This window comes from Chlorocebus sabaeus, chromosome 6 (genome assembly GCF_047675955.1).
Source record: "Chlorocebus sabaeus isolate Y175 chromosome 6, mChlSab1.0.hap1, whole genome shotgun sequence".
Classification (NCBI taxonomy): Eukaryota; Metazoa; Chordata; class Mammalia; order Primates; family Cercopithecidae; genus Chlorocebus; species Chlorocebus sabaeus.
In genome coordinates this window covers 47,563,465-47,692,857 of record NC_132909.1, presented here as the reverse complement: position 1 = coordinate 47,692,857, position 129,393 = coordinate 47,563,465, and the positions used below count along the sequence as shown (strand labels likewise).

Here is a 129,393-nt window from a genome sequence, read left to right as displayed (position 1 = left end):
TGCCTGGCTAGTTTTTTTGTTTTGTTTTGTTTTGTTTTGTTTTGTGTGTGTGTGTGTGTGTGTGTGTGTTTAGTAGAGACAGGGTTTCACCATGTTGGTCAGGCTGGTCTCGAACCCCTGAGCTCGTGATCCACCTACCTTGGCCTCCCTAACTGCTGGGATTACAGGCAAGAGTCACTGTGCCTGGCTTAAGGAAATCTTTTAAATTAGCCAGGCATAGGTGGTGTGTGCCTGTAGTACCATCTACTTCTGAGGCTAAGGCAGGAGGATCATTTGAGCCCAGAGTTTGAGACTGCGGAGAGCTATGATTGTGCCACTCTACTCCAGCCTGGGCAAAAGAGCAAGACCCTGTCTTAAAAAAAAAATAATAAAGAGGCTGGGTATTATGGCTCATGCCTGTAATCCCAGCACTTTGGGAGGCTGAGGTGGGCGGATCGCCTGAGGTCAGGAGTTGGAGACCAGCCTGGGTCAACATGGTGAAACCTCGTCTCTACTAAAAATACAAAAATTAGCCGGGCTTGGTGGCGGGCGCCTGTAGTTCCAGTGACTTCGGAGGCTGAGGCAAGTGAATCGCTTGAACCTGGGAGGTGGAGGTTGCCATGAGCCGAGATCGCACCACTGCACTCCAGCCTGGGTGACGGAGGGATATTCCATCTCAAAAAAAAAAAAAAAAGAAAGAAAGAAAAGAAAAGAAACCAAAACAGAGCCACTGAGACAAGATGGTTACATGTGAGGGAGAGCGGGAAAGTCACCCAAAGGAGAAGAGGAGCCTGCAATGCAAACATCCAGGGCTAGGGTGTTCCAGACAGAGTGAACAGCGAGTGCAAAGGCCCAAAGGAGGAAGGGGAGGGTGGACGAGAGGAACAGTGAGGAAGCCTGGGTGCCGGGTGCAGAATGAGCAAAGGGGAGGAGGTCAGGGAAGCGGGTGGGGCTGACTCCCAAGGGGCCAGAGGGTCTGGGATTCTAGCCCAAGCACAGTGAAGGTGAAGCCACTGGAGGGTTTTAGCCCAAGAAGCTGTTTTAGTTTACAAACAATCACTTTGAGGTTTTTTTTGGTTTTTTGGGGACAGAGCCTCATTCTGTTGCCCAGGTTGTAGTGCAAGTGGTACGATCTCAGCTCACTGCAAACTCTGCCTCCCAAGTTCAAGCGATTCTCATGCCTCAGCCTCCCGAGTAGCTGGGACTACAGGCGTGCAGCACCATGCTCAGGTAATTTTTTTTTTTTTTTTTTTTTTTCTCTTTGAGACAGCGTTTCACTCTTGTTGCCCAGGCTGGAGTACAACGGTGTGATCTTTTTTTTTTTTTTTTTTGAGACGGAGTCTTGCTCTGTAGCCCGGGCTGGACTGCAGTGGCCGGATCTCAGCTCACTGCAAGCTCCGCCTCCCGGGTTTACGCCATTCTCCTGCCTCAGCCTCCCGAGTAGCTGGGACTACAGGCACCCGCCACCTCGCCCGGTTAGTTTTTTATATTTTTTAGTAGAGACGGGGTTTCACCGTGTTCGCCAGGATGGTCTCGATCTCCTGACCTCGTGATCCGCCCGTCTCGGCCTCCCAAAGTGCTGGGATTACAGGCTTGAGCCACCGCGCCCGGCCTTCGGTGTGATCTTGACTCACTGCAAACTCCGCCTCCCGGGTTCAAGCTGTTCTGCTTCAGCTTCCCAAGTAGCTGAGATTACAACCACCCGCCATCACAGCTGGCTAATTTTTTTGTATTTTTAGTAGAGTCAGGAGTTCGGCCAGGCTGGTCTTGAACTCCTGACCTCAAGTGATTCACCCGCCTCAGCCTCCTAAAGTGCTGGGATTACAGGCATGAGCCACTGCACCTGGGCTAATTTTTTGTATTTTAGTAGAGACGGGATTTCACCATGTTTCCCTGGCTGGTCTCAAACTCCTGAGCTCAAGCAATCTACCCACCTTGGCCTCCCAAAGTGTTAGGATTACAGGCATGAGCCACTGCGTCTGGCTGAAAAGAATCACTGTGGAAGGCCTGTCATTCTTTTCTCCCAGGGAGCCTTCCCTGAGGTTTCACACAGCCTCCATTAGGGCTCTGATGACTCCATGTGATCCTGCCTGGCTCGCCCGTCAGATTGTGAGCTAGGTGAGCATCTGTCTTGGTCAGTGCTGAGTCCCCAACATCCAGCACAGAGCCCGATGCACAGTAAGTGAAATCGTTTTCAGCTGGATGAATGAATAAATTGGGAGTTGGGACCTGATCATGTCCAGGGCCAGCCCTCAAGACTTCCTGAGACCCTCTGTATGCGCATAGACGTATCCACACCCCCTGGATCAGGGGCTAGGTCAGAGGAAAAGACTGGGGTGTTGGGGTGTGAGAACTGATGGAAGAGAAAAGGAAGTGGAGGAAGAGAAGTCGCTTTTTGTTTGTTTGGGTTTTTTTTTGAGACGGAGTTGCACTCTTCTCACCCAGGCTGGAGTGCAATGGCACGATCTCAGCTCACCGCCACCTCTGCCTCCTGCATTCAAGCGATTCTCCTGCCTCAGCCTCCCAAGTAACTGGGATGACAGGCATGAGCCACCACGCCTGGCTAATTTTGTATTTTTAGTAGAGATGGGGTTTCTCCATGTTGGTCAGGCTGGTCTTGAACTCCTGACCTAAGGTGATCTGCCTGCCTCGGCCTCACAAAGTGCTTGGGATTACAGGCGTGAGCCACTGAACCCGCCATATATATATATATATATATATATTTTTTTTTTCCCCCCCACGGAGTCTCACTGTTGCCCAGGCTGGAGTGCAATGGTACCATCTCAGCTAACTGCAACTTCTACCTCCTGGGTTCAAGCAATTCTCATGCCTCAGTCTCCCAAGTAGCTGGAATGACAGGCACCCGCCATCATGCCCAGCTAATTTATTTTTGTAAAGATGGGGTTTTACCATGTTGGCCAGGCTGGTCTTGAACTTCTGACCTCAGGTGATCCACCCACCTCTGCCTCCCAAAGTGTTGGGATTACAGGCATGAGTCACCGCGCCTGGCCCTTTTTTTTGATTTTTGGTTTTTTTTTGAGAAGGAGTCTCACTGTGTTACCCAGGTTGGAGTGCAGTGGTGTGATCTCGGCTCACTGCAACCTCTGCCTCCTGGGTTCACGCCATTCTCCTGCCTCAGCCTCCTGAGTGGCTGGGACTACAGGCGCCTGCCACCACGCCCGGCTAATGTTTTGTATTTTTAGTAGAGATGGGGTTTCACCGTGTTAGCCAGGATGGTCTTGATCTCCTGACCTTGTGATCCGCCTGCCTCAGCCTCCCAAAGTGCTGGGATTACAGGTGTGAGCCATGGCACTTGGCCCTTTTTTTTTTTTTTTTTTTGAGACAGAGTCTTGCTCTGTCACCCAGGCTGGAGTGCAGTGTGGCATGATCTCAGCTCACTGCAACCTCTGCCTCCTGGGTTCAAGCGATTCTTCTGCCTCAGCCTCCCCAGTAGCTGGGACTACAGGCGCGCGCCACCATGCCTAGCTAATTTTTGTATTTTTAGCAGAGACGGGGTTTCACCATATTGGCCAGGATGGTCTCGATCTCTCGACCTAGTGATCTGCCCACCTTTGCCTCCCAAAGTGCTGGGATTATAGGCGTGAGCCACTGCGCCCAGCCTTTTTTTTTTTTTTTTTTTTTTTTCCTGTAGAGATGGGGTCTTGAACTCTTGGCCTCAAGTGATCCTCCTGCCTCAGCCTCCCAAAGTGCTGGAATTACAGGCATGAGCAACCAAACCCAGCCTGGAATTCACTTCGATGGAGCATCTGCAGCTCTGTGGTTCTGGGGAGGGGTAGAGGGGAGGTCATTCTCAACCGCTTCTGGGGGTGCTGATTTCCCCACCCCAGAACCTTCCATTGTGTCTGACACTCTGTTCTCTGTCCTGTCTTCTCAGGCCCTGGGCTCTGGACCTCAGCAACCTTCCATGCCCATGGCCCCACCCTGGATCTTATCTCCCCTTGCTCACCTCTGAATTGGGATGTTCTGATGTCCCCTAACTCAGTGACCTCCAACCTCTTTGGCACCAGGGACTGGTTTTGTGAGAGACAATCTTTCCACAGACCGGGGTAGGGGGTGGTTTCGGGATCATTCAAGTGATACTTTTTTTATTTTTTACTTTTTTGAGATGGAGTTTCGCTCTTGTTGCTCAGGCTGGAGCGCAGTGGCGTGATCTTGGCTCACCCCAACCTCTGCCTCCTGGGTTCAAGCGATTCTCCTGCCTCAGCCTCCCGAGTAGCTGGGACTTCAGGCATGTGCCACCACACCCGGCTAATTTTGTATTTTTAGTAGAGACGAGGTTTCTCCATGTTGGTCAAGCTGGTCTCAAACTTCTGACCTCAGGTAATCCTCCCGCCTCGGCCTCCCAAAGTGCTGGGATTACAGATGAGAGCCATGCCTGGCCACTGGCCCACCCCCCTTCTTTTTTTTTTTTTTTTTTTTTCAGATGGAGTCTTGCTCTGTCGCCTAGGCTAGAGTGCAGTGGCCGGATCACAGCTCACTGCAAGCTCCGCCTCCGGGGTTCACGCCATTCTCCTGACTCGGCCTCCTGAGTAGCTGGGACTATAGGCGCCCGCCACCTCACCCGGCTAGTTTTTTTGTATTTTTTAGTAGAGACGGGGTTTCACCATGTTAGCCAGGATGGTCTCGATCTCCTGACCTCGTGATCTGCCCGTCTCGGCCTCCCAAAGTGCTGGGATTACAGGCTTGAGCCACCGCGCCCAGCCTTTTTTTTTTTTGAGATGGAGTCTCACTCTGTTGCCCAGGCTGGAGTGCAGTGGCATAATCTCGGCTGACTGCAACCTCTGCCTCCCGAGTTCAAGCATTTCTCCTGCCTCAGCCTCCTGAGTAGCTGGGGTTATAGGCATGCACCACTACATCCAGTTAATTTTTGTATTTTTAGTAGAGGCAGAGTTTCACCATGTTGGCCAGGCTGGTCTCGAACCTCTGACCTCAGGTGGTTTGCCCGCCTCGGCCTCCCAAAGTGCTGGGATTACAGGCATGAGCCACCGCACTCGGTCTACATTTTTATTTATATTTATGTATTTGAGACAGAGTCTCGCTCTGTCACCCAGGCTGGAATGCAGTGTGGCATGATCTCAGCTCACTGCAACCTCTGCCTCCTGGGTTCAAGTGATTCTTGTGCCTCAGCCTCCTGATTAACTGGAATTACAGGCATGCGCCACCACGTCCAACTAGTTTTTGTATTTTCAGTAGATAGGGTTTCGTCACGTTGGCCAGGCTGGTCTCTAATTCCTGGTCTCAAATGATCCATCTGCCTCGGCCTCCCAAAGTGATGGAATTACAGGCATGAGCCACTGCGACCAGCTTCAAACGCATTAGATTTTTTTGTGCACTTCATTTCTATTATTATTACATGGCACTATATGATGAAATAATGATACGACCATAATGGGGGTAAAGTCAGTGGGAGCCCTGAGCTTGTTTTTCCCACAACTAGTTAGTCCCATCTGAGGGTGATGCGAGACAGTGACAGATCATCAGGCATTAGATTTTCATAAGGAGCATGCAATCTAGATCCCTTCCATGCACAGTTCACAGTAGGATTTGCACTCCTATGAGAATCTAATGCTGCTGCTTATCTGACAGGAGGCAGAGCTCAGGTGGTAATATGCGGAGTGGGAGGGGCTGTAAATACAGATGGAGCCTCGCTGGCTCTCCTGCCACTCAGCTCCTGTTGTGCTGCCCCGTTTCTCTGTGGCCTGAGGTGGGGGGACCCCTGCCCTTACTGCTTGTTTTTTCCTCCCTGGCCCCAGAAGTTTGTCCTCCTTCCTGTAGGGGTGGCACTTGTCCCCACTGTCCCAACTACCTTCCCTCCTCCATGAGAGAAGGGGAGCTCCTCCCCTAGGCTTTCATTACCTTCTTCCTTAGCCACAGGCTGAAATCTCTTCCATGATGAAGTGAAAATCTGGCCAGGTGCAGTGGCCCACGCCTGTAATCCCAGCACTTTGGGAGGCTGAGGAGGGCAGATCACTTGAGGTCAGGAGTTTGAGAGCAACCTGGCCAACATGGTGAAACCCTATCTCTACTAAAAATACAAAAATTAGCCAGGTGTGGTGGTTCATGTCTCTAATCCCAGCACTTTGGGAGGCTGAGGCGGGTGAATCACCTAAGTTCGAGACCAACCTGGCCAACATGGTGAAACTCTGTCTCTACTAAAAATACAAAAATTGCTGGGCATGGTGGCGGGCGTCTGTCATTCCAGCTACTTGGCTAAGGCAGGAGAATCACTTGAACCTGGGAGGCAGAGGTTGCAGTGAGCTGAGATCACGTCACTGCACTCCAGCCTGGGCAACAAGAGCGACACTTTGTCTCAAAAAAAAAAAAAAAAAAAAAAAAAAAAAAAAAAAAAAAAAAAAAGTCAGAGGAAAGTGAATAGGGGACACTAATCCTCCTGGGTCCTTCCCTGCAGGGTCGCCTCAACTTGGCTGTGTCTGTCATGCGCATGACTCTCTCCCTAGGCTCTGCTAACATCCTTCCCCTTGCCCTGTCGGGAGCTTCCAGAAATGATAAGGGATCCCCAAGGATGCTTGCCCTGGGTGTCTCACCAACTCCTGTTGGTTTCCCCAAACTCTGCCCATGCCTCTGTGTATAGTCCTTGCAGCAAACCTGCCTCAAATTTTCCGGTTTGTCTTTTATTTTTATTTTTTATTTTTTATTTTTAGAGACTGGGTCTCACTGTGTTGCCCAGGCTGGTCTCAAACTCCTAAACTCAAGTGATTCTCTCTCCTCAGTCTCCCAAAGCTCTGGGATTACAGGTGTGAGCCTGGGTGCCTGACCGCATTACTCTGTTTGAATGTGTTCTGTTGTTTTTCCCCAAGCCTCCAATATTCCCTTGCCCATTCCTGCTTAACCTCATTCAGAGCAGCCAAGCCCTCTGCCTTCAGTCTCACTCTTGGCTTTCCTCCCTCATAACTTGGAGATTTCCATGGCTCTTGCTTGATTATCTCAGCAGTTGTTTTTTTGTTTTGTTTTGTTTTGGGTTTTCATTTTTTCTTTTTTTTTTGAGATGGAGTTTCGCTCTTGTTGCCCAGGTTGGAGTGCAATGGCGCCATCTCAGCTCACCGCAACCTCCGCATCCCAAGCTCAAGCGATTCTCCTGCCTCAGCCTCCCGAGTAGCTGGGATTACAGGCATACACCACCAAGCCCGGCTCATTTTGTATTTTTTTTAGTAGAAACGGGGTTTCTCCATGTTGGTCAGGCTGGTCTCGAACTCCTGACCTCGGGTGATCCACCCGCCTCGGCCTCCCAAAGTGCTGGGATTACAGGCGTGAGCCACCGCATCCGGCCTGTTTTGTTTTTTGTTTGTTTGTTTGTTTTTTCTTTTTGTTTGAGACAAGGTCTCCCTCTGTCTCTCAGGCTGGAGTGCAGTGGCACGATCTCAGCTCACTGCAACCTCCACCTCCCAGGTTCAAGCAATTCTCATGCTTCAGTCTCCTGAGTAGCTGGGACTACAGGCATCCGCCACCAAGCCCAGCTAATTTTTTTTTTTTTTTTTTTTTTTAAGTAGAGACGGAGTTTCACCATGTTGGCCAGGCTGATCTTGAACTCCTGGCCTCAAGTGATCTGCTCACCTTGGCCTTCCAAAGTGCTGGGATTACACGAGTGAGCCACTGTGCCTGGCCTGGGTTTTTGTTTGTTTAAGACAGTGTCTTGCTCTGTTGCCCAGGCTGGAATGCAGTGGCATGATCACAGCTCACTGTAGTCTTGACCTCACAAGCTCAAGCGATCCTCCCATCTCAGCCTCCTAAGTAGCTTGGACTGCAGGCACAAGCCTCCATGCCCAGCAGTTTAATTTTTTTTTTTTTTTTTTTTTTTTTTTTTTTTTTTTTTTGAGACAAGGGGTCTTGCAGTGTTTCCAAGGCTGGTCTCAAAACTCTTGGTCTGAAGTGATCCTCCCTCCTCAGCCTCCCAAAATGCTGGGACTAAAGGCATGAACAACCACGCTTGTCTCTCAGCAGCTTTTGACACCAGGAACTACATCCCTATCCCTTGACACTCCTCCCTCCTCCATTGCTGGGGCACCACTTTTGCCTGGTTCACCTCCTATCTTTTTTTTTTTTTTTTTTGAGACGGAGTCTAGCTCTGTTGCCCAGGCTGCAGTACAGTGGTGCGATCTTGGCTCACTGCAACTTCCACCTCCTGGGTTCAAGTGATTCTCCTGCCTCAGCCTCCTGAGTGGCTGAGATTACAGGCGCCCACCACCACGCACAGTTGACTTTTGCATTTTTAGTAGAGACAGGGTTTCACTGTGTTGGGCAGGCTGGTCTCCAACTCCTGACCTCGTGATCCTCCCGCCTCGGCCTCCCAAAGTGCTGGGATTACAGGCATGAGCCACTGTGCCCGATCTTTCTTTCTTTCTTTTCTTTTTCTTTCTTTCTTTTTCTTTCCTTTTTTTTTTTTTTTTTTTTTTTTTTTTTTCTTTGAGGCGGAGTCTCCCTCTGTCGCCCAGGCTGGAGTGCAGTGGCATGATCTTGGCTCACTGCAACCTCTGCCTCCCAGGTTCAAGTGATTCTCCTGCCTCAGCCTCCTGAATAGCTGGGACTACAGGCGTGTGCCACCATGCCCGGCTAATTTTTTGTGTTTTTGATAGAGATGGGGTTTTACCATGTTAGCCAGGATGGTCTTGATCTCCTGACCTTGTGACCCGCCGGCCTCCGCCTCCCAAAGTGCTAGGATTACAGGCATGAGCCATCGCGCCCGGCCTCACCTCCTACCTTTGTGGCCTCTCTTCTCTGTCTGTCTCTGAGGTGTTGGGGGTCCTCAGGGCTCAGTCTTGTCCATTCTGCTCTAGGGAGACTTCACCCTCGCTCCCAGCTTCAGAGACTCTCTGCCGCACAATACACCGATGCTTGCTGGGCTGTTTTTGTCTTTAGCCCATAACATGCTTCTAGGTCCCTACCCTGGGATCCAGCCCTGTCAGACTGAATATATCCCAAACCTGCCTCTGTACCTTCCCATCGTATCTGCTCCTCTTCCAGTGCCTGGACTTGAGTCTCGTTCTCCACTGCCTGGACCACGCCCATCCTCCTCTGAGGCCTCCCCACCCTCCGTCTGCTCCTCTGGTCCGCCTTCTCACCATCCCCCAAGTGACATTCCAGACACACGGATCTGTCCGAGACCCTCCCCTTTTACAGTTCCACGTCTTCCGATCCCAGACTTTCCTCCCAGTCTCACGGAAATGCTAAATCATCCCTGCGTGGGAGGCTTCTGCGAGTCGGAGCCCAGCTTTGCAAGGTTCAGCTCCAAGACTGCTTCCTCCAGGGAGCCTTCCCTCCCTCCCCCCAGGTAAGTGCTCCTCCCATTTCTCATTCCACCAGGGCCTGATCACACCCTGCTGGCAGTGTCAGAGCCCGGTTTTGTCTCCCACCATCCCTCCTAGAACTGGTGGCAGGGACAGATGAATGGATGAAGGAATGAATGGGAAGTGAGAATTCTACTACTGGACCATCAATGCAGACCAGACCTCTGAATGAGTGAGGAGTGAGAGAGTGAGTGATAGAAAGTGGACTAGAGGCAGGGAGAGGGATAGGCCGATCATGGGAGACACCCCAGGCCAAGCCCCCGAGGTCCCCGCTCCAGCCCTAAAAGATGCGCGCGACAAGCCCTTGAGCCAGGAAAAAAAAAAAAAAAAAAAAAAAAGCGGGCCGGGATTGGCTCAGGCTGGGGGAGGCGGGTCTAGGAGAGACACGAGTCTCTATTGGCTCACTAGCCAGGACTCTGCCCAATCGACGCGATCGCCTTCTCCAGAAGACCCCGCCTCCCTCCCGCCTGCGGCCGCGCAGGCGGAAGAAGGCGCCTTTCCGTCGCCCTAGCAACCGTCAGCGGAACCCCGTCGCCAGGGCAACTGTCCCAGGCCTCCCGTCAGCCTTTGCCTGGGCCCCTCCGGTCACCTGGACAACCGCTACCCGTTCCGGTCAACCATCAACCCGTCCCCCGTCACCCTGGCAACCGTCGCTGGACCCACCGCCCCCTGGACGCCATCCTGGTCCTGTCCACAGGCCTCCTCGCCCCAAACCTCCGCCGCGATCTCCGATGTCCCGGGGCCCCACGTCTCAGTGGCTCCCTTCTCCTTCTGCCCGTCTTCTCGCCTCCCCGGGGCGGGGGACCTTGCTCCCACCCCGGCAGGGGGGCCCCGGGTTGGGCCAGGCCCTGGGGTCCCTGCTTGGTCGGGACAGTGTGACCGCCCTGTGCTGTGGCCGCGCGCAGCCCCCCGCAGGCCTCGGCGCTCGCACTCTTGCGTGGGACTGTCCAACCGCCACAGGGAGCTCTTCAAAATGCAAGCCATGTCCCTCCCCTGCTGAAAACCCTCCCCTGGCTCCCCTTGAGAATCCAAGCTCCTCGCAGCCCCTGGCGGTCTGGCTATGTGGCCTCTTCTCTGAAGCCTCCTCGCTCACTCTGCCTTAGCAAGCCCCTGGCCTGCGTGTTGTGACTTCAATGACCCAAGCTTCTTCCCGCCTGGGACCTTCCTAGTCACTACTTCCCGCTTCCCAAAAAAGTGCATCCCAAGACGGGCACGGTGGCTCATGCCTGCAATCCCGGCACTTTGGGAGGCCGAGGTGGGAGGATCACTTGAGCCGAGGAGTTTGAGACCACCATGTGCAGCATAGTGAGACATCTGTCTCTATAAAAAATTTTTGGGAGGCCGAGGCAGGTGGATTGCTTGAGGTCAGGCGTTCGAGATCAGCCTGGCCAACATGGCGAAACCCCGTCTCTACTAAAATTACAAAAATTAGCCAGGTGTGGTGGCATGCGCCTGTAATCCTAGCTACTGGGGAGGCTGAGGCAGGAGAATCGCTTGAACCCAGGAGGTGGAGGTTGCAGTGAGCTGAGATCATGCCACTGCACTCCAGTCTGGGCAACAGAGCAAGCCTCCATTCTCAAAAAATAAATAAATAAATAAATAAATAAATAAATAAATAAATAAATAAATAAAATTAGCCTGGCATAGTGGCATGCCCGTATAGTCCCAGCTACTCCAGAAGCTGAAGCAGGAGGATTGATTGAGCCCAGGAGGTGTAGGCTACTGTGAGCTAAGATCACACCACTGCATTCCAGCCTGGGCAACAGAGTGAGACCCTGTCTCAAAACAACAATAAAAAAGTGCATCCCCCAGCTAGGGTCCCACCTGCTGGTCTTCAGTGAAGCCTTCCCTGAGTCCTGTCAGCTCTCTCCTCCTTAAACTCTTTCTGGCTTACACTCTATCACTAGGACCTATAACACCACCTGGTATCTATGTTGAGTAAAATGATGTTGTGCTGGGCGCAGTGGCTCACGCCTGTAGTCCCAGCACTTTGGGAGGCCGAGGTAGGCGGATTATGAGGTCAGGAATTCGAGAGCAGCCTGGACAACATGGTGAAACCCCATCTCCGCTAAAAATACAAAAATTAGCTGGGTGTGGTGGCAGGCGCCTGTAATCCCAGCTGCTCAGGAGGTAGAGACAGGAGAATCGCTTGAGCCCGGGAGGCGGTTGCAGTGAGCCGAGATCGCGCCATTGCACTCCAGCCTGGGCAACAGAGCAAGACACCATCTCACACACATCACACACACACACACACACACACACACACACACACACACACACACACAGGATGTTGTGCTGGGGATAAGGGAGGCGGATGACCAGCAGGCAGGCCCATCTCAGAGACAGGAGAATGTATTTCTCAGGGCCCCTCGGTCCTCATGGTACAGGTGATGATGGTAACGTCCCCCAAAAGCCAGGCACAAGCCACGGAGGTACAAACTGATGCTACGGTCAGCCTGGGGCTGGATGACACACCCTCCACATGTAACCCCCACCCCAGAGGGCTCCAGAGTCAGCGGAAACTGTGGCTAATTTGGAGCAGAAGTTTCCAGGAGCTGGAGAGGCAGGCCTCAGATCCCAGATGGCCGTTCTGGGAGCTGGTCCCTTCCTGCCCTGAATCCAGAATCTCACTTGTCCTAACAGAGACAAGAGCTGTTTTCCCAGGGATCTGAGGCAGGCCAGCCCAGGCCAGGGCAAGAGAACTTGACCTGACCAAGCCTAGGGTCATGACGGGGGTGCGAGGGAAAGGGCTTGCGGGAGCTCTCCTGCGACTGGCTGGAGAGGAATCTGCACACCCATCTGCCTGCTCATGAGGGTCTGCCCTTGGGGAGGCTGCCAGGGGCCAGGCAGGGAGGCCCCCTGCTCTTTTTTTTTTTTTTTTTTTGAGACGGAGTCTCCCTCTGTTGCCAGGCTGAAGTGCAGTGGCGCAATCTCGGCTCACTGCAAGCTCTGCCTTCTGGATTCATGCCATTCTCCTGCCTCAGCCTCCTGAGTAGCTGGGACTACAGGCACTCGCCACCACGCCTGGCTAATTTTTTGTATTTTTAGTAGAGACAGTGTTTCACCATGTTAGCCAGGATGGTCTCGATCTCCTGACTTCGTGATCTGCCCACCTCGGCCTCCCAAAGTGCTGGGATTACAGGTTTGAGCCACTGCGGCTGGCCCTGACCCCTGCTCCTAAGCTAGGATTACCCTCATCAGCGCTGCCACATAGAACTTTCTTCACTGATGTGGCAATTAAGCACGTGAAATACAGCTGGTGTGGACAGGCACAGTGGCTCACGCCTGTAATCCCAGCACTGTGGGAGGCCAAGGTGGGCAGATCACTTGAGATCAGCAGTTCGAGACCAGCCTGGCCAACATGGTGAAACCCCATCTCTACTGAAAATACAAAAATTAGTCAGGCCTGGTGACGCACCTGTAGTCGCAGCTACTCGAGAGGCTGAGGCACAAGAATCGCTGGAACCCGGGAGGTGGAGGCTGCAGTGAGCTGAGACTGCATCCATTGCACTCCATCCAGCCTGGGCAACAGAGCAAGACTCCGTCTCAAGGGAAAAAAAAAAAGAAATACAGCTGGTGTGACTGAGTACTGCATTTTCATTGTATTTCATTTCAATTAACATACATTTAACTTGAAGTAGCCAAATGCAGTCAGCAGTATCGTATTTAGAGTAGCACTGAGCTGAAGACCCAGGTAGGAGGTGGAAGGCGGGGACAGGAAGGTCAGGGTTTAAGGTTTGTGCAGCTATGTCAGAGAACCGACTTTGGCAAAGAGCAGAGTGAGGCCCCTTGGCATCTAGCTCCACTGGAGGAGAGGTATACCCAGTTCCCAGGGTCAAAGTGCTTGTTACACATGCATGCATCCATGCCTGTGAGTACAGGGGTTAGTGTGTCCCAAGGCACCCATAGGTGTACCTGTGTGAGATCCAGGAGTCCCATACGTATGAGTGATTCAAGAGTCCACCCATGTATGGACATTGTATGGACTTCCAGGCACAGGCAGATATGTGTGTTCCTTCCTAAGTATCCATGCCTCCTGGGCAGGCCAGCAAGGGCCACTAGTCCAGCAGGTCTTGCAAGAAGGCCCACACGTACTGGTGCATCTCCTGGGGGTTGCTCTGTGGGATCCAATGCCCCATGCCTGGCAGGATGTGGGCCTCCAAGCGGCCTGGCACAAAGCGGCTGCTGATGGCTTCCACCAGCCCCTGCTCCAAGTAAGTGTCCTTCTCCCCCCACAGCAGCAATGTGGGTGTGGCCAGCTCCTGGGGTTCCAAGGGGAAGTTCCTGTGGCCAGGACAGACAGACAGACAGACAGGCAGAAGGATGGCTGCCTCCCACCCCTGCCCAGCCCCTGCAAATCTCCTGAGTTCATCATGCTTGGCATCTGGTCTTACCTGAAGAGGTTTCGGTAGTAGTTAAGGGGCCCAGTGAGGCCACCAGGCTGAGAGAAGTTATAAAGGAAGGCCTCGAGCTCGTTGGGGGTCAAGCGTGGGATGCCTGTCTTGTGGTGGGTGAGGGTGGTCTTCAGAATCTAGGTACAAAGCAGGACTCTGGCTTCGGTGCCCAGTCTGCCCAGCCCTGACCTGCTTCCCTCCTCCCTTCAACCGGTACCCTCTGTACCTGGAAGTCAGACATAGACAGCAGCTTCTCGGGCAGCCAGGGCAGCTGGAACAGGAACATGTAGTGGGAACGGAAGAATTGGCTGATGTGGTGCAGGGAATAGTCTGGGATGGAAAGGTTAGGGGACAGATGTAAGGCCTGCCCCTGGGATGGCCCCACACACCTGCACCCCTACACACACCCAGGTCAGGCACACAAGCCTCAGGAATGCCACTGCTGCCTGCCTGGGTCTGTGAAGGTACCAGACACCCCTCCTGGCGTGGGCACCAGCTACATTCCCTCCTGCCATGTTTCACTATCCACAGGATGGGGGCATCTCCTGGGAACCCCCATATCCACTGGTGTGCTTCCCCTGCCCAGGCCAGGGTGCGTTTCTTCTGCTTTATTCAGCTAACACTTATTGAGCAACTACTGCATGCCAGGCCTTGTTCTAGATACAGCAGTGAATGAGACAGACACAACTCCCTGTTCATCCTAAGCAACTTAAGGAGACCCTTGTATCTACAAAAAAAAATATATATATATATATATGCCGGGTGCGGTGGCTCATGCCTGTAATCCCAGCACTTTGGGAGGTCAAGGCGGGTAGATCTCTTGAGGTCAGGAGTTAGACACTAACCTGGGCAACATAATGAAACCCCATCGCCACTAAAAGTACAAAAATTAGCCGGGCATGGTGGCACATGTCTGTAGTCCCCGCTACTCTGGAGGCTAAGGAAAGAGAGTCACTTGAACCCAGGAGGTAGAAGTTGCTAGGTGTGGTGGCTCACTCCTGTAATCCCAGCACTTTGGGAGGCCGAGGCCAGCAGATCGCTTGAGCCCGGGAGTTCAAGACCAGCCTGGCCAACATGGTGAAATCCCGTCTCTACTAAAAATACAAAATAATTAGCCGGGTATGGTGGCACACATCTGTAGTTTCAGCTACTGAGGAGGCTGAGGCAACAGAATCACTTGAACCTGAGAGGCGGAGGTTGCCGTGAGTGGAGGTTGCCGTGAGCTGACATTGCGCCACTGCACTGCACAGAGCGAGACTCCATCTCAAGAAAAAAAAAGTGGCTGGGCATGGTGGCTCACGCCTGTAATTCCAGCACTTTGGGAAGATCATGAGGTCAGGAGATTGAGACCATCTTGGCCAACATGGTGAAACCCCGTCTCTACTAAAATACAAAAAATTAGCCTGGCGTGGTGGACTGTAATTCCAGCTACTTGGGAGGCTGAGGCAGGGGAATCACTTGAACCTGGGAGGCGGAGGTTGCAGTGAGCTGAGATCACACCACTGCACTCCAGCCTGGCGACAGAGCAAGATTCTGTCTCAAAAAAAAAAAAAAAAAAAAAAAACCAACAACAACAAGAGAGAGAAAGAGAGAGAGCACAGTTATGACCACAATGCTGAGTATTAACATCAGGTGATATGATAGACATTGTTAATCTCCCCAGCCTCAGTTTCCTCCAGCTGGAACATGGGGATAACACAACCTTCATAAGCCCAGGAGCCTTAAGTAGGTTACTGTGTGCACGTTCCTTGTTACTGTAAATGCTATAAAAAAATGTGGATGGCCGGGCGCGGTGGCTCAAGCCTGTAATCCCAGCACTTTGGGAGGCCGAGACGGGTGGATCACGAGGTCAGGAGATCGAGACCATCCTGGCTAACACGGTGAAACCCCGTTTCTACTAAAAATACAAAAAACTAACTGGGTGAGTTGGCGGGCGCCTGTAATCCCAGCTACTCGGGAGGCTGAGGCAGGAGAATGGCGTAAACCTGGGAGGCAGAGTTTGCAGTGAGCTGAGATCCGGCCACTGCACTCCAGCCTGGGCGACAGAGCGAGACTCCGTCTCAAAAAAAAAAAAAAAAAATGTGGATTAGTCCTAAGTGTATTGTGATTGATTTTTATTTTATTTTATTTTATTTTTGAGACAGAGTCTTACTCTGTCGTCCAGGCTGGAGTGCAGTGGTGCGATCTTGGCTCACTGCAACCTCCAATTCTCAGGTTCAAGCGATGCTCTTGCCTCAGCCTCCCGAGTAGCTGAGACTACAGGTGTGCGCCACCATGCCCGGCTGACTTTTTTGTATTTTTGGTAGAGACAGGGTTTCACCATGTTGGCCAGGCTCGTCTTGAACTTCTGGGCTCAAGCGATCCACCAGTCTTGGCCTCCCAAAGTGCAGGGATTACAGGCGGGAGCCACCATGCCTGACCATATTTTATTTTATATATTTATTTTTTGAGACAGAGTTTTGCTCTTGTTGCCTAGGCTGGAGTGCAATGGCATGATTTCAGCTCACTGCAACCTCCACCTCCCTGGTTCAGGAAATTCCCCTGCATCAGCCTCCCGAGTAGCTGGGACTACAGGCATGCACCACCAATGACAATTTTTTTTTTTTTTTTTTTTTTTGTAGAGACAGTTGGGGTCTTGCTATGTTGACCAGACTGGTCTTGAACTCCTGACCTCAAGTGATCCTCCCACCTCAGCGGCCCAGAGGGCTCGGATTACAGGTGTGAGCCACTGGGTCTGGCGTGTCATTAATTTCCGAATGACGAGTTCCACAACGGAAGGGACCTGGGTTGATCGCTGCACCCTTGGCCCCTGATGTGTTGACAGGTATACAGAGAATTGCAAACACATACACATGTACCTGCCCCCTTGCACACAAGTACATCCCAGTGTCCCGGACTCCCACACACACCTTGGTACACCGACATGGGGGCACCACTGACCACAACCATCCGCTCGACCAGGGATGGGTAGTAGATGGAGAAATGCCAGGCAAGGAGGGCACCCCAGTCATGGGCCACAAGGATGCACTTGGAGTAACCTGTGGGAATCCAAGGAGCTGGCATAAGTGAGGTGCCAGGTAGGACTGAAGCAGGGGTGGGGGAAGTAGTTTCCAGCAAGGAGAAAGTGGGGGTATGTGTGTGTGCAGGATGAGGGAGGCCACGCCTAGGATGGGGGTATGTCTGCACCCAGGCCTAGGATGACATCCTTGATGTCCACCAGCAACAGGTCGATCGTGTAGCAGTCCACATCCCGGGGTGCATCTGAGGGGCCGTAACCTCGCAAATCCACAGCCACAACATGGAAGCGGCTCTGGAACTCCCGGAGCTGGTAACGCCAGGAGAACCTGCCAGGCGGGTGGGGGAGAGAGGCTGAGTCAGGGCCCTCAGGTTGCACCTGCACCCTACGCCCATCAGCGACCATTGGCAACCCCTCCTTCCTGCTCTAAACTTCCCCTAAAAGGAGGATGGGGAATCCCAGGCAAAGGCAGAGGCAGAGGCTGAGGCTGAAGCCAACTACACCCTGAATCCAGGGAGCCTCAATCAACCTCAGTACCCCTTTGTCCTGTCCCTTCAGGGCCTAGGGATCCTGGGTATGCTGGCCAGTACCCCTGTCCCCATCTATGTTCAGCTTGTCCCGATCTACGCAGCCCTCCCCACTGCCTCTTGGGAACCCAAGCTCCACCTGCCCCCGAGTCCCGTGCGCCTCAGGCCCCTGGGCCCCAGACGTACCAGTTCTCAGGGAAGCCGTGCAGAAACAGCATGAGGGGTCCGTTGCCTTGTCCAGCCGAGACATAGTGCAGACGCAGGCCCGAGCTCTAGGGGGAGGGCACGGCCTGAAGCCTGAGGAACCCTCCCTCCCTAGGCTTGAACCGTCTCGACCCCACGCGACCCCGCAGCCCCGATAGCGCCCCCGTGCGATCACCTGGAGGGTCAGGAAACCGTGCTCGCCCAGCGAGGGGTCGCTCAGGCAGGCGGGGCACGCGCTCCGACGGCGTCCACAGCAGCCGCGCCGGGGCCGGCACAGCACGTGCGTGAACGCTATGCAGCCGTAGACCGCCGCGGCCACCAGCGCCACCGAGAACACCAGGCTCCACATGAAGGCGCGCAGCAGCTTCAGCGACAGGCGCGACGGCGCCAGCAGCGCGGTTACCACCAGCTCGGGCATGTCGCTGCGCTCCGGGACCACGGCGGCGCTGCCGGCCGGGGTCACCTGCAGCAGTGGCGAGGCGGTGTCAGGGCTCAGGGGCCCACCGCCTTTGGCCTGGGGCCCCTCCGTGCCGTCGGGGTTTGTGGGACGCGCTGAGGGAAGAGGCAGGCGGCTCCGACCGAAACCTCCGGAGCGCACGACTCACCTGAGTGCCAGGTAAACACCTGGGCGCGACAGGGACAGGAAATAAGGGTAGGGTGCAGAGGCTGGGGAGGAACGGGTTGGAAAGGGGGGAAAGAAATGGGCGGGGCCTAGCAGGGCGTGTGCGGGGCTTAGGACTGGGGCGGGGCCCAGGAGGACTCAGCAGCAGGTGGGCGAGGGTCTAAAGAAGGCAATTCCGACCCGGGCGCAGTGGCTCATGCCTGTAAGCCCAGCACTTTGGTAGGCCGAGGCGGGCGGATCACCTGTGGTCAAGAGCTCGAGACCAGCCTGGTCAATGTGGTGAAACCCCGTCTCTACTAAAAATACAAAAATTAGGTGGGCGTGGTGGTGGGCGCCTGTAATCCCAGTTACTTGGGAGGCTGAGGCAGGAGAATCGCTTATACCCGGGACGTGGAGGTTGCAGTGAGCTCAGATCGCGCCACTGCACTCCAGCCTGGGTGACAACAGGGAAACTCCGTCACAAGAAAAAAAAAAAAAAAAGGCAATTCCGAGCCCAAACCTTAAGGAGGGGATCCTGGATCCTCAGTTAAGTGGGCGGACCTGGAGTGAGGGGCGGGGCATATGCAGAGTAGGTGCGGCCTACAAGCCAGAAAGGAGAGTTGGAGTGGTAGGTGTGGCTTATGAAGGTGGGCGGGGAGAGGGTGGATCCTAGAGAAGGTGAGGCCTAACATTGGGCGGAGAAGGCGGGAGCCTGGGCCAAAGAGCTGAGGGTCGGCCTGGGTAGGGGGGGCCAATGAGACGGAGGGCGGGGCCGGGACCTAATATGGCGGGTCGGGCGGGCTTGGAAGCCGAAGAAGAAGAACAGGCAATGCCAGATGTAGGACTAGGAGGGAGGCACAGGCGGTATTAACGGCTCGAGGAGGCTTCGGGAGGCCCGGCCGACGCCCGCCTGGTGCTCCCCACCCTGGGGCGCGCGACCCTCCCCTCGGTCTGGCTCCAAAGACCTAGCAGCACTGACTTCACCCAGCTGTGATTCCAACGGCGGGTCCAGCGGCCTCGGCCGGTCGCCGTCCTCCTGCTGGTCCAACAGGCCCGCACGCCCGCCCCTGTACGTCTGTGATTGGACGGCGGCGGCCACTGATGCCCAAGCGACAGGTCCTGGCCCGGCAGCCAATCGGCAGGTGTTGAGTCCCAGGCTCCGAGAGCTGGCCAAGGAGGCGGGGATACCCTGATTCCTAGAGGGCAGGCCTGGTTCCCCCGAGGAGGACCCGACCTATTGAATCACTGGGGTTCTGGGGTTCTGGCCGAAAAAGGAAGTGGGACAGGGCCGGGTGTGATGGGGCCTAGAGTCACAGAGCCTTGCGGCCCTGCTGTCCCTGCAAGAAGCCAGCTTCTGGCCGGGCGCGGTGGCTTACGCCTGTAATCCTAGCACTTTGGGAAGCCGAGGCGGGCGGATCACAAGGTCAGGAGATCGAGACCATCCTGGCTAACATGGTGAAACCCCGTCTCTACTAAACAAACAAACAAATATTAAAAAATTAGCCGGGCGTGGTGGCGGGCGCCTGTAGCTACTCGGGAGGCTGAGGCAGGAGAATGGCGTGAACCCAGGAGGCAGAGGGTTAGTGAGCCGAGATTGCGCCACTGCACTCCAGCCTGGGGGACAGAGCGAGACTTGGACTCAAAAAAACAAAACAAACAAAAAAAAAAACACCAGCCAGCTTCTTCCTCCTACTTTGCAACCTTCTCCCCATATCCTTGAACATTTTAGGGACACCCATCACTTAACCCGTATAGCAACCCTATTAAGTCGAAGTAGCATAATCACATCCTGTAGATCATGAACCTGAAATTCGAGGATGAAGTCATTTGCCTGAAGACATACATCCTGTTAAACAGCCATCCACAAAGATGTAGGGAAAAAGACAGCAATCTGTGGCTACACCTACCCTTCCTCCCGGAAGCAGCCACTGGAAGGTTTTTAGCATTTTCTTTTTTTCAGATGGGGTTTCGATCATAGCTCATTGCAGCCTCGAACTCCTGGGCTCAAACACTACAACCTGTCGTTGGAACTACAGGCCTGTGCCACCACACTCAGCTAATTTTTCAAACTTTTCATAGAGAGGACTTGCTATATTGTCCAGGCTGGTCTCAAACTCCTGGCCTCAAGCGATCCTCAAGCCTCCACCTCCCAAAGTGGGATTACAGATGTCAGCCACCATGCCCCGCCTCTATTTCTTGACTTAATCAATGTATGACATTAGCCACAGACTTGCTCACATCACTACCCCTGGACATGCTGTTTTTTGTTTCCCTATTAGTTTCCTTTAAAAACACTCCACTTGTCTGCCGGGCGCGGTGGCTCAAGCCTGTAATCCCGGCACTTTGGGAGGCCGAGACGGGCGGATCACGAGGTCAGGAGATTGAGACCATCCTGGCTAACATGGTGAAACCCCGTCTCTACTAAAAAATACAAAAAAACTAGCCGGGCGAGGTGGCGGGCGCCTGTAGTCCCAGCTACTCGGGAGGCTGAGGCAGGAGAATGGCGTAAACCCGGGAGGCGGAGCTTGCAGTGAGCTGAGATCCGGCCACTGCACTCCAGCCTGGGCGAGGGAGCGAGACTCCGTCTCAAAAAAAGAAAAAAAAAAAACTCCACTTGTCACCTCTTGCCCCTTTCCGCCTCCCACTTTTATCCATATACCTTTGAACTGTCAAGGCTGCTAAACATTACTGTCCTGGGACCATAATTAAGTCCATGAAGTTGCTACTTAAAGGTGAATAGTGGTTTATGTTCTGCCTCAGTAAATAACGCATCTCGGAGCTGAATAGACCTCTATGATTACATTGCCCACAGTGTACAAACTTTTGTTCTTCCTGGACTACTTAACCACTACCTTTCTTTTGTTGTGTGATTAGCCTACATCAAAGCTTTTTTTTTTTTTTTTTTTGAGTTGGGAGTCTCACCAAATCACCCAAGCTGGAATGCAGCGGTGTCATGATCTCCGCTCACTGCAACCTCCGCCTCCAGGGTTCAAGCGATTCTCCTGCCTCAGCCTCCAGAGTAGCTGGGACTACAGACGTGTGCCACCACGCCCAGCTAATTTTTTGTATTTTTCAGTAGAGACAGGGTGTCACCACCTTGGCCAGGCTAGTCTCTAACTGCTGACCTCAAGCGATCCTCCCACCTCGGCCTCCCAAAAGTGCTGGGATTACAGGACTGAGTCACCGTGCCTGGCAGCTTTTTCTTTTACACCTTCCATTAAATCAATTCTCTCACAATTTGATGTTCCCAGGATCTCTCCATCCTGACTCCGCTAATCTGGCCGCATGGGTGGGGTGCATGTCTTGGAAACCTCCCTTCTTCCTCTGCTACACATCACTGACCCCCCGCCCTCACCTTCCCCGCTTCTGTCTACCCTCAAACAAAAAGACAGCAGTCGTCACAGGAGAGTAACTTTATATTCAGTACAAATGTTTATTTTTGCAATGAGAACTGCACAAAAAAAAAAGAACCTTTCGTATATAAGTGAAAAGTCTATGAATTCCCTTCTACAAATGTCTAAAGTGTTTAATACAGCTCTCAGATTCACTGACATAATTATTGGCCAAGCGATCCGTGCATACAGTACAGTGGGGGCTTGTACACACCTCTTACTCTGGTATAGGACTAAGATTTCTAGTACTGTGGGAAGGGTTGGGAAATGGCTGGAGAAATTAAATAGATCCCAGTTCTAATTACAACCCAGTGAGAGAGACACCCATCAGGGAGGTGTGGAGAAGGCCATGGCAGAGTTAAATCTTCAGCAGGAAGGTGCAGAGAAAACTATCCAGCTCAGCAGTTGGACCCAGCCTGGGGAAGTGTCTGAACAAAACAAGGAACAAAAATGAGGGGGTGGGATGAGATGGAAGAAACCCCAAAGAACCTAAATACGTCACACTTGAAGTGGCACAGTGGTGTATGAGGAAGTGCCTGAGTGGGCAGGGACATCGAGGAAGTGGGGGGCCTCTGGCTGGATGCCTGAACCACACCCTCACAGGGAGATTTGGCAGATCCAAAGACAATAAAGGACCTTTCAGGTCAAAAAGAGGGGATGTAGGCTAATAAACAGTCCTAGAAATGTTTCAGTTTGTCTCTGCATACATATAAATTATATACTTGTATCTTACATCTTAGGGGCTCTTCTTGGCCGTCACCCGTGCCTTGTGGCTGGGTCATGTGCGTACACAGGTGGGCACACAGGCAGGGTGGCCACCTGTGGGCTTTCTGGGACAGCAATGTGCACGCGTGTGTGTGTATGCATGGGGGGGTTAGGATTCTATTTCGGGGGATGTAGACTTATCTAAGAATATCTGGTTAACCCTGAGCTTAAATGAAAGGAGTTAGGTTGAGGCAGGCAAGGTGGGAGAAGTGGCCCAAGACCTTTGGTGAATGGGGGGACAGGATGGAGTAGGGTGGAGGGGAAGAATACTGTCTGGAGTTTGGCCAGGGTTCTGCTGGAGTACACCCTCCACCTCGGCCAGGGTCCACAAGGATGGGTACCGGGCTCTGTGTCACAGCTTCAGCTTGGGGTGGTTGGTATGAGCCTGCATGGCTCCTGCCCAGGGCAGACAGGGACAGGTCACAGGAGAGAGGCTAGGTAATCCCTGGCGGTAGATCCTGTACAGAGGTGGTCTGGGGTCCAGGGGGTCCCCTGGGCCTAGCCTAGGCAATAGTTCACAAAGAAATGTCAGGGAGACGCCAGCATTAAAAAAGAGAGATGTGTTTATTCCATGATCAGTACAGACCAAATGCATATTCACCGTTATGAAAGTCAAACCAGTCAGTGACTCCAGAGTTTGGCCAACACTGAGGCACCAGCGTCGTGGTGTAGAGTGGGTTCTCATGGCACGCGTAACCTCACCAAGGGCTCCAATTATAAAATTAGAAGAAAAAAAAAAAAGCATGGGCAGGAGTGGCCAGCTGGTCAGGGCTGGGCGCCAGGTGGGGGAGTCTCAGTCTGTGGCGCCCCCAGGGTCTGGTGCCCACCTCATCCCTTGGCCCTTCCTTTCTCAGTAAAAAAAAAAAAAAAAAACCAACAACAACAAAAAAACCCAACTCAACAGATCTGACATTAAAAAACAAAAAAGCCAACAAATGGGTGGGGGGGGAAGGGAAGGAAAAGAATTATCGCAGCTTTCTGGTTTTATAATTAAAAATAGACTAATAAAGTTTGAAACTGAGTAAAATATAGGCAGGATTTTTTTGTGTGTTTTGTCTTTTTTGTGGATTTTTTTGAGCTTTTTCTTTTTTTACACCAGTTTGGTGGAGTCACCAACAAACTTCAAACAAAGATATGCCAACTATGTTCACTATACAGTACAGCCACGGTCACACACTACCCACAGCGCGGTGGCAGCCGCTGCTCAATGAGGAGACGATCACACCATTTCGGAGATAAGCAGTGCCATTGTGTCTGGAGGAGAAGAGAGAATTAAAAATAAAATAGAATTCAACAAAAAATATATATAGAAAAAAAAAAACAAAACAAAACAAACACAGGTGGGAAGGAACTGACTTTGGTTGGCGGCCTCACTCCCCGGCCGAGGGCTACCCACACAGGACAGTCGCCTCGCTCCGGATGCCATGGACACACACACCTCCACGGCACTATTCCCTTTTGCACAAGCAAACACTTACAGAGAGCGGCTCTCAATTAAAGGCTTGTGGGGGAGGGTCGGGGGGGTCTGTTCAAGGCAAAGTCAGTGCCAGCGAGGGGGTGGGCTGGCCTCGCCCGCTTCCAGCCCACGCGGGCCTGCCCTGGCCTCCTGGGAGCGGGCGGCGATTGCTAGGGTGTGGGGAAGGACTCCTGGCGGGCAGGACGTCACGAACGTCACGTTCTTGGGGACAGAAAACCAGTCACGGTGGCGGCAGCAACGATGTCCTGTGTATACTGTGTAGATGTTTGGCGGAGAGAAGGGCCTCTGCCCCGCACGTGGGGATGCAGGGCTTGGGTCCAGCCGGCACTTGCTCGTAACAAGGCGTGCGCTGAGCGGACGTCCTGTGCGGGGTGGTGGGTGGCGGGACGTCTGTCCGACCGGCCGTAAGGCAGACAGGCTCTGCAATCCTCAGCTGCCCGTTAGGCCTGCCCCGGGCATAGCATGCAGGAGGGCCAGGCCCTGAGGCATCCCCTGGTCGCTGCTCCCACCTCCACCGCCGCCCCTAACACTATGGAAAGTCAATGTTTTGCCAGAAAATCAAAGTCAAAAGCCACCTAGGTGCGCTCAGAAAAGATTTTCTTCAAATATTGACAATAGATCACTCTGGAAATTCATGTCAATGGTAGCTGCCATCTGGAGGAGAAAGGAAGGAGGGAGTCAGGAGGGTGACCTAGCCACCCTGCAGCTCCAAGTCCTCACACCCACTGCCCTCCCCAGGGCTGACCCTTCATAGCGCCCATCCCGTTCACACACAGCACTCAGGCCCCTACATCTGAGCCCAGAGGACCACACGCTGACCAGCAGGGCCTGGGCTCCCCTGCTGCCCCTCCCTGTCCAGTCTCCAGTACCCCTTTCCCAGCTCCCCCAGGAGCTAACCCTTAGGCCAAGGTCCCCACCAGGCCTCCAGACTCACGGCTTCCCGGCGTCTTCGCTCCTGCTCCCGCTTCCGGGCCAACTCCCTCTGCTGGTCCAGCATGGACTGGGGCTGGGAGCTCTGGGCCTGGGGGGTGGCAGCGGCAGCCACTGCAGCCGCTTGTTGTTGCTGCTGCTGCTGCTGCTGCTCCTGGCGCTGCTGCTGCTGCTGCTGCTGCTCCTGGCGCCGGCGAGCCTCTTCATGGGCCCGCCGGGCCTGCTCCAGCGCATCCTCATCCTCTCGGCTCCTGGGCAGAGGGTCCCAGTCAGCCTGGGGACTGGTGTGGCCCCAGGAGTCCCCATGCCCCGCCCAGAGCCCTCGCCCACCTCATGCGCTCCTGCCGCAGCCGCTCCTTCTCCTTCTCAGCGTGCTCGGCCTGAGCCTTCAGGGCCTTCTCACGCTCCTCCTTCTCCCGAGCAGCACGGCGAAACTGCTCAAAGCTGTCGCTGGATGACTTGGCTGTGGAGGAGGGGGTTGTTGGATGCTTCTGCACTAGGCTAGCCCAGGAGCCCATGTTCTTGATTTTCAGGTCCTGCAGAACAGAGAGGTTGGGGTGGGTGAGAGGTCTGCTGTGCCTAAAGGGCATAGCAGGGGGCATGCCCAGCATGGCACCTTCCATGGCCAAGGGGCAAACGACACCCATGGACCTCCATCCCGACCTTTTTGGGTGCAACCGGAGTCTTCGGCTCCTGTTTCTGTTTGTCCTTGTCAGGGGCCCCCGGTGGCGGTGCGTTCTGCTCGGGGGGCCGGATCACAGGCCTCCCGACATCCACAGGCTTCATCTCCGGCCCTGGAACATAAACAGCCCATGGGCCCAGGCCCACGGCGGCGCATGGTCCACCAGCCCCACTGCAAGCTCACATCCAACATAGGCCTGGGGACCTGAGCCCTGGTTGTGGGCGGAGAGGGCACTCACGCTGGGGCAGATGGACGGGGGCCTTGATGCTCTCCGGGTGCTTGGGGGGTTCTGGCCGCAGCGAGGGGCTGAAGGGCTCACTGCGGATGATGGGTGAGTGGATCTTCTCCTCCTTCACCACCACCAGGGGCTGGGGCTGGACCACAGAGGCTGCACGCAGCTCCTGGGATGGCACAGGCACACAGCAGCTGGTGAGGTGAGCAGGTACCCCCGGCCCCGGTCCACGCCTGGCCCTGGAGACTATGGCCCAGCCCTGCCCGTTACCTGCTTCTTAGGCTGGACGTTTTGCTGGGGTGGAGACTGGTGGGTCAGGCTCTGGAACTGTGACATCTGGGGGGAATGTATCATAAGCGGGGAGGGGGCTTCGCGGAGGTGACCTAGGAGAGGGGACAAGGAATATGTCAAGGGGCTGGCTTAGAGCTGCAGGCCCTGGGCCACTTGGGCCCTGAGAGAATTGTCGGGAAGGAAAAGATGGGCTGGACGGAGAACCTGCACATGCCACCCAGGCCCTGGGACAAGGGTCCATCAGTCCAGCTCAAGAAAGTAAAGACCCATGCAAGAGACTGGGCCTGGTGAGGACATGACCCCTCCCCCAAAGGGTTGAGTGCCCTGTGTCCCCCTCCACGTGGGTAATAACTCAGTGTGCAGCAGGGCTTTCTGGAGCCCTGTGGCACCAGTCCTGGTGTCTGACCCTCCTGTGTGCTTCAGAACCATATGGGATGCTGTGGCAAACACAGATCCTGACACATGTGGGCTTGGCAGGGCCTGGGCCCTAATACTTTTTAACCCCACAAAGCTCAGCCTGGGTTCCTGCCAACTAGCCTGGCCCACCTGGATGACAGCAGGGGGTACAGGACTCAGTCCTGAGGTTGGGGATGCTCAGGACCCTCCCCATGGTCCTAATTCCCCACTCAGCCTGCACACCCCACAGAAGAGGGAAGTCTGGAATTGGCCTCCACCTGGGCCGAGTGGGGAGCAGGCAGAACAAGGCCTGGAGCTGTCTCTTTTAGGAAACAGACCAGCCTGCCACCTGCATCCAACCCAAGGCTGGGAAGGATCCAGCAGCCACAGGGACTACTGGGCTCTGAATCACAGTAAGCCAGCACCTCGGGACTGCGCAGCTGGAGGAGCTGACTCCTGCCCATTCAACACATGGCCTCTCTCTGCTGGCATCCCTGCAGGCAAGGGGCCTCACCGCCCACTGACTAGCTCCAGCTCGGGACAAGCCACACTGTCCACAAAGGAGGTTGCCTCTCTGCAATGCTTTTGCTCCCAGCCTAGCCTCACGCCCATCTCCTTCCACCGTCTGCCAGCACAGGCACCCTTGGGTTCTCCAGGAGTCCTGTTGGCTGGAGGCACCTATTTTCATAGGCCTGGAGCAAACCACAATGCCCCAGGTGTGGTAGATTCTCCTGCCTCTCTAGAGCCAGGACCCACTCCTAATGCCAGAAGTGGTGGCCAGGCCCACCCTGTCCCTGCAGCCCACTGCCCTGTGTGGCTGGTTTTCCTGGCCTTGACGTCTCCTTCAATTCTAGCACATTGGGACCACTCTGGGCACTGCCATCTCCATTCAGTGCTGGAGGGCCCCAGGTCTGGCCTGCCAGGGATCCACAGGCACACGACTGCAACAGCTTCCCACCCACCTAGGGTGGGAAACCTTCAGCACCTGCTGAGTCTGACCTGGGCAACAGCAGGCGCCGGGAGAAACCACCCGCCTGCTGGTGGGTTCAGAGAGTGGCTCACGGATGGCTCCTGAAAGCTGGCAGGGTGCCCAGGGATGCCTGTTAAGTCTCTCTGGGAGTCTAACAACTTGGCTTTTGGCCCGAAGCTCCCAGCATGATCCCAATCCACACTCCTCTTGATGCCCCATCCTAGCCTGTTGGGGCTCGAGTCAGGGTCAGAGACCTGAAGGAGAGCTGGCTGGAGGAGACCTGCCTCAGTCCTGGTAGGCGCCCAGTGCACCCGAGTGCTGGCTCTAAATGCCTTGCATCCCGTCTATTACCCCCAACAGGAGCCTGGCCCTGCTTCGTGTGAGAACAGGCACAGCCGCACAGCTGCGAAGCCCAACACCAGTGTTTCCCGAGGAGGACAGGCAGCTGTTCCTGGCTCAGGACACGCAGCGATCCACGTGGCACCTGGCAGCTTTTTTTTTTTTGAGATGGAGTCTCAATCTGTCACCCAGGTTGGAGTCCAGTGGCACGATCTCAGTTCACTGCAACCTCCGCCTCCTAGACTCAAGCGATTCTCCCGCCTCAGCCTCCCGAGTGGTTGGGATTACAGGTGCCTGCCACCACGCCTGGATAATTTTTGTATTTTTAACACAGACAGGATTTCACCATCTTGGTCAGGCTGGTCTTGAAACTCCTGACTTCAGGTGATCCACCTGCCTTGGTCTCCCAAAGTGCTGGGATTACAGGCATGAGCCACCGCACTCGGTCTGCACCCAGCAGCTTTTGTTGAGTTAGGAGTAATCACAGCCCTGCCTTGTCGCTGATTTGCAGGTAGCACCTGGTACACACCCAAGACAGACAGCACCATCTACACTGTTGAGGCCAGGACCCTCCACCCTAACCCTGCAGCACTACATCAGGAGGCGCCGACCAGAACGTCCCCTGCCAGAGCCAGCCAGGACATTTTGGTTACTGACACAAGTGCCCAGAAAAGGTGAGAGGGTGTGGCCTGACCAATGCTGTCAATGGGAAAAGGGTGGCCTGGACTGGACTGGAGGCTGGGAACAGGTGACGAGGACAGGTCCCGGGCGGGCTCTGAGCTGCCTTTGAGCTTCCAGCGCAGTGCTCCCCACCATGGTTCTGGCTCTCCCTGAACTTCACTACTCACTCTGCTTTCTAAGTTAGCTGCTACCTGTCTGTGATCACTGCCTCTTGGAAGCATATCCTGACACCCTCGAGGTGGATCAGGTGCCTCCCCTGGGCCCCTAGCTTCCCCACCTAGCGACAAGTCACCTAGCATTGTCGTGCTCCTGACTCTAAGTTCTAAGAGGGACCAGAGAGGCCTTATTCTGGGCGATCTCGACTCACAAGCAAGACAGACACCTGATAAACACGCTGCAGAAAGCACCAATGACCCTTCCAGGTCCCCCTCCAAACAGCCAGACTTTGAAGCTCAGCTCTGAACCCACTGCAGTCTGAAGCATGAGTTAACCCTTCCAGCTTCCTGAGGACAAAACTACAAGCCCAGCACCAGCCTCCCTAGAGACCATAGGTGAGGGCCACTTACCGGTTGAGTAGGGGTCCGACTTGTGGTGCCGGGGTGAATGGTGGTGCTGGATGACTTGCTGAGGCTTGGCAGGCTGCGGCGGGGGCGGCTGCTGGCCCGGGGGCTGGTGGGGGGGCTGCTGGCCCTGGGGTGGTGGGGGCTGTTGGATGTGGGTGGAGAATTGCATGGGCTGCAAGTGCACCGGCCGTGGAGGAGGCTGATGCTGCTGCTGGGGCGGGGGCTGGGGCTGGGGTGGCGGGGGTGGTGGCGGCTGCTGCTGCAGCTGCTGCTGCACAGAGGGGTGGGGTGGGGGCGGCAGGGGGGGTGGGGGCTGTGACTGCACCTTCACGGAAGGGAGTAGCGGCGTAGGGGGCTGCACCTTCTGCAGTTGCTGCAGGTACAGCTGCATCTGCATGGAGGTGAGGGGTGGGGCAGGTGGCTCTTCATCCTCCAGCAATACTTGGGGTGGTTGGGCCATGGGGGGCTGTGGGAGCAGGGGTGGTTGGGTCAACGCTGGTGACACGGCTGGGGGCCGGGCGGGCTTGGGAGGCAGGGCAGCGGCTCGGTTGCTGGGCCGTGATGGCTGCTGGGGCAGTGCGTTGTGCAAAGCTGGAACGACATAATACCGAGGCGGTGAGGCCTGAGCACCTGTGGCCCCAGCCTGGCCTTTCTGCTCCATCCTGACCTCATCTGGACTCCAGTGGCCTCCTACTGGCCTCCCTCAAACTGGCACTCCCTCCCCACCTACCGTGGTCTCCCACAAACTCCAGAGCAGCAGCCAGCTTCCAGAGAGGGCTTTAGGGCAGTGTCGTCCTGCCCTATGCTCTGTGTCCCCAGCTCCTGCTCCCCATGCTCACAATAGCCCGTCAGACCTCAGTGCAGAGCTTAGTCCCTCACTTGCCTGGCCGTTGCCCAGGCCCCCAGGAAGGTGGCCCTGTCCCCATATCCCCCAGGTGAGTGCTGTCCAGGTTCCACGGGAGGAATCCCATTGCATGAGTGCACCTCCCAACCCCTGATGAGAAAAGCTACAGAGGGGTCGCAGCTCTTCTCATCTAACGTGACGCCTGGCCCAGCAGGAAAAATAAGTCAAAATCCAGATTGTTACTCAAATGATCTCAGGTGTTTAAAAAACAAAAACAAAAAATAAAAATCTTCTGAATCAACTTGCAAGACCTGTCTTAAAGCATCTCCTTTAACTTCCAAGATGGCCCTGAGAAACCGCAGATCTTCCCTCTAGAGACCAGAGCCGCTGAGGCTAAGAAGTTGCCCAGCCAGAGTACTCAGACACCACATAGGCGAACCGAGGCAGGAAGGGGTCTCAGCCCACACTGGGGTGGGCCACGGCTCACCTGGAGGAGAGACCACCGCGTGCTGGTTGAGATGAGGTGGAGTGCTGTGCTCAGGCGGCTGGGGCAGGTGAGGGGGCAGCTCAGGCTGCGGCAGGTGCAGGATGGGCTGGGTGAAGTGGCCGATGGGGTCAAAGACGCTGCCTGGGAGCTGGGGCTCCAGGACGGGCACCTGGGTGGCAATGAAGGGTGGGGGCGAGGACTTCATCGCCGGGGCTGCCTGCTGAGGCATGGATGGTGGGGGAGGTGGGGGCGGCGGCTGCTGTTGCTGCTGCGGAGGTGGAGGCGGTGGGGGCTGCTGGGGAGGCGGGGGCGGCTGCTGGGGCACAGGAGCCGGGGCCTGCTGCATCTGCTGATGGTGGTGATGATGGTGCTGCAGACAGAAAGACAGACAGACAGACAGGCTGATGTCAGGCAGGCAGAACCGGCCAGGGCCAGACCCAGTTTCCCACATAATGGAGGATGCCCCCTGAGCCCATGTACCTTCTTCTGCTCCCTCCCTGGATGCCCCTTCTTTTTTGACTTCGGAGCCATCTCTGCAGAGGAAAAGAGAAGGTAGTGAGGCTCTGGGGGAGAAGGTGAGTGAGCTGGCCTTGGATGGAGAAAGAGGAAAAAACAGGGCACGTTCAGGAGGACCAGTGACCCTGAGAGAGGGCAGCCGGGTTCGAAGCGGGATGAGTTGGTCATCACGGGGGAGGGAGAGACATGCGAGGCATCACCTACCCACTTGCCTGCTGTTTTTCCTAGCAGGGACTGTGCCTGAAAAAGCCTCCCCTGCCAAGCTTCAGATCACCACAGCCGCACCGGAAGCTGAGAGCTTGCCCAATGCCTCCCACTATAAAAGGGTCAGTCCCTCACTATAGGGACTGAGTGCATGGCCTGGACGGCAACCTGCTCAGTTTTCCAACAACTTGTGATGGCTGCAATGGTCACATTCATCTGACAGTTGAGAAAAGAGGGGCTCTGAGAAGGGAGGAGACTTGTCTAGGGTCACATGGCTAAAAAGCAGCTTCGCAGGGGCCTCCAACTGCATGGCCCTCTGAGGCCCACTCCTTTCCATTCTCCAAGGGGAAGCAGAGAGGCTCAGCTGGGGCGAGAGCCACAGGACGGTGAGGAACGTATCGGCAAGGGAGAATGCAGAGAGCCCACTCTGGGAGGAAAAAAAAAGGAGCAGGCTGGCCCCCTGGGAATGACCAGCAACTAAAAAGGTAGGTGGACCTCAGAAGTCCCTGCTTTGGGACACAGTCACCATGCTACAGACAGAAGGCGGCATGTGCCCTCGCTCCTGTGGGCTGACAGCTTGGCACCACAGCAGGGTGGATGGGTCCAGGGTGTGTCTGCCCCTGCGAGGTGTAATCAAGAGCCAGCATGCCCACCTCTGTCCCCATCCCAGAGATTTACACTAAGGGACTTTTGCCAGCTGGATGTCCCCTCACCAAACATGGATGGTGTACAAGCCCCAGTGGGGGACATGAGCCCTGGCCAGTGCTCACGGGCTGGCAGGTCACACAGTCGCCAGCCACCACATTGGAGGCCGGGCCCATGATATGGCGCCTTTTGGATTCCTGTCACTGAGAAGCACTTCATGGCACTGCCTGGCTTCGCCTGAGCTCCTTGCCAGGGTGCTGCCTCTTGCTGCTGGTGTTGGAGGACACATGCTTTGCCCAAATCGAGGCTCCTTCCACTTGGATCTGCTTCGTGGAGGGCCACACTAAGCTTCGGTGAGGCTCGTGACCCTCAGTGCAGCAAGACACCAAAAGGGATGGGGAAAACTTTGTGCCCTGTAAGAGCTCACCACTCCACACGAGACAAGACACAGACACAGACCTCAGCAGCTACAGACACACGTCCTTGTACAAATGACCAGGGGCTGCAACTGGGGACACGGGGGAACCTGGGGCCCCACCTCAAACCTGCATACAGGGCTCAGGACGCTCTGGGTCAGAGTATGACATCTGGTGAGAGAGAGACTGTTGTGGGCGAGACATGCCAGAAGGAAAAGCTCGGGTAGATTTGCAGAGTCAGGGCAACAGGGAGTCTGACTGCTGTGGTGCAGCGGGGAGGAACACTGGCTGCAGAGGTTGGCGGCCACAGGACCAGTGAGACCCTGCACACTAGGGAAGCAGGAAGAAAAGGCCACGGCTTCTCTCCCAGCACTAATCCCAGTGTGAGGAGGTGAAGGAGCCATGGTGTCTGGGGGCATGCTGGGCATACCCTGGAGGGGACCTGGGGCAGGAGGCGGAAGGTAGCGGGAAGCAGCAGGGCCACCGTGTGAAGTCTGACTAGGAGAAGCCTTGGGGATGTGTCCAGATGCAGAGTTGAGGGAGAAAGTGTGTGTGCAAGGGAAGGACATGCTGGGGCTCGCCTGTTGTCTCGTGGCCTTGGAAGAAACCTTGTTTTCTCAGTTGTAAAAGAGGGATGGCCACTCTAACCCCTCACAGCCTGCAGGCTGTAAGCAGAGGCCCACAGGAGGAGATGCAGGGATAATGTTCAGCAGGGCCTGTGGGGATTCCAGGGGGCATGTCTCAGCTGCCTCAGAAAGGCCACAGGTAATATCCTGGGGACTTGTCTCCAGGGCCCCTTGCAAGTGCTGGGGCCCCCAGGCAAGGCAGGACTAACGAGTGGGGGAGAGAAGGCGGGAGGTGCACGGCACACCCCCAGGACCAGATAACTAAAGGGGCTGGTGGTAGAGGTAGCCCCATCTGGCCCACGTGGTCTGAGCCTTGTGTCGGAGTTACCAGTAAAAGACAAGACATGAAGTGCACAGCTTCACAACACACCAGCCCCAAGACACCCCCACACAAAACTCTCTAGAAAGGGTTACATGAAGATGGCCTCAAGTACGGTGTGATCTTTATTCCATGACAATCTTCAACTCAACACAAATTTCATCTTTACATAGGATGGTAATTGTACAAAGAAATAAAATGTTTTTTAAAAATCCGATTAAAACACTGATTCCGCCCACCCCCCAGCCCCACTCCAATGAAGGAGGCAGGATGGAGGGTAAGGTCAGGGTAGAGGAGAGGAGTCCCCGCCTGCACTGAGCGGCCGCCTCCCGCTCCTCCTCAGGACCCACAGCCAGCTGGTGCGTTGAGGCCCGGCTGGCACTTCCTGCACAGGAGGCTGCCAACAAGGAGAAGTGAGTGGGCACTGTCCTCTCTTGGCTGTTCCTGGGGCACCAAGCACAGGTGACAGCTTAAGTCTAATGTGCTTTCAAGTTCAACAAGCCCTGAGCGTTCTCTGCCAGATGGAAGCCCCATGGGCAAGAAGGAGAGGGTCCCTGGACAGTGAAGTTGAAAGGACCCTGGAGGAGAGCTGGCCTGTGGCTATGGCCCATGTGCACTGTGTGTGTGCGCGCAGTGTGTGTGTGTGCGCGCGTGCGCATGTGTGTGTGGGGCAGGGGCAGCATGCAGGCCTGACACTGGGAATCCAAGCTGCCATTTGGTCCAAGAAAGCAGAATCTTCCCAGAAAGACAATGCCAGCAGCTCCCCAACTGTCCTGTGGGAATCTGGGCATGAAGGCTCTCCCGCCTGCTCCCATCTCAGCCAGGCGGGGCTGCAAAAGGAACACAACAGGCGCAGGCCAAAGGGCAGCTCAGAATAGTTTGTTTGGCAAACAGAGCTTGACTGGAAGCTGGACGCCCAGAGAGGATCAAGAGCAGCCCAGGAACTCCTGAGCATCAATGCAGGCCCCAGGAGGCTCTGGTGAGGCCAGGGCTAGCCCCTGCTTCTACAGCAAATCTGGGGCAGTTGCAGCTGCTCAAGCCCAGGGAGCTGAGGAGAGCTGCCAGGGCTCCCACGCCGGCGGGGAGCCGGCACCCGAGGGCTTGCCCATGGCGACAGCCCACTTCCAGTTCCAGAAGGCGGCAGGCCTTTAGGAAGCACCCACAATCTACACTTTAAAAAAGGAGAAAAAATGAAAAGCCCCTGAAACGCAGATGCAGTTCCTTAGGGGACTTTTCATGTCAGGCAGTTTTCTGCTGAGATGCTGGATTTGTGACCAAAAAAGGGCCGGTATTTATTTTTAGAGCAAAAAAGCCTATTAGTGCCTCTGGGAGGGCTTGAATGATGTGGCCACCCTCGCCTGCCCCAACCCCAGGGGCTGTCGTTATTCTAAGGGACTGAAGACAGGAAAAATGTTCACACTGTTAACACCAATCACATGTGTCCATGGGGCAGTCCCTGAGGGTCTGTGACACCCTCTCCAGTCCACCAGCCCAGATCCGCCCCCCTAGAGGAGGTGGGTGGGGTGAGGTGGGGTTGGGGGATGATGGGCCCAAGGCCCTTCACCAGTGCCTGCCCGGCAGGTCCTGCACACTGCAGCCTGGTTCCAGGAGGTACTTTCCCTATGTGACTTGAGAAGAGGGAGGCCAAAGAAACTGGGGAAATGCCCGCCAGGCAACTTAAGCTTTTGGAAATGCACGGGAACAATGGAGACGGAGGAGGAAAGACTCCAAAAGGCTTAGAGTCAGCGGTGGCTCGAGCCTTATAGGGTATCAGTGAGAAACATGCTGTGGGAAGAGCCTCACTGAGCCCTCCAGGATCTAGAGGCCTTGCCTCTAAACCTCCCACTCCTTATCTGGGACAGCTCTAGAGGTCAGAGTGTTCTTCTACACACTGAACAAGAGCTCTCCTGGACTAATGTCACTGCGAGGTTCAGGAGGGAAGTAGTTAGGGTCCAAAGTCCCAGAAAAAGAGGGATGGGACAAAGAGAGAAAACATACTTAGGGTCTGGCTTTGCACACAGAGCAGCACCACATGAATGCATGTGTGGGGGATTGTCATCACCCTCCAGGAGATGCCACCCACCCAGAGGACCCCAGAGGACCAGGGAGGCTGGGCAGGACACCCAGGCAGTCTTTACACAGGGAGGCCCAGGCTGCTGGCCAGGCAGGCAGCCTTCCCGAAGGCGGGACTAGGCGTGTGCTGCTGGACATGACTAATCCACCCCGGGGGACAGGCCCAGGGCTCTGAGGAATTCCATAACTTGATGGAGTCCTGTCCCTTTCACGGAAGAAAATGGACTTAAGCTATAGCTTGCTGGGAAGGAATCTGGAACTGAAGACCGTTTTATTAAGAGTCCGTGTCCAATGATTAGGCAGGACCTACGTAGAGGGAGAGAGAAACCAGTGTGAGAGAAATGGTGTGGAATGTACCATTTAAGTCACAAGAACAGAAGAACTGCAGACCGAGCCAGCCTCCTGCACCCTGGTGGCTGATGGGCACAAGAACAGCACTGGAGACTGGAGCCCTGCCCCATGCCAGGCTAACCATAGGTAGGGACAGACCCACCACCCCCGTAGAAACATCACAGAGGCAGAATGCATGAGTGCCTCGGAAACCACCCCCAGCCTGTTCAGCTTCTACAGAGAGGCTTTGGCCCCCACTACCAAGCTCCACGAGTGCCCTGCCTGCCTGAGCGCACGCCGGCATTTCCTTTACTGCCCTCAAGCGGCTTCTTTTGAATTTGAGTGGTGCCCCTGCCCTGTCCCACCAGACAGGTATGGCAAGCCAACTAGGCCCCTGCTGACTTTGAGCTCATCTCACATCCAGGGGCTGCGCACTGTCTATTCTCAGGGAGGCAATGCCAGCCCTTCCGCCTGGGTCCCCAAGAGAGGAGGTACCAGAATGCAGGATCCCCAGTGGAGGGGAAAGAGCAAACAGCCTCATTTCTGCATTCCTCCAGATCCCCCAAACAAAAAGTTCAAACTCTACAAAAAGCAGAACCTATTATATACACTGTTGAAGAGAAAGAAAAAAAGAAAAAGAAACACATTAAGGAATAAAGTCTTGTCCTTTCCTTCCTTTTCTGGGGCATCCAACATGGCTCCCTGGACCAGGGAGGGGCGCTGGGCTTATTCCCACCCACGCAGCAGAGCAGATGCCTCTGCTGGAGTCACGGATGCAACCGACGTGCTACTACTCCCTGGCCCCTGAGTGCGGGCATGGGAAAAACCCGCCCACTGGCGGCCTCTCACTCCGGGCCACATTCCACAAGGCTCACCCTCACCCGCCCATGAAGCCCCAGAATCCCTCCAGCTGCAAATACTGGGTGTGTAGGGGGGAGTCACCTGCCTGTGCAGACGGAAAGGCTACTGCCCCATCTTCAAGTCTCTTCCTATTCCCCCACCTTCAGGGTCCTCACCCTTCCCCTAGGTAAGTGCCACACTGCGGAGGAGGCAAGCAGCAGCCTGGAGATGCGACTAAGTGCCTCAAAGACCCTGGGGGTCAGGAAGCTGAGGCTGGTTGTGTGGTAAGAACGCCCCATGGCCTCTGTCTGCACTTCCCAGCTCGAATCTTTCCAAAACATCAAGCATTCCTTTTTCCCCTGGAGCCATTAAGAAACACCCACACGCTCCAATCCTGGGAAAAGGAAGCCAGGAGACTAAAATAGCTGGACTGCGCTCCTGCTCCAACTAGAAGACCAGACCAAAGCCCAGGAGGATCTCTCACACCTCCCTGAGACCCTGTCCCAGCCCAGGTAGCTGAGGTGAAGGGGGTATCCCTAAGAGGAATATAAGCTGTGGAGACACCTCGGCTCACAAAGACCTGTGCATGACACTTGGGAAGAGCCAGATGTCAGCAATGTGACAAGTGAAAGCTAGAAGATTCCTAGGACATGCCCTGCCCCATATGCTGGGCAGACCTAACCCCACTGCTAATGACAGCAAAGCCACAGTACTGTCCACAGCCCACCTGGGACAGTGTCTTCCTCCAGCCTGATCTCCCCAGGTCTGCAGATGCCCTAGGGGTGGTGGGAGGGTGGCATTTGTGCCCTACCCCTGCCTGTCACAATACAGAACCCTCAAGCAGCTCCAGGCTTTAGCTGGAATCACAGCTCAATGAAAGACCACAGCCCAAGCACTAGCTGGAATCAGAGGAAGTGGTAGGGCTGGCCCACTGCACTGCATGCTGCCGGGGCAGAGGGTGGGGAATACATGGTAGCCTGGGACCCAGATGGGAAAGCAGCACCCATCCCCGCCATCCTCCTCCTGCCTGTGTTCCGTGGCTTCCTGAACTGTAGCCTGGCCGCAGAGGACCACTCCACGCCTGCATCAGTCTACAGCATCCTGGTCTATGGATAGCTGCCAGGAGGGGTGTTCAGTATCACACCCCCCAGCCTCAATCTAGTGACTCTGTTCGGTTTCTTTTGGTGATTCATGTCTCAGGGCCGTGTCAGCGGAACTAACCCTGTAGTATAAGTGACAAAAATAGGCCCTTTCAGGAATTTCGGCTCCAATCCAAATGGAAACACAAGAACAAGGGGGGTTGGGGGGAGCTGCAAATCAATTAGGCCCCAAAATACCAAAGGGAAATAATGTTCCCCCACCCTGACCCACTCCCCCACCAAGGCAGAGCTGCCTGTAACTGGCCATGGACATCAGGGCGCTGGACTTCGTGGACCCAGGAGAGCAGCTGCTGAAGGAGCTACGCCCCCTCTGCCCCCCACCCCCCGCCCTGAGAATGCAGAGTCCTGTGCAGGACAGGGCAGGAGAAGGCTGCATTTATTGGTGCCAGGATGTGGGTTCCCGCTTCGAGATCTGCCGTACAAAACCCTCGCAGCAACCCCGCCTGAGAGCAGAAGCACCCTGCCGGTCCACAACAGAGCTCACTCAGTGCACACAGAAGGCAAAGGAAAGCCCCTGCTGGCCAGGACTGCGAAGACAAAAGGGAGCCAGGCAAAACCCAAGGTGGGGAGGGTGTCTGGGAAGAGGGGAAGGCCAGAGCCCAGGCAGCTGTGCGAGTGGCCAGGGCTGGACCGCCACAGCCTGGGAGCCAGCGGCTCTGAGACTGTAAATCTCGCCCTCTTTCCCGCCAGGACAGCTGTTCCCAGGACTCTCAGATTACTTGTTGCACAATCTCCACTTTTTTTAAAGTGGGGGAGTGAAAAAATAATAAAATCTCAGCAGCAGGAGGAGGGGTGTGGGGCACTCACTCAGGAAGCCAGGAGCGTTCCCAACTCCTCTGCCAAAGCAGAGGAGCGCAGAAAAGGGACGCAGAGGCCAAGGGCAAAGGCCACGACTACAGACTGGAAATCAGGATATGATGTCCACAGCCCTCTAAGGTGTCTTGTCTTGTGAGGGCTAAAGTAGCACCCCCACCACAACCATGCCATGTCATTTTAGTTAATCAGGTCCCCTGACAATTTCAGCATCTGGGGTTTCCACTTGGTCACTGAGATCCTTAGATGCAAAGGCTACAAAACCTCCGGTAGGAGCAGTCAGCTAGAAAACAGGAGGTGCAAAAACTCAGAGGAACGCAAGCTGGAGGCTCGGCTGGCACCGAAAGTGAAAAGTCAGCGGCCACCAGGAATGCTAATTGGATCCAAGAATACAGCCATTCACCCCACTCACTGTGCTGCGAGTGGGGGCCCTAGCTTCGGGTGGCAGAGCCAGCCCTATCCTGGGCAGCCATGGGGAGCAGCGCCTCCTGCTGGCTGATGGATTACAAAAGCAGTGTGGGGAGAGTGCCGGTTAGAGATGAAAGGGTGAAGGATAGTGACAGGGAAGGCCACGAGGCCAGTGAGCTGCCCAGGGCATTCTGCACAGTTGTGCTAGAGAATGTGGGCATCTGGAGTCCTGGAGGGTCTTTCAGCCCACTTCAAGACAAGTCTCCTCACTCCCTGGGAAGCAGAGGGCACCAGGCTGTCCAAGGGAAAAGGAATACTGACAAGACCCGAGGAGCCACCTGCCCCCGCCCCATCTGTGTGCACACACCTCAGAGCAACATGGCTCTCCCCAGCTGCTGTGAGGGGTCCTCAATCTTCCTTGGCATGATCAAGTTATTTACATGCACTGATTATTGACGGTTAGCATTTATTTCTAGTTAGAATAAAATCCCAGGGATGTGACAGGCCCGTGGGAAAACACGCAGGAATCTACTGCCAAAACACAGGTTTCCCACTGTGGATGCCCATTCCCCAGCCTGCCTGAGACCCTAGGGCCAGCTCTCAGGTGGTCTGCAGCACGCCAGCTCACTGACGCAGCTGCACCAGCCTAGTGGCAACCCCGCTGGCCATAAACACAGGATGTTAGCTCCATCGCTCAGCAGGGGCTGGTCGCCAGGCCTCCTGGGCACCATGGCTCCCTATCCTCTCCTCTGCACCAGCCTGAGCATCTGTGCCCCTGAGAATAATGAGGAAAGTGCACACTTGGAGGAGAGCAGACCCTCTCCACTCCCACCTGGCACCCAGAATCGCTACCTGCCTCCACCTCCCACTGAGGCTGCTGCTCAGAAGGTGGGCTCTAATGCAGAACCCAGGGTCCGACGTGCAGGCCCGCAGGGCTTGAAGAGAAGGGACTGTTAGTTAGAATTGCAGGAGAGACACGCCAAGTCCAGGTGCGTGTGGAGTTAGGGGAGATTCAAGAGCAGCCAACACAGCAACGAGCACACTCTGGGGAGGAGCAGGCAATGGCCGGGGCCCAGCTGATGGCAGGGGCCAGCAGCAGACTGCTCCATATCCACCAGAAACCAGCGAAGTGTCTCCCTGAAGCGGCCACACTGCATGTGACTGTGATATGGGGAAGGCCCTAGGGACACGAAGTCTCCTCTGGGGCACAAAGCTGGGTGCGGTCACCTCAAGGTCAACAGCACAGCCTGGGCCCCCATGCCCACAGTCCTCATGGCCCAGCCTCGCCACCTACCATCCAGGGCTCCGCAGTGTCAAACGCCCTTGGCCATTTGTCCTCCACGACCAGCCCCTGGCAGGGACAGCATGACGGACAGGCTGAGAGAATGGACACTGCTGCACAGAATGCAAGGCTATCCATGGCCCCAGGGAGATGACACAGACAGGCAGACAGAGGAACTCAGCAAGTTCTGGGATGGCCGTCTCTGGGCTCTAGCATCCTGGACACAGGACTGAGCTGGTGCCGGGCACAGGTGGGAGGAGTTTGGTAAGACACATAGGACACAAGTCACCTAACCTGTTTCGGAGTCTTCGCTGTCAGAGGAGCTGGACTCACTGGAGCTCTCCGACTCTGAGGATGAGAAGCCCTTCATCTTGGAGGAGCCGGCAATCACATCAACTTTCTCAGCTGCAACCCAAGCAATGGGAGCTGGTCAGGCAGGGCCATGGCCCAGGAGGCCGCTCTAAGCCACAGGCACACCCCATCCATCTGGAGGAAGGACCAGTGAGGAGCCTGTGCACAGTGGGCCCAGGGGCTGCTCCTAACTGCCAGCTGCCACTCCCAGAACTCATGTGGCCCCACAGTTCCCATGGGTAGACTGCGGACATTGGGATTTCAAGGTTCCTTCAGTCTCTCAAAGTTCCCTTTGGGGGGTTTATCAGGGATTCAAGAGACCAGGCAGAGGGGTAATTTCCTAACACAAGGTACCGCTCGCTGGGCATGAGACTTGGATTCTCCCAGTTACTGTTCTGACAGGGGAAGAAGAGGATCCAAAAGGAACATGCTGCCCAGAGGTAAGGTAAGGCAGGGAGAGACCCCAGGGGGTCTCTCAACACAGCTGTTCAGACACACGCCAGAATCATCATGTGGTGTGCCCCAGGTAGGGGCCCAAGGATCCCAAGAGCCAGTCTGGGCTGGGGACAAAGACTGTGCAATGCCCTGACACTGGATCCTAAGTCCTCAGAGGAAAGCCGTAGGCCAAGATGAGCTGTGTGACACAAAACAGCTGCTTGGAAGAGTCCAGAAAGGATGCCACACCTAACTGTCCCTGCTAGAGAGGGACAAAGGCCGGTTCAGTGCTACATTAACCATCGGTACACAGGTCCTGGGACCCTGCAGACCCGCCTTTCCTCCTTCCCCAAAGAGGCCAGAGGAAGACTCAGCAGCAGGCAGCCTGGGTCGAAAGCAGCTCTGGTTTAGAACACAGCTTCAGGCAACAAGGTGCAGAGGGGCCCCAGACACCACCAGTCAGAGATCTAGAAAGACACTGACAGCCTAGGGGCGAGGGTGACATCACCACCTTTCAGAGATTTGTGTCAAGAACACAAATATTATAATTGGAAAAAAGAAGCGCACAGAGAGTAGACTGAGCAAGGAGGGAAGTTACTGAGGGTGCCCACAGAAGGACCCCCACGCCCAGAGGGCCCAAGCACACCTTGAGGTTTCCTTTTCTTCCGCAAACAGGAGGTGACATAGCGCTCCAGCTCACGCAGTGTGGACGGCTTCAAGGTCTCAAAGTCGATCTCAATCTCGTCGGGGTTGGAGTTCTTCAGTGAGGGCTCCCGTGACTGGATGATGTGCACCACGCGGCCCAGCTTCTCACCGGGGAGCTTGTTGATGTCCAGGCTGAGCTGCCGCTTCTCCTCATAGGACATAGGCTTGCACTTGTCCTCTTCCTCCGACTCATACGTGGGAGGGGGCTTGCTCTTCATGGGCGCTGGCTCCTTCTTGCTATGAAGGGACGATGCAGACATCATCAAGAACGGGCCCCCTGAGGACGCCAGGCACTCATTCCTCCACATGTATGTTGGGGTGAAGGGGTGCCGGGGGTGCCCTTCCCATACCCCCCACCCACCGGCCTTCACAGGAAACGGGGGATTGGCAACTCAATCTCTGGGAGCACCCAGTAGAGACAGAAAGTCAACTGTGACTGCAGGCTGCCTGAGTAGGGGTTGTGCTACAGCCCCATCCTTGCCGCCCATCCCCCTCAACGAAACATGGTGAGCTCCGAAGGCTCATCCTACAGAAAGGGGCAGAGACAGTGCAGCTAAGTCCTGTGTGCAAATGGCCACCAGCCTGGCCTGTGGAGCCACGCTGCAGAGAGGCAGCCTCCGCACCCAACGAGGATGGGGAGGGGCAGTGGCCCACAGTCTCAGAGCAGGCCCTGGAAGGAGGGTCCCCACCCAGAGCAAACTCAGGGGACACAGACCTTGCACTGCTGTTGCTGCTATTATTTTTCTTTGTCTTTTTGGGAGGAGGTTCCTTGGCTTTGCTTTTTTTATTCTCTTCCACTTCCTCTTTCCTTTTGTGCTTTTCTTTTTTCTTTTCCTTCTTGTCTTTCTCCTTTTTCTTTGGTTTGTTCTGCTGGGGCTGAGAGAGGGCTGCAAGCTGCTCGTGCACGGCTTTGAGCTGTGGACCAGACAGACAAGACACACACTCAGGGCTAAGACCACCTTTCTGTCACCCAAGACCCAGGTGACTGCTCCAAAAAACATGCACCTGGGGCATCAGGGTGTGTAGGGGAGGCAGGGGGAGGGAAGGCCCCCAGCTCTGCACCTGTCATGTTAACCAGATTCCTAACAAGCCTATCTCCACCCATTCCCTCAACTTCAAAGATTGCCAGTGTCCTCCTCAACAGAGGAGCTGATCAAGCCGACAGACACTAAGTCTCACAGCCATCCTGATCCCAGAAGGAGGGCCCCTAAGAAGCTAACAAAGAGCATACAGACACGTCGGGCACGAAGGGCCTGATGACTCGCTATAGGGAGAGGAACAACCAGGTAGCCCCAGGAGAGGCGAACATCCTGGCTCAACCTCCTCCTTCCAGACACTGAAAGGATCAAGCCACTTCCTCTCTGCCCAGAAAATGGCCACGTCACTCCCCATCCCCAACTGCAAGCTCAACACAAGTATCACACATACGTGCATGATCAACATGCACTTGACCTAGCAGAGGGGAAAAGGCCACAGGCGGTCCAGTGAAAATTCTGCTTCCTTGGGAACTCAGAGCCAAGAATCTCTCTTAGAAACTTCTGGGGAGGCCACCCTGGTCCATGGACTCTGGGGATTAAGAATGGAGCCACCAACGTCCTCACCTGCTCCTGGAGCTCAGCTAGCCGCTGGGCTCGCTCCTCCTCAGAGTCATCAGTCGAACTGTCACTGTCCGAGGAGCTATCGCTGCTGCTGTCGCTGGACGAGGGCGGGGCCACAACCTTGGTGGGAGGGGGCACTGCCGGGGAGGACACGGCCACCACTGGTTCCTCAGGCTCATCCGGCATCTTGGCAAAGCGCATTTCGAACACATCCTGGTGAGAGAAAGACACGCTGTGAGGGCTGCTGGGTACCCAGGCCGCGGCCTAGCATCACCTGGCCTCACTGGCTGCTGGGGCCAACTCAACAGAAACCAACCGAGGGCGAAAGAGGATGGTGATCCTCTCTGCCGCCAAGACGGGGGCAAGGGCCTCCGACAACTCTTGCAACACTCCTCTCAAATCTCACTTTGAAGAGCAAGGTGGTCCAGATGTAGCCAGGCACTTACTCCCTGGAGGACACAGCCAAGGTAAGGACATCAGACCCAGGCCACCAAGGCAGCCAGCCCACTGAAGTCTGGGGGTGCTTGACAGATGGCACTGGGTCAAGGGCACCCCCAAACCGCAAAACAGCCAAAGCTCCCGCCAGGTGCGTGGTGGGGAGCAGGAATCTGTGGCTTGAGAGGGTGTTCCAGGCAGAAGACACAGCACGTGCAGAGGTCCCTGGTGGGAGTGTGCCTGCCACAAGCACACCTCCTCTAGGGGACTAGGCTCTGCTGTAGCAGACACGGCTCTAAGTTGGTCTCCTCATTCCTCAGATCGTCCCTGCAGCACTTAACCAAGCAGGGCTGCACCACTGGAGGAGGCACCTCCAGCGCACGCGGGACAAGGTAAGAGAAGTTTAGGCAGTAGGTGTGGGGCACTGAGGACAGGCTGCAGGAGGGACCCACTGTGCGCAGGAGACCCTAAGACCTTTCAACCCTAAGATCCAGCAATCAGATGGAACCACATGGGGTCATGTAGCTCAGGGAACAGCAGCCACACATGGACGCTGGGTCTGGCCACACATACTGCCAGCCAGCTGGCAAGTCCCTGCCGTACCCTGGGGACACTGTGCTCAATCCAGTGATGGCTCAGGACAGAGGCAGAGGCACAGGCCTCGTTTCCCAGCAGAATTCTGGGACCTGCTTTAAACCAGGAATAAACTGATCATCGTGGAAACACACCATGGCAAGGACCTTCCCCCAAATGTGTGTTAATGCTTCAGAGAGGACCGTAGCCCTGGAACCCCCTCCTGATGGCTCAGGAAATACTCCTTGAGGCTTCCTCTCCCATGCTGCTGGAGCAGGCATTCCATATAACTGTGGTGTTGATTCCTTCCCCTCCAGGCCACACGGAGCATGACTTCCTTTAGCCAGTAACTTTCTTTTTTTTGAGACAGTCTCACTCTGTCACCCAGGTTGGAATGCAGTGGCGCAATCTCAGCTCACTGTAACCTCTGCCTCCCAAGTAGCTGGAATTACAGGCACACACCACCACGCCCAGCTAAATTTTGCATTTTTAGCAGAGACAGCGTTCTACCATGTTGGTCAGGCTGGTCTCCAACTCCTGATCTCAACAGATTCACTTGCCACGGCCTCCCAAAATGTTGGGATGACCAGCGTGAGCCACTGCGCCTGACCCAGTAACTTTTTCTTTCTTTCTTCCTCCTTCTTTTTGGAGATAGGGCCTTGCTCTGTTGCCCAGGGTGGAATGCAATCAGTGGCTCAATCATGGCTCACTACAGCCTCATCTTCCTGGGCTCAAGAGATCCTCCTGCCTCAGCCTCCTAACTGAGACCACCATGCCAAGTTTTTGTGCAGACAGGGTTTTGCCATCTTGCCCAGGCTGGTCTCCAATTCCTGGGATCAAGGGATCCTCTCACGAGGTGGCCTAGAATGTAGGCTGAGGCCTACAGTGAAAAGTGCCAGGATTACAGGCATGGGCCACTGCGCCCAGCAAATAACTTTATTCAGAAATAACTCCTTGAGCAAGTCTGAGGCAAGGAAGAAGATACACAAGAAGGGATGACCAGAGACCATCACCAGTTAACCTGCCAGGAGTAGGGCCCAGGGAGGAAAAGGTGGGGGGTTTCACATCAGAGTGGAGGCCCTAGTGAGAGAGTAAGACAGATCCCTAGCCCTGCAGCACCCAGCTATGTGCCAGGTGGGTAGTGTTCTGGATGTGGGTGGTCTCAGGTCCCAAAATGACTCCAAGAGGCAGCTGGGGCCACAAGAGCTACTGGAAGAGCCAGGCCTGCTGCCAAGCAGCAGGGAGCAGGTTAGAGAAGTGGGCCTCAGAAGTGTCAGGACATCATGAAGGGAGATAATCAGCTCTGCCTCCCAGGACAGAGGGAGTGCCCTCTACTGAGTGGTAGCTACTGCAGTGAACTAGTCTGTAAGCCTGGGCCAGCTCTGAGACAGGAGGAGGTCCTTGTTCCTCCCCACCAAGTGATGACTGCTGTGTAAATGGTGGGGTGGGGGCATATAGCATTCACTCTGAGGCCTCCTTCCATTCCCTGGGTGCCCATGGCCCTGGCTCTCCAAAGGCCCCAAGAACAAAGAGCAAAGAATACAAGACACAAAGCCAGCTGGGATGAGAAACTAACATTGGCGGGACTGGGAACTGCCAGCTTCCTGGAGTGTCCAGTTGCGTGACCCCGTCATCCTTCACTTTCTCTTGGACGTGAGAACTGTTGTTGTAGCCTGAGTGGGGGGCACCCTGGGAAATCCACAAGCCAGTGGGCCCAGGGCTGCTGTAGGAAAACCTTGCTGTGTGGCTGCAACACTCACATGTCCCCAAGTAACAGCTTGATGGTAAACGGCAATGACAAGTTCCCTGTTCAAGGAGCTCACACTCTAGTTGGAAACAGAAAAGCGAATGAATACATGGCAGCAATGGGTTGCCATGAGCTGGAAGTGTGCTAAGACCTAAGAGTGAAAGAACACGGTCAGGGGTGCTGTGAGAGGACAGTAAAACCTGATTCAAGATGCACCCAGGGCAAGCCTCTCACAAGGGAGGATGGTGACGGTGAGGGGTAGCAGGCACCAGCACCCACCATGGAACACTGAGTGCAAGCATTCTGTTGGACTGACAGAGACCCAGCTGAGGCCCAGCCCCCTGCCCAGCATCCCATAACCTACACCCCACTCCTCTGGAGGTCTGGCTCTGAGGTCATGCTTCTCAGTTTCAGCACACCCCACCGGTTTCAGACAAGTATCTTGGCTGTCAGGCTGTGGAACACAGGTTTTCTCAAGGACCTCAGAATTTAGAGGCTGAGAGAGAAAAATAAAGTGGCTCCTTTCCCAAGTAACTTTCCAGATAAATCCCACTTCTTGGGCCCAGCCAAATTAAGAGACCCAATTAAGCAGGTCCCAACAGGTCTTGAAGAGGTGAGCAAGGGCTGGGGCTTTGTCCCTCTCCTTCCCTGATGGAGAATTTGCTCTCTAACCCATGTTGATGCAGAGAAAGTAGAGAGAAGTAAGAAAAACAAAGGCTGAAATGCCACAAACACAACTGCCCACTGAAGAGAAGCCTGCCCTGGAACCCTCCACATCAACTCTGTTGCTCAAAGAGAAACACCTCCGCCAAGCACTGGCAGAGAGGTACCCCTCCCAGGGGCAGGCAAAGCAGGCTGGGCCAGAGGCAGCCCACCCACAGCAACCCCTACCCCTTGCCTGCACTGGGCCCCCCTTAAGAGTGAGGCCTGTGTCTACTCCAGTCCAGCACCTGTAGCCCGTGTGTAGAAGAAACTCTTCTGCTGCAGGGTCTGTGGTGTGACAGACATCCCAGTGGCCTTGGTCAACTCTACATTCAGGCAGGTTTCCCAGAAGGAGAAAAATGCAAAAAACACTTAAAACCCAAAAATCTTTGTTGGAGAAAATTTGTGAAAAGGAGGTGGCTCCAGGGTGCAGGAGAGGACAGGAAAAATGAGATAAAAATGAGGAAGAAAGGGATAGAATGCATCAGAAGGTGCTTTCTCTTTTCTTTCTCTTAGTAAAGTAGCTCAAAACAGTCACCTCTGGTGCTGGGAGAGAATCTGTTTCTGCTGAGTTCTTCCTGTGAGGGTAGATGAAGGGCATGGGTATCAACGTGGGCAGTGTGGGCAAAAGCTGTGCCCCTGTCTTCTCGAGAGAGTGGGAGAGAGGGAGCAATGGAGGAGCCTAAGGCACAAATCTGAGAGGGCCACTGCCACCGGGCGGCGCTGAACAAAAACTGCATTCAAATTTAAAAGCCTGGCCGGGCATGGTGGCTCACACCTGTAATCCCAGCACTTTGGGAGGCTGAGGCAGGCACATCATGAGGTCAGGAGTTCAAGACCAGCCTGACCAATACGGTGAAACCCCGTTTCTACTAAAAATACAAAAATTAGCTGGGTGTAGTGGTGGGCACCTGTAATCCCAGCTACTCAGGAGGCTGAGGCAGGAGAACTGCTTGAACGCAGAAGAGGGAGGTTGCAGTGAGCTGAGATCGTGTCATTGCACTCCAGCCTGGGGACAGAAAGAGATTCCATCGCAAAAAAAAAAAAAAAAAAAAAAAGGAAAGAAATTTAAAAGCCTCAACTCCTTCAAGGATGGAAATGCAAACATGAATGATGAAGGGGCAATGTTATTTGTGAAGAAGGCACACAGACACCACCAAAGTGAAGAGAGGGCAACAACTCCCCAAGCCACAGAAAATAAAACTAAGGAACAGGCCAGGTGCCATGGCTCATGTCTGTAATCCTGGAAGTTTGGGAGGCTGAAGCGGGTGGATCACCTAAGCCCAGGAGTTTGAAACCAGCCTGGGCAACACAGTGAGATGCCATGTCTATCAAAAAATACAAAAATTAGCCAGGCATGGTGGCACACGCTCACTGTTCTACCTATTTGGGAGGCTCAACTGAGCACAGCAGGTTCAGGCTGCAGTAAGCAGAATGAGATCCCGTTTCCAAAAAAAAAAAAAAAAAAAAACCCTAACAAAAAGTAGAAATAAAAAGCCCCAAGCCTGAGCATGCATTTAAATAACAAGAGACACAACCATACTAGTAAGAAAGAGCCCAACAAACTTCACAAGGGAAGTGTTTATCCTACCTCAAGAGTTTGAGCACATGTTCTCTGAAGCCAAGGCAGCCCCTGATCCACGGAGAATAGGAGACACAGTGCCTTAGGTCCAGTGGGAGCAGGTATGGGGTGCTATGGTGGGAGTCTGGGACAACACGAGGAACTAGTACAGCTAGGAGGCAAGCAGGCAGTGGGGCTCTGGTGACCTCTGCCTGGCACAGATCTGCAGGTCACCAAAGGCTTTCCAAGTCCTCACTTCTGCCCTGGAAGCAGATGGCTGTGAGAGCCAAGAGTGCAGAAGCCTGCTGAGGCCTACAATGAGCACATCAGCACCTCATGACGGCAGGTGGCCCCGCCCACAGCCTGCTCTGACCCTGAGAACAGAAGCAACCCATAGCCTCGGGGAGAAGAGGCTGGGATTTTTATGATCATTTATCCACAGTTTTAAATAATTTAAAAAAGAAGATGGGTCTGTAATCCCAGCACTTTGGGAGTCCGAGACAGGTGAACACTTAAGCCCAGGGGTTCCAGAACAGCCTGTGCAACACGGCAAAACCCCACCTCTTTAAAAGAAAAGAGGCAAAATTAGCTGGGCATGGTGGTGCAAGTCTGTAGTCCCAGCTACTCGGGAGGCTGAGGTGCGAGGATCGCTTGAGCCTAGAAGGCAGAGGCTGCCGTGAGCTATGATTGTGCCACTACACTCCAGTCTGGGTGACAGAAGGAGACCCTGTCTGTCTCCAATAATTAAGACGCCCCCCCCCCCCCCCAAAAAAAGATGACAGTACTAAATATTGACTTTATTCTCCAAAATTTTTAACCCAATCTTATTAACCAAAGAAAGCCGTTTTTTAAACTTACATATTTTTCCTTTTTAAAAAAAATAATAGTTTACACGTCTATGCTGTAATCTCCCCTCCCCGTCCACACATGTATTTCACATTGTGCACCACCCAGGCTCTCAACTTGAAGGAAGTGGCCCAGGACCCCCCATCAGAATTGTGGCCATGTGGAAAAACCACCACTCTGCAGCTAGAAGGCTCTTAAGGCTCTGGTGGAAAGATGTCCACAGCGCAGATGTCCTCAGCTCACAACTGTGACAGCGCCTACTTGGCAAGAGTGCCCCCCACCCCCGAACCACTTGAGACAGGTGTGTTTTGTAGAAGAGACTGGGCCATGCACAACACACGCCTGCTCTTCCAGCCAAAAGCAAATGAGTGCTGGTGGACGATGCGGGAGGGGGCCTGCAGTGGAACACCCACTCTGCTTTAACTGAATAACCTCAACCTAAAATATGTACACTAGGCTGAGTTTAGGCACTTTTTAAAAGCAACATGGCATTATCCCAAGGAAAGTGACAGGAAAAAACTGCCAAGGCCCACAGAGGTCTGCTCCCATGAGGACCTCAGCTCGCTCTGCTGAGGGTGGCTGTGCCCTTCCAAGCCTCACCTGGAGCTTGCGGGCCATGGCCACCACCTCGTGGTCAGGAGGGTTGTACTTATAGCAGTTGGAGAACATCAATCGGACGTCAGCACCAAACTCCTGAGCATCACGGTACTCACGGGCCTCCAGTTTAGACTGGAAAACAAGACAGGTCCCTGTTAGCTGTGTCTGCCCAAGTGACCATGGAGAAGTAGCTGGCAGCAGACGAAAGAGCTGCCTAGAGGAGCAAGTTGGTTTCTTGCCTCTCAGTTTTGTCAAGACTCTAGTGGGGGACAGGCCATCACCCCAGTTCTCAGCCTCAGGGCTGGGACTGGCCCTGCCAGCATCCCAGCTCACCTGCCTGGCTCACAGGCAGGTAGACTCAGAACCCACAGGAGGTGGAGCCTGAGCCAGAACTGAGGGGGAGAACTGATGGAGAGGGCTGGGCCCAGCTCATCAGGATGACACACTACAGGAGCTCGTCAAACGGACACAGCACTGTTCCTTGCTCTGCCTGCCCCATGTTTGGGACTCCACTCCCAGAAGACGACACACGTAGTTAAGTTTTAAAACCAAAAAGGTCTCAAAACACTATGGTGAAAATGTCGGCACTTACAGCGTGCCTCCCACACAGAGGAGATAGCAAGGCCCTCCCCACCACAAAGAGGCTAGCAAGGCCGCCAAGTCCCAAACTCTCATGGAGCATCTACTGTGTGGGCAAGGTACCCGGGACCCCGGGCAACCAAGGCCAGAGGGCTTGTCTTGCTTTTCCTCAGACTAGGAGGGGAAGGGGCAGCGCAGCCATCCCCATCCGCAGCCACAATGGCCAAGCACGGGGTCTCAGAGCATGTCCCACAGCGGCCAGCAGGGGGCGCTCAGTTTCTTCGAGTTGACAGGAAAAGCCCACGCAGCCACCGTTCCAGGCCTAGGCCTCCTCTTGGACTGGAAAGGCTAGGAAGGCTCTGATGTGGAGGGACAGCCTGCCCACCTTGTCCCTCCGCTCAGGCACATCCCGCTCACCTTGATTGTGCTCATGTCCATGGGGTGCTTGATGATGTCACAGTAGTCGTGCAGGCCCAGCGCCTCCACGTCCACAGGCTTGTAGAAGGGCCAGGCATAGGCGGCGTGCTTCTTGGCAAACATCTCCTTGAGGATGCCGCTGCAGCACTTGAGCTGCTCTGAGACCTTGCTGCTCTTCTCTGGTGCTGGGTGCTGCTGAGAGTCGGGCACGTCCTTCTTTGGAGGTTTCACAGGCCGGCTGCTCTCCCGCCGCTGGCCCAGCTTGGTGGTCTTGGGCTCCGGAGGCAGTGAGGGTGGCTCGTGAATGGGGTCCATGGTGGTGGGGGTGGTGGTGTCTGCTTTCCTCTTCACTCCTTTCTTTGTCTGCCAAGAACACGGACGCCAACAGGCACAGTCAGAAGTGGCAGCCAGCACAGCTGCCCTCAGGGTCACCCCCAAAGCCATGCCCTGTCTAGGGGCCCGACATTCACATAGGATGGACCCAAAGATAACTGCACAGGCAAAGGGCCAAGGACAGGCAGACGGTGTCCCACCACTCTGCTCTGCAGCTGGGACAGGACCTGCCTGTGGCAGGAGAAAGCATAAAACTGTGTGCTCACTTGGAAGCCAAGGGACCTCTGGAGGCTGCTTACTACCTAACACCAGGGCCTCTTCCCAAGTGCCCAGGGGAGGCACAATTCAGAGACTATTTAGATGGCACATCTGCAAATATGTACAGTCTAAATTAGAGAGGGGCAGGGAGGCAGGAACCCACTAGGAGGTGTGACACAATTATGGGATCTTTTGAGTCAGCGGGGCAGCTGCTTCTGGGCTGCAATTTCAACACAGCAAGATCTCCCCAGAAACACCCACCAGTGCCCAGGACCCAGGACAGGCTTTGTGTAAAGCATGGGCAAGGACAGGGTTGCTCTCCTCCCTGGTGACAGCAGCCCTCCAGAGTCCAGGACACTCACCTTCACAGGCTGTGGGGTGGCTGCGATGATGGGTGGGTGGCTCTGTACAGGCTGGGGAGCTGGAGCGGGTGGGGGTTGTGGCTGGGGGGGCACCGGCGGGGGTGTCTGCAGTGGCTGGGGAGGCACCACTGTCATGACAGGGGTCTGGACGATGAGGTCTGGGGTGACGGCAGGGAAGGGGTGAGGCGTGGCCTGCACAGGAGGAGGATTTGGCTGAGGGGTCTGGGTCTGTGGAGGAGTTGATGCTTGAGTTGTGTTTGGTACCGTGGAAACGCCAGGTTTTGCTGTCCCTACGAATCATAAGAAGACAGGGAGTTACAGGCCATGCTAATGTCCACATGCTGGTTGACCTTGTGGGGACACACACCACACACAGTGAGTGCACATCTGCGTGCTGCATTTGCCTGAGAGATGAACATCCCAGACTCCACTCTGCCAAACCCGTCCACCTGTCCCTGGGGCTCAGAGAACAGCAGAAAACCGCACTTCTCATTTCCTAGGGCGTCCTGGCTGCAACTCCCAACTCAGGCACAAAGACCCCTTCATGAAGCCTGGAGGCCTAGGCTCAAGGAGCAGGAAGCACATGCTGACAGGGGACAGAGAGCGGGAAAACACTCAGAGCTTCCAGGCACAGCTGCCCTTGTTCCCAGAAGCACTGCCTTCTGAGTAAGAGCTTCTGGCAGGGAGCCGGCAGTAGCTGCCCTTGCCAAGGTTTCTGGAAACTGGCAGACCCCCACCTCCTCAAGCCACAGGGGGCAGCTGGACTGCTGCCATTCATGGCTGCCTCCGGCGCTGCCTCCCAGCAGCTGTGCAGGGAGTCCAAACACACAATGGTCACGTGGCTCACCCAACCAGCTGCAAAAAGTGAGGGATTATGGTCAGAGCTCTAACAAGAGCGGATGGCCCAGGGTGCGAATGTCTGGGAGCATAACCTGGGCCACCACATCCTTCGTGTGCATGCTGGCTGCCATGAAAACGGACAAAGACACCCAGTGCCTTCATTTACCAGCTCAAGCAACACCCATGTTCTCTGTGCATCTCAAGGAGCAAGGGTGAAATTCTGCTGAGTTTCCCATTTCTCATTCCCCCAGCACAACTGCTGGGCTTCTCCCAGACTGGAACAGGAGGTGCCACCAAGTCTGTCTGCCCAGCGTGCAGCCCAAACCCCTGGTCCCAGGGAGTGAGGACCAATATCCTCATGTAAGGATAAGGGATGTGACTTACATGAGGATCAGGGATGTAATCTGATATGTACAAGAGCCACAGGGTGACATGTGAGACTAGTTCTCCTTATTTACCTTTGGGTGCAGCAGGGGATGCAGCAACCCCCTTTCTGCCACCACTTCAGAACAGCATGGGAAGCCAGGTGAAAGGCTGCTGCTCAGAGAAGCAAACAACTCACACTCAGGGACCACCTTGCAAATGTCACCCTTCTGAAGCATGGAGTTGCAAAGGACAAGATGTGGACAGTAGCTGCTGGTTCCCTAGACAGAATCATTGCCTGGAGTGCGCAGCTCTGCCAGCTGGCCCCTGGAACCCTGTGTCAGTTGGGGGTGGTGACAGGCAGAAATGGATGCGGAGGGCTTTCATTTCAGATGACTGAGCATCAGAAGCAGGGATAGCTCTGACACCAGTGCATTAAGGTAATTCCAATTCCCAACCTCAAGGTTTAGAACTGAAATGTTAGTTAAAATGATTTCTGGTCATGTTAATGTCCTTAAAATGGAAAAGTAAAAACCACCTATGATACTGGTAGGGTCAAGTGTTCAAATAATGTCAAAGTGCTTTGAAAAGTTACACTTTCTTTTTATTGTAAATCCATCACCTACCCTCAGAAAAGGCAGGGCCCAATTATTTCTGCTTAGAAAAGGCCACAGGGCCACATGACCCTGTGGGATGGATCCAACACCAAACCCAATCTCACATGTCCAAACACGGCATGCAGTATATAATGTCACCATCTTCCTGCCACTCCCAGCCCCCCACCGAACTTGGAAAAGGGACAAAGGTCGGGGAGAAAGCCACTTTACTTGCTATTTCAGTACTCTACCTGCTTCTTTCCTCCCACGTCCTCTTCCTTTTGCCTGGACTATCATGATCTCGGTTTCTTCTGTGGGTAGTTCATTTATTTTTTGCAAGAAGAGCTTTTCCAGAGCTTCTGCCATTAAGACTATGTCATCTCCAGGCTGGATAAGGAGACACAGGGGTAGAGTCAGAGGGCCCTCCCCTCCCCACCTTTGTAGACAGGGCACCCCATGCCACCCCCTGCCCCCAAAGCATGAAGCGTCGTATTCCGGGTCCTTCCCCGATCTGCACCCAAAGGAGCCACAATGGCTACACTACCAGGTATCACAGAGGCTTGTGTTCCCACAGGTGTGCTGAGCCTACACTTGTCTACCTACACCTCCCTCATCTTTTAAGCTCTGGCCTGTCTGAGAAGCCATCCTAATGCCTTAAGCATCTGCCAAGCTCAGCCAATCACTGAAAGGGGCCCTCCTTTGACACAATTCAGTTTCACCAGAAATACTTGAATGACACAGGATTTCTTGCCATGATACATTAGCAGGGCCCCAGCAATGCTCCCCAACGTACCCCCATGGCAGCTTACCAGGACTCTGGGCACTGCACATCTCACACTAGTTTAGGGGTCCCACTCTGTCACCTCATCTATAACATGCTGTTCCCACTCAGTTCTAAACTGAGAGCCTGGTCTGCACATTTTGCTCAAACCTAAGTGGTGAGAGCTGAGACTTTAAAAAACACAGTAAACTTCAAGAAACTCACCTACCCATCTCTTCTGGGCATTTTTACCCACTACACCAGCAGAGGTCAAAAGCTGAGTTCTGTATAGTGTCTCCCTCCAGAGTCGTTCTATTTGAAAGGGTTGATTTTAATCACATCTGTGGTCTGAACTGTAAACAAATGATCTGGCTTCATGGCACAGCCGAGCCGAAAGGTTTGGCTACGGGGTTAGGAAGTGACCTTCAGGTCTACATGTAGGATCGGGGGGACACTTCATCTATGGCCAAGAGTTATCGACAGTCATGTCCACAGTTCCAGCAGACCATCACCCACAGAGCAACTGAGCTCTGCGCCGGCCCCATCACACCCTCTCTCACGTGGAGGTCTGTTTGGGCACACCTCTGCACAACTACATTTTAGCAGGCTCTTTCCTAACAATTTACATCACCCAAATGGACTTTGTCATGAGTCGCCACTATTCTCCTCACACTTTCTCTACTAGACATGCTCAGGAACTAAAATCCCAAGGGCACCAGAAGCACATGCTTCAGGCTAACAAGGACGGCTTGCAAGTTCAACATGGCCAGCACCCTCCTCCCAGCAAAAAAGCCCATACCCAGCCACAGGCACAACCACAGGTCTCATTACCTCTACCTCCAAGGGTCTCCTCTTGCCAGACTCGAAGCCCAGCCACACCCAACACCCCTGCCCACGGGCTCCTGACACGCCCACTGCCGTCGCCTCTCCTCCACTCTCCCCAGGGCAGCTGGACACCCACCCCCATATCTCACCTTGTTGTAGATGTAACAATTTGTAAACATAGTGTTGAAGTCCTGGATACATTCCTGAGCATTCCAGTAATAGTTGTTTTCCAAGCGCTTCTTTATTGTTCCCATATCCATAGGCGTTTTAATGATCTTATAGTAATCCTGGAAAGCAGAGAGCAAAAGTCCAGTGTCACCTAGGCAGCCAGGCAGCACAAATGCTGGGCTGGCCAGGCTGGCCTGGGGACCTCACCCCTGGCTGCTCCACAGGTAAATCCACGGGAACCACAGCACCTACTGGTATGAGCAAGTGATCTCGAGGGGGAACACCAAAATAAAGTGGAGTGGAGCGGGGAAGGGTTCCTGAATGCTGGAGAGTAATTCAGAGGGAAACATACAAGTTTCCAACTGCTCTATCTTGGAACAGGTTGCCTTTATTGAAATGCACATTTTTTCTTTCTATACATGCTAAAATATTCTTTCACTTTTAATAAATAAGGGGGAAACCAGGCAGCCTTTTAAAAAGCAATCCTCACCTAGTAAGAGAATCCATGGCAGGTCCTACTTGTCCCCACCATTTGAAATTTTGCATGTCCATAAAATGCAAATTTCCCTGGCGCCAATGCTGGAGCCCACTCTTAACCCTTAGCCCTGGCACTCCTGCCTCCTTGTCACCATGAAGAGTTGCGGAGCATAAGCTTCCACCCTTAGTCAAGTTCACCGGACTTATGTTTCTTTCACTTGCACACAGTCTACCACTAAGGATTCTTTAGTATCCAGATACAGTTGAACGACCACGTTAACCGCCAAATGACAAATCTGGACAGCCTTTACAATCCTTAGTTTAAAAAAAAAAAAAAATTCGGTCATCCCAACCCTCAAACCTTCGTATCTTACTCTCTTTAAGTGCCAAACAGAAGGAGTCAGATAACAGATGTAAATGTCTTAAAGTGCCCGAAATCAAACTGCATCATTCTCACAACTTTTTCTCTAAATCTAAACCTATTCTAAAACTAAGTTCATTTTTAAAAACAACCACAGAAGGAATGTGGGGACAGATCAAGCAGAGCCTGAGTTTCCAAGTGTAAGAAACACAGAGGGCCAGGCAGGGGGCTGCACCCAGACAGCAAGCCCCTGATGACCAGACCAGCTCAGGCTGTTGGCCCGACCCACTGAGAGCCAAACTTTCTGAGCCATCACCCTGACTGGGGAGAGGTGCTCCCGTAATTAAGTTTGAGTGGCGTATCAGAACCAAATCCAAGTGGAGTCCCAAGGTAGAGGCACAGGCTGCAGATGGAGAGGCTGTTGCAGGGAGGAGAGAGCAAGTATGCTAACAGCAAGCACTGAGGCCCTGCTCGGGAATGGTAGTGGACAGTGTTGGAAAGGCCAGCACAGGGTATGAGTGTGGGGTTTTGAGATGTTCTGACATCCACCAGAAAGAGACAAGGGCGACCTGCTTACATGTTAGGGTTTGGCACAGGTCATGGAACTGCCCCGGGGGTGGGGGCTACAAGTGCACGCCTGGGTACCTTAGGCAAGTGGTCAAGAGGGGAGACTGGAAGCAGACTATCGACACCACTGTCTATGCTCTGACCTCCTTCACCAAGAGAACCAAGTCTGAATAGATCTATCACAGTGGACATTTAGATTTTATTCTATGGCCAAAGGCCACTGAATTGGCCACAGTGTGTCACATGGCTCAAGGGCAAACAGAACAGTGAAGAGAAATTGGGGTGAAGACAGAGAGAACGGTGGGGAAGAGGAACTGCCAGCCTGGATAGTAAGGTTTAGGGGCACAATAGGAGATCAAAATGCAGGTGAAGACCTAGAAGGCATCAGAAAACAGACAAGGAATATTTTTTGGAGTGGCCTTAACATCTCCTGAAGAAGGAAGTCCCCGGAAAACAGCTTTAGCATGACGATGCTCCTGATCAAGCATCCCCTTTGGCTCAGCCCCCACCAAACGCCCTGAGACCACTCTCATCCAGCAAGCTCCCTCCTCTGCTCCTCACTCTTGCATCTCTGAAGACATCAGATCAGGGCCACCATGGATCAGTCCCTTCCTCTTATGTCAGAGCTAATGAGGGCAACGTCAACAGTCATAGGGACAGGTAGCTTTACACTCTGCCTGGAGCAAGAATGTCCTGGCCACTCTCCGGCCTGCACTTCAGAGACTGACCTTGAACTCCCAAACCCCATGGCCTAACCAACCACCCATACTTGTCTGTCCCGCTGGTCAGCACTGTTCCCTCAGCCTCACCTGGGATGCTGCTGCTTCCCGGCAATCTCAAGTCCCCCAGCCCTTCCTTCTCCTGTCTTCACCTTCTCAGCCCTCCCTGCTTCAGTTCCCACTGTGTCTTCTTGTAACAAGCTGACCCCTCTGCTATTCTGGCACTGATGCGTTTCCCTTCAAAGCCAAGCTTCTTGAAATGGTGGCTTCACATCCTCACCTTCGCATTCACACCGTCGCAAATCTGGTTTCTACTTCTGTATCACGTCTTCCTAAGGTCACCAATGCCCTCCTAAAGGTCAACAGGATGGTCAGGTCGGAATCCTCATCTCTTTGACCTCCCTGTAGCTTCTGATGTTGGAATCTGGGGAAATGCTCTCTTCTGTAAGCCTTCTGCCTTCCCCCCAACCCCTAAGGGCCTCACAGCGCTCTGGGTTCCACTCTAGCCCCCAGCTCCTTCTCTCCTGGTTCTGTGCATCTGCTCTGAGAATGTCACCCTGCCCAGCTCAGCTAGAGACTGGTGCAGTGAGCTCCCCCAACAGTCTCCCTCCCGCAGGCCAACACAGCTGACTGCCTCCACTCCTTATCTTGGTCAATAGAGAGTGGGGCCCCTCTTTTGCCTCCATACCTTTCCTGAGCCAGCTCAAGACCCAGACACATACTGCCCTCTTCTGATTATCTTCCCCCGAGTGCACGACACGTATTCAGTGAACCAATAGCACCAGACAGTTCTTACAGACACAACGGCTTTAAACTTGGGAGTCTGGATGCCCGGCAGAGGCTAAGGCCGCTCCTATACACGAGTAGCTCTAGTGTGCACACACCAGCCTGAGTCAGTGGCTGCAACCACCTAATACACTTGCCAGGGGGTGTACAGGACTTAGCAAACAGTAAAGGACAATTTAAAGACAATTAGTCCTTGGTGCTTTAAAGAAAAGAAGAAAAACTAAAGCATTTATTCCATCTGCTCCCTGAGGTTCAGTTGGAGATACAAGTTGTGCTTGCAGAACAGTTTGCTAGGGATATGGGCAAATGGAAAACTCTCTAGGGAAAGAGAAGAGGGGTGGGCTCACAAAAGGCACAAGAGCAAGTGTGCTGCAGTCAGAGGGAGGGAGGGCAACACCGCCTGTGCAGCTGCAGCCACAGCCACCTTTCTCCAGCTGGGGTCACCTCCAGGTACTTGTGCTCCCTGGGAGGTAATCCACTACCTTTCCCCACTGCGTGCTCTGGGTGACAGTGACGATGATGCTAGGTGACTGCTATTGCGGCAAGCCAATCCCCCTCTAGCATAGTTTGATCAACTACGTCTACTTATCCTTGATCAACTATGTACACACCTCAGAAAGGAAGGGGCCAGGATGGCCAAGTGCTCTGACTTCAACTCACCATGGAACTGGAAGTAGATATGTAGGCCTTCCTTTCTCCCACTGCTTCAACCTCTACACAATTTTCCCCAGGATTCCAATATCTAAGAAACCAGTTATTGTCAAGCCAATTAACTTGTTCTTTCTCCCCAATTTCAACTGATCAGAACTGCTGAAACCACTCACTCAAGGGCCGTGAAGCTCTCACCACGACTCCAAATGCATCTCCTACCCTCCCCCAGGATCTGTCCTGACCAGGAGACATGCAGGAGGAGACCTTGACGACGGCAGCCCTGGGCCTTGCCCACACTACTCACAGGGAGGTTCAACTTGACGGCATCCACAGGTTGCTGGAAAGGCCACGCAAACTGATGTTTCCATAGTGTCTTGAGCACCACTCTGAGCAGGTATTGCAGTTGGTTGGTCTGCCTCTTGGGCTTGTTAGGGTTGGAGGTCTCCGGGGGCGGGGGGTTGGTGCTGGCTGTGTTGGCTGGCTGAGGTTGGGCCTGGGCCTGCGTTGTAGACATTTGGGAAGTTTCTAGTCCATCCCCCATTACTGGCAGATTTCTCAATCTCGTCCCAGGGCCGCTCTCCGCAGACATGCTAGTGATCCCATCACATTCTTCACCAGGCACTCTACAAAGGAAGAGAAGAGTCCCCGTGAGAGATCAATTAGCAGATGGGCACTGCTCAGAATGACAAATCCTTCTGGCTGTGGTCTCCAAGGACTGAGCTCCCCTGGCAGTAGCTGGCCAGGTTGGCCAGAGGGGCCACCCCATGCTTTGACTGAAAGGGTTCCAATATCTCCTCTCCCCAAAGACTTACCCTCCAGCAGGGAGGAGACCACATACCAACAGAGGAGGCAGAGTGAGGTGGTGAGAGCCCACTAGGAACCAGCAGGGGCTCTGGGAACTATGAAGATCATGGGGAAGGAGGTACAATGAAGCCACGTCTCACAAACCTGCACATCCCTTTTCCCATCTGTGAGCTTGTAGGAGATGCTGCCTGTGTGTGGAAAAGGATGATTTGCAAGCTCCCACATATGACATTTACATTAAAATTGTTTGCACTTATCACACACGAAGCATCGAGCTAAGTCAGTAATTCCATTTGGTGGGCCAGGCAAGGAGAAGCAGGAAGGCCAGGTCCGCCCACCCATGGATGGCTCACCCAGTCCACTGCCAAGTGCTCAGGGCAAAGCCATAAACTTACTAAGAATATTTTCTTGGTAACCTAAATACTACAGGTTTGCTGAGGAAAAAATCTGCATGTTTACTGCTGATAAAACAAAAACGAATCCATACTAGACCTATCATTTTCTTCTTCTTTTTTTTTTTTTTTTTTTTTTGAGACGGAGTCTTACTCTTGTTGCCCAGGCTAGAGTACAGTGGTGGGATCTTGGCTCACTGAAACCTCCGCCTCCCTGGTTCAAACAATTCTCCTGCCTCAGCCTCCCGAGTAGCTGGGATTATAAGTGGTCACCACCGTGCCCGGCTAATTTTTGTATTTTTAGTAGAGACGGGGTTTCACAATCTTGGCCCAGGCTGGTCTCGAACTCCTGACCTCGTGATCCACCCGCCTCGGGCTCCCAAAGTGTTGAGATTACAGGTGTGAGCCACCGTGCCCGGCCGAGACCTACCATTTTTCTTAACTATAAGGCACGCCCCCAGTGGCAACACAGGTCCCTGCTGTCAGTGCCTGTCTGAACATTTGCTCTGGTACCTCCCCTCACCTGAACAACTCCTGCTGAGGGCCACCCCAACTTTGCAAACCCTGCCACAAGCATCCTCACAAGGGTGGTTCTGAACACCTGTCCAGTTTTTCCAGTGGGACAAACCCCAAGATAGCTGCGGGTCAACAGTATGCATGTTTTTACTGCCAAATTGCCCTCCGGAAACACAACCCACCCCTTGCAGTGACTGAGTTTCTACACTGATGATTCACGAGAAAAGGCACTTGCTCAGATGTATACTGGCCATTTGTATCCTTTTTGCGACACTTTTCTACTGGCAAAAAGTATATATATATGGTCGGCTTTTAAAACTCACTTCCAGTAGTAAGAAAAACTTTGAAAGCTCGGGGCTGACTGCATCTAACAAGCATCTCTAGTAATAAACTTAAGAACTCAGTGGAGATATCATTCTGGAATGAACTTTTAGTGGGTGCAGAAGCAGCTTTATGCCTAGCACACACTAGGCACCCGAGCTGCCAGTGAATTACTTTGTGTAATTTATTTAAACCATGATTACACAAGCTTTTTTTGTAAATGCAATTCTGGCAAATAATCCTATTTTAAAAGTGCCAAACGGAGAATTTGCTACATAAAGCAATTCCGTGGACTAGGCTGTGGAGATAGGAGGCCAGTGAGATAGGAGAAGACACAGGGACAAATGACACCAGCCACATACCAGCTTGCTGGGAACCTTGGGTCCAGTGTACCAGTCTTGGTCCAGGCACAGAAAGATTACAGGACACACCAAGTGACTGGACACAAGTATTGGTAGAAGGACAGCATCACAGACAAGGAAACACGTCAGTGGGGTTTAAACCCCACTCACATGTGGAGTCGGCTGGAGAGGGCTTCCATGCAGCAGGACCAGCAAGTCCAAAGTGACTGAAGGGGACAAGTGTGATGGGGCCAAGAGGAGGGGAGGCCTAAAGGCACTGGGGAAGCCTGGATCCCAGGATGGAGGGTACACAGAGTGAGGCCAAGGAATGCCATGCAGTTTGGTTTCTACAATTAGATTTCTCCTAGAAAGCAGCTCCAGAAACACACAGCTGATGCTGCACACCAAGCACACGCCAGATGAGTGATGGCAGGCAGGGACGGGAGCAGCCCAGCCACAAGGACACAGGCCGCCAGGGGGCAGAGCCAAGCTGTCCCAAAAGGAAGCAGCCCCCATAAATTTTCCATTAAGTAATGACGTTCTGGAAATCCTGAAGCAATGCCCCTGAGGTAAGATGAGGCCAAGGACTTCTAGAACTTCTGGGCTGGGCCATGCTTGTCTCTTTCCAAAAAGACTTACAGCAAAGCCAAGGGATGAAAACTCATGTGTGCTCTGGGCCAGTGACCACTCTTCTTCACCTTCTCACCAGGCTTAGACAGGCCCTTGACCCAAGAAAGCTGAATTTTTTTTTTTTTTTTTTTGAAACAGGGTCTGTCGCCCAGGCAGTGCAGTGGTACAATCTTGGCTCACTGCAACCTCTGCCTTCCGGGGTCAAATGATTCTCCCACCTCAGCCTCCCCAGTAGCTGGGATTACAGGCGTGTGCCACCATGGCTGGCTAATATTTGTACTTTTAGTAGAGATGGGTTTCACCATGTTGGCCAGGCTGGTCTCAAACTCCTGACCTCAGGTGATCCGCCCACCTCGGCCTCCCAAATTGCTGGGGTTGCAGGCGTGAACCACCACACCCGGCCAGAAGCTGAATTTTCTGCTCACAAGAAAAAAACGGTTTTCTACAGAAAACCTGACTCTTGAACCTTGCGCCTCATTTGGTGTTTTAAGTCATTGCAAAAGCCAAAGCACCATTCCCTAGCCAGCTCACAAGTGATGCATAGTAACAGTTAAATCCTCAAAAATGTAACACTGCTTCTGGCCTCATCCCCACTTTACAGATAGGGACACCAAGGCAGAGAAAAGTACGTGACCCAGGAGTGGGAAGACCAGGTCTAAGCAGATAGAGTGGCCCAAAACCTGGCATCTGATTCCTGGGTAGTTTAAGTTTGCCTCTGAACTAAGGAAATCCTCACTAGTGAGCTGCACACACACACATCAGAAGTGTCAAACACAGACGGTCATGACACAGTGGCCGCCATCCTTAACACACGCCCAGGTCCCTGAGGAAAGAAACTGCTGGAGGTTGTCTGTTCGAATGTAAAGCTATGACATGTTCGACACATGAGACAAACCTGGGAGCTACCAGTACCCCAAAGTTTCTTTAAGGAGGTTCTGAAGATAACAAATGAAAGTGACATCTGGCCGGGTGTGGTGGTTCACACCTTAATCCCAGCACTTCGGGAGGCCGAGAAGGGTGGATCACCTGAGGTCAGAAGTTGGAGACAAGCCTGGCCAACATAATGAAACTCCCATCTCTACTAAAAATACAAAAAATTAGCTGGGCATGGTGGCGGGCACCTGTAATCCCAACTACTCCAGAGGCTGAGGCCGGACAATTGCTTGAACCTGGGAGGCGGAAACTGCAGTGAGCCAAGATTGTGCCACTGTACTCCAGGCCTGGGCAACAAGAGTGAAACTCCTTCTCAAAAAAAGAAAAAGAAAAAGAAAGAAAAGAAAGAGACACCCATGGCCCCACAAGGGGGATCACCATAAGATGCCTGAGACTCCTGGAACCACTCTGGGGCTGTGCAGCACCTGCACTTCAAGGGACCACACTGACCTATTGCTATGCCCACAGCCTTCCCATGACCACAGGAAAATAAGACGCTGAGGAAACAAACTTCAAGAGCCCACTCTTACTGCAATGACAAGAAACATGAGGAAAACCAACCACTTACAGTCTGTTATAGGGCAAGAAAGAGAGGTACAGTGAGAACTCCTATGTGAGAGCCAGACGACTTTTCTAAAGCCCAGATTTGATGAGGTAAGCCTCCTTGGGCGAATTCTTCCCACAGCGGTTCCCCCCACCCCACACTGCCCCAGACCCCTAGCATCTAGGCTCCAACAACAAGTCAGCCACCCCTGTCACCTTCAGCCTTTGATCTGTTAGCCCTACTGCCAGACAGATAGAGGGACGCAGACAGAGGCTCACAGGTGTGTGCTCTCTCTCCCTCTCTGGCCCACAGCATCTGGTGCTTCCCTAATCTCCATCTAGTGAGTTCCACGGTCAGCCCATAGTGCGTACCCCCGGGAACTGAAGGCAGGCTCATCTTTATTTCACTTTTGTCTTCCCAGCACACAGGAGGTGTACCCCCTCAGTGACCACACCCAGATTGTCATCCTAGGGCTTCCAGCTCAATCTCAAAGCTCTGGAAAAGGAAAACAGTTCATGCTCTCACATGGGTAAGTGGAGACCACCAGACAGTGTCACTCGCTCAGGCAACAGGTCCTAACATGCCCTGCCCTAGCACTCAGTGGTTGACATGGCATTCTCCCAAGTGATGAGGCAATACGTGGGGTGAATACCGTGGAGGAGAAGGGTAGGGCTGCTCTGGCCATGGACGAGGCCAGGAATTTGCTCTGGCCATGGACGAGGAGAGGAATTTGCACTGACCCAAGGGACAGGCGGCATCTCTGAAGAAGGGACAGAGAATGAGACCAGAGGGGGAGGAAGAGTGTGTGCTCTTCTGTGGTGGGGGTGAGGCAGGCATCGGCAAGAGAAGGCACGCCTGGCATAGTTAACACGAGAGAGCATCTTCAAAGTTTTCCGTTGAAAACATTAAAAAATGCTGCTCCCTCTCCACTGTCATACTGACCTGTGGCCAAAAAGCAGGAGCCACCATTGACTATGTTAAGAGTTAGCTGAAGGTCAACGGAAAGGAAAAAAATTTCGCATATTGTTTCCAATCCAAAGAAGGCTACATAATCTTTTTTTTTTTTTTTTTTTTTTTGAGACGGAGTCTCGCTCTGTCGCCCAGGCTGGAGAGCAGTGGCCGGATCTCAGCTCACTGCAAGCTCTGACTCCCGGGTTTACGCCATTCTCCTGCCTCAGCCTCCCGAGTAGCTGGGACTACAGGCGCCCACCACCTCGCCCAGCTAGTTTTTTGTATTTTTTAGTAGAGACGGGGTTTCACCATATTAACCACGATGGTCTCCATCTCCTTACCTCGTGATCCGCCCGTCTCCGCCTCCCAGAGTGCTGGGATTACAGGCTTGAGCCACCACGCCCAGCCGAAGGCTACATAATCAAACTGGATGTCCTACTTTTGTATCTACTTCCAACAGAAATCCTGTATCACGTTCCCAGTGTAGAAGAAAAGGATGAAGCAAGATTAGACAATGTGTAGTTCCCAAACTGAGTGCCCAGGTGCCCTGGGGATGTCATGGTAAACTCAGATGGCATTGCAGGAACTATTAGCACAAGGTAGTTGATCATTTCAAACACCAAATTGCACTCTATTCCTTTCAACAGTGTCACAGCCTGCAACACTTGATCAGTAAGTTGCTGTAATAAAAACCAAAGATCGCCCAGGCACAGTGGCTCACGCCTGTAATCCCAGCACTTTGGGAGGCCATGGGAGGTGGATCACCTGAAGTCAGGAATTTGAGACCAGCCTGGCCAACATAGTGCAACCCTATCTCTCCCGGGGGGGAAAAAAAAGTACCCAGGCATGGTGGTGTGCACCTGTGGTCCCAGCTATTCAGGAGGCTGAGGCAGGGGAATTACTTAAATTCAGGAGGTGGAAGTTGCAGTGAGCAGAGATGGCGCCACTATACTCCAGCCTGGGCGACAGAGCAAGACTCCATCTCCAAAAGAAAAAAAAAAAAAAAAAGCAAAGGTCATATAAAAATCAACACGAACAGGAAATGCAGGTAGTGACATCCAATCTGGTTCTAAGGTTTGAAAACCTGTGCAGCACCCAACAGGCAGACACACCCTATTAGAAAGTTAACTATGGGCCGGGCATGGTGGGTCACACCTGTAATCCCAGCACTCTGGGAGCATGAGGTGGGCGGATCACCTGAGGTCACAAGTTTGAGACCAGCCTGCCCATCTGGTGAAACCCCATCTCTACTAAAAATACAAAAAATTCAGCCAGGTATGGTGGCACGCACCTGTAATCCCAGCTACTCCAGAGGCTGAGACAGGAGAATCACTTGAACCCAGGAGGCAGAAGTTGCAGTGAGCCGAGATTGTGCCACTGCACTCCAGCCTGGGCAACAGACCAAGACTCTGCCAAGGAAAAAAAAAAAGGCAAAGTATGGTTATGTAAGGATAAAATATATATTATTATTATTATTTTCAGACAGCTACACAGTTGTTGAGACACTGGTTCTTATTCTGCTGCTTGTGCTTAACCACCTAATAACATTGTTGGCTATTTCCTTTGGCCTGAGAGCATCACAGAAAAAACTGAGACGTTTAAGGATGTTGTGAACCAAGAAAATTTGGGAACCTCTGGGTTAATGAGAATAAAAACGTAAATTTTCCCTCTAAATTCATAGACCTCTGATTAAGCATGCCTTTTTTTTTTTTTTTTTTTTAAAGACAGAGTTTTGCTCTTGTTGCCCAGGTTAAAGTGCAGTGGCGTGATCTCAACTCACTGTAACCTCTGCCTCCCAGGTTCTAGCAATTCTCAGGCCTCAGCCTCCTGAGTACCTGGTATTACAGGCATGCGCCTCCACGCCTGGCTAATTTTGTATTTTTAGTAGAGATGGGCTTTCTTCATGTTGGTCGGGCTGGTCTCAAACTCCCAACCTCAGGTGATCCGCCTGCCTCGGCCTCCCCAAAGTGCTGGGATTACAGGCGTGAGCCACCGCATCCAGCTAAGTATGCCTGTTTCAAAGATGTTCTCTGCAATCATAATATTTAAGTGAGTTTTGGGGAAATTTTAGGGATAGACAGTACTTAACTGTAAATGAACACAACTGTAATGTTTTATAACTCTGAGCAGGAAACAAATTGTTTCCTTGGACTAACCTTATTTACAATCTAGTCAATAGTTCAGACAAATCAAAATAGTTCAGACAAATCAAAAATAATCAAAAAAGATGTAGAAAAATTAAAAAAGATGTAGAAAGCAAAAAATCCAAAACGAGTTCAGAAAGTTTGAACACTTTCTGCAATGATGTAGTTCCTACTTGCAAAGCGGATGGCAGCAAGCCCTCTTCACTGGCATCCTCCATCAAGCCACAGTTCTCTTCATCGCCTGACCCAATTAGCTCCTATCCTTTGAAGGGGCTTTCAGGGTCTCCAGACGGACTTTGTTTTGAGCCCACTCATCACAAAGCGCCTGGCCCCAAGCAACCTGTTCCCAGACCACAAAAGGAGATTAGAAAGCAAGATAGAGATAGATACAGACATGCAGGGCAGGCTGTGTTCTGGGACTCTAAAGGCAAGCCAGAGAGGAAAAGAGAAAGACCATAAACAACTGCCCAGAATCTGCTGATTGCTGGAGATTCAGTTCCAGTTCTGTCCATCACAAGTCACTGAGAAAACCAATGGGTTGGGACCAGCTATACTTTGTATTTATAGTTCTACCTGAAGTCCTGGCCTCCCAGCAGGCCCCCTGAAACCCAATAATCCTGCCTTCATTCTGTCTGGTCTGTTCAGACTCACCCCTCTCCTAAAGTGATGGAGCACACAGGCAGAAAGACGCCAGGGAAGGCAGTAGCAGTCGCCAAGACGATGGCTGGTTAACAGAAGGCTTTCTGATTCTCCCGTAAAACCACACTTAGCAGAGCTTTATGCAAACCATCATCACACCGACCTGCACTAGGGCTTGGAAGAGCTCCACAGGAGGTACCTGCCACTTCCTGAGCTGATACTCTTATCCAGCACTTCATCTGTATTGGCTCAGTTATTCACACAGCAACCCTAAAAAGCAGGCTGCGACTTTATCACCTTCATCATCATCCCCATGGTGACAGAGGCAGAGTGTATGATGGCCCGGTTGGCTGGACGTCACTTGGAGCAGCATGTGCTTCAAAGTCCTCTGCTCCGCAGCTGCCTCTACTCACCAAGCACACTGGCAACACCCACAAGGGGCAGAGGCCCAGTTACCCCACACGGGTCTTTGGCTTGGACAGCAGCACCACACTTTGCTGTACCCATCAGTGGCCTGCCTTCTCTGCAGAAGCAGCTGAGTGCCATGTGGCCCATAAGCTGGGTCTTAAGTCAGACTTCTAGCAGTAGTATTTCCAAAGAATTTCATCCTCCTAAACAAATCAGAGCCAAGACCTCTCCCTGCAGCACGTGGCCATCTGCTTACAATGAGACATACCCCATGGCATAGGTGAAATCTAAAACATACCACCCTACTGAAGCCATGAGGTGTGGGGGCAAAGGGAAGGGACACCAAGTTGTTATTTATGCTTCCCAAGCAGTAAGATGCCTGAGGGGACATGGCTTAAATTTGTTTTATTCCATACAGAGTGCTAGCCAACGCCAACTGACTACAGCCCCTCATGAAATCACAAGTTCACAGTCACACATACCCTTTAGGTAGAGGAGGTCACCTCTCCACCGCTCCAAGGCTCTTGTATAAACAATTATTTTCGGGGAATGCTAGATTCTGCCCGGGGACAAAAACAAGGGGACGAGGGACCCTGACTGGTAAAAACCTGGTAATTTCTCAATATGATTCAATTTACAGCAATTTACATCTTATCTTGTCCTAGAAACATCTTTGCTGAAATGCTGGTTACACAACATCAGTATCAGAAGGTCTATTCCCCTCCTAGGTGCTACAGTGGCGGCTACTTCAAATTCATGACAGCGGCCTGTTTAATTGTGCAATCTGTGTCAGTGGGGAAGCACAAACAGGATTACTTTTCCATCTGACTGGCTCAGGCAGCTGGTGAGAACTGCGCTCGTGTCATCAGCCAGACTGCGCCACCTGGAGCCAGGCCAGTGGCCATGAGCCGACGCAGCTCTTAGAAGCCTTAATCCTCCTTCATGCAGCATGTATACACCCCACCCCCCACCCCTTGGACCAGTCGAGTGGTGGGGCCCCATTACCTCTTGATTCTGCAGTACCTCAGACCCTGCAGCTTGCCTTGAATCAGACAAGCCAAGGCAGAGATATACTGGCCTTCCTGCTAGGGGAGAGTGTGAGCCACACTCACGCTCTCTGTTCTCCACTGGAGGGGACACCCGCACACAAGGATCTTGCAGCCAGGAGGACCAGGAAACCGGGCAGGCCACAATCTCATCAACCAGAATTCCAGTCTCTCTGCTTTTGAACCTCATCAGCAGGTTAATTAAACTAGTAGCACTGAAAATGCTGCACCATCTTTTCCCTGCAAAAGCTGCCAGCAGCTGAAGGGACAAGTGGCTCAGGTGCAGTGAAAGGTTCCATTGTTACATGTGGGTTACATCATGTTGCTGATGGGTAAATCTGGGCGGATAGATTCATGAATGTAAAATGTTCCTGTGAGACGCATGTAGCAAAAACAAAACAAAACTTTGACACGGACAAGATCAAAACTGTTGGGCTGGCCGGGCATGGGGGCTCACGTCTATAATCCCAGCACTTTGGGAGGCCGATGAGGGTGGATTGCCTGAGCTCAGGAGTTCGAGACCAGACTGGGCAACACGGTGAAACCCCATCTCTACTAATATTAGCCGGGCATGGCGGCGTGCACCTGTAGTCCCAGCTACTCAGGAGGCTGAGGCAGGAGAATTGCCTGAACCCAGGAGGCAGAGGTTGCAGTGAGCCCAGATCGCGCCACTGCACTCCAGCCTGGGCAACAGAGCGAGACTCCGTCTTCAAAACCAACCAACCAACCAACCAACCAAACAAACAAAAACTGTTGGGTTAATAAAATGTATTCTAGCAGGGGCAGGCTAGGCTAACTTTTCCAATAAAGGGTCAGATGTGCAGGACAAACAGCCTGTTAAAATATTCCATTCTGCCATCATCATAACATGAAAGTAGCCACAAATAATACTGAAACAAATGAGCCTCACGGTGTGCCAATAAAACTGGCCTGCAGGCCAGTTTGCAGCCCATTCCATAGATTTCTAGACTCTGTGAAGGTGAGGGTATGTGATGTTACATGAGAAATGCAGGACGCAAAATTACAGACGAAATTAGGTAACAATGCCAGGTGGGTGGCACAAAGACCCACAGAATGAAGCCGGAGGTGGTGGCAGGTGTGTGGATGACACCACCTACTTACACTGAAAACCAATCAACCACTCGGCACACATGTAAAAATTACTCAGCCTCTATGCAATCTATCCCCTTTCACAAGCCCCTACTGGCCTCTTGGTGTCTGTCCACTTCTACTTGGTGAGCTGGCCCTTCAGGCACTACACCTGGCCAAATTACAGGCTGAAAGATTATGACAGAAATGTCATTAATTCAGGCTATGCATTCCCACTGACTCAGCTGTGCCCTTCACAGCTAAGAGTGGCATTTTCTCCTTGTTCCCTCTTTTAAAGCCATTATCCCATCTTCTTTACCTGTTTTCACTTTACACCTTTTCAGCTATTCATCTTTTTCAACAGAGCTGGTGTGGGGTATGTGGCACTGAGATTCATCTGCACCATAATATGAAACACAGCTGGATGTGCTCGCACACAGAGTCCCAAGCTCTTAGGAGGCTGAGGTGGAAGCATTGCTTGAGCTCAGCAAGGCTGCAGCAGAAAGCTATGATCATGCCACTGCACTCCAACCTAGGCAACAGAATAAGACTCTGTCTTTGAGTTTATGGATTAAAACCCTGCTTTGAGAGAGATTCCAAGATGGCCAGAGAGCAATGCAGATCACAACATGGGGGCTAGCAGTGAGCTGGGCACTTCGCTCTGCTTAAGAGGAGTGTTTCCTAGGAGGAAGATAACACAGGGGACACAATGGAGAATGAAAGACTACAAAGGCAGCAAGAGTGGGAGAGGAAATTCACTTGTTAGAGGGCACAAGTAATTAAAATGAGAAAAAAGTTAAAGAATGAAAAACAGGTTTAGTCAAACTCAGCTGATAATACAACCTTGGGCGGCCCCTGGTGTCGATCAGAAAATTTCTCCGGATTACATCACACCGGTCTTCTGCAATTTTCCCATTGCAAACAAAAGTATAAAAACTAAACTCATAATCCTCATTTAAATTTAAAACTATAAAAACTTCCTATATACCAAACACCAGGGAAACATGTTATGCCAACTTCCGTGTGAGTGGTCAAGATCATGCCCTTTGGGAATTTGGGAAGCCAAGAGGGAGATGAGTGAAATGCAAATGACAATCTGCATGGTTCATGACCACATTGCCTGTGGCCGTAATGTTCCAAACGCACCAGCTTAACACACAGTCCTGTTACGTGCAAGTGGAAATAACACTGAACTCCTGAAACAGATCCACAAGTGGGAAAGGTGACATTCCAATCAACTGCTCTAATTTCACCCACTGGGAAGCAGTCGGGGTGAGTAAGCAAGAGTATATCATGCCTCTAAGTTTCTTCGCAAAGCAGCAGAGCAGTGGCTGACTCAAGGTGTCCCTGGAACCTGCCTACACTCACTGCGGATACAAAAAGGAACAGGGCTGGCCCAAGTGCTTCTAGAGACACCATGACCTAACACCCCCAGCAACATTTTAGCCATGACTACCAAGAGCCCTTGCTGGGTGGGAAAGCCAAACTAGACCTCTGATGGCCACAAGGAGATGAAGCCAGGAACAGACACACGCATGAAAGGCAACAGCACACACTGACTCAGGATCCAGAGATACCGGACCCTGGGTACCTCGGTGAGGAGCTGTTAATGGGATGATCTTTTCTTCAACGATATTACCCTGGGCACTTCATTGTGATTTTAAGAGAAAGATCTGGAAAAGACGTTACACCAGTCAGTATCCAGACTCTCTCAAGAAATGGCTTTAGACAAGATGACTTTTCTTCTCATCTTGCCCTCACCACTCATCAGGTACAGAATCCAGTCTATGGGGATTAGGAGGAGGAACGGCATCACTTTTCTTGAAGAAAAGGGAACACAGAATGTGACGGTAAATTAATGTCAGAGCTTCCAAAGTCCCTGGTTGACAAAGCAGGAACTGAAGACTGTGACCAGTCAGTGAGAGCTGACAGTGTCTCAAGTGCTGGATTTATATCTGATACACACCCCCAAAGGTACACAGAAGGCCATTACTACACCTTTACAGACGACTTCGATGGTCAATGCCATCCTAGGGAAATAGGTCAAGGGGTTCCCACCTTCCAGGCAACGTTAACTTCACTTTCAGGCTTCTCTTCCCTCAGGTAAAAGCAAGTCACCCAGATAACTCATTCCATGCACTGCTAGGAGGTCCTCCATACACATTCAGTGTCTACTTCTGTCCAGACAATTGAACTGAATCTGCCGAAGAGGGATGCTTGGAAGTAAATAGTTATCACCCACTCATCTCAGTAACTTTCAAAATGTAAAGGTGCAGAATGAAATGAAACCCACACCATTTCAGATGACAACAGCTAAGGAAGCAAAAAATTTGGCAGGCATCTATCACTTTGTGAGAACCACATTAGTTTCCCCTTAATTCCACCTAACTTCCACAAAGTAAATAACCCACAGAAGTCAAGTAGCCCAACTATCACACTGACAGGTGCATGGAGGTACTGGAGAGAAAAGACACACAGCATGCCTCATCTCCTCACTGCGCGCACCCTTCCTCCTGTCTCCAGCCCTTGCAGGAAGCAGCCACTCACAGAGCAGCCCTAGGTGCTGTGCCCCAAGGTAGCCTCAGATGCAGTCAAGCTAGCATCTTGCAGACTCAAGAGTCCACCATACAACCTAAGTTTACTCCCTTGCAGATGTGGCCAGCTCATCCTTTGAGTCCACTGAGGAGTAACAGCCACTTAACTGGTAAGGAACTTTCAGACCAACAGAAACCAAAACCCAGGGCAGCGACTATCACACTCGTATGGAACCTGTGGCACTCCCTAGGAACGCCTCATCATCTTTCTACTAAAAATCTGATTAAGTTCAGGAGTTCACGTCCAGCCTGAGCAACACGGCAAAACCGTGTCTCTACCAAAAATACAAAAGATTAGCCAGGCGTGGTGGTGCACGCCTGTGGTCCCAGCTACTCTGGAGGCTGAGGAGGGAGCATCACTTAAGCCTGGAAGGCAGAGGATGCTGTGAGCCGAAATCACGCCACTGCCCTCCAATTTGGGTGACAGAGTGAGACCTCGTCAAAAAACAAAAAAAAGGAAAAAAAATCTAAGGATGTAGAAACGAGGTGCATCACACACAAAGCTTTAGACTAGGGTCCAAATACAGAATGAAAAAATATAAAAAGTGCACATCCCTGAGTAGAAAAGAGATGGCAAGATAACACATCTTTGGCTAATTTTTATTACTATTTTTTACATTTGTTTTTCGAACTCCCTGAAATACCATGAACAGAGTTATCAATCAGGAACTAAGGGGCAAAATACTTTAAAAGGACTTAAATGGCCGGGGTGGGTGGGGGCACGAAGCACAGCAGGAGAGACACCTGGCTTAGTTAGGATGGTGCCTACTCTGAATTTAATAACTGCTTCAGGAGGCGTGTGTGGGGAGAGCCAAAGAGCAACATGCTGGCAACATGAGGCCTACGGGCCTTCCCTAGCTCCCAAAGTCATTCCCAGGTTCTCCCAGATGCCATGCTAGGCTTGTCTCATCTAGGGAGGGAGCCACATCAAGGAGGTGCCCCATTACCCTCTCCTAAGTCCCAATGCCCTCCCACCAATTCTTCCCATGCCTCTGTCCTATGGACCTAAGGCCAAAAGCCAGACAGACGGGGACAAAGGTATCTTCAGGTATGCAGTAACACACATCAGTCCAGTCACTTCCACCCCGTGCAGATAAGAAAAGCAGCAGAGCACCTCCCCTGCGCTAGCCTAACACGGAGGAGCCAACACAGCGCTGCAGCAAGACCATGATCAGGCACCGTGGTACTCACAGGCTGAAGGCCTAATAGCACAGAAGATGAGAAAGAGACTTCAGCAGCAGAGACAGGGAAGTAATAGGGACATCAGGTGGAGGGCATGGGAGAGGAAGGTGGCTACTACATGGAGGAAGTGAAACTCCATACCTGCACATCTGCGCATGTCCAACAGAAAACTAATGTGGCTACTCATGCCATTTTAAATTTCCTAGGAGCCATAACAGAGAAAGCAGGTATGCTTACCCAAAATATCCCAAACACCATTTCAACATGTAAACGTGTGACCTTTTTTTCCTTACTAAACCTGTGAAATCTAAGCGTACATGCCCCACAATCATAGCACAATTCAGGTGCTAAATTTTCACCCAAAACATATGATCTGTATTTAGAATCCATGAAACTTGCAGCTGAAAAAGTAGATTCACATACCCAAGGTGTCCCCAACATATCTGGATGTTTTTCATTAACTAAATTGAGCATCAGCTTTGAAAATTAATTAGGATTTGATTAAAGTAAAAATTCATTTTCTTGGTAGCACTAGCCACATTTTTTGATGCTCAAGAGCCACATGGGGTTAGCGCTGACCTCACTGTGAAAATCTAAAAGGTTTCACTGGCTAGGAGGCCAAGGGCAGGCATTTTAGGAACTCTGCTCTGGGGCCACAGGGATGGCGAATACTACACATTCAGGCTGATTAGACCCCAGTTTCCACACCTACCACTTTTATCACCCACAGATCCACCTGAGCTTTAAATCAACCTGCTCAACTAAAATATATCTGTTTAAAAGAAAACATTAACATAGCATTAGTATTAACACATCACCTGTGATGCCGTGAACCTGTGTGAATGGGGGAAACATATGGGAAATCTCAACACAGGATACAATCATTGTTGAGGTTCCTGTATGCAAAAAATGTTTATGTGGTTTTAGAGGACAATGCCTTTATTCTTTTTTTAAAGACACAGTAAAAACTTTAATCATCTTATTTTTATTATAGTAAAATATATATAACATAAAATTTACCATTTTAACCATTTTTTACTGCATAGTTTGATGACATTCAGTACATTTATGCTACTATGCAACCATTATCCAGCTACAGAACTTTTTAATTTATGTATTTTTTTTTTTTAAAAATGGGGACTTGCTACGTTGCTCAGGCTGGTCTCAAACTCCTGGGCTCAAGCAATCTTCCTGCCTCAGCCTTCCAAAGTGCCAGGACTGCAGATGAGCCACCACAACTGGGCGTTTCAGAATTCTTTCACCTTGCAAAACAAACTCTGTACTCCACATATCCATTAAACACTAACTCCCAATCCCTTCCTCCGGCAACCACCATTCTACTCTGTCTCTATATGAAAGTGACTCCCATAGGTACCTAGCATGACGGAAATCACAAAGTATTTGTCCTTCTGTGGTTGTCATATTTCACTGGGCATAATGTCTTCTAGGTTCATCCATATTGTAGCACCTCTGAATTTTTCTTTTTCTTTTTTTTTTTGAGACAGTCTCCCTTTGTCGCCCAGGCTGGAGTGCAGTGGTACCATCTAGGCTCACTGCAACCTCCACCTCCCGGGTTCGGCTATTCTCATGCCTCAGTCTCGTGAGTAGCTGGGACTACAGACACATGCCACCACGTCTGGCTAATTTCTGTATTTTTAGTAGGGACAGGGTTTCACCAAGTTGGTCAGGCTGATCTCGAACTCCCGACTTAGGTGATCCACCCACCTCGGCCTCCCAAACTGCTGGGATTACAGACATGAACCACCACACCCGGCCTGAATTTCATTCCTTTTTAAGGCTGATTAATACTTCACATTTTGCCTATCTATCCATCCATCAATGGACACAGGTTGCTTCTATAACACCTTTTGGCTACTGTGTACAGGGCTGCTATGAACATGGGCATACAAATACATGTTCCAGTCCCTGCTTTCAAAGAGAATACCCTTAAGAGATGTTTGCTGAAGTACATAGAGGTAGTATCACATCTGCAACTTACTTTAAAAGGATTTATGGGGCGCTGGGAAGGATCGCTTGAAGCCAGGAGTTTCAGGCTGCAGTGAGCTATGATCTGCCCTCCAGACTGGGTGACAGAGCAAGACCAAGTCTCAAAAAATAATAAAAACAAATAAATAGAAGGAGAGGAGTGAAACACAAGATATAGTTATAAACTTGGACAATCACCCACCAAAAATCAGCTCCTTCCCAGAAGCTGTTTATGAGGCACAAGCAGAATTTGCCCAAACTACAGACGCTGCCCTAAGCCCATCCACACCCTCGGCTGCCTTCTCCCGCTGGTGTGCAGGGCACAGAACAGTTTCACAGTCTTCCCTTGTTTTTACCAGAACAGCCGAGCAGCTGGTACTACACAGGCCGGTGCGCTGCCCAGCAGACACACAGGGCTGCCACAGGGAGGAAGTCAACGCCCGAGGTAGCCACTAAGCCCAGTGGCGGGTGCCTGCCCCAGCAGATGGAGGAGGGCTGAGTTCTAAGCACACTACTCTGTGAATGGCATGAATGAGCTCTTTCACTGGCACCAGAGAGAACACGCAACAATACCATCTGCTGAGGGGAAGGAAAGTTCAGAGGAGCAGGCACCGACTCCTCAGCCTTTCACAGCCACTAGGCCTCCACTGTGTCAAGGTGGCTGTAACAGGCAAGCCCCCTCCACTGCCCTGAACATGAGTGCTAAACAAAGTCAGCTACAGTTTCTTGGTCCATAACAACCCAGGGAAAGCAAACTGCAGAACCACATTAGAAATGCTTCACGTCTCCTACCTCAAAATACCTTTGTTCAGCAACCCCACTCCCTGACCCAGATCCCATAGTTTGTTTTCTGGGTTCTGACAACCAGTGCCCCGAGCCAGAGGCCAGGCCCCAAAGAGACAACCTAGGCAGGCTTGAGATGTTTCTCCCATGACCTTTCCAACTGATTCCAGTAGAAAGCTAGACTCCTTAGCTACTTAAAATCAGAAAATAGCCAGGTGCGGTGGCTCACGCCTGTAATCCCAGCACTTTGGGAGGCCAAGGCAGGTCGATCACCTGAGGTCAGGAGTTCGGGACCAGCCTGACCACATGGAGAAATCCTGTCTCTACTAAAAATACAAAATTGGGCAGCCGTGCACATGCCTGTAATCCCAGCTACTAGGGAGGCTGAGGCAGGAGGATCGCTTGAACCCTGGAGGCGGAGGTTGCGGTAAGCCAAGATCACGCCATCGCACTCCAGCCTGGGAAACAAGGGCGAAACTTCATCTTAAAAAAAATAATAATAATACTAAAATAAATCAGAAAATAGGCACTACTTCCCCACTCAAAACCACCCTCAAGGTAGCAGTTTGTGCAAAAGTAACTGTTGTTTTTTTTGTTGTTGTTGTTAAGACCAAAACCGCAATTACTTTTGCACCATCCTAATAGATCTGATGAAACCAGGAGAATGGAAGCTAGGAAAGGTGTGGCTCACAAGCAATGGGAGAAGTGTGCTTTTAAGGACAATGGAGTGCCCAGCCTCTGGGTTCTGCCCATGGAGCACCACCCACAGCCAGGTCCCTGCCTGCACAGACAGGAAGGAAAATGGGGCCACTTCACAGGGTGCTACAGGCCTCTCAGAAAGGGGCTCAGGTAAGGGAAGGCTTGCCAACGAAGCAACCTGAAGGGCAAGGAGTAATTCGCATTTTTGTTTTAGTTCTTGGAGAGGTTTGGTTTCAAGGCAGGACAGACACATTAAAAACCGTAAGACTGCCTTAGGCTTAAGGGTGGGGCAGGGGGGTCACACGTTGGACACACAAACCCCTTATGACAGAGGTGTGTGTACTTCTGAAACCCAGAAAATGAAATTCCTAAGGGCTTTACTGAGGATTCATTGGGGATTAAAAAGAAGCTCCCATCAAGGCCCCCTCCTGCTCAAATGACATTTAACACCAAGAGTAAGCTGACTGATGTGGATTATTAGAAGTGTATTCAAAGTCAATGTTAAAAAGTTAGTACTAGACCATTTCAATTCTCTTCAAAACGCAGCACTGACTTATAATGGAATTTTCGATGTGCCTCCACTAATCCTGTTACCACGTTAGAACACAGAAATAGAATTTGTTCCCTTGGCGTTCACTGGTTGCTATAGAAATGGCATCAAAATGCATTATACTTTCAGGTGAAGAAATGCATCATGGATGCTGAAAAAGAAGAACTCTCATCAAATCCAGTACAAACTCAAATCACTCCTTTAATAATAAATGGGAGCAAGTATACACCCAGAATACCACCCAAACAGAAGTGTTCCAGCCCTAGGGAAGCAATTTCATTCATTTCAACATACAGAACAACCACCCACAGAAAGATGCTCTAGGCAAACAGCTAATCTGGTCAGGCTGGGACTCCGCCTCAGACGGTAGAGCTCACAACACATACACCCGTTTCTCACTCTAAGCCTGCGGTTTACATGTTTCCATTGTGTTCCATTCTCATACCCATATGTATGAAAACCTAAGTGTAGCCCCATCTTCCCCCACAAACACAGGCTCCCTCATGAGATGGGTTTGCTATCTCTAGGGGATGATACACAGGCTATCATAAATTTGATTTCAACCCAAGGAAACATTTGAGAGGTTTAATAAGCGTTCTTCATAAATGAAAAAAGAAAAAAAGTCTATTACATTAAAGAGGCAGATGGTATTTTTTTTTTTACTGGTCCCAGATGGAAAGAAGTGGGTATCATGGCACTTCAGACCCTGCAAAACCCCTAAGTCAACGGGTTATGGTAACTGTAACCTGACCACTGCTTATCACCCAGCACCGCCCCCTCCCCCCAATCCTGTTCCTAAAATATGTCTGCTGGGCCTGCTCCTGACTTGCTATGCCTGGCTCCTGGAGTGGGCCTATAAGGAGATGGTATTAAGGTAAAGAACAGACTGCAAATCAGTTCCTGGTTGAGGTTAGCCAAGCAGCAGGTGCCTGGGGATGACTCAGTATCTCCATCATTTGAAGTGTTCCTGGTTTAGGTGAAAATACTGGGAGTTCTGACTCATCCTACTACATATCTTGGGAGACTGTGGGTTCAGGAGATTCAACACAAAGACAACTGCCCTCGTGGGTTCACAGGGACAGACAGACAATCAAGAATGAAAATAACAACTAAAATTAGGAGATGGTAAACCCTACAGAAAAAAGAAATGTAGGCAGCAGATGGGATGGCACTTTTAAAATTCCTACTCCTAATGACTTTCACAAGTGAGGCTCTGTGGTTCCTAATCTCTTCTCACTGCCTCCATATTATGCATTAAACAGGGTAACAGGCCGGGCGCGGTGGCTCACACCAGTAATTCCAGCACTTTGGGAGGCCAAGACAGCCGGATCACGAGGTCAGGAGATCGAGACCATCCTGGCTAACACGGTGAAACCCTGTCTCTACTAAAAATACAAAAATTAGCCGGGTGTGATGGCGGGTGCCTGTAGTCCCGGCTACTCGGGAGGCTGAGGCAGGAGAATGGCGTGAACCCGGGAGGCGGAGCTTGCAGTGAGTGGAGATCACGCCACTGCCCTCCAGCCTGGGCGACAGAGCGAGACTCCGTCTCCAAAAAAAAAAAAAAAAAAAAAAAAAACAGGGTAACAGTCCACCTAAACAATACACTTTCTCCACTGGAACATTTCATTTATGTGCAAATTGCTCTAAGGCTGGTTCCCCTGATACATAACTATTTTGAACACAGGGGCTTGTGGCTTACTTAAAACCACAGCTTCCATTTGGTGATAGCATCTTTATACTATCATCTTTAAAGATAATGAAAAAGGAATGAATATGCCTTTGAGAATTAATGTACATATATAAAAGAGCAGCTTATCAAGCAATCCCATACGACTTCAGTGGTTTGCACGCTGTACTACTTTGCCTAGACATTGATTATAAGCTTATGTGTATTTTCCTGAGTCAAACGAAGGTTCAGCCATCCTTGACTCTACCTTTCAGGCACGTTATGATGTCAGCAACCCCTAAGTTTACACTGTTATAGCCAGAATGATGGCAATTCCTTCCAGTTATTTTGCTAGGTAGTGACAAAATGATCCCCTAAATAAACTGAAAGCAGTGCTGAATGACAGCCACTCAGCTAATCAAAGCCACATTTTTCATTTTACAAGTATGTTCCACCTTTAATTGGGAAACCAAGCCAAAAGGAGACCCCTTAGTTATCACAACATGCCACCATACTTAATGATCCCACCCTGGTCTTCTCTGTATCCTGGAATTCTCAGAAGTTACACTGCTCTCATAGGCCAAACGCAAAAGAGCTTCAAAAGAGCTTCATTTCACAGCCATCTGGAGGTGTCTTCATGACACTCAGTTACGGCTGCAGACTCAGATGACTTATCTACACCCCAAAGGGTCTGTCTCTGCTGCTGGAAATGCTGGACTCAGAAGCCCTTGGCACTAATTTGGACCACACAATGGACCATGGGGAAAACTGCCTAATAGGGCATCGTGAGCAAAAGAGAAAACACCTGTAGATGTTTCTTTGAAAAGTCTGAAACATCCCCAAACTAAAAGTCTAGTTTTGGGTCTCAAAATTTCGGATGTGAAAGGACTGCAGCAATGCAAGGAGGGTAACTCTGCTCACTGCTGTTAGTTAATGTCCTACTAACTCCTCGTGGAGTTAAGTGCCCCTGAAATGATGCTTCCTGCCAGATCACACCAAGTGCACACCTGGGCGTCCCCACAACAGCTGACTACTGTCAATGCCAAAAGTTCGAGGAGGCCAACGGCAGCACCACTCAAAAGAGGAGTGATATCCAGGCTGGAGGGAAAAAAAAAAGAAGAAGCAGCAGCAGCTCATCTTTAACTCAAAAAAAGATTAACTGAACCTCAGGTGCCAATGTAAAAACTGAAGCTAAAAAACAAGCCTGAAACCATACAGTTTCACTTATTAAAGACACTAGAGTGGTTGTTTTAATGGCTCCTGGCTACCTGAGCCCAAATCAGAAGTCCCAGGACGGTGACACCAGATAGACCCAGGAGGGTGGCACCGGGTAAGGCCACCACAAAGCCCACACCACTGAACAGGCAGGCTTATCTCAGTTCCCAGGACACCAGATCATAAGCAGTCCATTAAAAGGAGAGTAGCAATTAAAGGCACAAGACAGGAAGCAACAGCTGGTAACTCGATAGCAGGAAAGCAGACAGCTATGTCCTCTTGCCAAAAGAAAAATCAGCCAAAAACTTAACTGCCATGGCAGAGTGTAAGGGCTTTAGCCAACCCGTGCAGGCACCACTTGTGACAGTCTCTGGTGGATATGACTGATAGTAAGGAGTCCCCAAGCTAGCAACCTGGAAGGGGTAAAGCACACCTATGTTTTAAATGTTTATTGTAAAATACACAGAACATAAAATCTGCCAATTTAACCATTTTTAGGTGTACAATTCAGTGGCATTAAGTACATTTACACTGTTCTGCAACCATCATCACTATCCTCCTCCGGCACTTTTTCATCATTCCAAACAGAAACTCTACCCACTAAACAGTAACTCCTTAATTCTCCTGCTCGTGGTAACCACTACTTTTTGTCTATGTATTTGACTATTTTTGGTATCTCATGTAAGCTGAATCACAGTATCTGCCCTTTTGTGTCTGGCTTCTTTCTTTTAGCATAATGTCTTAAGATTCATCCAAGTTGTAGCATGTGATATTGTGAAATACATATTTAGTCTTCACTGTTTCCTGGCATACAAGTCCTTAGAACCCCCAAAATTGCTAAGTGTCTTTTTGTATGCTAATGAGTAGACTGAGGGCTGGGGGCTCCTGGATAGCACAACCGGGAACAATTAAGAAATGGAGTACCATGCTAGGACATACCTTGAGTCTGAGTTTTTCGCAAATGTAACAATTTGCTCACACTCTGAAACTTAACATTTCTGTGTTGAGTAAAACACAAATGCCAAGGCAAAATGTTCTTGTTCCCTTACATTTCTGCAGCTGTAAGGTCTGGACATGCAGTTCACGGCAGAGGAGAGAGACTGTCGCTGCTCTGGACACATCTGGAGGACAGGCACCCAGCCCTCACGGTGCTTTCTGCCAGTTAGGTGGCAACACCTCATGTGAAGATTTCCTGGATCCATTTGCTTCCTCTCCACTCCAAAAGGGGATGAGAAGAGGAATGTTGGTAAGTGATTTTTGCAGCAAGCACTGAATGCAAGCGAAACTTGGTTATCTTGCCACCTGGAAGGTTAGATGTGGGAGGATGACACTAAAAGAACTGGCCCAGAAATCCAGGGCTAATTTTGTTCCCCTTTCCCACTGTTTTTGCAGAAATCTCAATATACCACAGGCAGTCAACAGTTCAGGAGAGGATCATGCTCCAAATGTTCATCGAGCCAATTCCTGGGACTTCTCTGCCAGGTTCCCAGGGAAGAATGTTGTAAATGATGGCTGGGTGCCATGGCTAATTCAAAATGAACAGAATCACTGATCTCCTCAGAGCCTGAGTCCCTAGGGCCTGGCTGACATCCAAGGTGCCTGGGATACAAAGAGCCAGTGAGGGGTATCTGGAGTCCTGTGCGGTGAAGTAGCAGGCAGTCAAGGATACTGAAAGGTGTGTAGGCTGTCCCAGGCCCCACGCCCAGAAGGCCATTCAGAGACCAAAGAACATGACCAGCTCCAAAACGAAGATAAAAACTACGGTTCAGCTATGAATGGTTTCCCTGTCTAAACACTCAACACCATACTACTGCTTTGTGCTGTTTACAATTTCCTAGCCTGCTATTAAATAAGAGGTTCCAAAGGGGGACAAGAGCCCAGAGAACAAACCATACTGCTGAAGTTGAACCTCTGCCCATCCCAGAAAACCAGCTTGCTGCAGAAGGCTGTACCATGTCCCACTGCAGCCTGGGGGTGCCATGGTGTTATGTCTGGTGTCTATGCAGACTGTATGCCTAGCACCTCGGGGCACTGGACATCTGACAAGAGCCCAGGGACTAAAGACAGGTCCTCCCATCTCTCTCACGAATGCACTTGCTGTTGCTAGCTCATGTGCCCTCCTGACCCTCGACTTCTTCTATCAATACACTAGGCTTTCTCTGCCGGGAATACCTTGTCCTCCAAGGCACCATCTGACTAAAACCTTTCCTTCAAAAGGCTTTGCTTGTGTCCTCCACTTTTGCCAATTTCAAGCCTGCCTCAGGTGGCCTTCCCAACTGTTCCTGTGGCCAGAATTTGTCTTATCACAATCACAGGGTCTACTTAATGCTGAGAAACTAGATGCTTTCCCCCTACATCTGGAACAAGGCAAGCATATTCTTTCCTACCACTCCTTTTCAATCGTACTTCAAGTCCAAACTAATGTAATAAGACAAGAAAAGGAAATGAGAGGGGCACAGATTGGGAAGGAAGAAATAGAACTGTCTTTGTGGATGCTGCGCACGGTGGTTCACGCCTGTAATCCCAGTACTTTGGGAGGCCAAGGCAGGTGGATCAACTGAGGTCAGGAGTTCAAAACCAGCCTGGCTAACACGGTGAAATTCCGTCTCTACTAAAAACACAAAAATTAGTTAGGCATGGTGGCACATGCCTGTAATCCCAGCTATTTGGAAGTCTGAGGCAGGAGAATCGCTTGAACCTGAGAACTGGAGGTTGCAGTGAACTGAGATCGTGCCATTGCACTCCAGCCTGGGCAACAAGGGCAAACTAAGTCTCCAAAAAAAATTGTCTTTGTTCACAGATATGATTGTTTAGGTAAAGAACTCTGGCCAGGTGCATCACAAGGCCAGGAGATCAAGACCATCCTGGCCAACACAGTGAAACCCCATCTTTACTAAAAATACAAAAATTAGCTGGGCGTGGTGTCGTACACCCGTAGTCCCAGCTACTAAGGAGGCTGAGGCAGGAGAATCGCTTGAACCCGGGAAAGAGAGGTTGCAGGGGGCCCGAGATCGTGCCACTGCCCTCCAGCCTGTCGACAGAGCAAGACTCCATCTCAAAGAAAAAAAAAAAAAGAATCCCGAACACTCCTGGATAAGAAAAAAGGCTGCAGGATACAAAAACATCAACTGCTTTTTTTTTTTTTTTTTTGGAGACGCAGTCTCGCTCTGTCGCCCAGGCTGGAGTGCAGTGGCCGGATCTCAGCTCACAGCAAGCTCCGCCTCCCGGGTTTACACCATTCTCCTGCCTCGCCTCCCGAGTAGCTGGACTACAGGCGCCTGCCACCTCACACGACTAGTTTTTTGTATTTTTTAGTAGAGACGGGGTTTCACCGTGTTAGCCAGGATGGTCTCGATCTCCTGACCTTGTGATCCGCCCGTCTCAGCCTCCCAAAGTGCTGGGATTACAGGCTTGAGCCACCGCACCCGGCCAACTGCTTCCTTATATTATATACCAGCAATACACAATTACATGTAACCACAGCATCTACCACACTGTAATGCTGTGACCGTGTTTGTTCCCCTTCTTCCAACTGCGTATCAGCACGGACAGCATCTAGTGAGTGCTTCGCAAGTTGACAGCCCTCAGTGTGTGTTTGAAGAAAGCCAGAGATTAGCCATGATGGTCAGCCACACAAAGCCCAAAGCCTGGGGCAGAGACTACAGCATGATGTCTGCAGACCAGCCAGTGTGTCTTTAGACAGCAGTGGTGCAGAGAGTAAACCATGGCTGCTAAAGTGGGCAGGGAGCCAGAAGGATCTCAGATGTGAGGCAGCACCCCAAAGTGCACTCTCCTGACCGTCCAGCCACACCAAGGTTCTGAAGCACCAGTCCGTCCAATGGCAGAGCTTTAAGTTGGAAAATCCAGGGGCATAAAGGGAGACAAATCAACTTACTCTAAATCCTCTGAAAATCCCCTTAACAAAGGAGTTGTGTTGACAGAGACTTCTCTAATCTGATGAACAACTGTTTCTCCCTGGTTCTCGAGGCATATAACCCTTTCTGCTCCCCTCTCATGCAAAGTAGGCTCTGACGGCAGATGCCCCTCCACCAACAGCCACCACATGAAACAAACATACTTCAAAGCCAGGAAGATCTTTGTTCAGATCCTGCTCCTGTGACCCTGGGCAGGCACCTCAGCCCCAGGTCCACCTTCTAGGTGGATTTTGTAACATCTACTTTGCATCTTTGTGAGGAGTAAACAGAAGAAACATAAAAGCAGCCAGCATGGCTTCTAACAGAGAGATGATGTTTAAAAGTTCCTTCCCTTCTGACACACAGTCACAGGATGTGATACAGCAGCAGCCCTCAGTTACATTAGCCCTCAGCCTCATTCTTAACAAAAGACACAACATAGCATAGCAGTCAGGCCTGGCATGGTCTCCAGTTGTGCCCTCCCACTGACCAGGCTGCACAGACTCCAGAGCCTTCCAAGCTGCTCCTTCTGCAGTCCTGAATCTACTTGAGAGCTGTTGCTAAGAAAACATCAGATGGTCTATACTGCTGCTCCCTACCTTCCTGAGGAAACAACATACGCACAATACAGAGAAGCACTAAGCCACTGCACCGCCCCCCCCAACCCTGGCTTCACAAGAGTTTTAAAATCGCCTTAGGGTACTGCGGTTGCTTTTCAAGTCTTTTACCCATCAAAGCCTGACACACTTCCACACATTCCTTTGTACTGTTTACTGGACAAATGCAAAGAACTAAGATACACTCTGTATTTACAGAGCTAATGGGCCTCTTTCAGAGCAAGCTGACATCTCATCTGCTTTCTGAGGTGCCTTTGCTCACAGATCAGGTTTAGTGGGAGATGCCCCACCTGCTGGCAAATGGAATATAGCTGTGGGCTCTAACCAGGAGTCCTCATTTCCTCTGTATGAAGCCAGCAGGTGATGTAAGAGGGAGAAACCAGTTGGAAAACTGGAGGTGAAAGGGTAACGGCAGCATATAAGGACCAAGCCCAGGAAACCCAAGGGACCAGGTGCAGCAGGGGGAAAGAGGTGTTGCCTACATGTGTGCCCATCCATCTCAAGCATTTCTGCCATCTCTTTCTGCAAGATGAAAGAAAAGGAAGCATTACAGGAGATTCTATTAAAACCAGTGGAATCTGCAGTTGGGAGAGCCACTTGTGCAGTTGAGAGGCACAAGATGATGGCCTGCCTCACACGGGTTACAGCAGCACCCAATACTCCTGAGAAAAGATCCCTCTGTGCCTGCCTCTGCAGGCCCAGTGACTCACAGCAAAATTTGAACTTCATTATAAGCAACAGTTTATTAAGGTGGGCTCTGCAAAAGGCACAAACATGGGTGGATGTCCACAAACAAAAACACTTAACGTAAACACTGCTGGAATATTTGGCTTGTTTTTGCCTGAATCTTAGCTAAGTCTGTACAGGACCTGTGGTTAACTCAATGGCTTTCAAGAAAAACGCAAAATGCTTTCCTTGCATTCTTAATATAAAAGCTTGCGGCTGGCCAGGCGCGGTGGCTCATGCCTGTAATCCCAGCACTTTGGGAGGCTGAGGCGGGCAGATCACGAGGTCAGGAGATCAAGACCAGCCTGCCCAATATGGTGAGACCCTGTCTCTACAAAAATTAGCCGGACATGGTGGTGGGCGCCTATAGTCCCAGCTACTCAGGAAGCTGAAGCAGAAGAATCACCTGAACCTGGGGGACAGCAGTTGCAGTGAGCAGAGGCTGCACCAATGCACCCCAGCCTGGGCAACAGGGCGAGACTCCACCTCAAAAAAAAAAAAAAAGCCTGTGGTCACATCCCTTCTCTCCTCACCCCACCCTGAAAAAGAGATGAAAGAAATTCTATACAGTTTCCCTAACACTTTGAACTAAGCCAAAATTATAATAATCTACTTCCCACAATCAGAAAATCAGCTTAAGAGAAAGAATGCCCAAGCCTTCAAATAATCAATCCGACTCCGCCTAAGACCCAAAGAAAGAAAACAGGTCTCACACTGAGAGATCCCCAAGCAGTCCAGGATAATTTCCTAGGATTCTGACATTTGGGTAACTGCTGGCACATCGTGTCACCTTTACAGGTCATACCTCAGGTGTAGCAACAACCCTCTTCTGCTGGCACAGAGCCCTTCCCCAGTCATGGTGGCACCACAAGCACTTGCAGAAGTGGACACATGAGGAGCAAATATGCTCAGCTATCATGACTGCCCATTGGGGTGGCTAGCTATCTCCCACTTTGTAGAAATAGGCAGTGTCTTCCAACTGGGACAGAAGAGAGGCACTGTCACTCCTGTCTATTCCTGATCAGCGTGTCTGTCTTAAGGGAGAAGGCTCCATCACTCCATGAGAAGTGACCATCACACAGAGAAAGGACAGAATGACCCTTGACATTTTAAAAAGAATTCCCCAAGACTAATCGTTGCTGGAGAGTTCTGTAACATTCACAGAAAGTCACGCAATTCTTTCCTCATGATATATGCACTCACATACCCATCAAAGTTTTTTACCCATCAAAGCCTGACGCACTTCCACACATTCCGTACATAGACTGCTATGCTATGCCCACAGCAAAGCAATCAACTCAAGAGTCCCTTGGTGGTGGTGGTGGGTGGGGGATGAATGAAGAAGAGGTAAACATGTAGGGCCTGGGACATCCCCACCATGGCCAAGCCCAGCTAAGAAGTTGGTCGGCACAATTTTCGGTTTATTTTGTGATCCTCAGCTTCAAGCAGAACTCTCAATATGGACACATGCAGAAAGACACAGAAAACTGGGACACATTTATAGGGACATGTTTCCATGGTTCCTTCAGTGGCCCAGAGTAAGTGGACTCCTTGGTATGATGTTCTGTTTCCTTTTCCCTAGGGCAAGGCTGCATTAACCAGCTGGCTTCACTCAGGGGAGCGGAGCCCAACATTCCAGTGCTATGTGTCCTTACGGCAAGTGGCCACCCGCTTCTGCACCTCACCCACCCAGGCCTGTTAAGGTTCATAAGCAAAACACATAACTTAATTGCCTCTCTACAGAATTGCTGTTCTACAGAGAGCGTATGAAAAGCTGCCTCTCCATCTACAAAGAGAATCCCTTGGAGTTTGCACCTGGCCAGGCACAGTAATTCACGCCTGCAATCCCAGCACTTGGGAGGCTGAGGTGAGAGGATCACTTGAGCCCAGGAGCTGGAGACCAGCTGGACACCATAGTGAAACCCCACCTCTACTAAAAAACTTTAAAATAGCTAGCTGAGTGTGGTGGTGTGTGCCTGTAGTTCCAGCTACTCTGGGGGCTGAGGAGGGGGGACCGCTTGAACCTGGGAGGCAGAGGCTGCAGTGAGACATGACAGCCACTGCCAACTGCTGTCTGGGCAACAGGGCAAGACCCTGACCCAACAAATAAATAAAAACAAATAAAAACTCATGTGTGGGCCAGGTGTGGTGGCTCACGCCTGTAATCCCAGCACTTTAGGAGGCCAACCATTTGAGGTCAGGAGTTCAAGACCAGCCTGGCCAACATGGCGGAACCCCGTCTCCACTAAAAAAATACAAAAAGCCAGGTGTGGGGGTAGGTGCCTGTAATCCCAGCTACTCGGAGGCTGAGGTGGGAGAATTGTTTGAACCTGGGAGGCAGAGGTTGCAGTGAGCCGAGATCACGCCCCTGCACTCCAGCCTGGGTAACAGTGGGAGACTCCATCTTAATAAAAACAAAAACAATCAAACAAAACCATGTGTGGGGTAGGGCAATCACCCGTAAGACAAAATAAAAAGATACATACATACCAAAAAGAAGAAAGAAAATGCACCTGGGAAGATGCTCCCTGTCACTAGTGATGAGGAAATACAAATTACAGCCACACTGATACCACTACAAGACTATGTGAATCTACTGCTTCCCACCCCTAAAACCCTGACAATATCAAGTGCTAGTGAAGATGTGCAGCGACTAAAACTCTCATCCACTGTTGATGAGGCCAAAAAATGATGAAGCCCTCCAGAAACATCTGACAGTTTCCTATAAAGCTAAAAATATATTTATTTTAATGACCTAGCCATCTCACTTGCAGGTCTTTAACCAAAAGAAAGAAAAACATGTTCACGCAAAGAACTGCATGTGAATAGCTTTAGCAGCCTCATTAAGAATCACCAAAAACTAGAAACCACCCATATGTCCTTCAACTGAGAAATGCAGAAAAAGCTGGGGTCTATCCATATAATGAAACACTACTCAACAATGAAAAGGAACAACTGAAACACTCCCACTAAGTAGTCACATGACTCTAATGAACTATGTTAACAGAAAGAAGCCTGACTCAAACTCCACCTCCCCTGCATGATATGATTCCATTTAATATGACATTCTAGGAAAAGCAAAATCATAGAGACAGAAAACAGATTAATCGTTGCTGAGCGGCTGGACGCAGTGGCTCATGCCTATAATCCCAGCATTTTGGGAGGCTGAGGTGGGCAGATCACAACGTGAGGAGTTCAAGACCAGCCTGACCAACATGGTGAAACCCTGTCTCTTCTAAAAATACAAAAATTGGCCAGGTATGGTGGTGAGCACCTGTAATCCCAGCTACTCAGGAGGCTGAGGCAGGAGAATCGCTTGAACCCGAGAGGCAGAGGTCGCAGTGAGCCGAGATCATGTCACACTGCACTCCAGCCTGGGCAACAGAGCGAGACGACGTCTCAAAAAAGGCCGGGCGCAGTGGCTCACGCCTGTAATCCCAGAACTTTGGAAGGTCGAGGCGGGCGGATCATGAGGTCAGGAGATCCAGAACATCCTGGCTAACACGGTGAAACCCCGTCTCTACTAAAAATACAAAAAAATTGGCGGGCATAGTGGCGGGCGCCTGTAGTCTCAGCTACTCAGGAGGCTGAGAAAGGAGAATGGCATGAACCCGGGAGGCAGAGGTTGCAATGAGCCAAGACTGTGCCACTGCACTCCAGCCTGGGCGACAGAAGAGAGACTCTGTCTCAAAAAAAAAAAAAAAAGGGCCGGGCGCAGTGGCTCACGCCTGTAATCCCTGCACTTTGGGAGGCCGAGGCGGGCGGATCACGAGGTCAGGAGATCGAGACCTTCCTGGCTAACACGGTGAAACCCCGTCTCTACTAAAATACAAAAAATTAGCCGGGTGCGGTGGCAGGCGCCTGTAGTCCCAGCTACTCGGGAGGCTGAGGCAGGAGAATGGCGCGAACCCGGGAGGCGGAGCTTGCAGTGAGCCGAGATGGTGCCACTGCACTCCAGCCTGGGCAACAGAGTGAAGACTCCGCCTCAAAAAAAAAAAAAAAAAAAAAAAAAAGGTTTCTGAGTCTCACGCCTACGGTTCCAGCACATCAGGAGGCTGAGGCAGGATCATTTGAGGTCAGGACTTTGAGAACAGCCTGGCCAACATGGTAAAACGCCATCCCCACTAAAAATAAAAAATTAGCCGGGCATGGTGGCGCAGGCCTGTAATTCCAGCTACTTGAGAGGTTGAGACTTGAGAATCGCTTGAACCCAGCAGGCAGAGGTTGCAGTGGGCCGAAATTGAGCCACTGTCCTCCAGTCTGGGAGACAGAGTGGGACTTGATCTCCAAAAAAAAAAAAAAAAAAAAGGGAATTTTATTGCATACAAACTTAAGAGAATAAACAAACCACATGCAGCACCCCACCCCACCCCTGACCCCCTTCAGACCTGGTACAGAGACCCCCAGGACTGGGAGATGTTGCTTTGCAGGGAAGGCAGACAGACCTGCAAGTGCACCAGGCAAGGATAGCCCGGTCTGAACTCCAAGCTTCCATGCTAACCTGGGGGACTCCAAGTAACAGACGCTGTCAGCCTTCTGTTTCCTGTCTGTAAAACTGAGCAGTTCACCCAGGCACGGTGGCTCACGAGGTCAAGAGATCGAGACCAGAGACTGGCCAACATGGCAAAACCCTGTCTCTACTAAAAATGAAAAATTAGCCAGGCATCGTGGCACACACCTGTAATCCCAGCTACTTAGGAGGCTGAGGCAGAAGAATTGCTTGAGCCCAGGAGGCGGAGGTTGCACTGAGCTGGGATCGTGCCACTGCACTCCAGCCTGGACAACCGAGCAAGACTCTGACTCAGAAGAAAAAAAAAATAGGATTAAAAAGTGCTTTTCTGAAAGGAGGGCTCTAGTTAAGGTAAACTATGGGTTCTGTGACTTGTGCTTTACACTTAAGAGAACAAAGCAGCAAGACCAACAATCTTAAAGGAGTAATACAGAGTCCACGTGGGGTACACTACCCCTGCATTCACATCTACTGGAGAAAAGAAGCTGTTCCCAGCTCAGAGTAGGGGAAAGTTAATACACAGCTATTCAAGGGTGTTTTTTTTGAAATGGAGTCTCGCTCTCTAGCCCGGACTGGAGTGCAGTGGCCAGATCTCAGCTCACTGCAAGCTCTGCCTCCCGGGTTCACGCCATTCTCCTGCCTCAGGCTCCCGAGTAGCTGGGACTACAGGCGCCCGCCACCACACCTGGCTAGTTTTTTGTATTTTTTAGTAGAGACGGGGTTTCACCGTGTTAGCCAGGATGGTCTCAATCTCCTGACCTCGTGATCCGCCCGTCTCGGCCTCCCAAAGTGCTGGGATTACAGGCTTGTGCCACCGCGCCCGGCCTTCAAGGGTGTTTAATGTACAGACAGTTAATCTTGAGAAATCTAAATTGTGTGGCTAGTACAAAGCTACTGTTTAAAATATTCTTCATACTAATACTTCCTGGAGGACCTTCCTTGACCCCATGTTTAAATTTTGATTAAATGTCAAACTAGTAAAACTATTTGTCTATGCATGGATGGGGGGGGGGGGGGAGAAGACGCCTAGGCGACACAGTGCCAGATTCAAAACTTCCTTCTAGCTCTGACAGCAAACACTTTCAGATTCAGAGGGGAAAAGTAGCCTTAAACAGGGCAATTCAGCCCATCTATTGAGATCATCTTATTAAAATGAGTAACTGTCATTACAATAAAACGCAATACAACGATACAATAAAACACAACAAAGCCACAAAGGAAAAAGGCTGCCCAGCATTCTAGCACCTATTTGCACAATTAGCCCACAGAGTTCCTTACAAACAACATTCCCCTTATACACTCTATGTTCTGTTTTGATGGGGCACTGTATACAGAACCTATCCGCCACCCTTAACTGTGATGCGATAACCAGAGCTCACAAAACCACTTCCCAACTGTTTCTGTCAGGATGTTTCCAGTTTTTCAAGTATCAACATTACAGGGTTGAGAAGGACCAGCAAACATTTGATAGCTAATTATTACAAAGTCCCTGATCAAGATGCCAGCAAGAACATTCACCACAACAGACTCCAGGCAGAATGCTTGGAGTGATGCCCTCTGAGACCCAAAGCACTTGCTCTCACATATGACCACCAAGGTAGGATGAAAGAGCTCAGGGTACAAAGAAATATCCACTCATCCGTCATCACTACCTCCTCTCCAGAGGTAAACCCAAAGTCCCTCTGATCGCTGACTTTTTTACACTTATCACATAATCCCCACCCACTCTATTCTTTCCCAAGTCATTCACAGAAGGCATACGGTGGTTACACAAATGCTGACGACCACCAGGTACCCCCGATCTCCGGCCGTCTGTTTGTTTGCCCACAGGAACACACATTGTGTGCCTGGCAATAACTAAACAAGCTTTTCTGCCCAAGGAGGCTGAGCTCACTCAGTGCCTCGAGGCTCCCCACCATGGTTACAAGTGCTGGCCTAACTAAGCTGTACCTGGAATCAGCTTTGTGACTGTGCTGGGGGGGGGGGGTGGGCGGGGGAAGGAAACAGTTAAAACACATTCTTATGCTTTCGTTTCTATAATAAATGCATCACATATCACATGAAAACAGCTCTAGGACTGACTGAGCACCTGCCCGCTATACATTTTCCAGGCTGCCAGTGCCCTGCCAGGGGATGTGCTGAGCAGCCAAACCCAGCCTGGCCATGATGCCTGTAGTAATTTGGCAGGCAATGTACGAGCAGCAACTTTCTCAGTTAAGTGCCAACTTTCCCTGAGTGTCCACATGCTTAGGGAACAAGGTTGGACTTAAACCAACAAGCAATTACTGAATGCTTACTGAGACATGGGGCTCAACGTGTCTGTATGCTGTATTCCGACCTCACAAAAACCTTGCACATGGCAGGGATTAGTGTCTCAGTTTTGCAGCCAAGGAAGCTGATGCTAGAAAAAAATCAGTAATTCATCTAAGGTCACACCTGACTCCTCACCTTATACCTCCCCAAAATCATTTCCTGATGGATCAAGGGCATAAATTGGAAAGGCAAAATCGTACAACTTTCAGAAGAAAATACAGAATATATTTCACTTCAGGATAGTGTTCTTCTCACCAACCGTAAAACAAAGATTCATAAATTCACCTACATTAAAATTAAGACCTTTTTTTTTTTTTTTTTTTTTGACACAGAGTTTCGCTCTTGTTGCCCAGGCTGGAGTGCAACAGCGCCATCTTGGTTCACCGCAACCTCCCCTCCTGGGTTCAACCGATTCTCCCGCCTCAGCCTCCTGGGTTGCTGGGATTACGGGCAGGAGCCACCACGCCCGGCTAATTTTGTATTTTTAGTAGGGACAGGGTTTCTCCATGTTGGTCAGGCTGGTCTCACCTCCTGACCTCAGGTGATCCACCTGCCTTGGCCATCCAAAGTGCTGGGATTATAAGCATGAGCCACAGCACCCAGACTGAAATGTTACTTCTTAGTAAGACTTGAAAGGTGAAACTGATTCACGGGCTGCAGAATGGATGTTTTAGCATGCATGAAAACATTCATCTCCTTGTACATCTCTGTCAGAGGTCTTGGGTGACAAGGTGCATTATCAATGAGCTACAATATTTTGAAAAATATCTTCTACTAAGCAGTAGCTCTCAACAGTGGGCTTAAAATATTCTGTAAATGATGCTGTAAACAGATGTGCTGTCACCCAGACTTTGTTTTTCCCTTTACAGAGCACAGGCAGAGTAGATTTAGCATAATTTAGATTCAGCATAATTTTTAATGTCCTTGGATATTCAGAATGGCGAACAAGTAGTAGCTTCAACTTAAAAGTCATCAGCTGCAGTAGCCCCTAACGAGAGGCAGCCTGTCCTTTGAAACCAAGTATTGATTTTTCTCTAGCTATAAAAGCTTAGATGGCATTTTCTTCCAAGACTATTTTGTCTACACTAAAATGTTTACTGTAGCCACCTTTATCAATTATCTTAGCTAGATCTGGATAAGTTGCTACAGTTTTTCCATCAGCACTTGCTGCTTCACCTTGCACTTTTATGTTTTGGAGATGGCTTCGTTCCTTAAACCTCATGAACCTCTGCTGGTTTCAAACTTTTCTTCTGCAGCTTTCTGACCTCTCTCAGCCTCCAAATAATTGAATAGAGTTATTATGGCCTTACTAGATTAGACTTTGGCTTAAGGGAATATTGCAGCTGGCTTGATCTATCCAGACCACTACAACTTTCTCCGTATCAGCAATAAGGCTGTTTCACTTTCTGATCACTTGAGCATTCACTGGAGTTGCACTTTTAATTTCCTTCAAGAACCCCTTTGCATTCACAATCTGGCTATCTGGCTTAAGCAGCCTAGCTTTTGGCCTATTTCAGCTTTCAAAATATGTTATTGGCCTTTTATCACTGTTAAAGAAAGGGTATTGCTCTGTCATCCAGGCTGGAGTGTAAGTAGCATGATCACAGCTCGCTGCAGCCTCAACCTCCTAGGCTCAAGCAATCCTCCCATCTTAGCCTCCCAAGTAGCTGGGACCACAGGCGTGTGCCACCATATGTGGCTACTTTTTCCACTTTTTTGTAAAGACGGGGCCTCACTATGTTGCCCAGGCTGGTCTCAAACTCCTGTCCTCACGCGATCCTCCCAAATAAGCCTGCCAAAATGCTAGGATTACAGGCATGAACTCCATACCTGGCCATTTTTAGCTTCTGACTTGGTGTGAGAGATGTGAGACTCTTCCTTTCATGTGAACACTTTAAAGGCTATTATAGGGATATCAATTGGCCTAACTTCAAGACAGCTGTGTCTCAAGAAATAGAGAGTTCTGAGGAGAGGAAAAGAGATAGGAAATAGCCGGTAGCTGGGGCAATCAGAACACAAATATTTATAGATTAAGTTCACCTTCTTATATGGATATGGTTTGTGGTTCCTCAAAACTATGATAATGACACCCAAAATCATTGATCACAAATCATAACAGATATAATAGTCTGACACACTGGTCACATTACCAAAATGTGACACAGACATGAAGTGAGCACACGCTGTTGGAAAAATGGCACCGATAAAGACTTGTTCAATGCAGGGTTACCACAAATCCTCAATTTGTAAATAAAAAAAACTGCAATTATCTGCAAAGCACAATAAAACGAGGTATACCTGTATGTGCAACAAAGACAAAACTTGTAAACTCAAAATTCAGGATGGGCAAGGAAATGAAGTAGGGAAAGGAACACACACAGGAAGCAGAGGCAACTGAACTGATCAGGCCAAGTCTCCTTAAGCTGAGTGACACAAATCACAAATCAGAATCACTCAAAATTGAAGGGCTAACCAAACCACTGCACCGCCCATCACCTACAGCACCTTCAGTGAAGTAAGAGCACTGCAGGGTGGGTAGGAGCAATTCCCTCTGCTGTGCTTGACCTTCATCAGTAACAAGCAGAGCTAACCCTGACAGGTGGATGGAGTGCTTCTGCTACCCAATCTCACTGACAGGGAAACAGGCTCAAAGATTAAGCAACCTGTTCCAGATCACTGCCAATGTCTCCAAATTCCAGTGGGTGAATGTCCATTTTGAGCTTCAGTACCACTAGTCACAATGGTACTAATCTGTGAGCCTGCTTAGGTAGTATATTCCATTTTCAGCAAGTTCTAATTGTCCATATAAAACACACCAGAGGTAGAGAGATCTTTAAGCACAAAATGCAACACTGAGTCGTATCTCATGCCCTTTCCAGGACAAGACAATGCCAAAAACGGAAACGAGTCTGGGCACGGAAGTGAGCACCTGTAGTCCCAACTACTTGAGAGGCTGAGGAGGGAGGATCACCTGAGCCCAGGAGTTCTGGGCTACATTGCATGGTGCCAATCAGGTGGCTGCATTAAGTCTGGCATCAGTGTGGTGACCTCGCGGGAGTGGGGACTACGAGATTGCCTAAGAAGGGGTGAACCAGCCCAGGTCAGCCAGATGTGGTGGCACACACCTGTAATCCCAGCATTTTGGGAAGCCCTGGCGGGCAGATCGCTTGAGGCCGGGAGTTCGAGACGAGCCTGGCCAACAAGGCAAAAACCCATCTCTCTTAAAATATAAGCATTAACTGGGCATAGTCGCAGGCGTCTGTAATCCCAGCTACTCAGGAGGCTGAGGCACGAGAACTGCTTGAACCCAGGAGACAGAGAAGTTGCAGTGAGCCAAGACTGTGCCACTGCACTCCAGCCTGGGCAAGAGAGTGAGTGAGACTCTGTCTCAAAAAAAAAAAAAAAAAGGGTGAGGGTTGGGCGGTGAAGAAAAAAAAAAGCAAGTGGGCAGGTCAAAACTCCCACGCCTATCAGTAGTGGGGTCATGCATGTGAATCGCCACTGTACTCCAGCCTGAGCAACACAGTGGAGACCTTGTCTCTTAAAAGGGCAGGTTGGCTGGGTGCAGTGGCTCACACCTATAATCCCAACACTTTGGGAGGCTGAGGTGGACAGATCACAAGGTCAGGAGACCATCTTGGTCAACATGGTGAAACCCCACCCTGACTAAAAATACAAAAATTGCCGGGAGTGGTGGCACATGCCTGTAATCCCAGCTACTCGGGAGGCTGAGGCAGGAGAACTGCTTGAATCCAGGAGGCAGGGGCTGTAGTGAGCCGAGATCATGCCACTGCACTCCAGCCTGGCAACAGAGCTAAACTCCATCTCAAAAAAAAAAAAAAAAAAAAAAAGCTGGATGCAGTGGCTCATGCCTGTAGTCCCAGCACTTTGAGAGGCCGAGACGGGCGGATCACGAGGTCAGGAGATCAAGACCATCCTGGCTAACATGGTGAAACCCCGTCTTTACTAAAAACACAAAAAATTAGCTTGGCGTGGTGGTGGGCGCCTGTAGTCCCAGCTACTTGGGAGGCTGAGGCAAGAGAATGGTATGAACCCGGGAGGCGGAGGTTACAATGAGCTGAGATTGTGCCACTGAGGTTAGGCCCGACACAGTGGCTCATGTCTATACTGTCAACACTTTGGGAGTCCGAGGTGGGCAGACTGCTTGAGCCCTTTGAGACCAGCCTGGGAAACACGGTGCATCCCTGTCCCTACAAAAATTAGCTGGGTGTGGCTGGATGCAGTAGCTCACGCCTGTAATCCCAGCACTTTGGGAGGCCAAGGTAGGCAGATCACAATGTCAGGAGTTTGAGACCAAACTGGCCAATGTGGTGAAACCCTGTCTCTACTAAAAATACAGAAATTAGCTGGGCACGATGGCGTGCGCCTGTAGTCCCAGCTACTCAGGAGGATGAGGCAGAAGAATCGCTTGAACCCAGGAGGCGGAGGTTGCAGTGAGCCAAATTGCGCCACTGCACTCCGACCTGGACGACAGAGCAAGATTCTACCTCACAAAAAAAAAAAAAAAAAAAATCTGGGAGGCTGAGGCGGGTGGATCACGAGGTTAGGAGATTGAGACCATCCTGGCTAACACGGTGAAACCCCGTCTGTCTCTACTAAAAATACAAAAAGTAGCCGGGTGTGGTGGCGGGCGCCTGTAGTCCTAGCTACTGGGAAGGCTGAGGCAGGAGAATGGTGTGAACCCGGAAGGCAGAGCTTGCAGTGAGCCGAGATCACGCCACTGCACTCCAGACTGGGCAACAGAGCGAGATTCCATCTCAAAAAAAAAAAACAAAAAAGCAGAAGAAGTATAAGCTGTGACACTGGAGGAAGAAAATAAAAATTTATAAGAAAAAAGAAAATGATAGAAAAATTTAAAAAGGGGGCAAAAAGCATAAGCTGACACTCCTTAAACTTTAAACCTCTGAGCCAGGTGCGGTGGCTCACGCCTGTAATCCCAGCACTTTGGGAGGCCGAGGCAGACGGATCACAAGGTCAGGAGTTTGAGACTAGCCTGCCCAGCACGGTGAAATCCCGTCTCTAATAAAAATACAAAAAATTAGCCGGGTGTGGTGGCGCACGCCCGTTGTCCCAGCTACTTGGGAGCCTGAGGCAAGAGAACTGCTTCAGCCTGGCAGGTGAAGGTTGCAGTGAGCCAAGACTGCACCACTGCACTCCAGCCTGGGAGACAAGAGTGAGACTCCACCTCAAAAATAATAATAAAATAAAATAAAAAACTTTAGGGCCGAGCACAGTGGCTCACACCTGTAATTCCAGCACTATGGGAGGCCGAGGTGGGTGGATCAAGAGGTCAGAAGATCGAGACCATCCTGGCTAACACGGTAAACTCCATCTCTACTAAAAATACAAAAAATTAGCCAGGCGTGGCGGTGAGCACCTGTAATCCCAGCTACTTGGGAGGCTGAGGCAGGAGAACGGTGTAAACCTGGGAGGCGGAGCCTGCAGTGAGCAGAGATTGTGCCATTGCATTCCAGCCTGGGTGACAGAGCAAGATTCCATCTCAAAAAAAAAAAAAAAAAAAAAACTTTAAATCTCTGGTAGGTTTAAAAGGGATCTGTGCTATCTATCATGTGAAAGACAAACAACAATTGTTGGCAAGGATGTGGAGAAATGATGTCCAGCATATGTCCAGCAATGTAAAATGGGGCAGCCACTTTGTAAAACAGTCTGGCAGTTCCTCAAAAGGTTAAACATAGGTAATGAATGTCCCAGAAATTCCTCCCCTACGCATATGCCAAGAGAAAGGAAAACATTTCTACATAAAAAGTGTGTGTGGGCACTCACAGAGGTATTATTCATAAGAGCCAAAAACTAGAAACCAAAATATCCATGAACTGATGAACGGATAGTGTCATTTCTAAGGATACAACCAGATTTTCTGAAATTGGGGGTAGGGGAGGGGAATCAAACATGCTTCCTTCTGGAGGAGCAAACTGTGTAGTGTGGCAGTGAATTCTGAGGCGCCATGCTGCCCTTCCAAGGACTAAGGGACCGTACCCAAGAATCACTGTGCCAGAGTGAAGGACAAAGCAATCAAGTCATCCAGGCACAAGTCACAGAACACTGAGTGCGGAGAGAGGCAGAGCTTGCCAATCTGGCTTCACCAGGGGCTCCTCTCACTTCTTCTCTGTCTCCTCAAGAGTTGGTAAGCACCCTCACACATAAAACATTCCAAAACCTAAGCTTTTCTGGTTACATTCTGAAGCAATGCACAGAGAAATGTTAAGAAATGTTGATTCTGTGAGCCTTTTCAAGGTGACATCAAGACAGAAACTACTTGCTGTGGAAATTATTGTACAAAATGGGTTGGAGTGAGAAGCCTACTGATAGGATGAGTCCCTGGGAACTGATGAAAGGGTGAGATCCAATCCAGTTTTAAACCATCTCTTCTTTCTTTTCTTTTTTTTTTTTTTTTTTTGGAAAGAGCGTCTCACTCTGTTGCCCAGGTTGAACTGCAATGGCGTGATCTCAGCTCACTGCAACTTCCGCCTCCTGGGTAGCTGGAACTACAGGCGCATGCCTCCATGTCCGGCTGATTTCTGGATTTTTTTTTTTTTTTTTTTTTTTTTAGATAGAGTCTCACTCTGTTGCTGAGGCTGGAGTGCACTGGCACCATCTCGGCTCACTGCAACCTCCGCCTCCTGGGTTCACGCCATTCTCCTGCCTCAGCCACCTCAGCAGCTGGGACTACAGGTGCCCGCCACCATGCTTGGCTAATTTCTTCTGAGTCGAGACGGGGTTTCACCATGTTAGCCAGGATGGTCTCAATCTCCTGACATCATGATCCACCCACCTCAGCCTCCCAAAGTGCTGGGATTAAAGGCGTGAGCCACCCCACTAGGCCATTTTTTATATTTTTTCTTAGAGACAGGGTTTCACCATACTGGCCAGGATGGTCTCGAACTCCTGACCTCAGGTGATCCACCTGCCTCGGCCTCCCAAAGTGCTAGGATTACAGGCATGAGCCAATGCGCCCCACCTTAAATAGTCCTTTAGGCTGTCCTGAAAGACACCTGGCTGCGCCACTGTTCGAACCATCTCCCATCTCTCATACCTTTGTGTCTATTCTTCACAGATGCCCAATATCCATCCCCAAAATCAGTTTCCGTGTGGAGGCAGGATACGGGGAATTTAAAGCCCCCCGGCAGGCTTCCACATCCACGTTCTTAGTTCTAATATGTGTTCGACAAGTAAGCAAGACAGCCGGGAGCAGGGGCTCATGCCTGGTATCCCAGCACTATGGGAGGCCCAGGCAGATGGATTCCTTGAGGCCAGGAGTTTGAGACCAGCCTGGCTAACATGGTGAAACCCTGTTTGTATTAAAAATACAAAAATTAGCCAGGCATGGTGGCAAGGGGCCTGTAGTCCCAGCTACTTGAGAGGCTGAGGCATAAGAATAGCTTGAGCACAGGAGGTGGAGGTTGCAGGGAGTCGAGATCGCGCCACTGCACTCCAGCCTGGGCAACAGAGTGAAACTCCGTGTCAAAAAAAAAAAAAAAAAGTAGGCAGGTGGATATTTGCACACTCATGTTCACTGCTGCATTCTTCACAACAGCCAAGAGGTGGAAGCAACCCAACTGTCCATCAACAAAAGAGTGGAATTCTGACATGCTACAACACAGCATTTGTTGCTGGAGAACATTATGCTTAGTGAAATAAGCAAATCACGAAAGACAAATTCTAAATACTGTCTGATTTGGCCAGGCACGGTGGCTCATGCCTGTAATCCTAGTACTTTTGGGAAGCAGAGGTGGGTGGATCACCTGAGATCAGGAGTTCAAGACCAGCCTGGCCAACGTGGTAAAACTCCATCTCTACTAAAAATACATAAAAAAAAAAAAAAAAAAAAATTAGCCAGGCATGGTGGCGGGTGCTGTAATCCCAGCTACCTGAGAGGCTGAGGCAGGAGAATCACTTGAACCTGGGAGGCAGATATTGCAGTAAGCCAAGATCACGCCATTGCACTCCAGGCTGGGCAACAAGAATGAAATTCCACCTCAAAAATAAAAAAAAAAACCAAAAACAAATACTGTCTGATTCTGCTTATATGAAGTGACTATGGTAGTCAAACTCATAGAAACAGAAAGCAGAAGACTGGCTGTCACAGGTTGGGGGGAGGAAGGAAAGGGAAGTTATTTGAAGGATACAGTGTCAGCTTTGCAAGATGAAAACTTTCTAGTGATCTGCACAACAATATGCATATAGTTTACACTGTAAAATGGTTAGGATGTTGCATTTTATGTTTTGAACACACAGGTATTTGCATGCAGAGGCAAATGGGTTCCGCCCATATTCCTCAATACTAACATGGGAGAATGCCCTCACAGGGCTGGGTCAAATGAAATGCTACACAAAGCAAGTGTTAATAAACACCCACTACTAATAACAAACACTGGCCAGGCACGGTAGCTCGTCGCTCCCATTTGTAATCCCTGCAGTTTGAGAGGCCAAGACAGGCACATTGCTTGAACTCAGGAGTTCGAGACCAGCCTAGACAACATGGTGAGATGACCCCATCTCTACTAAAAATACAAAAAAGGGGCCAGGGGCGGTGGCTCATACCTGTAATCCCAGCACTCTGGGAGGCTGAGGCAGGCGGATCACCTGATGTCAGGAGTTCAAGACCAGCCTGGCCATGGTGAAAACCCGTCTCTACTAAAAAATACAAAAAATTAGCTGGGCGTGGTGGTGCGTGCCTGTAACGCCAGCTACTCAGAAGGCTGAGGCAGGAGAATCGCTGAACCCAGGAGGCGGAGGTTGCAGTGAGCCGAGATCATGCCATTGCGCTCCAGCCTGGGCAACGAAAGTGAAAATCCGTCAGAAACAACAAAACCAAAACAAACAAACAAAAGGCTGTGCACAGTGGCTCACACCTGTAATCCCAGAAATTTGGGAGGCTAAGGCGGGTGGATCACCTGAGGTCAGGAGTTCTAGACCAGCCTGGCCAACATGAGGAAACCCCCGTCTCTTCAAAAAATACAAAATCAGCCGGGTGTGGGGGCGCATGCCTGCAATTCTAGCTACTTCGGAGGCTGAGGCAATAGAATCGCTTAGAACCCAGGAGGCGCAAGTTGCAGTGAGCCGAGATCACACCATTGCACTCCAGCCTGGGTGACAGAGTGAGACTCACAAAACAAAACAAAAATGTCGGGCGTAGCTACTCAGGAGACTGAGGTGAGAGGATAGCTTGAGCCCGGAGGATGGAGGCTGCAGTGAGCCAAGACTGTGCCACTATGCACTCCAGCCTGGATGATAAAGACACTGTCTCCAAAAAAAAAGTGTGAATGGTGGCCGGGCACGGTGGCTCATGCCTGTAATCCCAGCACTTTGGGAGGCCGAGGCAGGCGGATCGCGAGGTCAGGAGCTCGAGACCATCCCGACTAACACGGTAAAAGCCCGACTTCTCTACTGAAAATACAAAAAATTAGCTGGGCATGGTGGCAGGCACCTGTAGTCCCAGCTACTCGGGAGGCAGAGGCAGGAGAATGGCGTGCACCCGGGAGGCGGAGTTTGCAGTGAGCCAAGATCGCAACACTGCATTCCAGCCTGGGCAACAGAGCGAGACTCCACCTCCCAAAAAAAAAAAAGTCAGACACAGTAGCTCATGACTGTAATCCCAGCACTTTGGGAGGCCGAAGTGGGCAGATCACGAGATCAGGAGATGGAGACCACCCTAGCTAACACGGCGAAACGCCATCTCTACTAAAAATACAAAAAATTAGCTGGGTGTGGTGGCGGGCGCCTGTACTCCCAGCTACTCGGGAGGCTGAGGTGGGAGAATGGCGTGAACCTGGGAGGCGGAGCTTGCAGTGAACTGAGATCACGCCACTGCACTCCAGCCTGGGTGACAGAGCGAGACTTTGTCTCAAAAAAAAAAAAAAAAAAAAAAAAAGGTGTGAATGTCATGAATTAGTAATAACTATTTAATATATTAATATTTATATTTAATAATCTGTAATCATAGACTATAAGCCAAGCAGGCTGCATCATTTGCCCCCCAGTCTCCTAGCACGTGAACTCAGCAGGCAGGAGGGTGGGTGTCATCCACCTTGCTTACCGCTGACCTCCAGTCCCTAGCACTCAACACAAATAACTGCTCAATAACCAGAAACATCAAGTGCTTACCAGAAAAAACCCCATGATGAGTGAGAGGGAGGAGTACACGTGCCAAATTTAAGAACCTCTGCCTCAGGAACTCAGGGGCCATCCTGCCTGAAACATCAATAGGGGGTATTTTCAAGTCATCTCAACCACTGGTTTACTCACTCCAGGTGGACCCACCACTGGCACCTTCTAGTACCACAGCTCAGCACTTCCCATTTTCCACACACAAACATAAGGTGCCAAAATGTGCCAGTCCTTCTCCTAAAACCCTGCTCACAACATGGGGGACATCGGGGTGTGGAGGCATAGAATGAATGAAATGAAAGATGTCAGATAAAGCAAATTCCAAAGAGAAGTGGGGAATTTTCTAGGCTCCAAGAACAGAAGGCAAAACTAGAAAACATACTAGAAAACATGATACTTACCTAGGTCACTGGAGTTCACTCTAGGATACATTGTTTTGGAAAGAAATGCCCTTCACCATTCCAGAGATTAAAGCAAATTCACTAATCTGTGTTCTTACTACACATGGGCCTGGCTTTCTCAAGTCTGGGACCCTGCTGGGACTCCATTTCCGACATCTTATTGGGAGGAGACCTCACACCCATCCTCCTGGCGATGCCCAACACCCCCAAATCTGGTCTAGATCCACCCTTGCATTCCAGGTTTGCACATCCAACTGCTTCAATGACAGCATCCATGAGGATATCCCACAAGCTCCACATGGTCAAGGAGCTAAAGAGACCCCATTTTCTCTAAAACCTGTCAAAACAGGTTGACAACAGCACTACTGAGTGTTCCAAGCCCCCATCAAAGGCCCAACTTACCACAAGGGACAGTGGCTACCAGGCTGGATAACCCAGCTGCAGAACATTCCCAACACTGCAGAAAGTCCTCCTGGACGGCACTGCTTCGGAAATTGGGTAGTAGTACACTGTAAAATAAATAAGGTCCAAACCAGACCTCGGAAGATGGAGGGAATGGGGTTTGGGGGATGTCTGGAAGAAGAATCAAATGAACTGAATGAGGCAACAGTGAGTCATAGAACCCAGGAGCTCAGGGTGCCACACAACAGGAGTGTAGGTCTTATCCTACATGCAATGCGGTTTCAGGGTAGCATAATCATGTTGCAGTCATCTATTTTATTTTGATTGTGTACTTTTCAACTGGCTTACTAGTAGCACTGGCGTGGAGTTTAACCACTTCTACCATTTTCTCTGGACTGGGTTTTTTCCCCCCCCACAGGTATTCAGAGCCAATTTCCTACTGAATGAGATCATGTGTCATTTTACAAAGTCAAAGAAAAGATGTAAAAGTAAAATCCTTCAGGGCACACCTGTTAAATCCATCACCACCTCTCTAGCACAGGGGTATTAGGATCTTTGTGCAACAATCTCCACCACTGGAGACATGAGGATCCCTGAAACCCCTGCCTCACTCACTGTCATGTCTGCAGTATATACAGCACACACACGGGAAACTCCTCCGTTCACCATCAAATGTACATGCAGAACGCAGAATAGTGTCTGATTACCGAGTACATCCAGCACATACATTGGACATGGATGTTGACTGAGTCCCATTTGGTGTGTCTGAGGCAGGCAGGAAATTCCCTTGGAAACAGAATCCTTAAGGGGATGGGGGGCTGGGGAAGCACCCATGAGCTAGAACTCAATTCTACCCTACAGTAAGCAGCACTTCAAGGGCCAGGCATGGTGGCTCACGCCTGTAATCCCAGCATGTTGGGAGGACCAGGCATGTGAATCAGTTGAGATCAGAAGTTAAAGACCAGCGTGAAAACATGGTGAAGTCTCATCTCTACAAAAAATACCCCCCCCCAAAAAAAAACCCCAGCTGGGCGTGGTAGCAGGCGCCTGTAGTCCCAGCTACTTGGGAGGCTGAGGCATGAGAATCACTTGAACCCGGGAGGTGGAGGCTGCAGTCAGCTGAAATCATACCACTGCACTCTAGCCTGGTTGACTCTGTCTCAAAAAAAAGCGTCTCAAGACTGAGCAGCTCACCATAATCCTGAAAGATCATCCAGTTCACACCACAATTTTAACGAGCCTGGGGCACCTGGACTAAAGACACACTCCAGTTTACTGACTTCTCCCCAATCCTCCCACTTCCGTACTCACAGACTTGCGCTGAGTAGCAAAAGAAAAAATGGAAGTGAAGGCCGGGCGTGGTGGCTTACACCTGTAATCCCAGCACTTTGGGAGGCCGAGGCAGGTGGATCACCTGAGGTCAGGAGTTAGAGACCAGCCTGGCTAACATAGTGAAACCCTGTCTCTAATAAAAAATGCAGAAAAATCAGCCAGGCGTGGTGGCGCATGCCTTTAATCCCAGCAACTCAGGAGGCCGAGGCAGGAGAATCACTTGAACCTGGGAGACGGAGGTTGCAGTGAGCTGAGACGACACCATTCCATTCCAGCCTGGGTAATAAGAACCAAACTCCATCTCGAAACAAAAAGAGAGGAAAAAGAAAAAATGGAAGTGATACTAAATCAAGGCAACTTGGTTCTCTAGCGGAAACTTTTTCAAGATGAAGTTAAATTCCACTCTTGTGAATGTCTTCATGAGAAACTCCTCAGGAGGGGAGCACTGTTTTTACTGACCAGATGTCTGGGTGAAAAGGAGACCTGTTCAGTCAGCGTTCTGCATCCCTCTTCTGACCATCCCCTCACCCTGGTGAGCACCTCCAAGGGACAGGTAGTTGCTTTCAGACCCGTTCAGGTCTCTGTCTAAACCTCTGCTGTCCTCACTGAAGAACTAGACTGAACACTAGCCCCCTTCCTATGCTCCCAGTTGGAAGGTCTCTTCCCTCTCACGCTGCCTTGCCTGGACGTCTCGGAGAGCACTTCTGAGCTGTACCCTGTGCTCATTACGCATCATCCAAACAATCTGAGTTCATTGAGAACAAAGCTGAATATGGTGGATTCCCACAGCTTGTGCCACAGCAGCCAGGAGGCTAGCAGGCTCTGGAGACAAGTGCTCCCAACTACTTACCAGCTCTGTGACCCTGCAACCCTGCCCAAGTGACAGCTCTCCAAGCATCAGCTTCCTCATCTGCAAACCGGGATGATACTAGTGCCCAGTGTATATGGTTGTTTTCTGAGGACTTAAGGAATGCACAGAGTCTTAGAAATATTTGCTAAGACAGAACAATCAGCACCAGTGACCTCAAGCTCAGGGTCTGGGGAGAGCAATGTGGCAGTGAAGTGACCAGGTCTGCAGCTCCCTACATCACCATGGTTGACACAGAAATCGGACTGATGGATGTTTGGCTCCACCACTTCAGAATAGGCATGCATTAAGTAACAGAAAAAAATTAAGGAAGATGTCAAGCATTCAGTCAGAAAATGTAGTTTTATACTTTACAGGGAAGCCTATTCATAGACAACTATTTGCTACAAACCCTGAACTTTTCAGAGTCAACAAAGATAAGGACTGCTTTAAGGTGAACAATGGGAGTGCGGGGGCAGCAGGGGGTGGTGGTGGTGGTGTTCAGAAGGTCAGGGGAAAGAGACACAGGCCAGAAAGGGTAACCAGCTCTCACAAGTGCAAAGGACATCAGTTACCAGAGCAGACAGGCCCAAAGACTGAAGATAGGCAAGCTGCAGGCAGCATGCTATGAAACTCAAAAGGGCCCAATAGAGAGACTGCTCCAACACTGGAAATTTAAAACTGCATTCCTGGGATTACAGATAGGTGAGCTATTATTTTGAAATAGATGAACATGAAGGTGGTATTATTTCCAGGCAGCTAATCTGTCAGCTCAATGGTTTCCTACTGTCAAAAGGAAAACAAATGAAGAGTCTCATATACACACAACTCTAATACTTGGCAGTTTATAACTGAAAAGTGCTTCAGAGCCAAGTAATTTTTAAGGAAGATTACAAATGAAAACAACCTACACAGAGATAGCACCACCTTTCACAGAACTCTTTCACATACATGATCTTATTTCTCTTACAGAATAGAAAGAGGAAATTGCTTAAGTTACAAAAATCAGGCCTGTACAGTAAGACTGCAATCCAACTGAGCAGAGAAATGGGATTAATAAAAGCCAAGACCAATGGTAAATGAATGAGAGAAAACATCCATTGGCACATACAAGTTTAATCTTTAAACTATAGAAATTATTTAGGGAGGGGTGAAAGAGTCTGTAATAGGTGCTATTCTTAGAAGTAATAAGAGTTCTTTTCCATCCTCTGACTCAACTCTGCCCCAATTACAGAAGTATGAATTATTCAAGTTTATGGTATTGTATTTCCTATTCCTTCCACCAGACAGGGATGTGAGGAAAAAGAGAGAGGCACTGTGTACACTGCTTGCTGTAGCATGCCGATATCCCTAAACATAAGCATGTCATGGTGAAGAATGGTACTTTCCCACAGGCTTTCTGCCTCAATCTGCAGGTTCAAGTGCATACGTAAGCAAATGTCCCACAGCAGAGGGCACACATTAAGCCAGTAAGGGACCGCAGCATAAATCTCGTAAGCCTACCCACATCCAACACCACCACATAAATAATCAGGCTGGCTAGAAACCATTCAGTTACCTTCTGCAGCAAAGGCTCCGTAACAGCAGCAAATCATGGAGACAGTTTACAAACAGCAGCAGCTTCAGTGAAGAGCCCTAGTACCAAGACCCTCATCTGTGGCCTCTGCAACAGACCCAATTCTGGTACATTCTCAAATTCCTTATCCCTAGGAAAGAGCACAAGCTGACAAAGTTGGGGGCACAGGAGCCCTAGGAAGGTTCACACCACTGTTGACATGTTACCTGACAACTCTGTGAAACCTCTGGAGGATTTTTACAAGGACAAACTAAAATGGGTGATCCACCCTGTTTCCAAGTTGTAAATGTCTACAAAAGATAATGTGAAAACCAGCCTGGCACAGTGGCTCACCCGTGTAATCCCAGCACTCTGGGAAGCAAAGAAGGCAGGGGGCTTGCTCAAGTCCAGGAATTCAAGACCAGCCTGGGCAACACAGGGTGACCTTGTCTCTACAAAAAAAAAAAAAAAAAAAAGGCCAGGAGCAGTGCCTCACACCCGTAATCTCAGCACTCTGGGAGGCCAAAGTGGGCAGATCACTTGAGCCCAGGAGTTGGAGCCTGGGCAACATGGCGAAACCCCGTCTCCACAAAAATACAAAAAATTAGCTGGGCATGGTGGCTCACACCTGTAGTCCCAGCTACCTGGAAGGCTGATGCTGCAGTGAGCAACTGCACTCCAGCGTGGATGACAGAGTGACACCTTGTCTCAAAAAGTAAAACTAAGCTAGGCATGGTGACACACATCTGTAGTCACAGCTACTCAGGAGGCTGAGGTGGGAGGATCACTTAAGCCTGGGAGGTCAAAGCTGCAGTGAGCCAAGATCAAGCCACTGCACTCCAGCCTGGGCAACAGAGCAAGACCCTGTCTTAAAAAATAAAAATAAAAAGTATTCAAGACCATCAAGAGGCAGGGTGAGGTGGCTCATGCCTGTAATCCCAGCACTTTGGGAGGCCGAGGCAGATGAACTGCTTAAGCCCAGGATTCCAGACCAGCCTGCCTGAGCAACATGGCAAAACCCTGTCTCTACAAAAAAATACCAAAATTAGCTGGGTGTGGTGGCCCACGCCTGTAGCTCCAGCTACTCAGGAGGCTGAGGTGGGAGGATTACCTGAGTATGGGGAGGCTGAGACTAGTTAGCCATGATCATGCCACTGCACTCCAGCCTGGGCAACAAAGTGAGACTCTATCTCCAAAACAAACAAACAAACAAAAAAACCCAAAAAAGCCATCAATAGCCTTTTAACCAACACTGTAATAAATTTTTCTTCCTCAGAGTAAAATCAGGAAATTAATTCTGGTACCTGGTCTTTAGAGTTCAATGTTTATGCCTATGTGCATTTTTGTGGAGAGAGGATCTAAAGCATTTGTAGCATACTCAAGGAGACCTCCAGCCTCCTCTTAAGGAGTGATGATCTAGAGAGAAGCAGGGCCAGTCCCATTCTCAGCCACTAGACTCAATTATTTTGAGCCTCCTAAAGGACCGAATACTTCCAACAATAAGAACTGTAGGAAAACAATTATTACAGTAGAACTTAACACTTGTTTTTGATTATGGAAATCTGAGGCAGCTTTTTGTAATGCTTAAGGAATGCCAAGCAGCAGACTACAAGAACTTGAGTATGGAAACAGCTTAGTAAATAGCAAAATTACAACTGTAGCTTTTGCAGGCATGGAAGATAGATGACTCCAGTCTCCTGAAGTAACAAGTTACTCATAAAAATATACCATATAAATTATATAAGTTACCATATAAATAACAAGTTGTTATTCATATAACTTGTTATTTATATGGGGGAGAGACCTAATATGCAAATACAATTTCAATCTTGTAAGCATTTATTGAAACTTTATATCTACCTGGTCACTGATCCAAGATTTTCCTGAACACTTCCTCAACTGTCTAAGCTGGTCTCACTCCTGTGCTCCCTTCAGTGCTGTTTTCCCGCCAAACTGCATCCTTCAGCATACCCAAGTGACTCCTGAGACTTGGCATGACTTCTCCCAGAGCTCCTTCTATGCCTGACACAGGTAAGATAAACAGTGTATTTCATCTTCTATGAAAATATTTGGGATACATACATCCTTAACTATTTTCAGTCTACCCTTTGTGAGTAACTCAATTCTGAACTATTTTCCACTAATTCTGGTTTACAAACTAGTATGCCAACCAAAATTTCTTGCTTCAAGTTCGGGAGTACATTTTACTTTCAGTATAGGACTGTGGGCCAGGCATGGTGGCTCATGCCTGTAATCTCAACACTTTGGGAGGCCAAGGCAGATGGATCACCTGAGGTCAGGAGTTTGAGACCAGCCTGGCCAACGGGGTGAAACCCTGCCTCTACTAAAAATACAAAAACTAGCCGGGCATGGTGGCACATGCTTGTAATCCCAGCTACTTGGGAGGCTGAGACAGGAGAATCGCTTGACCCAGGAGGTGGAGGAAGGGAGAGGGGAGGGGAGGGGAGGGGAGGGGAGGGGAGGGGAGGAAGGCAGAAAAGACAGACTCTCCCATAGCATCCCATCTAGCATGCCTCATATCAACAAACAAGATGCTGCTGGAGCAACTACTTGGGTTAATGGAGTGGAAGGCAGAGACCAGCTACAGGGGCCATACTTGAGGCAAGCCAGCTAAGCATTCCCATTCTGCACATGGTCAGAGATGGGCAATGACCCAACCTAGAATCCACTGCCATCAGAGAGCACTACTGGGGAAGACTAACTCTTGACCTTGAGGTCAGAACATTAGTGATAGAGAACAAGTTCTGAAGTCATTGTGAAGCCCCTAGATTCATCTACTTCTAAGCCTCATGTTGCATCAGGCAACAAATCCCCTTTTGCTTCAGCTAACTTTGTTATTTATACCAGAGAGAGACCTAACTAATACAACCATTTCCTAACAGTCAACTGAATAAAGTTAGGAGAACAACATCTGAGAATAATCAACAAGTAGCTTACCACACATGCACACAAATGACACCCTACATACTTCTTGAAAGTTTCACCTGTGGCAAACTACTAGACCTTCACCACTCCATGCTTCTTCAACTTCCCTCACACCACCCCCTATAAAGTTCCTAAAATACAGTGGGTACAGGGAAGAAAAGAAACTACAGATCCACGCATTTCACCTGCTACTAGAAAGTGTATCCAGAACAGTCATTATTGGGCAAATGAAGAAACTGATCGCAAAATGGCGCGCGCACACACACACACACACACACACACACACACAAAAATCAAAGTACTCGCAATTGCCATCAAGTAGCATGGAAACCAATGTAATTCACACTCCTCTGGCATGACTCCCCCAAAAGAAACACATTTTATAATGTACACAACACCTAAGATCAAAGCAAAGGTTTTCTGAAATAGCTTTGAAAATTGGGACACCCTCTGACATTTCCCTTTTCTCCCCTATACACCAACTGCAACCCACTAGATTTGTTTCATGACCCATGGGTTTAAAAACACACAACGAAGGCTGGGCGCGGTGGCTCACGCCTGTAATCCCAGCACTTTGGGAGGCCAAGGCGGGCAGATCACAAGGTCAGGAGATTGAGACTATCTTGGCTAACACAGCGAAACCCCGTCTCTACTAAAAAATACAAAACAAAGGCCAGGCACGGTGGCTCACGCCTGTAATCCCGGCACTTTGGGAGGCCGAGGTGGGTGGATCATGAGGTCAGGAGATTGAGACCATCTCGGCTAACACGGTGAAACCCCATCTCTACTAAAAATAAAAAAATTAGCTGGGCGTGGTGGCAGGCGCCTGTAGTCCTAGCTACTTGGGAGGCTGAGGCAGGAGAATGGCGTGGACCCAGGAGGCGGAGCTTGCAGTGAGCTGAAATCGCACCACTGCACTCCAGCCTGGGCAATGGAGTGGTCTCAAAAACAAACAAACAAACATACAAATAATTATTTTCTTCCAATTAATTGGGAGGCTAAGGCAGGAGGATCACTTCAACCCAGAAGTTCAAGTCCAGCCTGAGCAACACAGCAAGACCCCATCTTTTTTTTTTTTTTTTTTTTTTTTTGAGACGGAGTCTCGCTCTGTCGCCCGGGCTGGAGTGCAGTGGCCGGATCTCAGCTCACTGCAAGCTCCGCCTCCCGGGTTTACGCCATTCTCCTGCCTCAGCCTCCCGAGTAGCTGGGACTACAGGCGACCACCACCACGCCCGGCTAGTTTTTTGTGTTTTTAGTAGAGACGGGGTTTCACCGTGTTAGCCAGGATGGTCTCGATCTCCTGACCTCGTGATCCGCCCGTCTCGGCCTCCCAAAGTGCTGGGATTACAGGCTTGAGCCACCGCGCCCGGCCAAGACCCCATCTTTTAAAAAAAAAAAAAAAAAAAAAAAAAAAGAACTGCTTTCTCTTAAAATCCAGATTCTGGTCAATTTTCTCTGGAACCCAAACCTATCTGCCCTACTTTATATACGAAAAACTGAGGCTAGAGTGGATAGGCAACGGGTCCAAGGACACAGACAGATGTTCCCTGCTGAGTCTGCCCCAGCAGCCCAGTATGGCCCAGACTGGCACCCACCACTGGGCTGGCAGGTTCCACCTCCATGTAGTTTTTTTGTTTCAACTCTCATGATAATGATCTGCTCCCACAAAATGTACGTTTCCTCGAACAGCACGTAAAATTTTCAAGTATGAAGTCCCCAAATTTTTCTCACCCTCTTCCCTTTTCTTCACACAAAACAAAACCTCAAAGGCTAATCCACCCATAGACGTGTATACGTTACTGCCTGAGAAAGAACAACTGGTGACATTAGCAACACACAAGGACATGAGAATTACTAATTCACGTTTCTGAAAACTGTGTAATACCAAGCCCAACACCACTCCCCTGGTGCTGGTTGACAGTGTACCAGTGTCTCTTGACATAAGAGCAGCTAGGAACAAATAAAGAGTTTCAGCCTTGAGTGGGGACCAAGACAAGGAAAGGAAGGTGACCACACACACTAACTAGGAAGGGCCTGGACAGCATTTCTCACACTTTTTCAGGCAGAGAGCAAAACCAGCACTCCTTAGCCTCCATCTTTCTCGAGAGTCTCAGGCATCTTTATACAATTAGACATGAGGCCCAGGTCAGAACCCACATGGTCCCACTTTTGTCATTGTGCAGGCACACTGATCCCATTTTACAGAAGAGAAAACTGTGGCTTACACGGAGATGATGTTAACTCCCCTGAGGTCAAGGCCAGAAGGGGGCGGGGCTGGGACTGCACCCGACAGTGAACTCTATGGTGTTCTCTCTCCTTTCCCGCTCTGGTACACAGCTCCACCCAAACCCAATCAACACTGTCTGCCACAGCCCAAGGTCCCAGAAACTTCCAGCTGGGCAGAACAGGCTAACACATGCCTGGGGCAGCGGGGGTGGGGAGGCGGAGGAGGGAGGGCGGGAAGGAATCACACAACAGTCTACACCTAGGATAAATGAAAAATAGAACAAATGTCAAATTTATTCACATTCTCTTAATTTGAAGTTAATGCTTAGATTATGTGACCAACTTTTAAAGAAATCTTTCAATTGCATTTTACACAAACAAAAGGCAACAACTTTCGGGGAACTGGATCCCAATGACTCCTAGTAAGTAACTGGAATTAATTGGTTCTTCTGGTCAAAAGGCCCAAAGTCAATGAGCAGTAGCCAGGCTCCCAGTCAGGACCTCCACACATCCAGCTGCCAGGATCACTCTACCAAACTTTTCCAGGGAGACCTCACATCTTCCTGGGGACCAGAATTCTTTCACCAAGCCCACATGCCAATATAATTAGAATCAGGGCCAATGGAGGCCAGAAAGATAAAAATGTTCCTGTGTTTTGGAAAAACTTTGGCCCCCCAGTGCCTTCTGGCTCTCTGACCATGTCTTTGTGTTCAGATAACCAGGTTTTCATAAGATGGGTAAGTTACATTTTAGGCTTGAGGATACACTGAGGCAGCTTCCCCTGCTGGATCATTTCCCCAAACTCTGCAGCAAACATCCCAGGGTGGATGCCCCCAAAGCTGCTGCACCTCCACTAATCCCATTATCACTGTTCTTAATCTCATTAAAAGATAAAAACAAACACAATCCTGCTTTCAAGCTCCTCTTCCACTGGTCTCCACTCAGAGCTCACTTGGAAGAGGTGGCACCTCTAGAAGGCACCTGGTAGGCCGTAGTATCACCCAGTACCATGCCCTGGATCAGCTGGTGCACCTCCTGGCTGTCAGCAGCTCTACTCTGACCCCTGGCTTCCTCTTCCCACTTCTATTCTTCACCTTGGGCAAGGACAGCAGTAGCTAACCTTGAGAGGGCACAGCACTGCTGCCAAGACCTGTGCTGTGTGCCCTCTGAGGCACTGTCTCACTGTACTCTCATCTGAAGGATGGGCCAGTGAAGCTCTGGGAAGGCTGAGTGACAGACTGAATGTCACACAGCAGGTAACAGGGCCAAGAGTCTAACCGAGGCCTGAATGTGCCGTACTGGTGTTATCAGTCTTTGGAGCAAGGCAGCAAAAATGATATAGGACTGGAAGCCAAGAGGCTAATCAAGCCTCCAAGGTCACCCTCCCTAGAGCATTCCAGTAAGACTGGACTGTGCTCATACTGCTGGGTCAGGAGACTTGATTTCAGGAAACAAAGTCCAACTCTGGGCAGGAGAGGGTAGAAAAGTCAAAGAGCAAGAGTTTAGAGACACTTCTCACCACATTAAAAAAGACACATTTTGTTTTCATACATCATCATTTATGGGAAAAAAAAATGTTTAAAATCTCACCCCTATAAACAAGACACTGTCAAGCTCTGATTGGAGAAATGGAAATACACGCAACCTTTCCAGAAAATAAGTTAAATCAAGTTTTCAAAAATACACACTCCCCAATTCAAAGATAAAACAGAGAAAAAAACAGACACGGCGGCAATCCCAGCACTTTGGGAGGCTGAGGCGGGAGGATCACCTGAGGTCGGGAGTTCCGGACCAGCCTGACCAACATGGAGAAACCCTAAAAATACAAAATCAGCTGGGCGTGCGGGTGCATGTCTATAATCCTAGCTACTAGGGAGGCTGAGGTAGGAGAATTACTTGAACACGGGAGGCGGAGGCTGCAGTAAGCCGAGATCGCGCCACTGCACCCCAGCCTGGGCAACAGAGCAAGACCTCGTCTCAAAAAAAAAAAAAAAGAAAACTTGGAAATCATATCCAAATGTCCAAAAATAGCAGAATTAAATTATGCTATTCATATGATAGCTAAGCACCCAGTTAAAATGGAACATTTTGGAAATGTTCACAATGTAGTATTTAAAAAAAAAAAAAAAAAAAAGGCCGGGCGCCGTGGCTCACGCCTGTAATCTCAACACTTTGGGAGGCCGAGGTGGGCGGATCACGAGGTCAGGAGATCCAGACCATCCTGGCTAACATGGTGAAACCCCATCTCTACTAAAAATACAAAAAATAAGCCAGGCGTGGTGGTGGGCGCCTGCAGTCCAGCTATTCGGGAGGCTGAGGCAGGAGAATGGCATGAACCTGGGAGGCAGAGCTTGCAGTGAGCCGAGATCACCCCACTGCACTCCAGCCTGGGCAACAAAGCAACACTCCATCTTTAAAAAAAAAAAAAAAAAAAAAAAAAAAAAAAAAAAGGCTATGCGCTGTGGCCCATGCCTGTTATCCTAATCCCAGCACTTTGGGAGGCCCAGACAGGCAGATCACTTGAGGCCAGGAGTTCGAGACCAGTGTGGCCAACACAGCAAAACCCCGTCTCTACTAAAACTACAAGAAATTATCCAGGTGTGGTGGAATGGGGAGCCTGCAGACCCAGCTACTCAGGAGGCTGAGGCATGAGAATGGCTTGAACCGGAGAGGCAGAGGTTGCAGTGAGCCAATCTCTGCACGGGTGATAGAGTGACTCCAGCGTGGATGACAGAGCAAAACTCTGTCTCTAAATAAATAAATAAAAATTAAAAACAAAGAACTTCACTACAACCCAATTGTGTTACTCAGATACAGACAAATAAGTGGAAGGAAAGAAAACGGGATTAAGACATTTTCAACCATCATTTTAACATCCTATATTTTCCAAATTCCTTAAAATGACCACGCACTATTTTGTTTAAAGAAAAAAAAGGCTTACAATCTCGTTTTCAAATGATGTGGACCAACCAACGTTGTTCCTCTTCAGGACAAGGACAACACTGGTACAGACAGCTGCTCTGCCCTCACCGTGACTCAGAACTCTCTTCCTCTACTTCTTCAGAGTGGACTACATCCCATGAATTACACTAAGACATGTGGACATGGTTTAATTGAGATTGGTAGCTTGTTTAGACTGAAAACAAACTGCTTTAAAACATCACCCTTTACAATAATGGAAGTGCAAGTTTGGGGTGCATCTTCTCTATGGAGTAGCATTTCAAACTGTTCTGTAACCAAGCACAATGTAAAAAAACCAAACAGTGACCAAACCATGAAGGCAGTATTACAACATGTCAACATACTGATACCCTTGCAGTTGCATTTCCTCATTCATTTAAACAGTTACTCAGTATCCCATTAAGCTTTTAACCCTTCTACCTAAGTACTAGAAAAATCAATGCCATTAAAAAGCTGCTGTGCATCCTCAAAAACTTGAATATAGATATATGATCCAGTAATTCCACTCCCAGATATCTGTCGCAGAGAAACTAAAAACTGTACACAAAAGGCCAGGCACAGTGGCTCACGCCCGTAATCCCAGCACTTTGGAAAGCCAGGTGGGTGGATCACACTTGAACTCCAGAGTTCAAGACCAGTCTGGCCAACATGGTGAAACACAGTCTCTAATAAAAATACAAAAATTAGCCGAGCGTGGTGGCAGGTGCCTGTAATCCCAACTACTCAGAAGAATGAGGCAGGGGAATTGCTTGAACCCAAAACCCAGAGGCGGAGGCTGCAGTGAGCTGAGATCACGCCACTGCACTCCAGCCCGGGCGTCACAGCAAGACTCCGTCTCAAAAAAAAAAAAAAAAAAAAAAGTACACAAACGTATTTTAACAGCACTATTCACAACTATCAAAAAGTGAAAACAACCCAAATGTTAACCACTAATGAACGGGTAAACAAAATGTAGCATAGCCATATAACGGAATATCATTCAGTTATAAAAAGGAATGAAGTACTGACTCACGCTACACAGCAAGAACCTTTAAAAAACAGTACAGTGAGTGAAAGATGCCAGGCACAAAAGGTTACATATTGTACGATTCCTGAAATATCCAGAACAGGCAGATCTATAGAGGCAGAGAGTAGATGACTGGTTTCCAGGGGCAAAAGTGGTGGGGGGTGGGCAGGAGGATGGAGAATGATAGGTAATGGATTTCTTTTGGGGGAATGGAAATGTCCTAAAATTCGTTGCAGTGATGGCTGCAAATCTCCGTAAATACATTTAAAAACCCATGATTGTATCATGTATAACAACATTTATCTCAAAATTATTATTTTTTTAAAAAATATGTTTGGTAGGATTTTACAATAATAGTATTATGCTCAAATTATACATAATTGATGTTCAATAAACGTGGAGGATGAACACGCTAATAATAAAGACTATGCATATTAAAGTCATTATACAAACATCTTTCAGTCTTTCCTTGTACATAGTAAGGGCTCAGGGACCAATTGTAGAGACAGATTGGTCAATCATGCACACACGAAAATCAAAATATTTAAAAATGTGTTCAATGTTTAAAAAAAGTGATCAGGTTTTCACTGACAACATGAGATTCACATTAAGAAATGCTACCCATGTGTGTTTATTACCCACTACTCCTGCCTCTTAAAAATACTTTTTGCAGGTCAGGGTTGAACCACAGCGCAAGGCCACTCACCGCACTTCAAACTGTTAAGTGGGAAATGTCCAGTAGTGCATGGAAGCACACTGTACGCCAGGCTGCTCGGACTAATAATAAGTTTACTGCAACTCCGAGGGACCTTGGCGTTATCTTAGTTAAAACTCACATTCCTTGTAAGTCACTACTGAACAATTATGTCCACGGCTAACAACATTTTTAAAGCACGATTATTTGCATTTGGCATTATAGCATGCAAGATTCTTGCTCAATTATTTCTCCAGTTTATTCATTGAGATTATTTAAGGAGCTCTTCTAGCCACAAGATACAACATAATAAAATAGGCAAAGTCAAGCAAACAAAACCCTGCCCTCATCCAACTTACATTCTGGTTTTGTCTTTCGTTCGTTTTGAGATGGTGTTCCGCTCTTGTTGACCAGGCTGGAGTGCAATGGCGTCATCTTGGCTCACCGCAACCTATGCCTCCCGGGTTCAAGCGATGCTCCTGCCTCAGCCTCCCAAGTAGCTGGGATTACAGGCATGCGCCACCATGCCCGGCTAATTTTGTATTTTTAATAGAGACGAGGTTTCTCCATGTTCATCAGGCTGGTCTTGAACTCTCAACCTCAGGTGATCCGCCCACCTCGGCCTCGCAAAGTGCTGGGATTGCAGGCTTGAGCCAGCATGCCCGGCCCGTTCTGCTTTTTTTTTTTTTTTTTTAAGTTAACAAGGAAATTTTATCTTTCCAAACTAATCTCTTACGTATTAAATGTCAGCACCAGCAAGGAATTCCTCACAATTCTCACCTTGCAAATATACACTCTTTTCTAGACACCAAAAATCACAAAGATTTATGAAACATTAGAGCTGTCTCCAATGACAAGCTTATCTTTCCTTTTTACAGATTCACCAGGAACATAAAGACAAACATGGTTTACTCTACCAGTTTATTCAAAATCAGAAACCAAAACATTTTACATTCACAAAATACGACGGACTACACGGTAAGTTTTCACAATCAGATTTAACAGCCCAGGGTCTTCAAATCACTGAGGTGCCAAATGATTTTTTGCTTTAAAAACAAAACAGGCAGGGCGCGGTGGCTCCGGCCTGTAATCCCAGTACTTTGGGAGGCCGAAGCGGGTGGATCCAGAGGTGAGGAGATGGAGACCATACTGGCCAACATGGTGAAATCCCGTCTCTACTAAAAAACAAAAATTAGCTGGGTGTGGCGACGCGTGCCTGTAATCCCAGTTACTTGGGAGGCTGAGGCAGAAGAATTGCTTGAACCCGGGAGGTGGAGGTTGCAGTGAGCCGAGATCACGCCACTGCACTCTAGCCTGGCGACAGACAGCTAGACTGTCTCAAAAAATTAATTTAAAACAAAACAAAATCCAACATCTCAAATCTGTAAATCTCAAGTCATTCAATAACCTGAATTGTGAAACAAGAAAATATTGTTACCCCCACCTCCTAAAGCAAAAGTGCAATTTAGTACAAAGATCACAACAACTGGCTCAAAAATGCAACTTCTGGAAACAAAGTCTAAATTCCTTTAAACAATTCAATAATTTAGTGGAAATTTTACTAAGTGGCCAATGATTCTCTTGTTATTCTTAGCTAAAAATGTTCCCTCGCTGTCCTCCAGACTAGTGAAGCTACGCATATAGCACCCCAGAACAGCCAAACAATCCTTAAAACACAGCAGCTACCTTCTTATCTTTCATCTGTAGGCAAAGTTCCTTATCTTCAGCAATTCCACTGGGCTGACTGCTAGCAAGATACACTGAGGTGGGCTCGACTCCTTCCAGTTAAGATCAACTAAAGCCATTCTGAGACCAGCTTACTCCAGTCTGAGCCTTTAAGATACTGTGTTTCCTATCAAAGTAAGAAGTATGGTGGATAACAGAGCAGCAACACATTTTTTTCAGGTTAGGCTTTGCCTTCTCCATTTGATCAATCGAGACCCTGAGTGGTTTATCTTTCCCTGGTTTACGTTTTTGGGGGGAAGCGGTTGGTTATCTACAAGTGAAAAGATAATCCCCACCCAAATTAAACCGAAATAAATGTTTTATACAACTATTGGCGGCCGGAAACGGTGGCTCAGGCCTGTAATCCCAACACTTTGGGAAGCCGAGGAGGACGGAATACCTGAGGTCAGGAGTTTGAGACCAGCCTAGCCAACATGGTGAAACTGCCATCTCTACTAAAAATACAAAAATTAGCTGGGCGTGGTGGCGGGCCCTGTAGTCCCAGCTACTCGGGAGGCTGAGACAGGAGAATCGCTTGAACCCCGGAGGGGAAGTTGCAGTGAGCCGATATCGCGCCACTGCACTACAGCCTGGACAACAGAGCGAGACTCATCTCAAAAAAAAAAATACATAGATATATATATATAGGCAAGGTCATAAAACAGATTGTGCCATCAAAATCTTTCTTGAAATTAAAAACACATTCATAAATCCTTTTGAGTATCGCTTTCTTTACAACTTCCAAACGACTACAAATTTCAAGGAATTTGTAGGGAACTTGACAGCTCCATTCTTAAAAAAACTCCCGACCACTGTTACAGCCCCAAAGAGCCACTGCTTTAGAGGTAAACTGCGACTTGGTTTTTGGGACCACAGACTGGTAGAGCCCTGTCGAAGGTAAGCAGACATTCCAATTCTCGTGAAGCATACATTCCAAGGGGTCACTAGCATCCAACACATACGCAGAGAAATGAGCCCAATGACCAAGACCAGACACCCCACCAGACTGCACAAAACGTAAACAAGTAAATAAGCAAATAAAAATCTTAAAAACCAAAGCGTAGTCTCGAGTAAAAGGGAGGTCAGCCACCCAGCAGAAGCACATGACTCACGCACCGGCCTGAACCAAAGTATTTACACCGTCCACTACACCAGCGTGGGGTTTCCCATCTTCAAGGAAGGCCAAGCCTTGGGGGCATCTCAGCCGGGTGAAGCCATGCTATTTCCGTTTGGGAAGAGGGGGATCATTTTATTTCGCTGAATCACAACTCCCCACCCCAAACCACCACCACCACCACCACCACCACCACCACCACCACACACACACAACACTGCAAATAAAATAGGCGGTTGTAAGGACGCCGGCGAAAACAAAGCACCCAGCAAGGGGCTGCCAGGCTGGGAGTGGGTGCGTCAAGCGGGCCAAGCTCGCCCCCAAGGCACCGCTACCGCCCTCGGAGGCCTGTCCTCAGACCTGCGTGCAGCGGCAGTCACCTCCCTCCGGAGGGGACCTGCCCCTTTCTCCGCAGGGCTCCGGGGACCGCCAGGAAGGTGAGAAGATGGGGGCGGGGGCGCGCTGCCCCGACCCAGGCAGAAGCACCTGGGTGCCAGAGGAAGAGCGCGCCGGGCCAGGCCCACGTGAGCGCCGGGGCCGAGCCCGCCCAGAGGACCGCAGACTGGGACGGCGGAGCTCGCGGTCCCCGCGCCAGGCCCGGACTTACCCGGGCCGGGCGCGCCGCGGACTCCACGGCGGCCGCTTCCTCCTCCTCCTCCTCCTCCTCCTCACTTGACAAAATGGCGGCGGCAGGAAGTGCCGGGCGCCTCGGCCCGCCCCCCGCCCGCCCCCGGCCGCCCGCCCCGCCGCGGCGCCCGCGCCCCCCGCCCGCGTCCCGCCGACCAGCCCGAGCCCGGATCCGACGGCACCAACAGCAGGGCAGCCGCAAGCGACCCCGCCGCCCCGACACCAACGGCGCAGCCAGCCCTGGCCTGGCGCGAGCGGCGCGGGAGGCCAGCAGGCCCGAGCCCGCGTAGCCCCGGCCTCCCCGCCCCCGCGCCGCGCGAATGGCGTAGGTGGCGGCGCACCGGCCCCATTACGCAATGCAGGTTACGCGGGCCGCGCCGCGAGCCCCCGCCGGCTGCCCCGCGCCGTCCGCCACTGCGAAGGGCACCGGTCCTCACCTGAGACGCTAGGCCGCACGCCGCCCCCGCCGGCCGTCCGCCCGCTGCCGCCGCCCCCTCCCCCAGCTGCCTGCGCGGCGCCGGGGCCCGCCCGCCGCTCTGCCGAGGTCACAGGCCGCGCTCGCCCGCGGGCACCGCCGGCAGCCGCTGCCGCCGCCACTGCTTCGGCTCCTTGGCTGCGGGAGAGCAGAACAAACAGCCCAGCCGCCGCCGCCGCCGCCGCCGCCAGCGCACTGACGTCACCGCGCACGCTGCGCGCGCGGCCCCGCACCGCCGCCGCCCGATGTGCGCGCCCCGCCCCCGCGCCCGGCGCGAACGAGCTCTGGAGAGACAGTGGCTGCGAGGTGAGTGGGGGACGCCGCGGACTGAGGGAGGAGACCCTACAGAGCGACGGAGCGGGCTGGGGGAAACGCGCGGACTGCAGGCTGGGCCTGCGGGGAAAGATCTGAAGGCTGAGAGAGACATCCAAAATACTAAGTAAGGTCTGAAGACAGACCCTCACAGGGAAGGAGGATAGTGAGGAGGGACTCTAAAGACTGATGGAGGAGACGAGGAGAGAGCCCTAAGGGAGGACCCCAGGTGAGGAGGCTGAGGCGAGAGAGCTGCAATGGGGGCGCTGGGGGTGGGGTGAAGTAGAGGAAAGGAGGTGAGGAGGCTGCGAGCAAGGCCGAGGCGGATCCTCCTTGGCTGCCCCTGGCCAGGGAGGTAGCACCTTTCTCCTCTTATGTCCCCCTGCTGACCTTCCTCCAACCCACCTTTTTTTTTTTTTTTTTCTCCTCTTACATCTCCCTGCTGACCTTCTTCCAACGCACCTTTAAAAAAAAAAAAAAAAAGACATAGTCTTCCTCTGTCCCCCAGGCTGGAGTGCAGTGGTGCAATCATAGCTCACTGCTGGCCTCAAGTGATCCTCCAGCTTCAGCCTCCCAGGTAGCTGGGACTACAGGTGTGCACCACCACACCCAGTTAACTATTTTTTGTAGAGATGGGATCTCACGATGTTGGCCAGGCTGGTCTCTGTCTCCTGGACTGAAGTGATTCTCCTGCCTCAGCCTCCCAAAGTGCTAGTATTACAGGCGTGAGCCACTGCGCCCAGCTCCTTCCCATCCTTAAGACTCAACCCCAAGTCAGACCCGGCGCGGTGGCTCACACCTGTAATCCCAGCACTTTTTGAGGCAGAGGCAGGCGGCTGGCTTGAGGCCAGGGGTTCGAGATAATCCTAGCCAACACAGTGAAACCTCGCCTCTACTAAAAATACAAAAATTAGCCCCATGTGGGCCGGGCGCGATGGGTCACTCCTGTAATCCCAGCACTTTGGGAGGCCGAGGCAGGCAGATCACGAGGTCAGGAGATCCAGACGATCCTGGCTAACACGGTGAAACCCCGGCTCTACTAAAAATACAAAAAATTAGCCGGGCGTGGTGGTGGGCGCCTGTAGTCCCAGCTTCTTGGGAGGCTGAGGCAGGAGAATGGTGTAAACCTGGGAGGCGGAGCTTGCAGTGAGCCGAGATCCGGCCCCTGCACTCCAGCCTGGGCAACAGAGCGAGGCTCCGTCTCAAAAAAAAAAAGCCCGGTGTGGTGGCGCATGCCTGTAATCCCAGCTACTTGGGAGACTAAGGCGAATCACATCAACCCGAGAGGCGGAGGTTGCAGTGAGCCGAAATTGTGCCACTGCACTCTAGCCTGGGTGACAGAGCAAGACTCTATCTCGAAAAAAGAAAAAGACTCGACCCCAAGTCAGCTCCAGGACGTATGTGCCTACTCTACATGTGTGAGTCCGAGAGGAAAAAACATCACATGACCTCTTCGGGGGCTTCCAAAGCACCCCACCTGGCCACGGAAGAGCTTAGTAAACATGGGGTAGTTTTGAGATTCCTAAAAGGAGGAAGTTAGGCATATGTCTCTTGCAGCTTAAAATAATACTGTGAAATTTTCAAACCTGGAAACATAACCAGTTCTCCTTCCTTTTATACTTTTACATATATATATATATATATATATTTTTTTTTTTTTGGTACGGAGTCTTGCTCTGTCGCACAGGCTGGAGTGCTGTGGCACAGTCTCGGCTCACTGCAAGCTCTGATTCCCAGGTTCACACCATTCTCCTGCCTCAGCCTCCCAAGAAGCTGGGACTACAGGCACCCGCCGCCACGCCCGGCTAATTTTTTATATTTTTTAGTAGAGATGGGGTTTCACCATGTTAGCCAGGATGGTCTCGATCTCCTGACCTCGTGATCCACCGGCCTCGGCCTCCCAAAGTGCCGGGATTACAGGCATGAGCCACCGTGCCTGGCCTTATTTATTTTTTTTTTTTTTTAAGACAAGATCTTGCTCTGTCACCCAGGCTGGAGTGCAGTGGCTGGATCATAGCTCACCTCAAACTCTCAGTCTCAAGTGATCCTCCTACCTCAGCCTCTTTAGTGTCTGGGTCCACAGGTGTGCGCTACCATGCCCAGCTACTGTTGGTATTTTTGTAGAGAGGAGGTCTCACCATGTTGCCCAGGCTGGTCTTGAATTCCTGGGTTCAAGCGATCCATCTTCTCAGCCTCCCAAAGTGCCGGAACCATAGGTGTGAGCCACCGCACCCAGCCCACTCTCTTAGCATTTTATATTCCCATCTTTAAAAATGGAAAGCAGGCTGGGCATGGTGGCTCACGCCTGTAATCCCAACATTTTGGGAGGCCAAGGCAGGCAGATCACAAGGTCAGGAGATCGAGACTATCCTGGCTAACACGGTGAAACCCCGTCTCTACTAAAAATACAAAAAATTAGCCGGGCGTGGTGGCGGGCGCCTGTAGTCCCAGCTACTCGGGCGGCTGAGGCAGGAGAATGACAAGAACCCGGGAGGCGGAGGTTGCAGAGAGCCAAGATGGAGCCACTGCACTCCAGCGTGGGGGACAGAGCGAGGCTCCGCCTCAAAAAAAAAAAAAAAAATTTATCGTTGTTGACAATAAATGTTTTTGGAAGTAATTTGGAACTGCTGGTTTGCAAATCACATAATAAAACCCGTCACTTTACTGTAGAGTGACACTTAACTTTAGACAAAACCATATATCCAGGTTGATAACTATATCTAACTAGATGGCTTTTGGCCATTGCTACAAATTAAATCCAACCTGGAGAAAATATTCAGGCTGTAAAGGCAGTTCCAAAAGCTGTCTCCAAAAATCGTTTGGGACAACAATGTCTCATTCTTTTTGTCTTCTGTGGTGCTTTGCCTAACTCCTCGAAGATAGCTCAAACTCAGAAAATGTTTATCTGGTTGAGTCACTTTAATAAAAATAGTCTTGTTACTTCATGGTTCACATGTTGTTTATTTATTTATGAAACAGTCTCACTCTGTCGCCTGGGCCGGAGTACAATGGCTTGATCTCGGCTCACTGCAACCTCCACCTCCCGGGTTCAAGAGATTCTCGTGCCTCAGCCTCCTGAGTAGCAGGAATTACTGGCATGTGCCACTACACCCGACTAATTGTTTTGTATTTTTAGTAGAGACGGGGTTTCGCAGTGTTGGCCAGGCTGGTCTTGAACTCCTGGCCTCAAGTGATCTGCCCACCTTGGCCTCCCAAAGTGCTGGGATTACAGGCTTGAGCCACGGTGCCCGGCTATTTATTTATTTATTTATTAAGTTATAAAGACAAGATCTCACCCTGTCGCCCATGCTGGAGTGCAGTGGCATGATTATAGGTTACTGTAGCCTCGTCCTCCTCTACTCAAGCGATTCTCCTGCCTCAGCCTCCAGAGTACGTAGGACTACAGCCATGCCCCACCACACTTGGCTTTTTTTTTTTAATTTTTGTTTGTTTGTTTGTTTGTTTTTTGTAGCAATAAGGTTTTGCTATGTTGCCCAAGCTAGAATGCAGTGGCTATTCACAGACACAATCATATCTGACTACAGCCTTGAACTCCTGGGCCCAAGCAGTCCTCCTACCTCAGCCTCCTGAGTTGCTGGAACTATAGCTGCCTGCCCAGCTTAGATTTTTATTCTATGCATCAATATATATCAGTGTATAGAAATAGCTGTGTTGATGGGTGCAGCACGCCAACATGGCACAGGTATAACATATGTAACAAACCTGTGCGTTATGCACATGTACCCTAGAACTTAAAGTATAATAATAAATAAATAAATAAATAAATAGTTGTGTTATTTAAACAAAAGGGATCATCCTCTATCTGTTGCTTTTTGCTGTTTTCTTTTTTTTAGACAGGGTCTTGCTCTGTCACCCAGGCTGGAGTGCAGTGGTGCAATCTCGGCTCACTGCAACCTCTGCCTTCCAGCTTCAAGCGATTCTTGTGCCCCAGCCTCCCAAGTACCTGGGACTACAGACATGCGCCACCACGGCTATCTAATTTTTATATTTTTACTAGAGACAGGGTTTCGCCATGTTGGCCAGACTGGTCTCAAAATCCTGGCCTCTAATGATCTGCCCACCTCGGCCTCCCAAAGTGTTAGCATTACAGGCATGAAGTACTGCACCCAGCCAGCTTTTTAAATTTAATACATATAGCCCAGAACTCCTAGACTCAAGCAATCCTCCCAGTCCACCTCAGCATACCAAATAGCTGGGACTACAGGTGCATGCCACTGTGTCTGGCTGGAAGTCATTTCACGTGAATACTTTGAGATCTGCCTTATTGGAGATGAGGTCAAGATCACATACAGTATGTTATCTAAGATAGATACGTCTATCTCAGATAACATGGTGGCTCATGCCTGTAATCCCAGCACTTTGGGAGGTTGAGGCAGGTGGATCATTTGAGGTCAGGAATTTCGAGACTAGCCTGGCCAACATGCTGAAACCCCGTCCCCACAAAAAAAAAAAAAAAAAAAAAAAATTAGCCAAGCGTGGTGGTGCACACTTGTTGTCCCAGCTACTCAGGAGGCTAAGGCACAAGAATTGCTTGAACCCGGGAGGTGGAGGTTAAGTGAGCCGAGATTGAGCCACTGCACTCCAGCCTGGGAGACAGAGCAAGACTCTGTCTCAAAAAAAAAAAAAAAAAAAAAACTAAAACTAAACTAAAAAAGCAAAGGAAAAAGAAAACATGGAGTTGTTCCTTTGGCCACATACATGCAAATCTGTAAGAAAAGTCATGTTGTAGACATCAAGGGAATGGGTACTGTTCACAAAGGAATGCCCCACAAGTGTTATCATGGCAAAACTGGAAGAGTCTACAGTGTTCCCCAGCATGCTGTTGGGATTCTTCTAAACGAACAAGTTAATGGCCAAATTCTTGCCAAGAGAATTTATGTACGTGGCCGGGCGCGGTGGCTCACGCCTGTAATCCCAGCACTTTGGGAGGCCGAGGCGGGCGGATCACAAGGTCAGGAGATCGAGACCATGGTGAAACCCCGTCTCTACTAAAAAATAGAAAAAAAAAAAAAATTAGCCGGGCGCAGTGGCGGGTGCCTGTAGTCCCAGCTACTCGGGAGGCTGAGGTAGGAGAATGGCGTGCACCCGGGAGGCGGAGCTTGCAGTGAGCCGAGATTGCGCCACTGCACTCCAGCCTGGGCGACAGAGCGAGACTCCGTCTCAAAAAAAAAAAAAAAAAAAAAAAAAAAAAAAAAAGAATTTATGTATGTATTGAGCACATTAATCACTCTAAGAGCTGTGATAGCTTCCTGAAAGGCCTGAAGGAAAATGATCAGAAAACGAAGGAAGCCAAAGAGAAAGGTGCCCAGGTTCTTTGGAAGCATTAGCCTGCACCACCCAGAGGTGCATGCTTTGTGACAACCAATGGAAATGAACCTGAGCTGCTCAAACCTATTCCCTGTTAATTCATGGCCTAATAGATGTGAAAAAACAAAAATAGGCTGGGCGTGGTGGCTCACACTGGTAATCCCAGCACTTTGGGAGGCCAAGGCGGGCAGATCAGTTGAGGTCAGGAGTTCAAAACCAGCCTGGCCAACACAGTGAAACCTCGTCTCTACTAAAGATACAAAAATTAGGTGGACATGGTGGTAGGCACATGTAATCCCAGCTACTCAGGAGGCTGAGGCAGGAGAATCACTTGAACCTGGGAGGCAAAAGTTGTAGTGAGCCAAGATCACACCACTGTACTCCAGCCTGGGCAACAGAATGAGATACCATCTCAAAAAATAAAAATAAAAAAATAAAAGATCAATAGACTTTAAAAAAAACAAAACAAGGATAAATTTATATAGCATGGTCAGCTTTGAAAACATCAGAGGCCGGGCGCGGTGGCTCAAGCCTGTAATCCCAGCACTTTGGGAGGCTGAGACGGGCGGATCACGAGGTCAGGAGATCGAGACCATCCTGGCGAACACGGTGAAACCCCGTCTCTACTAAAAAATACAAAAAACTAGCTGGGCGAGGTGGCGGGCATCTGTAGTCCCAGCTACTCGGGAGGCTGAGGCAGGAGAATCGTGTAAACCCAGGAGGCGGAGCTTGCAGTGAGCTGAGATCCGGCCACTGCACTCCAGCCTGGGTGACAGAGCGAGACTGCATCTCAAAACAAAAACAAAAACATCAGAAAGGTCAGGTGTGGTGGCTCACACCTGTAAAACCAGCACTTTGGGAGGCTGAGGAGGGTGGGTCACTCGAATCCTTTAAGACTAGTCTGGCCAACGTGGCGAAATGCCACCTCTACGGAAAATACAAAAGAAATTAGCTGGGTATGGTGGCGCACACCTGTCATCCCAGCTACTTAGGAAGCTGAGGTGGGAGGATCATCAGAGCCTGGGAGGCAGAGGTTGCAGTGAGCCACAATTGAGCCTCTGCACTCCAGTCTGGGCAATGGAGTGAGACCCCATCTCAAAAAAAAAAAAAAAAAAAAAAAAGAGAGAGAGAGAGACTGGGCTCTGTGGCTCACACCTGTAATTGCAGCACTTTGGGAGGCCAAGGTGAGTGGATCACCTGAGGTCAGAAGTTCGAGACCAGTCTTGCCAACATGGTGAAACCCCATCTCTACTAAAAATACAAAAATTAGCCAGGTATGGTGGCGCGTGCCTGTAATCCCAGCTACGTGGGAAGCTGAAGCAGAAGAATCGCTTGAACCCGGGAGGTGGAGGTTGCAGTGAGCAGAGATTGCACCACTGTACTGCAGCCTGGGAGACAGAGCAAGATTCCGTCTCCAAAAAAAAAAAAAAAAGGGCTGGATGATTTGTGTCTTGAATCAATGCCTACGTTCCAGTAGGAACTTGCCCACAAAGGTACATTCTAGAATTTATAGTTAGACCTAGAGAAGGTAAGTGACTCATCCAGGGTCACACATTTACACAGAGTTGAGAACCTAGATATCCTGACTCTGTCAAGATTGCTTTCATTTTTTCCCCTAGCCCAGGGGTTGACAAACTTTTTCTGGAAAGAGCCAAAAACTCAACATTTTAGGCTTAGGAGGACATATAATCTCTATGACATGGCCAATTTTTTTTTTTTTTTTTGAGACGGAGTCTTGCTGCATTGCCCAGGCTGGAGTGCAGTGGTGTGATCTCAGCTCACCGCAACCTCCGCCTCCCAGGTTCAAGTACTTTTCATGCCCTGGTCTCCGAAGAAGCTGGGATTACAGGCATGTACCACCACACCCAGCTAATTTTTGTATTTTTATTAGAAACGGGGTTTCGCCATGTTGCCCAGGCTGCTCTTAAACTCCTGACCTCAGGTGATCTGCCCACCTCTGGTTCCCAAAGTGCTGGGATTACAGATATGAGCCCCACAGTGCCTGGTCTTTTTTCTTTTCTTTTAGTCAGGGTCTCATTCTCTCACCCAGGCTGCAGTTGCAGTGGTACCATCAGAGCTTACTGCAGCCTCAACCTCCCAGGCTCAAGCCATCCTCTTGCCTCAGCGTCCCAAGTTGCTGGGACTGTAGGCACATGCTACCATGCTGGGCTTTTTCTGTTTGTTTGTTTTCGTTTTGAGATAGAGTTTCACTCTGTCACCCAGGCTGGAGTGCAGTGGCATGGGTTTTGGCTCACTTCAACCTCTGCCTCCTGGGTTCGGGTGATTCTCCTGCCTCAGGCTCCAGAGTAGTTGGGACTATAGGTGTGCGCCACCACACCCAGCTAATTTTTATATTTTTAGTAGAGACAGGGTTTCACTATGTTGGCCAGGCTGGTCTTGAACTCCTGACCTCGTGATCCGCCTGCCTCGGCCTCCCAAAGTGCTGGAATTACAGACGTGATCCACCGTGCCCTGCTGGTTTTTTTTTCTTTCATTGTTTTTAGTAGAGTTGAGGTTCTCATTAAGTTGCCCAGTGTGGTCTCGAACTCCAGTTACACTGTTAATTTTTGTAACTCTACCATTGTGGCACAAAAACAACCATAGATAATATGTAAACATACGGCATGACGAGCAATAAGTCGTCATAGATACTAAAATACGAATTTCTTTTTTTTTTTTTTTTTTTTTTTGAGACGGAGTCTCACTCCGTCACCCAGACTGGAGTGCAGTGGCCGGATCTCAGCTCATTGCAAGCTCCGTCTCCCCGCCTGGCTAGTTTTTTGTATTTTTTAGTAGAGATGGGGTTTCACCGTGTTAGCCAGGATGGTCTCGATCTCCTGACCTCGTGATCCACCCGTCTCGGCCTCCCAAAGTGCTGGGATTACAGGCTTGAGCCACCGTGCCCGGCCAAGAATTTCATATAAATTTCATGAGTCACAAAATATCATTATTTTGACTTTTGTCAACCTTTTAAAAAATATAAAAACCATTCCTCACTGGAAGGCTGTTCAAAAACAGTGACTGAGGCCGGGTGCGGTGGCGGGCGCCTATAGTCCCAGCTACACGGGAGGCTGAGGCAGGAGAATGGTGTAAATCTGGGAGGCGGAGCTTGCAGTGAGCCGAGATCCAGCCACTGCACTGCAGCCCGGGCGACAGATCAAGACTCCATCTCAAAAAGAAAAAAAAACAGTGGCTGAGATTTATCTTGTCGGCCATAGTTTGCTGATCCTAGTTCTAGACTCTCAAGCCTAGAAAAGCAGAAATTTCTTTACATGCATCTTTTTTATTTGTTTGTTTAAGACAGGGTCTCTCTGTCACCCGGGCTGGAGTGCAATGGCATGATCACTGCAGCCTTGACCTCCTGGACTCAAGCAATCTTCCTGCCTCAGCCTCCTGTGTAACTGGAACCATACGTAGGTGCATGCCACCACACTGGGCTAACT

General features: G+C 50.6%; 2 protein-coding genes across 5 annotated transcripts; both read right to left on the bottom strand.

Moving 5' to 3' along the window:
• Positions 1 to 12,879: 12,879 nt before the first annotated feature.
• Positions 12,880 to 19,254, bottom strand: EPHX3 (epoxide hydrolase 3). The gene is made up of 8 exons (XM_007995576.3): positions 19,024 to 19,254; positions 17,619 to 17,906; positions 17,426 to 17,511; positions 16,883 to 17,040; positions 16,606 to 16,734; positions 13,923 to 14,026; positions 13,697 to 13,833; positions 12,880 to 13,586 (listed from the first exon to the last, which is right to left on the bottom strand). Exons 2-8 carry the CDS (start codon positions 17,859 to 17,861, stop codon positions 13,361 to 13,363), a joined length of 1,083 nt encoding a protein of 360 aa, XP_007993767.2. The 5' UTR covers positions 17,862 to 17,906; positions 19,024 to 19,254; the 3' UTR covers positions 12,880 to 13,360.
• A 3,492-nt stretch (positions 19,255 to 22,746) lies between these two features.
• On the bottom strand, positions 22,747 to 120,508 carry BRD4 (bromodomain containing 4). 4 transcript variants are annotated; one of them, XM_037992165.2, is made up of 20 exons: positions 120,273 to 120,508; positions 58,642 to 58,960; positions 54,758 to 54,895; positions 53,275 to 53,410; positions 51,225 to 51,514; positions 50,272 to 50,634; positions 49,279 to 49,407; positions 42,818 to 43,027; positions 41,932 to 42,131; positions 41,158 to 41,453; positions 40,020 to 40,130; positions 30,574 to 30,626; positions 30,094 to 30,463; positions 28,766 to 29,353; positions 25,793 to 25,905; positions 25,529 to 25,691; positions 25,272 to 25,402; positions 24,939 to 25,144; positions 24,613 to 24,859; positions 22,747 to 24,332 (listed from the first exon to the last, which is right to left on the bottom strand). In XM_037992165.2, exons 2-20 carry the CDS (start codon positions 58,924 to 58,926, stop codon positions 24,264 to 24,266), a joined length of 4,098 nt encoding a protein of 1,365 aa, XP_037848093.2. In that variant the 5' UTR covers positions 58,927 to 58,960; positions 120,273 to 120,508; the 3' UTR covers positions 22,747 to 24,263. The 4 variants fall into 4 exon arrangements, with proteins under 4 accessions (XP_037848093.2, XP_007993770.3, XP_037848094.2 ...); XM_007995579.3 differs by lacking the exon at positions 120,273 to 120,508 and adding an exon at positions 59,286 to 59,304; XM_037992166.2 differs by lacking the exons at positions 22,747 to 24,332; positions 24,613 to 24,859; positions 24,939 to 25,144; ... (4 more) ...; positions 30,094 to 30,463; positions 30,574 to 30,626 and adding an exon at positions 32,911 to 35,198.
• Between the last annotated feature and the right edge of the window lie 8,885 nt (positions 120,509 to 129,393).

What these genes read in the sequence shown, in the direction of transcription:
- EPHX3 (XM_007995576.3), bottom strand. Translation starts at nt 17,861, where the DNA reads ATGCCCGAGCTGGTGGTAACCGCGCTGCTGGCGCCGTCGCGCCTGTCG. An exon ending in ACGGTTTCCTGACCCTCCAG is followed by an intron (nt 17,512 to 17,618) that starts GTGATCGCACGG and finishes CCCTCCCCCTAG; the next exon opens with AGCTCGGGCCTGCGTCTGCA. An exon ending in TACTACCGAAACCTCTTCAG is followed by an intron (nt 13,587 to 13,696) that starts GTAAGACCAGAT and finishes TCCTGGCCACAG; the next exon opens with GAACTTCCCCTTGGAACCCC.
- BRD4 (XM_007995579.3), bottom strand. An exon ending in GTCGGACCCCTACTCAACCG is followed by an intron (nt 25,906 to 28,765) that starts GTAAGTGGCCCT and finishes CCCCTCTCCTAG; the next exon opens with GTCACCTCCGCGAAGCCCCC. An exon ending in CTCCGGTTGCACCCAAAAAG is followed by an intron (nt 25,145 to 25,271) that starts GTCGGGATGGAG and finishes TCTGTTCTGCAG; the next exon opens with GACCTGAAAATCAAGAACAT.